The 142,114-nt window shown below is 32.4% G+C and overlaps 16 protein-coding genes, 3 long non-coding RNA genes and 1 pseudogene across 35 annotated transcripts in view; 7 read left to right on the top strand and 13 right to left on the bottom strand.

Moving 5' to 3' along the window:
• The window catches only part of LOC107941468 (mitotic-spindle organizing protein 1B), a 5,017-nt gene extending 3,214 nt beyond the window's left edge, over nt 1-1,803 (bottom strand). For 3 of the 13 annotated variants that reach the window (XM_041107769.1, XM_041107770.1, XM_041107767.1), the window contains exons 1-2: nt 1,619-1,790; nt 911-1,177 (exon numbers count right to left, since the gene is read on the bottom strand). In XM_041107769.1, coding sequence (XP_040963703.1) covers nt 923-1,144 — 222 coding nt within the window. In that variant the 5' untranslated portion in view covers nt 1,145-1,177; nt 1,619-1,790 and the 3' untranslated portion in view covers nt 911-922. Of the gene's footprint in view, nt 1,178-1,618 lie in introns of all 13 variants that reach the window. The other 10 variants (XM_041107764.1, XM_041107766.1, XM_016875036.2 and 7 more) reach the window with 10 other exon arrangements.
• A 763-nt stretch (nt 1,804-2,566) lies between these two features.
• On the top strand, nt 2,567-4,146 carry LOC107941457 (pentatricopeptide repeat-containing protein At4g02750). The gene is made up of 2 exons (XM_041108060.1): nt 2,567-3,244; nt 3,612-4,146. The coding sequence occupies exons 1-2, from the start codon at nt 2,567-2,569 to the stop codon at nt 4,035-4,037; spliced, it is 1,104 nt and encodes a 367-aa protein (XP_040963994.1). The 3' UTR covers nt 4,038-4,146.
• A 1,296-nt stretch (nt 4,147-5,442) lies between these two features.
• LOC107941459 (protein SDA1 homolog) lies at nt 5,443-10,762 on the top strand. Of its 2 annotated transcripts, none has more exons than XM_016875024.2 (15): nt 5,443-6,023; nt 6,118-6,294; nt 6,388-6,512; nt 6,598-6,736; nt 7,038-7,187; nt 7,274-7,327; nt 7,579-7,674; nt 7,759-7,818; nt 7,932-8,006; nt 8,087-8,140; nt 8,341-8,442; nt 8,535-9,167; nt 9,319-9,417; nt 9,514-9,621; nt 10,242-10,762. In XM_016875024.2, exons 1-15 carry the CDS (start codon nt 5,619-5,621, stop codon nt 10,392-10,394), a joined length of 2,430 nt encoding a protein of 809 aa, XP_016730513.2. In that variant the 5' UTR covers nt 5,443-5,618; the 3' UTR covers nt 10,395-10,762. The 2 variants fall into 2 exon arrangements, with proteins under 2 accessions (XP_016730513.2, XP_040963707.1); XM_041107773.1 differs by having other exon boundaries at nt 6,163-6,294.
• Nucleotides 10,763-12,015: 1,253 nt separating this feature from the next.
• LOC107941461 (E3 ubiquitin-protein ligase ORTHRUS 2) lies at nt 12,016-16,611 on the bottom strand. The gene is made up of 9 exons (XM_041107774.1): nt 15,963-16,611; nt 14,805-15,337; nt 14,411-14,536; nt 14,050-14,149; nt 13,902-13,963; nt 13,711-13,813; nt 13,315-13,459; nt 12,638-12,852; nt 12,016-12,502 (listed from the first exon to the last, which is right to left on the bottom strand). Exons 1-9 carry the CDS (start codon nt 16,407-16,409, stop codon nt 12,236-12,238), a joined length of 1,998 nt encoding a protein of 665 aa, XP_040963708.1. The 5' UTR covers nt 16,410-16,611; the 3' UTR covers nt 12,016-12,235.
• Nucleotides 16,612-19,991: 3,380 nt separating this feature from the next.
• On the top strand, nt 19,992-22,380 carry LOC107941463 (guanine nucleotide-binding protein subunit beta-like protein). The gene is made up of 2 exons (XM_016875028.2): nt 19,992-21,096; nt 22,091-22,380. Exons 1-2 carry the CDS (start codon nt 20,218-20,220, stop codon nt 22,190-22,192), a joined length of 981 nt encoding a protein of 326 aa, XP_016730517.1. The 5' UTR covers nt 19,992-20,217; the 3' UTR covers nt 22,193-22,380.
• A 557-nt stretch (nt 22,381-22,937) lies between these two features.
• Nucleotides 22,938-32,186, bottom strand: LOC107941458 (uncharacterized). 3 transcript variants are annotated; one of them, XM_041107771.1, is made up of 11 exons: nt 31,581-32,166; nt 30,260-30,744; nt 28,240-28,436; nt 27,519-27,689; nt 26,867-26,875; nt 26,357-26,671; nt 25,553-25,711; nt 25,326-25,475; nt 24,668-24,859; nt 24,541-24,585; nt 22,938-24,357 (listed from the first exon to the last, which is right to left on the bottom strand). In XM_041107771.1, exons 1-11 carry the CDS (start codon nt 31,993-31,995, stop codon nt 23,244-23,246), a joined length of 3,252 nt encoding a protein of 1,083 aa, XP_040963705.1. In that variant the 5' UTR covers nt 31,996-32,166; the 3' UTR covers nt 22,938-23,243. The 3 variants fall into 3 exon arrangements, with proteins under 3 accessions (XP_040963705.1, XP_040963706.1, XP_016730511.1); XM_041107772.1 differs by lacking the exon at nt 31,581-32,166 and having other exon boundaries at nt 30,260-30,361; nt 30,442-30,738; XM_016875022.2 differs by lacking the exon at nt 26,867-26,875 and having other exon boundaries at nt 31,581-32,186.
• A 686-nt stretch (nt 32,187-32,872) lies between these two features.
• Nucleotides 32,873-36,720, top strand: LOC107941460 (pentatricopeptide repeat-containing protein At4g02750). Its single transcript, XM_016875025.2, has 3 exons — nt 32,873-34,503; nt 34,872-36,222; nt 36,307-36,720. The coding sequence occupies exons 1-2, from the start codon at nt 33,001-33,003 to the stop codon at nt 35,676-35,678; spliced, it is 2,310 nt and encodes a 769-aa protein (XP_016730514.1). The 5' UTR covers nt 32,873-33,000; the 3' UTR covers nt 35,679-36,222; nt 36,307-36,720.
• Nucleotides 36,721-37,691: 971 nt separating this feature from the next.
• Nucleotides 37,692-42,977, bottom strand: LOC107941462 (mitogen-activated protein kinase 9-like). Its single transcript, NM_001327451.1, is given in 11 exon segments — nt 37,692-37,810; nt 37,917-38,124; nt 38,285-38,386; nt 39,024-39,097; nt 39,180-39,317; nt 39,619-39,774; nt 39,907-40,056; nt 40,828-40,887; nt 41,032-41,159; nt 41,237-41,645; nt 42,626-42,977. Coding segments are annotated over 11 exon segments (1,779 nt in total). The 5' UTR covers nt 42,905-42,977; the 3' UTR covers nt 37,692-37,735.
• Nucleotides 42,978-47,443: 4,466 nt separating this feature from the next.
• On the bottom strand, nt 47,444-48,394 carry LOC121224443 (uncharacterized). The gene is made up of 2 exons (XR_005922015.1): nt 47,944-48,394; nt 47,444-47,662 (listed from the first exon to the last, which is right to left on the bottom strand). It is a non-coding gene; the product is annotated as an uncharacterized lncRNA (long non-coding RNA).
• Nucleotides 48,395-52,023: 3,629 nt separating this feature from the next.
• LOC107941467 (probable serine/threonine-protein kinase SIS8) lies at nt 52,024-61,569 on the top strand. Its single transcript, XM_016875030.2, has 13 exons — nt 52,024-52,977; nt 53,825-54,262; nt 55,134-55,237; nt 55,506-56,671; nt 56,763-56,803; nt 57,234-57,302; nt 57,994-58,094; nt 58,627-58,705; nt 59,664-59,762; nt 59,848-59,916; nt 60,588-60,637; nt 60,750-60,926; nt 61,070-61,569. Exons 1-13 carry the CDS (start codon nt 52,483-52,485, stop codon nt 61,200-61,202), a joined length of 3,021 nt encoding a protein of 1,006 aa, XP_016730519.1. The 5' UTR covers nt 52,024-52,482; the 3' UTR covers nt 61,203-61,569.
• A 597-nt stretch (nt 61,570-62,166) lies between these two features.
• LOC107941465 (golgin candidate 2) lies at nt 62,167-68,188 on the bottom strand. Its single transcript, XM_016875029.2, has 10 exons — nt 67,913-68,188; nt 66,531-67,685; nt 65,139-65,249; nt 64,960-65,019; nt 64,496-64,553; nt 63,931-63,983; nt 63,547-63,639; nt 63,216-63,341; nt 62,791-62,838; nt 62,167-62,702 (listed from the first exon to the last, which is right to left on the bottom strand). Exons 1-10 carry the CDS (start codon nt 67,964-67,966, stop codon nt 62,343-62,345), a joined length of 2,118 nt encoding a protein of 705 aa, XP_016730518.1. The 5' UTR covers nt 67,967-68,188; the 3' UTR covers nt 62,167-62,342.
• A 764-nt stretch (nt 68,189-68,952) lies between these two features.
• LOC107941456 (ras-related protein RABA6b) lies at nt 68,953-72,796 on the bottom strand. Its single transcript, XM_016875021.2, has 2 exons — nt 72,429-72,796; nt 68,953-69,412 (listed from the first exon to the last, which is right to left on the bottom strand). Exons 1-2 carry the CDS (start codon nt 72,644-72,646, stop codon nt 68,980-68,982), a joined length of 651 nt encoding a protein of 216 aa, XP_016730510.1. The 5' UTR covers nt 72,647-72,796; the 3' UTR covers nt 68,953-68,979.
• Nucleotides 72,797-79,338: 6,542 nt separating this feature from the next.
• LOC107941454 (probable calcium-binding protein CML27) lies at nt 79,339-80,051 on the bottom strand. Its single transcript, XM_016875020.2, has one exon. It carries the CDS (start codon nt 79,957-79,959, stop codon nt 79,495-79,497), a length of 465 nt encoding a protein of 154 aa, XP_016730509.1. The 5' UTR covers nt 79,960-80,051; the 3' UTR covers nt 79,339-79,494.
• A 5,289-nt stretch (nt 80,052-85,340) lies between these two features.
• Nucleotides 85,341-85,963, top strand: LOC121224445 (uncharacterized). The gene is made up of 2 exons (XR_005922016.1): nt 85,341-85,491; nt 85,752-85,963. It is a non-coding gene; the product is annotated as an uncharacterized lncRNA (long non-coding RNA).
• A 13,385-nt stretch (nt 85,964-99,348) lies between these two features.
• Nucleotides 99,349-100,315, top strand: LOC107931056 (uncharacterized). Its single transcript, XR_001693103.2, has 2 exons — nt 99,349-99,704; nt 99,985-100,315. It is a non-coding gene; the product is annotated as an uncharacterized lncRNA (long non-coding RNA).
• Nucleotides 100,316-100,452: 137 nt separating this feature from the next.
• LOC121224444 (thaumatin-like protein) lies at nt 100,453-101,658 on the bottom strand. Its single transcript, XM_041107775.1, has 2 exons — nt 101,339-101,658; nt 100,453-101,247 (listed from the first exon to the last, which is right to left on the bottom strand). The coding sequence occupies exons 1-2, from the start codon at nt 101,394-101,396 to the stop codon at nt 100,583-100,585; spliced, it is 723 nt and encodes a 240-aa protein (XP_040963709.1). The 5' UTR covers nt 101,397-101,658; the 3' UTR covers nt 100,453-100,582.
• Nucleotides 101,659-110,265: 8,607 nt separating this feature from the next.
• LOC107930962 (WUSCHEL-related homeobox 1) lies at nt 110,266-113,574 on the bottom strand. The gene is made up of 4 exons (XM_041107776.1): nt 112,909-113,574; nt 112,533-112,835; nt 112,266-112,342; nt 110,266-111,012 (listed from the first exon to the last, which is right to left on the bottom strand). The coding sequence occupies exons 1-4, from the start codon at nt 113,054-113,056 to the stop codon at nt 110,446-110,448; spliced, it is 1,095 nt and encodes a 364-aa protein (XP_040963710.1). The 5' UTR covers nt 113,057-113,574; the 3' UTR covers nt 110,266-110,445.
• A 4,745-nt stretch (nt 113,575-118,319) lies between these two features.
• LOC107944617 (phosphoethanolamine N-methyltransferase 1) lies at nt 118,320-123,279 on the bottom strand. The gene is made up of 12 exons (XM_041107777.1): nt 123,022-123,279; nt 122,736-122,848; nt 121,634-121,771; nt 121,400-121,537; nt 121,184-121,327; nt 120,984-121,094; nt 120,739-120,880; nt 120,369-120,649; nt 119,721-119,882; nt 119,545-119,598; nt 118,679-118,753; nt 118,320-118,579 (listed from the first exon to the last, which is right to left on the bottom strand). Exons 1-12 carry the CDS (start codon nt 123,032-123,034, stop codon nt 118,481-118,483), a joined length of 1,470 nt encoding a protein of 489 aa, XP_040963711.1. The 5' UTR covers nt 123,035-123,279; the 3' UTR covers nt 118,320-118,480.
• A 2,593-nt stretch (nt 123,280-125,872) lies between these two features.
• LOC121224829 (uncharacterized) lies at nt 125,873-125,961 on the bottom strand (annotated as a pseudogene).
• Nucleotides 125,962-141,705: 15,744 nt separating this feature from the next.
• LOC107931052 (probable auxin efflux carrier component 1c) overlaps nt 141,706-142,114 on the bottom strand; it is a 3,811-nt gene continuing 3,402 nt past the window's right edge. Inside the window, exons 5-6 of one of the 2 annotated variants that reach the window (XM_016862837.2) lie at nt 142,097-142,114; nt 141,706-142,018 (exon numbers count right to left, since the gene is read on the bottom strand). The exon at nt 142,097-142,114 is cut by the window's right edge and continues 59 nt beyond it. In XM_016862837.2, coding sequence (XP_016718326.2) covers nt 141,952-142,018; nt 142,097-142,114 — 85 coding nt within the window. In that variant the 3' untranslated portion in view covers nt 141,706-141,951. 2 annotated transcript variants of the gene reach the window in all.

Raw genomic sequence — 142,114 nt, forward strand, 5'->3', positions numbered from 1 at the left:
TTTTAATTATTGCTACCCTGCATGCACGATAAGGACTTTGCAAACTTCATTGGGCAATACTAGCCTCTTGAACATCATCAACAAGCAATAAAAATTGAAAGGAAAAGGTAGATAAAATTAAGTACACAAGTAACAGAGAATAAAAGACTTTAACTCAAATAGCAGATAAAAACAAAAGCTATTTTGCATAACTTGTGATTAGAGTACCAATCTTCCCTTAGTGTAATGATTTAAGACTTATTGCTAAAGAGTTATAGATTTTCAATGAGATTAATCACCACTGCTTTTATATAATAAGTGGAATATTATTGTAAAGAATAGGCACTAAACAACTTTCCCTGGAAGAAGAGAATAATTAAAGACACTCAATTATAGACTATGATAGTAAAGATACTTTTAGTGACACCAATGATGAAAACTGGAGAAAATTATCTCAAAAATGCAAAAGTGAAAGCTAAAAATAACCAAATATCTTAAAAAGTTTTTGGAGAGCTATATAGTTCGGTGATTATTTTCTTTCTACATAGGTCCTCTCCTTCCTCCTTGATCAATAGCATGTCAGCAGTTAGAAAATTCTAAAAATTAAATAAACCCAGCTATGCTCAGTAAACAGAGAGTATGGGACGAGAGTTTAAACATTCTTTTAATGAAAATACACTATAGCATCCCATTCAAAGAAATCCCACACCAAATACAACATCCGGCAACAAATTCATAAACTCCAAGATAAAGAAGAAAAGACGATTCACCAGAGTGAATATAATTGATCACACATAGCATGTAAGATTGAATTAGATGCAGAGACTAAGCACAATCGTGCTCGAGAGGAGAAAACCTAAGAAAATTTTCCATCAAAACAAATTAAAACTCAAACTTCTAGGGCATTACTCGTAAGTTTACTAGAAAATACCAAAATCCGAAGTTAAGGTACTTGTGATGAAGAAGATGACAACGGGGTTGATGGTGGAGGTTCCCTCTGAAGTTCCTTGACAACAGCAGCCAAAGCCTCAGGGTTTAAACCCAAATCACAGAGAGCAATGAGGACCGAGAGAGTATGCCGATCGAGACCCGTATCAAGAATATTTGACATGTGAAATGCCAGATCTAGGGATTCTCGGGCAGTTCGTGCAGTTTCTGGATCCATAACACAACAGGTACAAAAAAGGGGAAAAGAAACCTTCAGAAAATTATGCTTGATTCAGCAAATTTACAAATACATATTTAACAACAAACTAACAGATACATTAATAAATGCAGCTCATGAAATTATTCGAGAACTAAAACAGATTTTAAAATGGCTTTAATTGAATACAAATTAATAGACAAAACCACATGAAATCATCAAATAATCCCCGAAGTATATATAAAATCGAAATTCCCACTATCCAACCATGAACCAAACACCTATGTTTAGCAAAGATAATAAGCAATCATCAGAAATTCATCCATAAATAATCTAAAAGAGCCCTCAAATCAGTTACACGCGTCGAAGAACAGAAAGAAAAAGGCAAAACAATTTTCAGCCAAAATCATTCCTTACATTGAAAATATTATAAATATTGTTTCCATTCATAAATTTATTCAAAATAATCAAACAAATAAAGAAAAAAATCCTAACCTCGAGAGATCTTGAAACAAGAGTTAAGAGAGATGTGAGAGCGTTTTCGAGTAGTTGTTTTTTCTTTTTTTTTTTTGAATTTCTCACGAATTATATAATCTTGAAAAGCATTTTGGATTTCGTTCAAGCCCACTAAGCAAAGTTCCTTAACGTTGGATTAGTTGGGATTTAAATTTTTGGATCTATTAGATAAATGGTAAGATTGAAATAAATGATCTTTGTTTGTGAATACCATGGAACAATATTAATTAACAGATGCAAAAGAAACTGCAAAATAAATATATGAATAAACTATTAAAATAGTCATTTTTATTTGCCTCATGTTACATTAGTCGTTTACGTTATCGTTTTATTACGAAATGATTACTTTGTTGTTAAGATTGTTACCTTCCAAACAACACTCAGACGTAGCAATTAAAATGAGTTTTAAATGCCAACGTGCATGTTTTAGCCAAGTAAATTAATTAATTTTTAATTAAATAAATTTAATTAATTAAATTTTATAAATTAATTAATATAAAATATTGATTTGATTTCTCGAAATAATCAAAACTAATGCATCATATTAATTCTTGAATTGGAAAAAAAAAACCTGTTGGTCTTTTTATTTTTTGCAAAAAGATAATTTCTTTTCATGTTTTTTTATGACATACAAAAATAACTTGTTTATATTTGTTTATTTGTTTATTGTGGGCAGCCACAATAACAAGCAGATATAGAGGTTGGCGTGTTAATTTTTTTCTTCTTCTTTGTCAAAAAAAAATCAATTGTTACTTCTTTTTAAATCGGAGAAAATTAGTTCTTAGGATAAAATTTTGTATTCTATTTTCATTAAAAAAAATTTCTCTCCCAACTAAACATTCACGTTATGCACAAAATGATGAAATTGAAGAAACTAGGAGATTGTTTAATGAGTCTCCGGTTCGAGATGTATTTACATGGACAGCGATGGTGTCTGGTTATGTGCAGAATGGACTGGTTGATGAAGCTAGGGAAACTTTTGAGCAAATGCCACAAAAGAATATTGTTTCATGGAATGCAATGATTGCAGGGTATGTACAATGTAAGAGAATGGACATGGCTAGGAAATTGTTTGACAAAATGCCATTTCGAGATGTCACTACTTGGAATACAATGATCACGGGGTATGCTCGGAGTGGTGAGATAGCTCATGCTAGGGACTTTTTTGATCGAATGCCTCGACGTAATCCTGTTTCTTGGGCAGCAATGATTGCTGGGTATGCTCAAAGTGGTTATAGTGAAGAGGCTTTACGCCTTTTCGTGGACATGAAAAGAGACGGAGAAAGGTTGAATAGGTCATCATTTGCATCTGCCTTGAGCACGTGTGCGCATATTGCTGCTTTAGAATTGGGGATGCAGTTGCATGGGCAGCTGGAGGCAGGATATGAAAGTGGGTCCTTTGTTGGAAATGCCCTGCTTTTAATGTACTGCAAGTGTGGAGGCATAGAAGAAGCTTGTAGTGCATTTGAAGAGATAATGGAGAAGGACATTTTCTCGTGGAATACGATGATTTCTGGTTATGCAATACATGGATTTGATAAAGAGGCCTTAAAGATTTTAGAGTCAATGAAGGCAGCTGGTTTCAAACCAGATGATACAACTATGGTAATTATTAATTAATTTTAAAATTTAACCTGCTATTAGAAATACTCTGGCCATATTTTATTAATTCATTTCCTTAAACATATTCCATACTCAAGATATGGTGTCAACCATGCCCCAAAAATAGCATTTTAAAAAAGAATCACATGTCCTACCCTAGTGGTTAACTTGAGGTTTAGCTGAGATGAGTGTTAATACGGCTTATCTTCTCAGAAATGGAAGGCATGTTTTAATCTGATGCAATACTGTTTCGATTTTCTATGGCAACCTTCGTCTAGGAGAGGCAATCGAGAAAACTCTTTAAATGTGGAATATTTTCTTCTACGTCATATAGTTCGTAGTTTTTTACTCGTGTAGTTTATTGTTTCAGGTCGGAGTACTGTCAGCTTGTAGTCATGCTGGCTTAGTGGATAGGGGCGTGGAATATTTCTACTCGATGAACCAAGATTATGGTATAACAGCAAATTTACAACACTATAATTGCATGGTTGATCTTCTTGGCCGAGCTGGTCGATTGGATGAGACCCAGAAGTTGATCAGAAACATGCCCTTTGAACCAGATGCAGCAACATGGGGTGCTTTACTTGGTGCAAGCAGAATTCATGGCAATACCAAATTAGCTGAAATGGCTGCCGAGATGATTTTCGAAATGGAAACTGAGAATGCAGGAAGGTATGTTCTTCTCTCAAATTTATATGCAGTTTCTGGTAGATGGGCTGATGTTAGTAAGGTGAGATTGAAAATCAGGGATACCGGCGTGGAGATAGCACCAGGGTGTAGTTGGCTTGAGGTCTAGAACAAGATCCATACATTTTCAGTTTGAGTCAAGGAAATTTCAAATTCAATAAATATTGTAACTAAAAATACCAAATAAGTTCTAATTTAAATAAAATAATAAACTACACCTTTAGTCATCTAATTTTCATAAATTTTCATCCTAAGCACCAAAAAATTAAATGTTTATTTGAAAAAAAAGTAAACAACACCGATAAATTTCTGCTTTGTGTCTAAAATAGATGCTAATTTAAAAAGTCTTAAATTAGGTGAAAATTAAAAGTTATTTATTAATTATAGATATCCTATGTGGAAAATAGAAAAAAAATGAGTTGAAACCCCATTTTGGATTTTTGTTAATTTTTATTAAATTTAGGTGATCTTCTATAGGGTTTACTCATATCCAAATAAAAGAAATGAAAGAATCTAAAAAAGCAAAACCTTAAAACAAACACCAATCCCATAAGTACTCGTTTTTTTTCTTTTTTAATTTCTTATTCTCACTCGAAATATTAAGTGGCGCTTTTATCTCGTTATTCACGCTTAGCCTTCATCTTTTCACTGGGTAGGGATGACAATGGAACGAAATAAGGTGGGGGCGGATGTTGCTAAATTTATCATCGCTCTACAGTTGTCATACTTCACAATTTACAACACCAATTGTTTCGCTCCACTATGAATGTAGAATCTCGAAAACCACTACCACCTCCATGGATGTCGATGCATCCAACCCTAACCCACTTCAATTGAATTTTTGCTATTTATTTTTAACATTTTCAATTTTTTAAATGGAAGTAAATATTTAAACATAAAGATATGAATATTTTATAACATATTATGACATTTTTACCTTTTTAATAATTACATATGTACAATGATATAGCAATTTCGTATAGTGGAGTGGGGTGGGATAGATCAAGCAATTACCATAACCACTCTATACCCACTCTCCCCTAAAAAAATCGTCTCACCCCACATCCACTTTTCAAAGGAAAAAATCCATTCTATTCAGAACGGATTAGCTCAAGTTTTGCTGTCATTTTGATCCAATGTGCAACGTCATACATGAACTTTGATTTTGGGAGATTTTATACAAAAATTTTTGATTTGATTTAATTTTCACAAAACCACTAACAATATTATCAAATTAACACTATTTTCCATTTATATATTGCATACACAAACAATTATATTAATTAGATTTCAAAACAAATTTGTGTTAATTTCTTTAAATATGTACAATTGACTCAAATTCAAATTTCTATGTATCTATATAAACCACAATTCAAGTTTCATATGAATAATTACACCAAATCAAAGTTCATCTATAAAATTGAGATTTATCCCTTTTTAAATCTTGGCCCATGTCAATTAGCCGTTACTAGTTTTACAATTTAGACCCAATCTTAGTCCAAGAAATTTGGGTTCTTAGGGTTAGGGCACATCACATCATCATTCTTTTAAAACTTTGACACATTTGTTTCTTTGCTGCTCCTGCAATTGCCGGTTGCCGCCTAAACTAAGTAATCCTGTTATATTTTAGGGTTTTAGCGTTCAGTTCCCACAACCCTAGAAACAGAATTGGGAAAATCAACTTCAATCAATGGTTTCAATGGTCAGTGGCTCAGCGGAGCCTCTCTCTGCATCGGGTCGGAGCTCAGAGAAGCTGAGCCTCCTATCCCTCCAATCCAAAATGAAAACTGACCCGCAAGGCTATGAAACGGAGCTCCATCTCATCCGCAACCAATTCTATTCCGCTCTTGAGCTCTTTCAACAGCAAGCGGCTCTGAATTTCTCCTCCATCAGTGGCGTCGGTGCTGACCCAACTGTGGCTAAGGACCTCAGTGACCGTGCCATGTTCTTGGCCCATGTCACGCCGTTCTATCCCAAGCAGCTCGCTGAGTTCCCTTCCGATCTCGCCGCGTTTCTGAAATCATCTGCAAGGACTCTTCCGTCAGGGCTTAGATTCCATGCCACTCAAGCCGTCATTCTCCTCGTTAACCGGAAGGTGAAGAAAATTAGTTCGTTGTGAAAGCTCAATTGGGCATTATTCTTGGATGTTTTGAATTTAACTACAAGTTTTGAATTTTGGTATTTGGCAGATTATTGATATAAAGGACACTCTATCGTTGTTCATGGAATTGCAGACACTAGATGATAGGAATTTGAGGAAATTAGCATTTTCTCATGTTGTTCATAGCATTAGAAGAATGAACAAGAATCATAAGAATGAGGCCAAGAATCGCTCCCTTCAGAATATCTTGTTTGGCTTATTGCAGGTCTTTGCAGTTAACAATGCCATTGGAATAGTAGTTTACCTGATTTAGAATGTTGGGTTTATTTTTTAAAAATATTTCTTATTTTTATTATAGCAAGATGATGAAGCAAAAGCGAAAAGGTCTCTAATTACTTTATGTGAACATCATCGAAGAAAGGTTTGGTTTGATGAAAGGACAGCAAATGCAATTTGTATGGCATGTTTTCATTCATCTTCTAGGTATGTATGATTTTTGTATGGTTAATAGTTGTTGTTTATGCTATTGAGTGTTTAGTGAGTAAATTGTTTGTATTTGGTTTTGCAGAATAATGATTGCTGTGCTCTCTTTTCTCCTTGATTATGAGAAGATTGAAAATGATGATGAGGATTCAGATGATTTAAGTAGTGAAGATGAAATGATACAAAATCCCCGCGTTGTTATCAGCAAAGAGACAGTTTACAAGGTTATTTCATCCTCTGATTTATTTTCAATTTCGTTTTTCTTTGATCCATTCTCATTTTTTGTTATTAGTGCCAGCTAGGTAAAGTTTCCTTGTTCCTTGCTTGAAATACTCTTAGCTTTGGTAGCTATAGGATAATACAAATAAGTTTTTGGTAATTGAAAAATACATGTATATATACACAGCTGATGTATGGAATTCCCATGCTTAGCTGTTTGACTGGTTTTTTCCTTTTAAGAATTCTAGTTGCTTGCTGTTTTTCTTTAGATCACAATATATATGGTTGGTTTTAATGAATTTTCAGGCACACCATAAGGGTACAGCTGCTAGCAAGAAGAAAAAGAAAGCGAAACTACAGCGTGCTATTCGTAGCATGAAAAGGCAGCAACGCCTGTCATCAGAAAGTAGCAATTGTAGTTATTATTCACCCCTTTATCATCTGAAAGATGCACAGGTTAAACCCTCTTCTAACACCTTATTTATCACATTTGCTGTAATATTGTCTTTTGTAGAAATCATAAAATTCTGTTTTGCACCCAGGGATTTGTAGAAAAGCTTTTTTCTCGCCTTCAAACCTGCAATGAACGATTTGAGGTGAATGCTTTTCCTGATGTTTCTAATTTGGAAGATTTTACACTGCCCCGTGTGGCAGATTCAACCTTCTGTAGCAATGATACTGTTTAGTGTTTTTTTCTATTATTTTACATATTTCCTTGTGAATTGAACGCCTGACTTCAGGTTATAAAAGTTTTAGTTAGGCTTATGTGTAGTTTGCTTTGACCTGTTAATTACCTCTTACATTAAATGCCTCATTAATTTCGGTTTCCTCCTTTCTTTAACTTCAGGTTAAAATGATGATGTTGAAAGTAATTGCTAGAACAGTTGGCCTTCACCGTCTGATATTATTAAATTTCTACCCTTTTCTTCAAAGATATGTTCAGGTATGTTATCTACATTCAAGTTTTCTATTATAAACATAAGACTTGCTCTTGTTAATATGTGCCAAATATATTCTTCTTCTGCAGCCTCATCAGAAAGATATCACTAATTTACTGGCAGCAGCAGTTCAGGCCTGCCATGATATGGTATGGTTTTCGATTTGATAGTTTGAATGCATCATTCTAAATACTGTTTTTTATTCTCTTCGTACATTAGCCTTCTCTGGTTTCCTGCCACCAATTGAATCTTGTTTAAGCAGGTTCCTCCTGATGCAGTTGAGCCATTGTTCAAACAAATAGTAAACCAATTTGTACATGATCGTTCACGCCCAGAGGTATTGATTATTGCTTAAAAGCTGCTTTATATACCATTTTTCCTTTTACTGATTGATCAAATATTTGCTTCATGTTTTAGGCCATTGCTGTTGGACTGAATGTGATAAGGGAAATATGCCTGCGCATGCCTTTGGTAACTATCTATGTCATTTGGTTTCTGAATTCACCCCCCACCCCAACCGCATGCACTTACAAAATCTGAAATTGACCTTATAAATCCTTTTAAAATGAATTAATCGCTATAAGTTACTGTTTTATTTCATTAGTGCACTCACTTATGCAGACTATATTGCTTAAAATCTTTTAAGACAATCATTTATTTCTTGGTACTAGTTGATGACTGAAGATTTGCTACAAGATCTTGTATTGTATAAAAAGTCACATGAGAAGGCAGTGTCAGCTGCAGCTCGCTCACTCATTACTTTGTTTAGAGAGGTATGTATTTGTCTTTAGGTCTTCCTATACTTTTTCTTTGTTTCTTCTTGTACCTTGACTACTGCATGCTTCTCCTCTTGTTTTATTCTCAGGTTTGCCCATCACTGCTGGTTAAGAAGGACCGAGGCCGTCCAATGGACCCTAAGGCAAAACCAAAGGCATATGGAGAAGTCAATGTCCTTAGCAATGTCCCTGACATTGAATTATTGGAACAAGACGATGACATTGGTGGCAGTGAGGATGATGAAAGTGGAGATGAGGCTGTATATATTAGTTCTGATGATGGCAATGAAGACAATGATGATGAAGAAAGCCAGTATACTGCAAATGATGGGAGTGAGGATGAAGATGTATTGGATGAAGAAGGTGATGAGAATGACAGTGTTGATGAATACGAGAGTGACATTGATGATGCCAATGAGGATGACAGTGATGATGAGGATAAGGGCGATACAGAGGAGTTGGAAACTGAAGAGGATGATTATAATGAAGAAGTTAGTGGTTCTTCTAAAGCAGGTGACAATGCTGGAGATGGTGGAAATGAAGATCAAAAGGCCAAGGCAAGTAAGAGAAAATTGTCTGATTTTGAGGGTCAACTTATTGCTGCTGATACAAGTCTTCGAGCTTTAAAAAGGTTGGCAGAGGCAAAGACGAGCCATGCTTCGTCAGACTCAGTGGATGGTATTCTCTCTGATGAGCATTTCCAAAGGATCAAGAAACTAAAGGTATGTTAAGTACGTTCTAACGAACCTAAAGATCAAGTTTACGCCTTGTGCAGATCGATTTATTACACTTTCTATTGTAAGAAATATACTTCATTACAAAGTTTCAGACATGGTAAACTCATCTTTTGGGGTCTTTCATTTATCTTATCAGGCTAAGAAGGAAGCAAAAACTGCTTTGGCTCAACAAGGGTTTAAGATTCCAAGTTCTGATCAACTAAGTTTCAAACGAGTAGATCCCTCAAAGCTTGAAGTATGTATTCTCTGTCTTAACCGAAAAATCTACTTTTCCGAGTAAATGACTGTTCCTATAAACGTGTATTCACAAAGTTCCATGCATTCTTCTTAGGCCCATGTCCGACTCAGGCTTAGCAAGGAGGAAAGGCTAGCATTGGTAAAAGCAGGAAGGGAAGACAGAGGGCAGTACCAGGCTCGAACTGCCATCAAACAGAAAAAGGTATTTTGGTTGCTTTTACAACTTATGCTTTTTATGCTTTTGGGGTTTGAACGTTTTGTCCATTTATTCTGTTATTAGTCTCTGTACTTTATGAAAGTTATGCATTTAGTCACTATACTTTAATTTGGTCATTTTTAATTCCTGTACTTTTCGAATTATAAAATTTCAGTCCTTACCAATCAATAACCGTTAAATCTAATTAATGGATTAATGACTATAATTTTCGTCAAAACTGAAATTTTAAAATTCGATAAAGTATAGGGATTTAGAATGATCCACTCAGAGAATATATAACTACAACTATATGCATGGTACTAGACTAGTAAAATTTAATCAAAAAGATTTGACTGTTGCTCTTTGAGTCAAGATTAAAATTTTAAAATTCGAAAAAGTATAAAGACTAAAATTGGTGAAATCGAAGTACGGTGACTAATTGTAGAAATTAACCTTTCCTTGACATGATATGCACTATCCATTTAGATGTTGGTATTAGTTTTAGAAATATTAGTTCTCCTGTAAGAGGATAAGTCTGGTAAAAAGAGAAAAAGCTTTGGATTTACTAATGGTGCTAGTCTGTTAACTATTTGTTTTGTTTCCTTTTCGTGGTCCTGTGTATGCAGACTGGTGGTTTAAGCAACCGTCAGAAAGAGCACAAGAAGTATATGCCGCTTGCTGCGAAGAAAGCCAAAGCTCAAAGATCTCGACAAGAGAAAAATAAGAAGAAGTCACGTTCTGGCAAACAGTTCCGTGGGAAGAAAGCTTGGAAGCAATGACAACATTATTTTTAACATTCATACTATTTCCATCCAACACAGGAATGCAATGATGTTTGAGCTGGATTGGTTGGTCAGATTAGGAATCGGCTGGGGTATCGGTTTGGAGAATGGTACTGAATTGGTTGAACCGTGAATCGATACAAACCGGTTGAATTGGTGAAAAAATAAATTGAATTGGCAGTTGGTTTTTTTTAAAGATTTTTAAGTAGCTTGACCAGTTCGATCTTTGATTCGGTTTTAAAACTACAAATGTTAGAAAAGTTTTATTTATATCTTTCCTTTTTGATAACAAGTTGCGGTAGAGTTTTTTTCTTGTAACATATAACTTGACAAATGGATATTAAAACAAAAATTTTGCTCTGTTACTGCAGTGATCATGCTATGTGTATTTTTTTTTTTGTGGTAATTGCTTATGCACTTTATATTTTCTTTTGGTTAATATGTTTATGTTGTTGGATTATTAAAATTCTTTTAATTGATTTAATATTTAATATTTTTTTAAATTATTTGACATATCTGGATTTTATAATATATAAGATAGTTAAATTGATTAAATATTATTTTGGTAAATAAATATCATCCCATATCATTACAGTAAAAAATTATTAAAAGTATATTATTTTGATATCTTTTCCACAATTTTACTTATACGAGCATTATAAATAAATAATATAAAAGAACAGAGAACGAACTTGGAAAAGATGAGAATTCAGCATTGAGAGAAAATTAGGCATTTGAGGGTGGTTTGAATGGGCTAGCGATCCCATGTATTCATTGATTGAAAGGGAAGAGGGGCCAGCATTAGAGTGGTGCACGCGCAACACAGAAAATCATTTTACCTGATTGGATAAAAGATTGGTTGATTTGACTAGACATGGAGTTGGATCGAATAATGCCCAAGTGCATTTAAATTTGTCAGAAAGATGAACTCGGCATTTGTAAAAACAAATTGCATAATTAATATTTTAATAATTTATTATCATAATTATAGTTATTATACATATAAATTTTAATGAATTCAATGCCTTTTATCACATCGGTTAATATTTATTAAAATCTCAACGTCACTTCTAAAATTAAAAATTTTCACTATTTATAAAATAATTATTTTTATTTTATTACACTCAAAAGTACAAATGACATTATCCTGAACTCACTTGTTGAATTTTTTATTCCACTAAGATACACAAGATACAAATACAGTTAAGACAATTGTCAAACTTCGAATGGCTTTTTTTTTTTTTCACATTCTACAAGTGAATTCTTATCTGTCGACCAGTAACGAAGAAAACAACTCCACAAACAATATTGAATAATGTCATCATTCTTAACCTGCATGTACCATTCTTTCTGTTCAACTGGCAATTTTAGGATAATAAGACAGTTGACATGTACCGATGTTCAAACTGACAAACTATCGATTTGTCAGTAAAGCTGGTTTAACCAATTTGTTTAAATAAATTAATATTAAAAATTCAATTCAACCAGTACGTATTGATTCTCAAATCGATCGATTCAATACTCTTCTCCGAACTGATATTGCGGCTGATTCCAAATTCAATCAACCTGACCGGCTATTCCAGCCCAATTCAAACAAACTTGATTACCACATCAAAAATACCAAAAGAAGGGAATTTTTTTCATGATCCATAGAAAGCTTCAATGATCTAAATTGAATTGTTCTGCACCAATAAAAGAACTGTGGAATTGATCCACAAGCATAAAACTGAAAACTGATACAATTTTCAGCACAAAATGAAAAGTAAACCCAGAAAAACAAAACAGGTCATTCAAGTTCAACGTCAGACGATTGCACCTGGAAGGTATGTGACAGAGTGTCATTCACAGTCAGCTACTACTTGAGTCGTATCCACTTTCATCCTCTTGCTAGTTCTTTTCTGATCAGAATCGGGAGGAGGATTCTGCAAGTCATCTTTCGGATCAGGGTTCTTGGTTTTCTGGGCAGTTTCACTGTCGCCAGAACCTATGTCTGCATTTTCCTCTGACTCGTCCACCTGTTCCTCACTCAACTCTTCAACAGCGTCCTGATTCTCCTCACTCTTTTGCTTCAGTGACTCTATCACACCCATTAGTTCTCGGTTGACCTAACACATTAGTTCGGTAAACTTAGCTACAACCAACTGAAGATAGTAGAATTGTCCAGCAAGTAACCTTATAATCTATTTTTCAAGCAACTTTTTTTCTGAAAGCAAAACATTTCTGCAAATAACATGGCACACCTGAAGGTTTTGAAGAAAATCAGAGATATCGGTTGGGCAAGAAGGACAATGGAGCACATTTTTTTGTGATCTAAGTGTCCGGCCACCTTTGCTTCTCTCTCTAATAGCAGTCTTACCAGAAAATGCAGCTTCAAAACAAGATTTGCAGAAGTTGTGGGCACAAGGAGTTGTAACTGGAAGATTCATAACTTGCCGACAGATTAGACAACTAAACTCTGCACATAAAGCATACCACAAATCAGTAAGAAAGCTTTCGGGAGAGATGAATAAATACGTATCAAGCATATATTTTATTTACAGTTAAAGTACCAGGGAGGTCGCTGTATCATAGGGACTAGATTAAATTATTCCCTCTATTATTCTATAGAACAATTTAGTCCCTATACTATTAAAAAAATCAAATAAGTTTAAATTGTAACATGGTTAACATTTACTGTATAAAAAATAACTTTAAAATTATTTTTTTCAATTGTAGTTAAATTACAAACAAAAAAAAATCTACTACAGAAGAATCAAAACTTTAAAAATATTAACTCTGTTAAATGGTAAAATGTTAACTTTTTTCCAATTAAGCCTTGTTGGATTCTTTTTAATAGTAGAGGGACTAATTTGATCAGGTATAGAGCAGGGACAGAGTAACCCAACACAAATAGTTATGGAAGGAAAAAGAGAACAACCTTTGAGTAGTCTTTCTCTTACAGTTGTAGTATGTGCTTGCCTTATAGCTTTCCTTGCCCTTTTCCTTTCTTCGAGATCAGCCGCATTCACTGGCTTTTTGCTAGGAGGCGGTGGTTTTTTCCATCTCCAGCGATTGTCCTCTTCCTAATTGAATTAAGAATCACACAAGCACGTGGGAAGAGGAATCAGACTGTAGGTGTGATATCAAAGACCAACCTCTAAAAGGGAGGTGTTTCACTATTTAACTCCACTAGTTATAAATGATAAAATGAATTCTCCAACACAAAATACTCACAACAATGTTTGTCATCAAATTGAATTCTATTTAGCAGATGAAACCTTATTAGAAAAGAAAAAGAAAATAAAGAAATCTCAGTAGAAACTGCATCTCTTACATCAAAGTCCCATGATGGACTTTCCTTTCTCTCAAATACGTCAGTTGCCTTCTTCAACTCGGGAATGGCTGGTAAGGGCCTAGGTAGATCTCCATGATCATCACTACATTATTAATGTTCAAGAAAGCTTAGTGGAGCTAAAGAAGAGAGGAGAGCAGGAGCCCACAAATATATATATGAAAGGCAGAAACCTTGTCCAAGGGGCTGGCTCATTGTCGCATCTCACAAACAAATATCGGCAAACTTTAAATCCCTGATGAAAGAATATCCTATCAATAAACTAATCTATAAAGATCTGAGTAGAAAGCAACTTTGATGTGTCTGATAGATATATGATACCTGTATTCCAACTTTTCTCCAACATTTTTCAATTCTGTAAATTCCATCATATCTCACACCTTTCTCTGGGGCATATGAAGAACGTTTTTCTTTGTGAGACCTACACATCAAGATAAAACAAAAGTTTTTAGTAAGTAAAAATAGCTTCATTGGAGTAGGTCTCTATGATAAGACTGTTGACTCAAGAAGCAAATATCTAACATGGATTGACTTGGCACAACCAAGACAAAAAAACCCATAGCCGTTGGAACCTTAAAACTATAATGTTAACCTATTATTGAAGCTTCAATTGCCCTTTGCACACATATTGACAACCAATTATAGAAACAAAGAGAGTTAAGCTCCATGTAATGAGAATTGCCTTACAACTCGGACAGGATAGCCCATTTTGCAGCTTACTCGCAAAGCCTCATTCATCTTCTCAAATTTTTGATCAAATGACTGTTCCTTGTTTGTCCGCTTATTTCCACTAAGATCTCTACCTCCACTGCCATCAACACCCAGAGATATAAACAATTGTCAAATGGCCACATGAATAAACGTCAATAGATAAACTTCTTCAGCTAACCAGGAAAAAGATAATAATATTGACACTCTGTAACTGACTGTTCTTGAATAAATAAAGTATTAAAAAGTAACAAATCATTAACATCCGCTGGACTAAACAGTCATCAATGCACTTTCATTTTACAAACATGTACAATGAAAAAGATGGGATAGCATGCTACTAATATGTATAACCCTTTGAAACAAACCTTCCTGTGTAGAGAAACCACTCCCCATGATCCTCGTCATCCTCATAACCTCCTGAGAGAGCTACAGATTGAGCACCATAGTTCGACTGACCAGCAATGCCTGCAACATGTGGAAGGTGAGCACCCCATTGCCGGCATTCCAATCTGTCTTCCCAACATTCACCAACAAGCACACCCTGATTTCTAGCTGGATCATTTTCAGCTGTGATTGGTCCAAAATGATCAGGTGGTACAGTCACAAATATCTTCCCACTAGCAGCATTAGCTTTTCCAGGTTTTTGTGCTCTCTCTGTAGTGAAAGCCTTGTCAGGCCGGTCTTGATTTTGTACAAAATGGTAAACTTTCATAGGCCCTGCAGCTACATTTGATTTCGATAGCTTTGCCATTCTTATAACAGATACAAGTGTAGAATTAATACGAGGCTGACTTGCCATTTTGGGGGGAATTATTGAGCGACATTTTGCACAAGTACGCTTCCCTTGCCCTATCCATTTCTGGAAGCATTTAAGGCAGAAATTGTGGCCGCAAGGTGTCTGTAGCAACATGAATTACACATATATCAACATTTTATATGCATAAACATGTAATGTAACTATTCATCCTTAAGGGAATTAAGGGCCAAGAAATCAGAAGTAAATTAAAACTCTTTACAACGTTGAAGATGAAAACAAATATCTGACTCCAATGACATAACAACCGCTTTTGATTATAAACATTAACAAACTAGTTGAAACTAAATAGCCAAAACATAATACGAAATGTAACTCAAAAGAATAGCATCACTTATAATTGCAAACTAGATGGCCTTTTAAAGCTGCATACTATAATTAAGTTCACAAGTAATTCGGTTTCATGAAGTGAATCATTTTGAACAGAAAAGAAAAATACTCTGAAGCTACAATATAAGATTCATGCTATATAATTTTTTTTCATTTATTTGTTCCTTTCTTCAAATATATTTACGTTAAATATCATTCGTATTTGTATCTAACTTTTTACCAATTGATTTTTATAAATGCATTTGATCAAAATAACACAGCTTAAATTTAAAGCACCATCTAGGGGGGAAAGGGCTAGGACGTTAAATGATGATGAACTCAACAGAGCTTAACATTTCTGAGAATAACATTGGGGGGAAAACAAAAGAAAAAAACGAACCGTAACAGGTCTGTCAGGTAACAGCATGCAAAACGAACAGTTTAAGCTTCCATCAAGAACGTCCAAAAATGAACTCTCTTTCTCTTTCCCTTTCTTTTCTTTATCCCCATCTTCTTCAACTCTCCCGCTCACCAGCTCCTGCCTCTTCCTCGCCTTCTCCTTCTCCGTCAACGATTCATCCGACTCTATTGCCCTTATCGCCGCGAATAACTCGCTAGAGGTCCCATCTAAGGCGCCCGCAGCAGAAGGAAGAGGATCTCCGGAACAGTCGGGGCACTGCCATTGCAGTGTAGAAGCTAGGGTTTCGGGAGGAGAAGCCAAGCAAGCCACGTGCCAAGGAGTCGCGCACGTGCTACAAGTCAGGGTTTCCTCCGCCAGAGGGGTGACCTTGCAGCGCATGCAGGCGCCATCTCCGTCGCATGGAAGCTGGACGCTATCGTGCGCCATTGGTAACAAGCAATGAAATGTTGATGCGCACGTTAAGAGACGTTGGATTTGGTGATGGGACTTTCGAGAGAAACCAAAAATAAAAAGAGAGATGGAGATTGGGAAGAAAAGGATGAAAGAAATATTTTACATATATTGAAAAATAATTTGAATTTCAAAAAAAGGAGGGGAACAGAAAATTTGTAATTGACGATATTGACCTTGCTTGATTCATTTTTTTAAGTTTCTGCCATTTTAATTTTGAAAATTACTATTTAGATTCTGATAAAACAAAGCTTTATAATTTCAATAATCTACATACAAAAATACAAATAAACCATTTTAATATTTTAATAATTCATTTAATTTTGATTTGGAAAAAAATATCAATAACCATCCAACTGCTTATTGTATGGGACCAGAGGGAGGGACTGCTTTGGAATTGATGATAAATATATAATTATGAAGGTTCTACCCTTTTGACTTTGCCTTTATTGAAGAAAAAAATAATTAGATAAATGTGATATAAGAAAAAGTAAAATTTATATAAAATAATTTAATAAATAACACTTTCAATTTTAATTTCTTATTGATATATTTACTCAAACACTCACCATTTTTTTATTTTTAATGTATTTATCAGAACGAGCTCAATAATTAATTCTTCACGTTTTATAGGTCCAATAATAAGATAAATGCTAGTTACAAATTTGAAAGTTATTCTATACCTAGAGCGAGAATCGAACGCTCAATCACTGATTAAGATAGAATAAACCCTTAACATCTGATCTGACTTCTATGATGAAATACTCACCGTTCTAATTTGTGTTTCTTGAGATATAATAATAATAAAGGGCGTTACTTTAGTGACACGAAAACAACCACCCACCATTTTAAATTCGGCCATTCTATGGGGGTAGCTTATATAGTTGTTGGTAAAGTAATAGATCACAATAAATTAAAAAATAAATAATAATAATAATGTAATTTATAACTGTTTAAGGACATAGCTATAGAGCTATTAATGGTTCGGGTTCAGCCAGTCCTTGATCTTATTTAAAAAATATATATTTAAATGTAGAATTTTTTTGGTCCGACCCATTAGTTTGTTTTATTGTTTAAATATAAAAATATGTATTTATGTTAATGTTAACTTTTACCTATTTTGTAATTAAATTTTTTATTTAAATTGAATTAAGACTAATTCAATGTCCTAGTTTAAATTTGGGTCAATTGAATCTATCGACTCATGTATAAGTCTAATAAATCGGTGATCTTAAGTCAATTTTGAAGGTTTGAATAAAAATATTATATTTAAAAATTTAAAATAAAAGTCAAGTTTCGGATTTAATAAAAGAGAATTAAACCTCATTTTATCTTTTTTTAATTTTATAATGTTATTTCTCAATCTTATATTACATGAAAAATAAATATAGGGTTTATATTTAAATTTTTAATAAAAACTAAATATTAGCTAAAAATAATATATGTTATAGGAATTAGAATATGCAACGTGTTTAAACATGATTGAATTGGCTATTTATAAATACGAATGAGTTAGTATAAATTTAAAATTCATAAATTGAGTTTGACTAAACTTGAACAACTATATATAATGTCAATATCATACAAGAATTGAACTCAAACCCAATTCAGTTCAATTTGGTTTGTTTAGTTTTCAAAATTGTTCAATAATGCTTTATGACTTGTAGGTATTATTTGATAAAATTTCTAGATATTTTTTCATAAACATTTCTAAAAAATAAAATTTAAAGTAAATAAACAATAACAATTTATACATATATTTTAAATGTGTGATATTTCTAAGCATTTTTCAATAATTCTAATATAACCACTTTTTTAAACTATTCACATAAAATACTAAGGAATTTAATGTGTTTTAAAAAAAGTTTCAAAATCGAATTTTGTAGAAAGATAAAACAATGTTGGGAGAGCTTATCCTTATTCAAAATTTTATTTCAACTTTAAATTTAATTGAAATTTAAGGTAACTATTAAGTACCAATAAATATAGAAAAAAATCATTCTTTAATATAAATTTCACACAAAAACAATAATTAGAATTTTTAAAAGTCGAGATATGTTTTCTAGTTAGGAGGTTATTCCAAATTTGAGGGAAATTGAACAAAAACATTAAGATTATAAAATGAGTTTAGACAAATAAATTAGGCCTTTTAAAATATGTGTAAAATTTAGATTCTAAAATTCAAAGCCTCGATCCAATTTGATTAAACCCATCTTCAAGTTTATAATATTTTTTTCCTTTATATTATATCATTTATATTATATGAAATAAATATACAGTATTGTAAATATTTAGAAATTTAATAAAATAAAATATATGTAGTAAAAGATATATATAATTACTGAATGATAAATAAAATAATAATGTTTTTAAATATATGTATTTATTTGAATAGGTTAATAATTTACAAATATTAATAGATTTGGATAAAAATTGAATCTCATCCTTCAAAATTGGACCATGCCTAAGCAACTATCCTGGTACTAATACCAAATGGACCTTACTCAAACCCAATTTGGCAATCGAACCCAACCACAAATGAAAAATAGTAGGTCATTTTATTATAAAAACTGATTCAAAATAGTCCATATATAATTAAATGAATAAATTTAGTCTACAATTTAATATAGTTAACATTTACAAATAAAAAATATTTATTTTTTTAACAAAGTTGATATTTATAGAGTTTTTTTTTATGATTTTTGTAAAATGCTTTTTTATTGAACCACGAATGAAAAAAAAGCATACATATATATATGTATATATATCAAACGACAAAATTCTATAGGTTTATTTTGTTTTTTTACCAATGCCGTGATTAAATTTATTCATTTAATAATAAGATGATTGATTTGAACGATCCTTAAAGTAGAGATAATTTGACAAACGTTCATAAAAAAAAAACCCTACTCCTTATTGATAGAAAATAAGGCGAGAACAACATGTTTACTAGGTTAACCCTTCCAATGAGGGAGAAATTTAAAATAAACTACACATGAATTTTGATATAGTGTGTAATGTTATACATAAATTTTGATTTTGTACAATTTTTTGTGTACATATGTCACATATTGTTTTAGAATATTTTTAATGTAACGTGCGATATTGTACATGAACATTTACTCTAATATAAAAATAAATATAAATTGATGTATTTTTTTAATGTGTACAATTGATTCACAGTCAAAGTTTTATATATATTTGAATTATAATCTGAGTTTTATGTGTATAAATGCATGCAATCAAAATTCATACATCAAATTACACCTTCAACATTTATTTATATATATTTTTCATTTATCCCTTTCAACAATCAAATTATATAAATCAAAATTAACAAATTGACTTAGGGGACCAAATTAAACGTGGATGAAACTTTGAAGACCCAAAAGCAATTAATAAAAGAAGCTAAATTTAACAAATCTACCTCTAAACTAATTTAAGACTTTAGATTGAGTTTAAGTTGCAAGCTAAGGTTAAATTTATTAAAAATTTAAAAATGAGGATTAAATTAATAAAAATATAAACATCAAACACTAATACTTGAGTGATTGAGTGGGTAGTTTACTTAGAAAAAATAAAATTTACAGGGAATAACTAAAGAATTTCACAACTTTCTAACTAAGTTCCAACTTGCAAAACCCTAATTCCCTATAGACCGGTACTATATATACTTCTTATACTCTCTCTTAATCGGTTCTCAGGCACTTCTTAGCCCTTCATTTTCTTCCCTCTGAAACCCTAAACCGCCGCCGCCGCCGCCGCCCGTCAAACGCCGACGAAAATGGCTTTCGAGGGATTAGTTCTCCGCGGCACCATGCGAGCCCACACTGACATGGTCACAGCCATCGCCACTCCCATCGACAACTCCGATATGATCGTCACTTCCTCTCGCGACAAGTCCATCATCCTTTGGCACTTGACCAAAGACGAAAAGACCTACGGTGTCGCTCGCCGCCGTCTCACCGGCCATTCGCACTTTGTTCAAGACGTTGTTCTCTCTTCTGACTCCCAGTTCGCTCTCTCCGGTTCCTGGGACGGTGAGCTTCGTCTTTGGGATTTGAACGCCGGAACATCCGCTCGTCGTTTCGTCGGCCACACCAAAGACGTGCTCTCCGTTGCTTTTTCAATTGATAACCGTCAGATCGTTTCGGCTTCTCGTGATCGAAGCATTAAGCTCTGGAACACCCTTGGAGAGTGCAAATACACGATCCAAGATGGTGATGCTCATACCGATTGGGTCAGCTGTGTTCGTTTCAGCCCAAATACTCTCCAGCCTACCATTGTTTCAGCTTCTTGGGATAAGACCGTGAAGGTTTGGAACTTGACTAACTGTAAGATTCGCAACACACTGGCCGGTCACTCCGGTTATGTGAACACTGTTGCGGTTTCACCTGATGGTTCATTGTGTGCTAGTGGCGGAAAAGATGGTGTTATTTTGTTGTGGGATTTGGCTGAAGGAAAGAAGCTTTACAGTCTTGATGCTGGTTCTGTTATTCATTCGCTTTGCTTTAGCCCCAACAGGTACTGGCTTTGTGCTGCCACTGAGCAGAGCATCAAGATCTGGGATCTGGAAAGTAAGAGTATTGTGGAAGACTTGAAGGTTGATCTCAAAGCTGAGGCTGAGAAATCTGATGTCACCGACAATGCAAACAAGAAGAAGGTATAATATCCTTTATTATTATTACTACTACTTCTTCGAAGTCCTTTAATTTGCTTATATTTGTTTGCTAGCTAATCTGTTTTTGTTTATTTCAATGTAAATAGTTTGTGTAATACTTTAGTGGCAATGTAGCTTTACTATGATTATTTATTATTTCAATTGCATCCTAATGATCCGATTAGCTTTTGTATTTTGACCTATAAAGATTTAGATTATAGAATTTAGCTGCTTGGTAATTACCATTTATCATAAAACTTTAGTAGCAATGTAGCTTTACTATGAATATTTATCCTAAAACTTGCTGTACAATATATTATTAGCTGCTTGGTGAAATACCATTTACCTTGAATGAATTAAGACTGGCATTTTAATTGTAGTTACCCTTTTTTGTTGATTGATTTTTACTTCCAAAAATCATCTATATTTTCCAGAATCTTATTCTGTTTCCAGAAATTGTATTGTTTGTGGAATGGAAGTTATTTGGTAATTAGGCATGTCCATGTTTCATATGAAAGCTGCATTTGTTAGCACAATCTTGCTAAGTAAAGTTTATTGTTTCCACACATGCTATTGCTGTAAGCCTCAAAGCTTTGAACTTATCATTTTTTGGTACAACTCACACACCACTGATAGGTGCAAATTGCTGCCATGCACACACTACTATCTGACAATTACTGTGACATGAGCCCTCGGCTTGGGTATGGGGTGAACACCCTTAGCTAATGGGCCAAATGCTGGGGTTCTTAACTTGTCTTTATGATACCCCAGAGTAGGTTGTGCTCTGAAATCTGCGTCATTTTAATCCCTGTTAGTTGTCTTAATCAAGTTTATATTGGTTTATTTGTTGTACTGATTACTGTTTTGAGTGGCTCTCTCAATTCAGCGATTAGCTTTGTCATTTGTCAGGAGAGTGATGGAATTATATTTATTATAATGCAAACAAATGTTAATCATACAATTAAAAGAATGCCATTATTGTGTGTGGAATTTGCAGGTGATATACTGCACAAGCTTGAACTGGAGTGCAGATGGAAGCACCTTATTTAGTGGTTATACAGATGGTGTAATCAGAGTTTGGGGAATTGGTCGATACTAAGACCAACATTCATGCATGCATGTTGTGCCTTCCAATGAGTAATCATATAGTATGAAGGAACATGTAGTGATACTTTTAGTTGCTTCTCTTAGCATTTTCAAACCCTTTTAAAGATTTTGTTTAAAATGTTGTAAGGATTGTTTTCATTTTGTTTGGAGGTTTTCATTGAGCCCTATGCTCTTATGTTATTTTGGTTTGGTTGTTACATTAGAAGATATTTTACTTATTTACGTGAGTTGTTCCCCTCTATAAAATGTGTGCCGCAGTTTTTGAGACCGAATTAAATCTCACTAGAGTATTCAGAAAATCATCGCAATTTTTGTTACCTTGCTCCCATATATGTCGATAAGTAAAAACTAAGTAATACATGGTAAAAGTAGCATAAAGGTGGTTTGTGTTAGGAGTCCATGGGGTTTTGAGAATGCTTGGTTTACCTTGCTCGTCTTCGGACAACTTTAATTTTGCTTCCTGAAGGGATAAGTCAGTTGATTATTCTAAAGAACCGGAAGCAAAGCGCTATTCCGGGGTAGGGGGGAGCAAAAGAAACGGCTCTGAAGAAAGAAATTGGGGTTCCCAATGCCTCTCCATGCCCAATGAGATGCACCAACCTCGGGTTGCTTCACTCTTAACCCCACAAGGTTCCAAGGTGGAGCTTAACCTGAGTCGGTTAAGAATGGTGACGGTCTACGTTTCACATGGCGCACGATTCCATGGATAGTTTTATTCGACATCGTGATGGAGGACATAGCTTACGATTGAGCAGTGCACCCCTTAAAAGGAATAAAAATAATCTTTTTACAACTACAGAAAAGGAGACCAAAACTATAATCCTATAATGCAGTATATTCCGATATAAAATTTCCTCTCTACCCAATGAAACATTTTTTTTTACCTAAAACATAATTTATAAACAAAATTTTCGAAGCCAGGCCCAGGTTGAATAAATCATTGTGCCTAAAACTTCCATCTTCTAAAAAAATCATAATAATAAAATGAAAGGTAATAGGGATTTTGATTCCCTTATGACTTATTTCCAACCTCTTCACTGCTTTTATTCGGACATGTCTCCATGGTTGCTGCTTTGTGCAATGGTTACACACCTCTTCTTCTTTAATCGCTTGCGCAAACACGCGAGGGTGATGTCTTCCTTATTGATCTTGGTCAGTTCTCTCACAATGTCACGGGGAGTGACGGTCTTCTTTACTACATCAACTATCTCAATGTTTGTGCCATTCTCGCCATCACAATGTTGCAAACTGAAATGGGTTTGATCTATCTTGCTACGTTCATCCATTCCTTCCGATAAACAAGCATTATCAACAATTTCACATCCTCCCTTCTTCAATTTATTACGAAGAAAGCAAGCAAGAGTCTGATGATCCCCTTCTGTTTGACCATTTTCATCTCCAGATGGCTTGTTGCTCTTTCTGCTCTTGCTTTGCTGCTGCTTAGTTCTGTTCTTTTTCGTATTTTTAGCTGCTGAAAGGTTCTTGAAGTGTTCAGCTACGATGGTCCTCGAACCTTGAGAGGTCAATGAGTTCATGCAAGTTTTCCTCTTCGATCGAGGTTTAGCTTTCCTAGAAGTATCATCCGCACCGAGAATTTCAGATTCTACACCGCTGTTTTGCATCACTTCAGCACCATCATCACCTCCTGAAAACACGGAAATCTCGGAACAGATAGAATACTGTTCTTCATGTGATTCTGTGCACATACTCCTCTTGGAAAACTGTTTAGGTGATGCTTTGTGATTCTTTCTCCTCTTTACAGTAAGACTGCTACCAAATGATTCAGCCTCATGATTACCAGTCATACATAATGCCGAAAGTAGGTGAGATGAGCAATTATCCTGCACTGATTTGACGAATTTACTACTCCCTGACTGTTGTTTTATTTTATACGTCTGAACTGCACCATCCTGCTTTCTGTCACTGCAATTAACATGTCCAGAAGGTGGTTGTTTTCTTTTCTTTTGAATGGAAACATGTTGTGCTGGTTTGGTATGATTATTATTTCCTGAAGGTGGTTCTCTCTTTCTTTTCTTTTGAAAGGTAACATCTTCTGCTGGTTCAGTACAATTGTTATTCTCCAAAGGTGGGTTTCGTCCAGTAGTAGTCTGAGCTCCTTTTCTACAACTCTTGTGGCTCCTCTTTTCTGGGGAAAGCCTGTAGCACGAGGGCAAAGGAATAAGAGATCTCTAGCAATTAGCAAGGGGAAAATCATAGGTCGCATGAATATACAAGAACTGAAATAGCAATGATAGGCTAAATGAAAATATAGGGACTTCATCATTCTGTTGAATAAGGAGCTACGAAATTGGCTACGAAATTGGATGTAAAAAATCTCACCTTAAAGCTGCAGCATTTTCCTTCTCGGATTCTGGCCTTCTTCGTCTGCATACAACAAAAAATACAAGTTAAAAGGAAAAAGAAGAGAGAGAAACAAAATGAGAATGAGATAGCTTGGTTGTTTTACCTTCGTTTCCCTTTTTCTTTACTTGGTTCAGAAGTTGCAGTTATCATTGGTAATTGAATATTAAAATCATTGGGGCCAAGGGCAGGACGCTCAGATTCCCGATCTACAAAATTCGATATAAGAGCGGCTTTACGTATTTTCCTAGCTTCTTGAAGCAAAGGCACTTCTTCAGGATGCAACGTTTTCCACCTCCTATTAAAAAGACAAAGGTGCAATTAAAAGGTTGTTTAGAAAGACAAAACAAACACGGTATTGGCATATAACCAACATAAGGAAAAATAATGCACGATTAGATGCTTTAGCTTAACTAGGAATATAAATGAGTCAAATCTGCTCACATTCTATAGGAGTTTATTTTTATGTATTCTTTTCCTTTTAACGTGCAAATATAAAGATAACCTCATGATCAAACTTGCGCTCATGCTCAAACTCAATGTTCAGCAATATTTTAGCTTTATGGCAATCAAACCTAATCGATTTAAACTCAAGTAGCTAGATATTAATTATTCTAAGTCAAAGACTGAGTTAAGTTCAAACAAACTTAATGTAAACTGAAAGCTTGAGTTTCATAATCAACTCGAGCTTCAGCTCTTCTCCAATGTCACTTTATCTAAAGCTCATTACACCCTAAACCCAATAGCTAAAACCTTTATCATACCTCCAACACTGGTTATCAGTTCGTGAAGCCACGCATGTGGCAACCTTTGACCAGCAATATCCATGTTCTTCAATGGCGGCTTCCAGTCTTGAGTCTTCTTCTTCAGTCCAAATGCCTACATTCAAAGCTGGATCTAAGGAATTGACCCACCTGGCAATAGAGTGAAAGATTAACAATTCCATTTAATTAATGCCATGTTAGTTGACTTCAAGATTTCGATTACATACCTTTCTCTACATTGCACTTGAGTTCGACCAGGAACAACCTCAGCTATTTTTCTCCAATTTTTAGGGCCAAAAAGCAACACAGCCACTTTCAAGCGTTTATCTTCATCACGCGTCCATCTCCCAACTCTCTGCCTGGTCGGATGAAGTGATTTTTTCCATCTGCATATTAAAAGACTCTCACTAGTATAAGAAAAGGATGATAAGCAAGATCTGCCATGTAACTCCTATATGATGACTGTATAGCATGCATTCCTAACATGCAGTAGATAGGGCAACAAAGGGCCCTCCATGGAATTAGGTGGAGCATGGAGTTACTTTAGCAGAAATTTCAGTTCAAGATACCAATGGCAACATGAAAGCATATAGTCAATGTCATCGACAATGAAATATATAGAATACTCGGAAGGCAAGAAAAAATTCAATGCAAAATGCCCTTGTAACAAAAGGATTATGCAAAAAGGGAGACATACAAAATGATAATTGGCGTTGATTATATTAAGACTCTTAAAATGTCGATGTATCAAAATTTATATCTATATAATCAAGATTTGCAATTCTTTGGATCATATATAATGATTTTGATTACATTTTAAAAGGAATGATTAAATAAACTTATAGAAGGTGACTTATGTTAGAATACATCATGTTTATAATAGACGAATAAATAAATTTTAAAGCACGGAGCAAATAATTTGACTTACACATTTCTTACTCAATTCATTCACTAGAACAACTTTTATGTCATTAGCTGGAAATGTATGACATGATTATATACAATAAAAAAAATCGAAGCGGTTAACTGACCTATTAGAGCATTGAGTGCCAGTCCGTCCTTTCAATGTAGAAGCCACAGATTGCCAATCACTTTCACCAAAAACCTCAACAGCAATGCGAAGTTGATCATCCTCCTCTTCAGTCCATTCCCTTTTCAGTATGCATGGATTCAAACTCCTCTGATACCGTGCCAGGCATTGAAATGGAGTCCTGTTTGACCCCAATGATACCGCAATATCAAACCAGTTATCAATCCCCATTTCTTGAACAATAAGCAAAAGATTCTTATCTTCTTCAGCAGTCCACGGATTGCGATTGATGAGGGGATCTTCATGATTCAGCCAGCTGCAGGAGTGAAAGAAGAATATAAAGATAAAATCATAAAAAAAAAGAAGAAAAAGATAATGCCTACATAATGGTTCTGGTCTGAAGGGCATGAGAAATGAGAGCATCACAGATAACTGTGATGACAATCATCACAGATGCATTAAACAGTAAATACCACTGTTGAGTAAAGCACATCTCATGTAGGAGTCCCACCTGTATGACCTGCACAAATCTTGCACTTTTATTCAAATCCAACAATGGTAAACACATCTGTGATTGTCATCGTCATGGACATCTGATAAGCTTGCCTCATTGAAGGACACATGCTTCAGAGAAAATTGGTGAATATGAAAAACTAGTTAAGCACTACACAGATTGACAAACAAATAACACAAATCTAGGAAGTACAACACGTGTTAGTATAAATTTTTTTTTTTGAAATAAAAAAAACAATAACTGTAACCGCATCTGTGATGGTCAGCATCATGGACATCTATGAAGCTAGGTTCATTAGAACAAGCCTTAGAGAATCAAGATCTATTTCTAACTAAAAGTCCAAGGATAGCATGGGGGCAGGATGTAAGAAATTCATTCAATGGTGGAAACAGATAGGCTTTGTGTCCCACAATCAATTCAAGTATGTTTTATGTATATCCTAACCCCATAATAAAACAGATGGGAGAGCGAAAGTTGGTAAACAAAAATTTGGTAACAAGAAGCATAAAAAATAAGTTAAGACAAAGGAGGAAAAAACACAAAAAATGAATGGTAAAGTGCAATTTTCAATGCAAGGAATGCCTTATATTCTTTTAAATATATATGTGCCTGTGTGTATAGAAAAGATAACCATGCAGGAGATGCTTACCGAGTTTCACATTCTGCCCCACAACGACCCTTAACATAAAAGGATGCTAACTGGTTCCAATCCACTTTAGGAAGAAATTCCCTAATCCTCTCTGGGGTGATTTCAAGATCTTTTACTGTTGCAATGATGCCATCCAAATTATTTCCATCTTGAGGTGACCCATCTGAAGTACTGGCAAGATAAAGTGCATGAGTATAATGCACAAATATTCCAAATGAACAACAAAGTCAAAAGAGAGAGAAACATATCTTTCTAAATCTAGTGATATCCCAGAAGTATGTGAAGAGGATAAGAAAAGCAGCTCTTGCTTACTTCCATTTTCAAATTGTTTTCTATATTTCAGCACTTAAATGAATATTTAGAAGTTCAAAAATAAGAAAACAATATTATAAAGATGAGCTGAACAGCCCCCAAAACTTTGTTATCTGACATGCTACACCAGATACTCTTGAATAGGTTTGAGCAGTGCATAAAATTTAATATATCCAGTATGCAGCCCAAACTACAGTGACATATCAAAAGAAATTTGCAGGGAACATGCAGTGGGAAATTAGATGTCTTCCATCCATATTATATCAGTTAACCAATCATAACTTTATCTTCATTTGATTCACAACTTGTGAGTTGCAAGCCATATCAATTTAAGACCTGACTTCAAACACAAAACAAATGATTTAGATATTGAGCAAAAACAAATAATATAACTATTAGGAAAACATACCTCAACCAACCCACAGAAACTTGAAGTGCCCTCTCTTGAAATTGTTGCCTTATTCCCTTTTCAAGATTTTCTCTTTCTTCTCTGGACCAATTTTTCCGCTCAAGCTTAAGTGGAAAATCTATTAAAGCCATTCTGTAACTGGCTACACTAGAGTTCTCTAGAGGACCATAATCAGCAGTTACTCGCTTATCATTAATCTGCAGCAGCAAAATATGTCATACTCATCAGCAAATGGCACCCTAAAAATCAATCTACAATAAATTTGACACGTTTGCAGTCATACATAGAAGTAAAAACAATTATTAGGCCTTCACTTGTAATGATTAAGGCTACAAGACACAGATGCACCTGATAAAACAAACATAAATATAAAGAATATGTATCTATAACTATACCGCACAAACTACTGTCCTCCATAAACATTTTCTCTATCTGTCCTATAACGTCAGTTATTAGATTACCTTTGAGAGAATGAAGTCGAAAGAATAATATAACTTTCATAAAGGATATTTAATACTGTGCCAAAGAGAAACAATTAAATCGATAACTGACATTAGGCTCATAAAACCCAAACAGAAAGATGGATTAACATTATGGCTGGTTAGTGAGAATGAGGAAAAATGATACTGTTTCAGGTCTTTGAATATCTATTAAACGGTACAAGAATATAGTGCCAACATTTTAGCTTTACCATATCAAAACGTAAGAAACTCAAAGACATCACTGAAGAAAATCACTGGCATATATTTTGATATGTGCAGTGTTGTCAAGGGTAAGAAACACATTTAAGTGCTAGAATCCTTATATTGCTTGATGTGCAAGGCACTATAAAAGTGCTCAGCTTAGGATGTACGGCACAATATGTATACATGTGTATTTTGTAATTGAGTTTATATATGCAAGTAAATAAGCTTAAAAACTCTAAAAAGGGGTCTGATTTATCCAACAAACATGCAAATTTTTATCCTTTTCCTGTTGGCCAATATACATTATTTCCTTACAGTGTCATGTTTATTGTTGAATGCTCAAATATTGAGAACTAGAGAATTTGATATTATTCATTTCTTACTAGCGTGCCTAGATGCACGCCTAGATAAGTGCAAATAAATTATTGGGAAAGCTAACTCAACAAGATCTAGTTAGTGAACACATTGGAAGTTGAAACTTAAAATAATGTTATCCGCAGAAAATGTTTTGAAGTGCAGAATGTACCGTACTAAAATTTCGAAAGTATAACAGGTTCACAAGCCACTAATTAGAAGAATTTATCAGATAAATATATGCTAGCATGAGAAAGATATAAAAGGCAAAAATAAGAGCACAAGACTAGATATGTTTTAAGACACCAAATATGAGCAATGATATCTCAAATATGCATAAGATGATCAAGGCAGAGATGAACATTGAGATGAGTTCATAAGAGAAAGCTGGACATCAAAAAATTCACGGCAAAAAATACAAGAAACATGCTTTAAGAGAGTTTAGACAAGTAAAGAGTATGGTACAGGTGCTCCTAAAAGAGATTTAACTAGGATATAGGAAATCCATATCAAGGGGATGATTGATGACCAAAGGAGAGAGATGATGGTAATTAGAGAGAAAAAACCCTTTCTTCTCCAGCTCATTGAAGATATGAATTAAACTGACAAAATGTAGAAATATCATCTATGTAGCCAACCCAACTTAATAGAGAAAGTTCTATGTTACTGTTGTAGCAGTAAAAAGCATTAAATGACACAATAATTTGCTAAGCAAAATCTACTCCCACATCACTATGTAACTGACACCATAACCATGTGTCAAGTTAAGTTTGTTCATCTATTTCGTACCACACTTTGACAATGTTTCTTATCACAATCTTGCAAACCTTCTTCAAGGAATAGGCACTTTCGATATCCAAACCATAAACATGAAGAGCATTTAATAACCTTTACAGTTCATTCCAAAAATTAAATACACACATATATAAGTTATATGAGAATAATTAGAATCATCAAAAGTCAAAGAAAAAAATGGTTACCTCGGGATCCTCGAAAGTCCTCAACTTCCTGGCTGAAATTAATTGTATACGAGGATCCTTCTTTGCTGATAATGCTCGGCCTGTTAATTTTTTGCAAGAAACCTGAAAGTCTCTAAGAATTTTAACACGTTCCTTCAATTTCTTGTTCTCCTCAATTTTAACTTCAATGTGAGCCAACTTACTTCGAAGAAACATCTGATAAGACCTGTTCTTTTTAATTGCATCAAAGAGAAGTTGTGCAGACTTTGGAAATCTTGAGGACTTGTATGTTGATAACACGTTGACATCAGACTGGTCACACTGAACTAAACTTAGAGGCTGCATCTCTGCATTGTCACTTGAAACATGGGAAATATTGCCATTCTGCACATAATCTTGAAATTTTTCACATATATCATTGCCTGTTGCATCTTTTAAGGGTGTTCTAGTCATATAAATGGGATCTGTTTTCTCCATGTTATCCTCTCTGCTGTTTTTCCAGGTGCCTGATCAATATATTTAAGAGAAACATAAACCAGGGGCATAAATGAGTAGCAACTATAGGTAATTGTTCATGTTTTAACATAAATGTATGGACTACAGACAGAAACTGAGAAGAAGCAGAGGAGATTGATATCAACATAAACAATATCTTAGGAACAGCTAACAAAAGCTTAAGTCCTGAATTAGAGTTAAATAATAAAAACTTAAGGTCTATATTAGATTTAAATAGTATTGACAAACAAATATTATCAAAAAAGATACTCATCACCGGTAATATGATGAATTCAACCATTGCCTTTAACACATACGGATGGCATTCAACAAAAAGAGTGAAAACAAACTTCCATGAGATCTCCAAGAATTTTAAAATTTTGAACCTAAAAGAGAAAAATGGAAAGAAAATTTTTGGTATAGTTTTCACTTATACACTTCTACCAAGTTACATATGCAACCAAAATTTGAACTTCTTTATCCGTATTTTATTAATAATACTTCTAAATTCATCCTTCAAACATCTTCTTTATCAAACATGCGATGTTTTATATATTAAAAAAAAAAGCATTCCATCAATAACCATAGCAACGATTAGAACACAATAAATAACACTAAGCAGAGACCAAACATAACAGTATTTTGAACCGAAAAACAGTAGCAAGGCCGAAATTCAGAACTTGAGATGATAACATCATGGTTTCAGATTTAAAATTCGAACTAAAAATGAAATAATGAAAATTTATATAACAAAACACAAAAATCCATTATCGAATTAAACAGAATTCATTAGAACTTCAACTCACTACACTGTAGAACCGTAGTTTCAAGGAGGATAGAGACTTACAATCGGTAGAATAAGCCAAAAACCGCTTCTGAATAATACGAAGAGTCTCGAAATCATCTTCAGCATCCTCATCCGAAGAAATTGGAGGAAGAGTGCAGAGAGGCTTCAAAGAAAGAGGCTCATAAACATCCTCGGAAAGCGCCAATCGATTCCGTATACTCCGGAAAATCTCCAGATCATCTTCGCTCCCCGAATCCGCGGACGCGGGCGAGGCGGCGGTCAAAGTGGAAGGCCGTTCGTTGTCGACGGATACGATATCGAGGCCGTTAAGGTCAGTTCCGGTGCGCAAACAGGCTTTCTTTAGAGCCTCCATGTCCTCGTCAAAACCGACGCCGTTTTCATTGCCGGAGAGTTCAACGTCATCTACCTCTTCTTCTTCATCGTTCACGGTGTCGTATTCGTCTTTTAGTGACATTGCTCTGGCTTGTTTGTTGAGCGAGAATGCTAAAAAAATCTACAAAAGGTTTAGGTGGAATTACAGTGAAGCTTGCAGGGGAATGCTAAAGAAGTTTAAAGAGAGAGCAGCAACATGGAAATAAACAAACAAGCGGTGGTTTCTGCTTCCGATTCGAACAAAAGAATACATACAACGGTTCATGGGTCTCTGCTAGGGCGAAAATGAGAGATCCATTAATATTTTTGGGTTAGAGAAAAATATGGGCCCATGGGTTGGGCTTTATTTTTATATCCAATGAGGAAGAAAACATAAATTATTGGGTTAATTCTACTAGACGTCCCATGTTATGATTCAAATTTAAATTTGACCCTAAACTATAAAACATTTTAATTGAATTCTCAAAGTATAGTCTTTTATGTCAGCCCATCTATTTTTTAGATCATATATGTGCTTGATTCTTATTAAAATTATCAATTTTTTTTAATATTAATTTTTTAATTTTTTATGTTTTATTTTTGTAATCAATTATTAGTCTATTGTAACTTTTAAAAAGAAATGATATTGTTCTTTATACTTCCTAATTAATTTTTTTTACTAAATTAACCCTTTGGTCATAAACAGAAGAAGTTGAAGAATAAAGAAAGACATCTTTTCATTGGCCACTTGCCTATTGAAATTATTCATTAAAAAATTAAGTATTAAAGTTCTAACTTTTATAATTGACTTGGTGGTTTAGGGATGTCCTATCTATAAAATTCATTCGAGTTTGAACCGATTATTTTGTAACTATTAATAATTAGATAATCGAAAAAGAAATTTACTAATACTTAAGTAATCATTTATGTAATTTTTTATTATTAAATGATAAAAAAACATAATTGATGATTATTAATGTAATTTTCCCTTATTTTGTTTTGATTATTATCATTGGAACATATATTATTTGTTACTGTACTCAACCTCCTTTAAATTTCCATATATTGCCCGCCCCCCGAAAACACTGCTCCAAACTTTTGCATTTTGATGCTGAAACTGAAAGCCATGCGCGGGAGATACCGTTGGAGGCAGTTACATTCCATCAAAGAACTACGAACGAACCCAAATTCATATCCATCGAAGAAGACATTAACTCAGAGAAGACATAATGACAAACCCCGACCAGTTGGTGACTCCGACATAAAGCAATGGAACATGGTCATATCTTACTACATGCGCAATTCCCAGCTGGACTCAGCTCTTCATTTCTTTAACTTGATGCCACGCCGGAGCTCCGTTTCTTACAATGCAATGATATCTGGGTACTTGATGAACGGTCGGTTTGATCTCGCGAGGAACTTGTTCGATGAAATGCCTGAAAGAGACTTGGTTTCTTGGAATGTTATGATTAGTGGGTGTGTAAGGAACAATAACGTTGCTGCTGCGAGGGAATTATTTGAGGAAATGCCTGAAAGGGATGTTGTTTCGTGGAATGCGATGTTGTCTGGGTATGCACAGAATGGTTGCATTGATGAGGCAAGGAAAATTTTTGATAGAATGCCTTGTAAGAATTCGATATCGTGGAATGCTCTGCTTGCAACTTATGTACAGAATGGGAGGATGGAAGAAGCTTGTAGGTTGTTTGAATCGAAATTGGGTTGGGATTTGGTTTCTTGGAATTGTTTGATGGGTGGTTTTGTGAAAAAGAAGATGTTGGTTGATGCTAGAAGGGTTTTTGATAGAATTCCTTTCAGAGATAAAATCTCTTGGAATACTATCATTACTGGTTATGCACAAAATGGTGAGATTGAAGAAGCTAGGAGATTGTTTAATGAGTCTCCGGTTCGAGATGTATTTACATGGACAGCGATGGTGTCTGGTTTTGTGCAGAATGGACTGGTTGATGAAGCTAGGGAAACTTTTGAACAAATGCCACAAAAGAATGCTGTTTCATGGAATGCAATGATTGCAGGGTATGTACAATGTAAGAGAATGGACATGGCTAGGAAATTGTTTGACAAAATGCCATTTCGAGATATCACTACTTGGAATACAATGATCACGGGGTATGCTCAGAGTGGTGAGATAGCTCATGCTAGGGACTTTTTTGATCGAATGCCTCGACATGATCCTGTTTCTTGGGCAGCAATGATTGCTGGGTATGCTCAAAGTGGTTATAGTGAAGAGGCTTTACGCCTTTTCGTCGACATGAAACGAGATGGAGAAAGGTTGAATAGGTCATCATTTGCATGTGCCTTGAGCACATGTGCGCATATTGCTGCTTTAGAATTGGGGATGCAGTTGCACGGGCGGCTGGTTAAGGCAGGATATGAAAGTGGGTCCTTTGTTGGAAATGCCCTGCTTTTAATGTACTGCAAGTGTGGAGGCATAGAAGAAGCTTGTAGTGCATTTGAAGAGATAATGGAGAAGGACATTGTCTCGTGGAATACAATGATTGCTGGTTATGCAAGACATGGATTTGGTAAAGAGGCCCTAAAGATTTTCGAGTCAATGAAGGCAGCTGGTGTCAAACCAAATGATACCACTATGGTAATTATTAATTAACTTTAAAATTTAACCTGCTATTAGAAATACTCTGGCCACATGTTATTAATTCATTTCCTTAAACATATTCCACACTCAAGATATGGTGTCAACCATGCCCCAAAAATAGCATTTAAAAAAAAAAATCACATATCCTACCCTAGTGATTAACTTGAGGTTTAGCTGAGATGAGAGTTAATACGGCTTATCTTCTCAGAAATGGAAGGAATGTTTTCATCTGATGCAATACTGTTTTGATTTTCAATGGCAACCTTCGTCTAGGAGAGGCAATCGAGAAAACTCTTTAAATGTGGAACATTTTCTTCTATGTCACGTAGTTCATAGTTTTTTACTTGTGTAGTTTATTGTTTCAGGTCGGAGTCCTGTCAGCTTGTAGTCATGCTGGCTTAGTGGATAGGGGCATGGAATATTTCTACTCGATGAACCAAGATTATGGTATAACAGCAAATTCACGACACTATACTTGCATGGTTGATCTTCTTGGCCGAGCTGGTCGATTGGACGAGGCCCAGAAGTTGATCAGAAACATGCCCTTTGAACCAGATGCAGCAACATGGGGTGCTTTACTTGGTGCAAGCAGAATTCATGGCAATACCAAATTAGCTGAAATGGCTGCCGAGTTGATTTTCGAAATGGAACCTGAGAATGCAGGAATGTATGTTCTTCTCTCAAATTTATATGCAGCTTCTGGTAGATGGGCTGATGTTAGTAAGATGAGATTGAAAATGAGGGATACTGGCGTGAAGAAAGTACCGGGGTGTAGTTGGCTTGAGGTCCAGAACAAGATCCATACATTTTCAGTTGGAGACTCATGCCACCCAGATAGGGATAAAATCTATGCTTATTTAGAAGAATTAGATCTTAAAATGAAGCGTGAGGGCTATGTGTCCTCTATAAAATTGATATTACATGATGTAGATGAGGAAGAGAAGGAACACATGCTCAAGTATCACAGTGAAAAATTGGCTGTGGCTTATGGTATTCTATCTATTCCTGCTGGTAGACCAATTCGTGTGATGAAAAACTTGCGTGTTTGCGAAGACTGTCACAATGCCATCAAATACATATCAAAAATTGTTGGCCGGTTGATTATCTTAAGGGATTCTAACCGCTTTCACCATTTCAGGGAAGGTTCATGTTCTTGTGGGGATTACTGGTAAGAATGTATCAGAAGCTGTTTAAAGTGGAATGGCAAAGGATTGATAGATTTGCATGCCTTTAATCCTTAATTTTTTTAGATATACATTTTCGGAATCTTATTAGATGCTTCCGAGTTAGCAAAAGGCTAAGGTAAACAGTGTGCTGCATGTGGAAAGAGCCTACTTCCTTGAAGCCTTCATCCTACAAGTGTAGTAACTTTAAGATAATTATTACATTTTGTTGAATTTTATGGTTGATTCTTTGGACTAAAGCTGGTCCATGATCAATAATGCGAAATAAATTGAACTTCTAGAATATGGGGAGGTGGGGGTGAGGCTTTCCTTTGCCATGGTACTATGAAGTAATGCATTTGATCTGTGTATACATTGGGGAAATGCCTCTCTAATGTACTTGGTATATGGGACAACGAGGAGCAGACATCAACTTCTAACTTGCTTTAAATCTAAATTAACTTGGGAACCAATTTACAACGGAATGGAGAGAAAATGGTTGCATTGAATGGTTATCCTTTGCTTTTTTGCTGCACAAAGAAACTTTTCACAGGTATTTTGATTTTTTATTTTGTGATACAAGCCATGGCTTGATTGTCAGCGTCTCTAAACCTTGAACCGTAATTTCTTGTAACAGGCAGGCCTTCACCATGCAGGTTGCAATCAGACATTATCTGTCTATGTTTCTCGATCTTATATGTTGGAGTTGTGTGAAGAAGCAATGGCAAGTCTAGCAAGGGGAAGATATAATAATAAACAAATGCAAACTGATCGGGTCAGTCAACAAGCATGGATTAGAGTAAGCAAAAGATTATTCATGATAGATTAAACAGGTTCTGTGGTAAATGCTTGTCTATTTCCTTTAATATAATTTAAAGGCTCGTGATGAGCAACACAATTAGATAGGGAAGAATGTCACACTGAGAGCTCTAAAGAAGTGCATTAATCTTGCATCAAAAAAGAAAATGTCTCTGAATATGTAAATAAACGCACTACATATCTTTTACCATACATATACTTTGGGAAGAGTAATCAACAAACCTTTCGATCATTTTGGCATTCTTAACACTTTGTTTTGTCTTCCTCCTATTTTATCTTCTGAATAAAGTGAAATTTATTGGAGGCTGATTAAGCCATTACTTTATAATGCCTCCAAATCAATTATTTTATTTTAATACAATACACTTTTGCCTTAATAATAGGTTTGTAGTTTGGACCAAAAATTAAAGAGATTTGATAACACAGATTCAAACTCTATCTTTCCCTCTTAATATTGATAACAAAAAGAAAAAAGAATAATTTATGGATCTCTTGTCAACCACCACAGCATACTTTTCCAAAAACAGCCCATAAGATTCCAACAAGGTAAAAAGATCAGACCCACGCAGAAGCATAAAACTAGAGATGTCCATAGACAGTACAAAAAAGCTTGTTTTGCTATTTAAAAATATTAAAAGTTATATATTTCTATAATATTTATATTTTTATAATAAATCTAAACTAAAAAAAATGATTGAATAATAACTCAAACCCAAGGTGATTTCAATTACGAAACTCCAATTCGTGCTCGACCTGTGAACAATTCTAGTCAAAACCTCCTGCTTCGGAAAATAAAGAGATAATCCATTGTATTAATGCAGAAACAACTAGACATAAGAAATCGACTCTATTTCTTCACAAAAATCACATCCCTGACTGCCGAGTCTTATATGAGAGTCTAAAAATCTCGGCCTAGAATAGAAACCATGACATAGTAGTATATATAATGTTACTGTTTTTCTTTTATAGTGTTCTTACTCCCTACCAATGCATGCCATTCTAAAGTTCATTATATAGGATAAATACAACTCTTGTTTTTCTCAAATGTATGAAAGCTGGAGCTTTCTCGATCATACCCGCTATTATAGTCCTACCGTAAGCTTCTGTTCATGTAAACTGGGGAAAAAAGGAAAAAACTTTGGCACAAATCACTATGAATCCCCCTCTTCCCAACAATCAAGGGGGGGGGATGGCTAACGTACCGACCGAGGCAACTAAATACTTGAAAAGCAAATTCCAAGTTTCAATCACGCATTGATAGCTGCAACCTTCTGAGACAAGACATCGACTATCTCATCGTCAGCTTCAGCAATAGTTTGCTCCTGCAGCAGCAGAAATGAATACGTCATAAACAAGATGTACACGTAATATTCACTTCGTTCCATAAAAGAAAAGTTTTCACAATGAAGTCTTAGTAAAATCGTCTACCATTGATTCATTTTTCTCTTTCACAACAACACACTTAGAGGCGCTAATGCTAGCACTCTTCAATAGGCTACGAGCACTAGAGTTGGGTTTGCTAAGGCCATTTTCCCCTTCTGCATCTGTGTTTTCTGAACCATCTGAGAACCGAGACTTTGAAACCGTATCATTATTTTCAGCAACTTTCTCTTCCTTGGGAGCAGGAACTCGTTCACTGAGAAAAAGATAACACGGTTGATCAAGCTAATTGAAATATGACAAATGAACTAGACAAAACAGAGGTATTTTCCACCCAACCTATAGTACAATAGTATCCCCTGGGTTTTATGGTGAAAAAAAAACTAATATGATTCTTGAAATTTTATGAAGCATACCGAGGCAAAGAAGCATGCTGTCTTTGAAGTGGAGTACTTCTTTCGCCTTTACCATAATGTTCCTCCAGATGTGCAAATTGTCGCTTGAACCGATCAACACCACTATCGAATTGAAAAAGAAAAAGATGTCAATTGTGATGCTAGCAGCAAATGTTTTCAACTAGACTTTCTAGATCTTTTACATTACCCTTCCATTTCACTTCATTAGAGCAAAACTTCAATAGGAATTTGATAGCCATCCAAAAGATATTACTTTCTAAGATTCTTTTTTTTTAAAATTGTAAAACAACAATCCTAGACATCATATTGAGCAACAAAAGAAAGAGTTCGAACGAGTCGTAAGGTATATAAGGTTGAAAATGGGGACACCTCATGAGACCGAGGAGAGTGCTCATGGGTCACGTATTTTGTGTTTGGTTAGCATTTAGACAAGAGTGTCAAAGCAACCTGATCAGCAACAAAAGCTGAAGCATTGAACCAGATTAAATTAAACTGGTTTTTATCATTTTTCAATATTTTCATTATTTTCTATTAATTATTAATTTTACATTTTAAAAAAGAAGACTATTTTAACTACTGGCTGGCTGTACGCTAACTAGGTTTTCAAACTATTGGCAAATACTAACTTTTCCCTTAGATTTCCTGTGACACTACAAACTTCCTTCATAAATATATTGTCGTTTATGCTTGTATAACTATAAAAATTCCTTCACAGATCAAGTAGCAAGTGTTTTCTGACCTTGGATACAAGAAGCTGGTTTGCTCCCCACCCCGAAGATACTCTTGCAGCATCGTCGGATGATACTCTAATATCTGTTCACTCCAAGCAAGAAGTTGATTAAGCTACATGATAAATAAAAGCCACATAAATACCAAAGCAACAAATGAGGATTACCTCTCGATAAATCAGCTCTCTGACATCATCTTTTGCTAGTTTCCTTCTCTCAAACTCAAATTCTAGTTTTGAAATAGGTTGGGTGGTTGGTTCACGATCCACATTTGCCAAACCATAAAAATACGGATCAGCTAATGCCTGAAAGCATAGTGCATAAGCATTAAGGATATCAGAAGCTTGTAATTCAATATCTAACTTGCTCATTCATCATTTATACTTGATATGGTGTCAGCAGTGAGAGGAAATATCATATCTTTGCTTATTCAAATCAAAGAAGTTCCATTCAAGATCATCCCTTCATAGATTTAAATTTTATATGATTTATACTTTTAATGCCTTCTGAATATATATATCTCAATTTCAGGGTTATCTCTTGTGAGCGTACTTCCTTTCCCTTTTTCATGCTTTTGGGAAAAACACTCTCAGATAGCAATCTTACTTCTTCAGCTGTGGGGCGATCTTTTGGATCAAATGCAAGAAGGCGCTCAAGTAAGCGAAGCGCAAGAGGATCCACATTAGGGAACTTATGTGAGAAAGGAACTGGTTGCTTTCTACGCATGCTACTAAGGTACCTCCTTGCCTTTTCATTCCGAATCTGCCAGGTCATGATAAATTAAGTATTGACGAGTTAGTATTTAATCTCCGGAATCTCAAAGACTATTACAAAGCTAGAAATGAGTGTCAAATGCAAAATACAACTTAATATACAAAAAATAAAATAACCAACCTTTGATATGGATTCAGCAGAAGGTGTGCCAAGCATATCGGTCATGAGATCCAATTGGTGCACCACATTTTTTCCAGGAAATAGTGGTTTTCCTATAAGCATCTCAGCAAATATGCATCCTATGCTCCATATATCAATTGCAGGAGTGTACTACAAAAGGACAAAGACTCAGAAATTCCAGTTATAGCCCCAATAAAACATGGTTAATTCTGAATACTATACATCAAAAGGCAAAATGAAATTCCAGAACTCATGTTCAAAAGATAATATAAGTAGTGATTAGCCCCTTCCTCACCAAGACTCTCTCACACACAAAAATAAAAAAGGGAACAACTGATGAAGACAATTGATACGTGCACTAAGAACAACAGAAGTACGTAAATATTCATGATTACAGACATTGAATAAAACAGGATCCATGAATACTGGTGAAACTGGAAGTAAAGGACACAAACGTTCTGTATCTTTCGCTCCTAGGCTAGGTGCTAATATACTCAATTGCATTGCTTATTTGAGTGCAATAAAAGCATAGGGGCTTATCTAGGTGAAGTGATAAAGTTCAGGAGGTTTTAATTTTAGCCTAAAACTAATTTCTAAAAACTTTACTCAAGAGCTAATATCAATTTACACAGTGACTAGGTATGCATATGCACAAAGGATGTTAAAGGAAATGCCTTATCCATCAGAAAGTAGAAGGAAACACCCTAATGTGGTTTTCACTTTCTTTAATTCGAAGTTCAAACAAAAAGGAGATTAGAAAGGGGGAGAACAGAGGGGTAAAAACATTTCAAGAAAAAGAAAATCCACATTTAATGACTAGGTAATCAAAACAGAAACATCTTTGTCTACAATTGGAGCCGGCAACCTGAAACACAAAATAGAAACAAAATACCTAGTCTATTGAAGATCATCAGAACTTACTTTGGAGAAAAAAGATCCACAGAGTTCAGGAGCTCGATACCAACGAGTTGCTACATAGTCCTTAACGGATTAAACAAGTTCAATTTAGCAATGCATTTTAGAGGCTTACCCTCTGTAAAATTTAAAGCAAAATTTAAACCATTTGATAAATACTAAGGAATCATAAATGCAGAAGCTTCAAGATTTCATGACAGAACAACATACAGTCCAAAAAATTGCTGATGGGGCATCATTAAACGATACTCGTGCAAGCCCAAAATCACATATCTTCAACTTACAATCAGCATTAGCAAGGATGTTCTTGGGTTTTAAATCTCGATGGAATACATTTGCTGCCAAAAATAATAAAATAATAAATCAATAATAAATCCATGGGGTGGAGGTAGGAAGCATGCTGAGAAGAGTATACCTGCGTGTATATACTTCAGACCACGAAGAAGCTGATATAAAAAAAATTGATGGTGCTCAGGAGTTAAGTCATCATTGGCTCTAATTACTTGGTGAAGATCAGATTCCATCAACTCAAAAACTACATAAATATCTCTAAATTCTCGTCGCGATGGAGGGAGCATAATATGTTTTATTTGTACAACATCTGGATGACGAAGCAACCGTAGCAGCTTGATTTCTCTCAAAATTCGTGTCGCATCAGAGACATGCTCAAAGACCTCATTAATCTTTTTTATTGCAACCTTTTTACCAGTGTGGGTGTCAATTGCAGAAGCAACAACCCCATAACTTCCCTTTCCAATGACCTCCTGAACTTGATATCGACTTGCCTCTCCATACTCTGTAAAAAATTCCTTTTCAAGTGCACCCTGTATGGAACCATTGTTTAGAAACATCAAAACTCACATTCGGTGACGAGGAAAAAAGCCAAAAGGTGACAGGAGATGCATGTATTGAAAATATATATCTTTTTACTAATATTTTTTTATCATTGGAACTACTGTAAAAACAAAAAGGAGTGATGCTTAAGTTTCAGGCTAGCTAAGATGAAAAACAAATCTACCACCTAAACATGGTCAGTAGAAACTTCAGGATTACAGACGAAGCCTCGAATAACAATTTCTATTAGGCTTCCAAAATGACAGCAACTGTATTTATAAGCATATATACAGTATTAAAAGGGACATTGCCCCTTTTCCACTTGAAACAAAATTCAGCTTTGACTACGATGTTGACAACCTAGACACCACAGCTGGCTATGCTGACCAGCCGAAAATTATTAAGGGAATTATAGCAGCTTTGAAATAATAAATAGAGTGCGAAACAATAAACTGCGTACGGAGAACGCTGTTTAGCTTCAAATTCCAACATATGCGAGTGATTGAATATATTTCTACAGTGATACTATAGCAAAAAATAAATAGAGAATAAATGAATAACGGATCATTGTACGAGAGGAAATTTGATTTTTTTTTTTTAAAGAACAAAATCCATCAATTAGTAATAATTTTTAAATAAATAAGCAACGACGTTTGCAATCTTTCAGTACTAAATTAGCAAGCAGGATAATCATCTAAAATTTTCACTCATCTTATACAAGAAAATCACAGCATTCATTTTACATCATCTTTTTTGAATTTTTTAAATAAGGTTCTAAGCAGACAAATTCGGTCCGCTTAGCATTATAAACCACGCAAATCCACGATTTAGCTCCTTAAATGAAAAATGTCTTCCTAATTTTTCAGTTTTACATTAAAAAAACAACGATCGCAGTTCGAAATTTTGAATCGTTTAAAAATAACGGTTGCAAAGAAAGCAGTTGAGATCTGAAAAAAATAAGTAAAAGTACCTTTTTGTGAGAATCCATGGAAGAAACAGGAAAGTAATGACGCTTAGGAACTTTAACAAGCCTCAAGGAAGAAAAATCAAAATCCTGAACGACAATATCAGCTGTTGATTCTTGTGATTGTTTTTGAGTGAGGGTTAGAGTAGTAGAGGATGAAGAAGAAGTATCATGATGATCGATGATAATGTTATTATTTTGTTGATTCGAAGAAGAAGGAATCAAATGGCGACGTTGAAACCAGCGACGAACACCGTCCACGAGACGTCCACTTCCACCCCCCATATACTCTTTTTTACTTGGATTCACAGCCAACCAATATCAACATTTCCCGTTTCCTATTTTTTCTCCTTTCGGCTTTCTCTTCCCCCTTCTATTTATCCCCCATCTCTCCACCCCCCCCCCCCAAAATTAAATTAAATTATTCCATTTCTTTTATATTAATTTATACTTTTAACTTTGAAAATTATATTAATGTTGACAATTTGTATTTAATATATTATTTTATTAATTTAAACATTAGTAAATTTACATATTAACTGTTCAACTTTAAAAAGTTACAAAATAGTTTTTAAATTATTTCAAAATTTTCATTTAAATCATTTGGTTGTTAAAACGTGACATTCTCTATTCGCACCACTTGCAGTAGACCTGTCCATGGGCCGGGCCGGGCCAGGTTTGGCCCGGAAAAATTTTGACCCGCCTCTTAGGCCCGGGCCCGGCCCGAAATATGGGCCTAAAATTTTGTCCAGACCCGGCCCGAGAAAAAAATAAGCCCAAGCCCGGCCCGGCCTGATTTTTAATAAACACAAAAAAATATTTTAAAAATAAAAATATTTTAAAAGTATTTTAAAATTAAAATTAAAAAAATAAAAAATATATATTTATTATATTCGGGCCGGGCTAGGCTCGGGCAAAAAAAATTGAGCCCGAGCCCGACCCATTTTTTAAACGGGCCTCGTTTTTTTGCCCAAGCCCATATTTCGGGCCTATATTTTTACCCAAACCCTCCCATATTTCGGGCGGGCCGCCCGGCCCAAAGTTATTATTGTGTCGACATTTATATTCGCTTAAATTTAACAATAAATACCCGAGACTCATATATTTCACCTATTATATGGCAAAACAACAATAATGCAAAGAAGACGTATCATTAATTATGAAGCTTCTAATGGAGTGTCGTCCAGTAATGAAAATTTTCGAGTACAATATAAGGGAGATCATTTATTGAGCATTTGGAACAAATATTGACCTTAAATTTGATTTATAAGAGATTTAAATTAAATTAAAATGGTTGATGACTCACTTCGAGCATCTCCCACGGTATCCAATATCCAAATATATTCAACATTATTCAATTCATTGAAAATATTTCGATGTCAGAAAAGTTCGACAACTTAATTCATTATATATATATTCATTATTATAAAATTTTAAAATTAGTAGTAAATTTAGTTAAGGATCCTTTGTTTTATTACGCATTTCTCCATGTAAAATAGATTTTTTTAGGGACGAAGTTAAAAAATTGTTTTAAAGAGCTAAAGATGAATCATAATTTTTTTGAAAGTTAAAGTGTAACTTTATCATTATATCAATATGTAATTTTATAAAAGTTTAAGAAATTAAATGACAAATTTAACATTTTAAGGCTCAAATTAATTATCGCGCTTCAACACGCTCAAATTCACATTTTTTATACTAATAGGAGTGTCGATGCAACCCAACTAAGGCTCAATGAAAATAATTTTATTTTTTATTTTTTAAATTTGGTGTCATTTTAATGATTTTGTTAGTAGATTATAAAATAATAAATTAACTTCTCTAGAATGAAGCATAGTTGCTTGGTTCGAAATAGTTGGCCTAACATAGGCGACACGTAGGCTTCTGATTATCTGATATATATCGGTGGCCTACACGGTCACAGCTAATTGCCAGTTTCACATTCATCTCCATAATAAATTAATCATGTGTTTATTTGTATGATTGGCCTTTTATTTTCACATCAACATCTACTCACCAATTTTTGTTATTATCTATGGATGAGCTGGAATGTAATTTTTGTATATTAGTTTAAATATTTTTAATTTATTTATTTTAAAAAAAAATTAAATTATATTTGTAAAGTTATTAACCTGATTCATATAATACTCATAGAAAGTCACGTTTTATTTTAGTTAATAAATTTAATTTAATCATTTAAATAGCAATTGTAATTTTAAATTTTTAAAAAAAGTATAAAAAATAAAAACGATCAAATTAGAGTATAAAAATTAAATATAAACTTAACATAGTATATGGTTAATAGTAAAATTTGACCTAATGAATTTAATTATTTCCGTTTGGATCAATATAAAATTTGAAAAATACAAAAATTAAAAAGGACTAAATTAGAATATATATAAAAAAAATTATTATTTATCTATCATATAAAGCTAAGATGTTTGAACTAGATTGGTTTGGACAAAGAACCGAACGGTATATCAGTCAAGACAAAAAGATTAAATTAGTCTCTGAACGAACCACTCAAAATTGATAAAAATTGAAATCCAAGTCAAAATACAATGGTTGAACCGAGTTATAATTTTTTTAATATTTATTAACTTTTAATAATTTAATAATTTATTATTAGATCGATTATCAAATCAACTAAATTAAAAATTAATAATTTAACTAGTTAACCGACTAGGGTGACACGAAGGGCGCTAGCAAAGGTCAAGGTCCCCAAAATAAATAAAAATCAAATTGACTCATTTATATTTTATAAAATTATAAATAAATAATCAAATTACACTTTACTTCTATAAAATAATAAAATTTTAATTTAATTATTTAAAATTATAAATATATAAAAATAAATTTTAGCTTCGCTTCTATCCACCGATTCGATTTTTACGACATCCATATAAAAGATAGAATAGTGCCAAATCTAAAATCTATCTTTTTTTTTAATAGTAACAAAAACAAATGAGCTAAGCCGAAAATGTAAAGTAAAAGTAAGCGAAAACGAGTTGCAAGTGTCAGCAAATATGTGGTTGCAATTTGTGGCCATCGGGTAGGGCTTGAGTGCACGTTTCCATCATAATGTCCGAAAGTGAAATCCCATCCACACTCACACACTTAAATAATAATCATCATCTATCATTGTTATGATTAGTAATAAAGATAAATTTAATTATTTTAAATTCCACATAAAATATAATTAAAATAATATGTAATGATGTATTCAATTTTGAAATAAAATTTAATATAGAATAAATAAATTATGATATGATATAAATATACGAGTGACAAAATTTAATCAGAGGGGATGGATAATTGAGGAATTTCCTTTTATGGTATTGTATGAAAAAAACATTTGGTGCGGTATTACATCAATCGTTTTTGCATGCAAAATCACATGGACGTTGGTTTGGAATTTAAAAAAAAAATAAAGTAATCATTTTAATTTGCATGGAAATTTTGTTTTTGTTTTTCTTACAAATTAAATTTCCAATAAAATTTGAAATGAATGCGCGTGCATAGAGCAAGTTAAAAAAATAAATTCATATAAAATATAATTTTACAATTTTAATAATTTATATTTTATAATTTTTAAATGATTAAATCAAAATTTATTTTTTTTAAGGTGAAAGTATAATTTTATTTTTATAAAATTAAATTTTTTACAATTTAAAATTTTAAATGTGAAATTTTATATTTTAGGAAGTTAAGCCTCTACGCTGCCCTTGTGCATGGACATTACCTAACTAGATAGTATATTTTATTTCTTTTAAATGAAAATATAAATATTATTATGAGTGTATTTTTATTTATTATGTTTGTATCGCGAATCAAATGGAGATTAAATTAGTTCGTAAATGACTGAAAACATACTATTTTTGCACAGAAACAAAATAGGTTAAAATATGCTTAAAATATTTGCATTTTTCCTTATGAGCGAAGCCATTTTTTTGATGGGAGGACAATATTAAATTATATTGTTTTATGAGAGCTAAGCAATTTCACTATTGTATTAAATGTTAATATATATCTTCATGATTTTTAGAATTATTAAATCAAAATTTTATTATTTGTGAAAGGTTAGATTATAATTTTATTATTTATTAACTTAAAAATTTACATATTTTCATGGGTCAAAAGCATGATTTCCCATTATAGGAGGGTTTGGGCTCTGTTTGGCCTTTGCCCTTACCATTCTCTTCTAATGTTTAGAATTTAGTTAACCTATAATTTAATTCTCTATTTTTTTTTTCTAGATTTTAATTTTTAAATTCAATTTTTACCTGTTAAGTTTCATTTGTAAAATTACCACATTATATTTAGAAACTTAAAACTTTTTATGACAATAGAAAACAATTGAATTACCAACTTATTTCTATTTATTTAGACTAAACTATATTCAAAGTCATTAAACTATTGGTACGTTTTCTTTTTACTCATTTAACTTTAAAAAGTTATAAATAGCCACTAAAATTATTAAAAAATATAATTTAATTCATCAAATTATTCGAAAATTTTTATTTTAAGTCATTTAAAGTTCGACTAGTGAGCTTCAAACGACGATTATACGATTAGTACGGTGGATCGGTACCCATTAATGAGTAGAAGAAAATAACTTAGATCCAAATTGATATGATAATCAGTGTCAAAGATTAGAGAATAAAACTGTTTGAATTTTAGTTTGTAAATTCTTAACATTCAAAGTCATTTCATGAAAGAAATTAAACTATAGAAGAGAAAGAGGAGGAGGAAGGGGCAGATCCAAGGGGGCTGGTAAGAGCCCTGTCTCCCCTAAAATAAAAAAATTTTCATTTAGACCCTTTATAATTTATAAAATTTAAATTAGTAATGATAAGTGTACAAGCCCAAATATGCCTGGGCCCAAACCCAATAAAACTTGGGCCAAGCTAAACCCAATTACAGGGCCCAATTGGCCTAAAACAGCAGAAACTCTAGCAACAATTAGCAGCGCCACATGCCCCACGTTCGGCAGCCTCCACACCGTCCCACGTTCAACACTCCGCGCACGCCACACGCTTGTACCTGCAACAACCACGAACTGTAAAGGGTGGAAAAGAAGTTTTCGGGGGGTTTTTCTTTTCGTTATTTTGGCTATTTAAAGTCAAATCGAATCTGTAATAGGGGTTAGCAAATTTTTGTATTGGAAAAACTGGAAAAAAAAAATACAAGACAGAACAAATTTTTTAAGGTGACAGATTTTAGTTCTTTTTTTTCTTTTGTTTTTTTTACTGTTTCTATTGGATTTTGTTTCTCTTTTTATTTCTTAAAACAAAAACAAAAGGGAGAGGAAAAGGAGGGCTTACCGTTGCGAGATTCGTCGGAGAGCGTCCTCATTTCGTCGTCATCTGGTCGGACATGGGAGGGGACTGGAACGGCGGAGGAGAACTGCTGCGGCGCGATTTTGAATGGCAGAGGAGTTTTCTTTTAGGGGTTTGAAATGGGTTTTATTGGCTGCAAATGAAATGAGATTCTATTTATGGGTTATTTATGTTTTTAATCCTTCCATTTTATCCTATCATTTCAAAACCATTTTTTTTTTGTTTTCAAAATTTTCCATGAAATATCGAATCTGTTTTATTTTAGCTCAGTGCTGTGCAGTATTTTTGGGTAATTTTCTCCTTCGGCCCTTCCCCTGTTACGCGTATTTCAAATTACTCCCTTTCTTGTTTTGATTTTCAAATTCAGCTCTCAAATTCTGTTTGTTTTCTTAACTTAATCTTTAATTTGTTTTTTTAGTTATTTATTTATTTATTATATTGTTTATGTTGTTTATTAGTATAATTATTACTATATTATTATTGTACGTATATATGTGCGCATATATATATGTTAATATATATGTATATTCTAAATGTTTTAAATGCATATATGTAGTACGCGTATATTTTATTATCATATCATTTTATTTTTATAGTTTATATATATTTTATATACATTCATATTTTTATGATATTTATATTTTCATGTTTTATAATTCATATGTTTATACATTTTTATAACGTGTACATATATATTTGCATTCCTTTCAAGGCTATTATAAATATTTTCCATGTTTTTATATTTACTAATACATTATACTTATACATTTTTTTAAAATATATTAATATAGTTTATACGTTTTTTTTTCTCTCATATCCATATACATATTTGCTAAAATTGTTTATATATCATACTTATGTATACACATGATTTAAATTAAAATATTTGTTTCATATCGCATTTACATTTTTAACATATTTTTCAAATACATTTTGATTTTGTCAAAACATTAAAATCATTTTTTATTAATTCCAAATAATCGAGAATATTCATTATTTAAAATGTATAAGTATAATCATTTTCTGGAACTTAATTTGTGATGTACGTATTGGGCATGGCATATTGCCTTCTTGAAATGAATATTTTCTTTAAAAAAGCAAAAGTGATATTCAAAATTCGGGGATTTTGAGAAATTCTACCCTAACGTATTGGGTCTCAATTTCTTCGTATGACTTGAATAATTGGCTATCATTTTCAGATTTCAATATTCGAGTTTGACAAAATCTTTTAAATTTTCGACACCAAGACATTAAATAATCAATTTGGTACCGATTTTTGGGCGTTACGATGGTGCTAACCCTTCCTCGTGCGTAACTGACTCCCGAACCTGTTTTCTCAAATTTCGCAGACCAAAGTCATTTTTAGGTGAGCCGATCACACCTCAATCAAGGATCGGTGGAAACTCCAATTTTCGTTTTTAAAGTTGACAACTAAATTTTTATTTTAAAAAAAAATGGTTTCGACAATAAGATTGCACTTTGGCCCCAAAGTGATAAGAATTTGATTTAATCCTCCAAAAATTATAAAAATATAGACTATTAAAATAGAAAAATTGTATTTTTACTATCATAAAAATATATAATTTAATTTCGACCCTCAAAGAATTTTTTTGACTTCTCCCCTAGAAGGAGAGCTTTTAATTGGTGCACATAGTGCGAACAAAAAAAGCCATACAATAATGACTTTAACAATCTATTAACTTAAATGAAAATCTTTGAATAGTTCAATGATCATTTTTGTAAAATTTTAAAGCTAAGTGTAGAATGTAAACTTACTAATAATTTAGCAGAATTGGATGTAGTTTATTTTTTTTATATTGAAAATCTTCATTGTCAACATTTAACTAGGCCAAAATAGCGTTATTTGAGATTTCGGTAGATAAGCCCACCACGCTGGGTCCAAACACCTTGGGCTTTAAATGTGGATTCTCAATTATTCATTTACACTGACACATTGATTTTTTAATTATTCATTTATTTATTTTTATTACATTAGTATTTTAATTTCACGATACATATAATTCCACGACAAGGAAAAAAGAAAAAGACAAAATAAAAGAAAGTTCCAGAAGGAAAAAAAGAAAGAAAGAAAGCAAGGCCAAAAGAAAGTGGGTTCAACTGGTTAGGGCACAGAGCATGATGCATAATAGGACAAAAGAATTAAAGGTAAAGCAAAATGTTATGGACTTATCCTCGTCTACGACTTTTTTTTCTTCTCATCCAATTATGGATGAAAAAGGTGCTACAACTAATTTATTTTTTGTCTACAACCGTCAAATTTTAATAATTTGTTTGTATTTATTTTTACTATATTTATTTTTGGGGTTTATTTTTATGTTTTCAATTTAGTTAATAATTTTTTGTAGTTTTTTTATGAAAAGATTATAAAGAAAAATAAATTTATAAAAAATAAATTTATTTAATGTATAAATGTTAAGAGTTAAATTGTTTTTAGAATGAAAAATAAATTGACATAATTTACAATTATTGAGAGTTGATGTTAGTATTATGTCAAATTTTAAAGTTATTACCACTAGTCAGTTGATGATCAAAAAAGATAAAATTGAATAGTTAGATATTATTTTGTAACTTTTCATGAATGGATAACCAAAATGAAATTTACTAATAATTAGTGACCATTTTGTATTTTTTTATAATTTTGTGACTAAAAAAATAATTAGATAATACTAATATAATTTACCCTTATTCATTTTTAGTATTTTTGGGTTTACCTATATAATATGTTCGTGACTAATTTAAAAGTTATTTGTAATCAATAAATTATATAAATATGTCAACTTTGATATTTTAAATATGTGAATTTTGTAATTGATATTATTATTTGTAATTGTAACTTTTTTAAAAAATAATAAAATAATAAATTTTTTAATTATATTATAAATAACCCAAGACATAAATAATAATATTAATCATACTACGCTAACTCTTGTTTTGAGTAATGAATAAAACTTTCGTTCTTCTGCAAATATAATAATAATAATAAACAAATTTATTTAAGAACATAAATTAACTTAACATGCAATATTAAACTTAATTTTATTTAATAAATAAAACTTCATTTTTTTTCTAAATGTATGAAAAATACATATAGTTATTTTTACTTTTATTTATTTAAATTAAAATATTCCCTTGAAATAATATTCTCTATCTTTACAACGAACTTATAATTTTTTTTCACTAATTTGAGGATATTCAAGTCAGATTTTCTTCGCCTTTAGAACATTTCAATTGAAAAAGATAAAATATCAAATAAATAACATAATATAATATAATAAAGTTTTTTTTCTATAGATAAAAATATAATCCTGTATTTTAAAATTTATATAAAATACGGGAATAAAGTTTGTATGTATCAATTAAATTTCATCACATTATCAAATTTTAAAGACATTAAATTATTAATATACACCTATCAATATTTAACTTACTCTCAAACTTTAATTTTTTTAAAATAAAAAATATAAATAATTAAAATAAAAAAATCAAATAACATAAAAACTTTAAAATTTACACCATTCTTATTATTGAAAATTTAATGCAACATAATTTTTACTTTTAAAAAATATATAACCAATTTTAAATTAAAAAAGAAAAAAATCCACGAAACATAATGATGTGACAAAAATCCACGAAACCAATTTAAATTGGTTGCACAAAAATTTAAAAAATATCAATTTCTAAAAAAATTAAAATTTGCAAAAGAAGAAAAGATGTTTGTTTATAATTTAAAAATTAATTATTTTAAGTAATTTAATTAAAGTTGAATTAAGTTAAAAAAATAGTAGATATAAACAAATATATAATAATACTTTATTATCTTAAAAATTTAATGATATGGCATTATTAATGCCTAAAAACTATATTTTTTTAATTATATATAAATTATTCCCATAAATATATATTTTTAAAAATCTTTCCTAAGAAACTATTCACTTTTTTATCCATATATAAAGAAAACATATTATAATTTATCAATTCACACGTTTAGAGTAAATTCTTTTGTCCATTATAAGTAGCATTTTTTAATATTTATTTAAATAATAAATTATTTATTATTCCTTATTCCTAGCATATGTATATTTGGAAGCTACTCCACTATGCTTTCTTCACTAATATGATCCAATTTTTCCCCTTAATCTGGGTGCTGAACTCTTCTTATTCTTGGTTGTTGAAGGTGAAAGAAACTCAGGGTCTATTGGTTACGGTGTTAAACCTTTTTTTTTGTGGATTTATTTGTATGAGGGAAAAAGGTTGTTTTCTTTCAACTGGATCATCTGGGCCCTTTTGATATTTGACAAACTTCACTGGGTATTGCTTCAAAATTATAGTTTTTTCGCCTTTTGGATTTGACGGGTTCATTTTTTTGGGTAATAAAAAAGGGGTTGTTTACTTTAATCATTTTTTTAAGATTATTTTGAACTGAGATTTTCATGCTTGGTCCAAGACAATGGAGATGTTTATGGTCAGAATTTTATTTCGTTAGCATTGGAAGCTATAGCCAATATGAAGAACATTCTCAAGAAGCTGCATGTATCTAATCAATCTGAAGATATTGAAGGGTCGTCTTCATCAAGAAGCAACAAGAAGTCCAGTGATGATGTATCATCGTCTCATCATAGCCCTGAGAATAATAATAATAATAGTAATAATAACAAATCATTATCTGCTCTTTCTAGTTGGTTGAACTCAGTAGCTAATAGGAAAAGTCCAAGTCCACCATCTTCTTCAAATTTGAAGAAAAGGGAAACTATGGAACCTGGTGATTCAGTTAGTACTAGTGGTTCAAAGGCTGCTTTGGATACAGGAAAGGGCAATTCAGGGTCTAGCAACACTAGGGATCCTGATGTAGAGGAGGAGTATTATCAGATACAATTGGCTATGGAGTTGAGTGCTAGGGAGGATCCTGAAGCTGCTCAGATTGAGGCTGTTAAGCAAATTAGTCTAAGCTCTTGTGGTCCTGAGAATACTCCAGCTGAAGTTGTTGCATATAGATATTGGGTATGTTTCCATTTAGCTTTTTGTTTCTTCTTTGGAAGCTTTTAGTTTAATGGTCTTGGTTGAGTTTTAGCAATTTATCTTCACTATGTACCATAGGTAGAGCTTTAGTCAGCTGCTTTGCAGGAAAAACACATACACAAACATTGCATGAATGGGGTCAATTTGTTTTGTTTTGTACATATAGAAGGGGAAAGGCTTTCAAAACCAAATCCAGTAAAGCTCTGATAAGGGGTCTGTCTTGCCCTTGTGGTTGTTGTGATCCTTTCCAATTGTCATTCTATCTTTATTTTATAAAAGCATCTAAACATGAACGTTAGTATCATTCTCAGTTTTTTTTCTTATGATGCATAAATACAGAAATTCAAGTCATTATAACTACACGCTAACTTTTTTTATATTATTTTAGTAATAATTAAGGATTCTACAAATTTATATGAAATGCAAATAGTAAAGGTAAAAGGTTCTACAAAGTTTGTGTTGTATTTGTTAAATAATAGTATTATACTAAATATAAGATAGAGTCATCTCAGATTGTGTTGTTTCGAGTTTGAGTCATGGGTTTGGTTGGTTTTGGGGGATCAAGTCAGGTTTTTAGGCTCTAGGTTCAAGCATATATGCAAAATGAAATGCTAAAACTTATCAGATTCTCATACATTTAGGCATGCCTCACTCGCCCCAGCTAAAAAGAAAATCTTATGCCTAACATTGCTAATATGTCTATATGGTCCTTTAAACATCTGTTTCTCACGGTTTCCTTCCCTTTGCTTAGTTACTTTCTGGCATTTATTTGCCATATGTTTATCCCTTGCTAACCAGCTCATATCGTAGATTTGTCCATGCTTTGCAGAGTTATAATTCTCTTAATTATGATGACAAGATCCTGGATGGCTTTTATGACCTGTATGGAATTCTAACTGGATCTGCTTCGGAAGGAATGCCTTCACTCCTTGATTTGCAAGGGACATTGGTGGCAGACAATGTCTCTTGGGAAGCAGTTTTGGTCAATAGAGATTCTGATGCAAATTTGTTGAAACTTGAACGAAAAGCACTAGAGATGACTGCAAAGTTAAAGTCAGAATCTTTGGCTTTTGTAAGCAGCAATCTAGTGCAAAAGCTTGCAGTTTTAGTTTCTGAATATATGGGTGGACCAGTTGTGGATCCTGACTGTATGTCACGAGCCTGGCGAAGTCTTAGTTACAGTCTAAAATCTACCCTTGACTGCATGGTTTTGCCACTTGGTTCTTTAACAATCGGTTTGGCTCGTCATCGTGCATTGTTATTCAAGGTACTTGCTCAGTCTTTTCTTTTTTATTTTTTAAATTTAGTTATTTATGGATTGATGACTGGATTTCTCAAGATTTGTAGGAATGGTTTAAAGGGAAAGGTTCCATACAGCCAATCGGATGTTGTTGGAATAAAGAATTAGTTCATTAAAGTTTATAGTTTACTTGATGTTTCAAGTACAACTAAATTTGGTTTTCTGTTATTAGGAGTTTGGGACTGCTTGTAGTCGTGTTAGATTTAGCTCATTTGAGCAATTTGTGTATTTCTCTTGTAATGATTCACAAAGATTCTGTCTTATGTTAATGTTAATATGCTAAGATATCTCAGCCACATCACCAAAATATTACAAGTTTTACTTGTTCAATATCTTGTGCCATTGAGTAGGTGTTAGGAGTGAAGAAAAGTTGCAAGAAAGTCCAGGAGGAAAAAAAATGTTACTTTGAAGAAGGTCGTATTCTTACTTATTTCTTAATTCTTAATAAATGCAAGCAATATTGAGAAACAACAACTGCAAAAGGAAAAAAAATAAAAAAGGGAATGAAGCCTTTCCAACAATGTGAGGTTGGCTATTTTGAGTTTTCACTACTGCACTATACCAAAGACCGACAGCAATTAATGAACCCTCTATTATTCTTTCTAATTTCTATGTACTTGAAATATTTGTGGTTTCTACGACGATTTTTGTCTCTCATTATTTTTTAAATTTATTTTAGGTCATTTACAATGATGTTTATCTTTCACTTGTACCCTGGGGCATTTTTCTTGACTCTTGCCTTTAGTTATAGGGAGAACATTTTTTAGCAGTTAGATTTTTATGGTTTGAATGCGATGATCTTCAATAATGGTTGTTTATCTTTTTGTGGCTTGCAAAGGTTTTGGCTGATAGTGTTGGCATTCCTTGCCGGTTGGTGAAAGGGCAACAATATACAGGTTCTGATGATGTGGCAATGAACTTTGTAAAGATTGATGATGGAAGGTGATTTCTATTATGCTTTATATGTTTACCTATTCCCTAAAATTTGAGACTAGTCACCTGAATTAGTGAAGTTATGTTTTCTTGGAGGTAGAATATATTTGTCATTTTTTAAGTAGGGTAACAGTTGACTATTTTGTTTGATTTAATGTGTTACTTTTGCTGAATTTTATAGCTACCTTCTATAGAAACCTCAGCAATTTTCAACTAACAGTTGACATAGGTTGCAAAAGCTTAATTATTCATCAAAAGTGGTTGGTGTGATTTTCAGGGAATACATTGTTGACCTAATGGCAGATCCTGGCACACTTATTCCTTCTGATACAGATGGATCTCATGTGGAATACGATGATTCTTTCTTTTCCTCTGGCCCTTTGTCTCGAGACATTGATTCAACCCATATGGCCTCTTCTACCAGTGGGGTTGGCAGTTCACTTGAAGATGGAAAAGGAGATTTTAGTGCTTGTTTAAACTTGTCTGGAGCAACTAGTAGTGGGGAGCAATTGAAGGAATCTACGGGTGATTTTAAAACCCCTTCTAGCATGGAGAAGGAACCTGTGCGAGAGCTTCCAAACAGACCTAATTATCCTTATGTGCGTGCAAGATCTCCTTCCTGGACAGAAGGTATTAGCTCCCCTTCTGTACGTAGGATGCAGGTGAAAGATGTCTCACAGTATGTGATTGATGTTGCCAAGGAGAATCCGCAGTTAGCTCAAAAACTTCATGATGTGTTACTTGAGAGTGGTGTTGTTGTTCCTCCTAACTTATTTACTGGGGTTTATTCTGAACAGTTAGATACATCAAATATTGAAGTGAGGTTGCCAGTTGAAATTAAGGATGAAAATGGAAAGGGCACTGGACCTTGCAATAGTAAGAACCAAAATGATTTTAGACCTTCCCATTGCTTGCCTCCTCTACCCCATCAGAAAGTACATGCCAAAGCAAGCTCTCCTTATGACCAACCTGAACATCTTAAATCTGTGGAAGGCCTAAGGGTCACTTGTCCAGTTGATACAAGGGAAGTCATTAGACCACCTGTGTTGTCACAATCTGAAGCGGCTTCTATTCAGTATGCCACAAGTGTCCCAGTTGCTGCAGCTGCAGCTGCTGCTGCTGTTGCATCTTCAATGGTAGTTACTGCAAAAAGATTGGACACAGATTCAAATGTTGAACTTCCTGTAGCAGCTGCTGCAATGGCAGCTACTAGCACAGCTGTGATGAAGCAGACTGATTGTAATGATAGAGATGCTAACTTGGCTGGCTGTGAGCATATTAGTAAAAGGGGGCAAGATGCCTGGAGGGTAAATTCTGAAGGCGAGAGAATGTCAGATAAATCAGCTGGTAATGATAGTTCAAAGTCTGATAATGCTCTTGATGATGTTGCGGAATGTGAGATACCTTGGGAGGAAATCACCTTGGGTGAACGAATTGGACTTGGTATCAACCTATTCTTTAGCTACAAATTCCATGCTTTGTCTTGTGTAGATGTGATTAATTTCATTATTTTGGTGAATCCTTTCTGTCGCAGGATCATATGGTGAGGTTTATCGTGGAGAATGGCATGGGACTGTGAGTTTTTTTGTTCTTAGTCTTTTATGTCCAATGTCCTCTTTGCTAGTTACCATATTGATTTTAGACTTGATGTTTTAAAACACTACTAGAAATCACTAATTTTCAAATAAACTTCATCTCCTGTTTCTTTTTCATTTATATAGACAGACTAGTCTTACTAAGTCTTGCAGAATGTTCCTTTTTATTCTTGGGGACTGGATAATTATGCCATATTTATTAACTATAAATTCTTTCATGCACACAGAATAACTTTACTACAATGTCAATTTGGTTGTCAATCAATGTCGTAACATGATTTTTCACTTTCCCACTTTTTGAGTAGAAATGATTTGTTGTCTAGGTCTTTGATGGGGTAAACTTTGCCATATTATGTTGCTTCTCTTTGAAGGAGAACATTTGACCATCTTCTCATACTTCGATTTCATAGGAAGTTGCTGTAAAGAAGTTCCTGGATCAAGATATCTCTGGGGAACCACTTGAAGAATACAAAAGTGAGGTACAAGCTTTTCCTTTCTCACCTACTGCTATTTTATATATGCACTACCTTATGCCAAAGCCTAAATAGATGTGTTGTTCATGTCAATGGAGATGTTTTAACCTTGAGTTACAGATTACCATATAATTAACTATGAAGCATCTTACAGACCTAAAACTGAGTCATTTTTATCCCACTTTATGTCCATCTATACTTTTCTAGTGGTTGTTATTGTTATGGATAGAGCTTTCCAAGGGCCAGGCACTGCATGCTTCTCATCTATACTTTAAGTCTGCATGGTAAATAATCTGCAGCTTGGACCCAATAAGTAGTTATAAAATTGTACTCTGCATAACAGAATAAATGTATTATATATATATTTATCAATTTCCTTTAGGAGAACGAGCAAAAACTAGGCTTCATGAATGGTCCTGGTTTTAAAAGATTAATTTCAACACCAGAATGGTTGAACCCTTAGAATTCTATTGAGAAAGTAAAGCATTTCTTTTTCCATTTATACGAGTCCATGTCAGTGGTCTGTTTGGACTTCATTAATAGTCTTTCCTTTGGGAGTGGTTTCATTTGGCACAATCACAGTTCTTTGCAGGAAGTGTTTTCCCTAAATCACATTGCAGTTTCTCCATTACCCCCTCCATTTATTGTCCAAATTACTTTCCTTCTAAAGTAGAATTTTTAAATACTAATTTTGTAGGTCCTCCTCATGAAAAAACTCAGACATCCCAATGTTGTTCTCTTCATGGGAGCTGTAACTCGTCCTCCAAACCTTTCAATTGTAACAGAATTTCTTCATAGGTAAGTTGTCCCTCCGAATTTTCATAATTTTCTTGAAACTTTATCTGTTGATAGAATGACCCTTAGTTTCAATGTCTAGAGATCAAACTCTGGAATCTCAAATGAAATACTTTTGATGGATTCTTCTGATGACTTCCTAATACATCAGTACAATTAGTTTTTGTCTGAGCAGCATAGTTCATAAATCCACATAATTTTGTCATATTTCGGTATTTTATTTTATTCAGCAAATGAATTGGGCGTAAAAGAATAAAGAGGGCTGAAAGCTAAATATACTATGACCAAGGGTGTGGCATATATACAAAGACACTTTGGAAGAGTTACTGAACTTGTGCACTAATGGATAAATTGCTGCTCAAGTCATAGTTCTGGATTCTGAATTTGTCCATCTTGGCATTCTGGCTCTTTTATTCTGATTCCCTTGGTTTTGGACTCTTTTATGTATTCTTTCTGATTCCTTGTTGCTAATGTGCTTAACAATTCATTTTGTTGTATCTTCCCTCTAAAGTATTTTGCATCTTGCATTTTGCAGAGGTAGTTTGTATAGGTTAATTCACCGACCAAACAATCAATTGGATGAGCGGAGGCGTTTGAGGATGGCTCTTGATACTGTATGGTCCTATCATTTTATTATTAATAGTACTAGCATTCATCACACTCATTTTGTGATTGAAAGAAATGTTTCCAAATGCAAAAATTTAATATTTTAAAAGAAATATATCGTTAAAAAATTTTAAAAATTGAAAGATATTAAAAAGGGAGAGTAGTTCTTTTAATGAGTAGATGTTTAAAAAAAAACTAATTAGTGTTTTCAATGTGTAGTGTTTTGTAAAATTAAAAGAATTAAAACCCCTACATTTTTATTGTTTTAATTTTATTTTTGCTTTTCTGTAATTTATTTAATAGAGTTTATGTTAGTTGACTCATGATATCAAACTTAGTATGCCCTTTTATAATTACCATAGTATGGCACATGAATATACTCTTAAATAATAATTATATGCTAAATCCACATAGAGTTTATTGCTTTTGACAGTAATGAAAAATTAAAACCTCCATTTTCATCAATCATAAGTTTTACCAACATTTGTGCCTTTATATGTTGTAGAATATTATTGTTTGACATTGGAGATGGGGGATTTTTGCTTTTCTGTAATTTATTTAATAGAGTTTATGTTAGTTGACTCATGATATCAAACTTAGTATGCCCTTTTATAATTACCATAGTATGGCACATGAATATACTCTTAAATAATAATTATATGCTAAATCCACATAGAGTTTATTGCTTTTGACAGTAATGAAAAATTAAAACCTCCATTTTCATCAATCATAAGTTTTACCAACATTTGTGCCTTTATATGTTGTAGAATATTATTGTTTGACATTGGAGATGGGGGATTTGAACCCAGCTCTTTGAGCAGGGGGAAACATGCACCAATCTTTAAAACCAAATGCTCGGGCGCCGAACAATTATGTTATTCTTGCGATATATTTAATTTGGTATGCTTAAAGTTCACTCGATGCTTTGTTACTCATTTTTTTCCTTTAAATTCTTGGAACTTTCAGGCTCGGGGAATGAATTACTTGCACAATTGCACTCCAATGATAGTACACCGGGATTTGAAGTCCCCGAATCTTTTAGTAGACAGAAATTGGGTTGTAAAGGTTGCCATTTTATCTTCTTTATTATTGCTGATCCTATTAGGAATTTCTTTTATAAACAACTCATCCTAGCATGATTTTTGTTTAGGTCTGTGATTTTGGTTTATCACGGATGAAGCACAGCACATATCTATCATCAATGTCAACTGCAGGAACGGTAATGCCAAACAGCTTATATTTTGTTCATATACATAGATTATGTTGAAGGTCACCTTACCAGTGCCAACATGACTTGATGCTGGTACTGGTACCATATATGGCTATAGATCTAAGTCATGAAAATTTCTACTCTTGCACCCTCATTTCTGTTTCCTTTTTCCTTTTATACGCTTGAAATTTTGCTGTAGACCGGATAATATGTAAAAAGATTTATGGGGTAGGGGGAACCTCTTCTTAAGAGTCCACATTTTGGGATTCTCAGGTAGCTACATTTCCAACTTGCATGTAGTGTTCTACAAACCTTGCTATATAGCTTGATAAACATAATTGGATGTAAAAATGAATAAATAGCATAAATTTATGATGTTAAAAGTTAAAACCACATATCTAGATGAATTACATGCCTTTAGAAATCCTGTGGAATGATCAGTGTTTGAGGTTGATCTCTTCTGCTATGGCATAAACTTTTTCTCTAGGGATATAAGGGTACATATACAACAGACTCATACATGTAGCCAAAAAGGAATAATTTCCGTTTATGGATAATCCTAAAGGATATCCCAGTGGAAGTTGCAACTGCATAGTATGGCTTGCCAATGCTCTTTTAATTGTACCATATGAGATGTGCCTTTGAATTTAAATCAAGTCCATGTATTGCTTTTTCTCCAGGCTGAGTGGATGGCTCCGGAAGTACTACGAAATGAACCTTCCGATGAGAAGTAGGCTTTTCCCCTTCCCCCTCGGTTATTTCGGGTTACTTCTTTTTATTTTAATTATCATCCTAGAATCATTTTAATGATCATAATTCATAAAAATATGGTCAATATGCAGGTGTGATGTTTATAGCTTTGGAGTTATCTTATGGGAGCTCTCTACCCTGCAACAACCATGGAAAGGAATGAACCCGATGCAAGTTGTTGGTGCTGTAGGATTTCAGCATCGTCGTCTCGATATTCCAGATGACATTGATCCTGCCATTGCAGAAATTATTAGAAAGTGCTGGCACACGTGAGTATATTTTTCGGTGGTCCTAGTACATAATGCGTGTAGCATAATCTAGTTTCCTGTCATTTAAATCTATAGGACGTAGTTGCAGATGCATTTTTTATTGGTTGATAGGCAGAACTGATCCCCGTTGTTTAAAATTGTAGAGACCCAAAATCGAGGCCGACATTTGCAGAAATTATGGCTGCTTTGAAGCCATTGCTAAAGCCTATAACAAATGCACAAGTACCTAGATCAACTATATCTTTGAGTAAGAGCCATGAGAGAAGTGAGCCATGACAGTGTTGTTGAAGTCGGTGTATGTATTCTGGTTTTTTCGATTTGCTGATAGTTCGGATGAGATATGATTGAAGATTGCACAACGTAATACTCCCATTTGGGAATGATGTGATTCTTTTTGCCCATTTTCCTTCATGCTTTTTTTGTGTTTACCCTTTTTTTGGGGGGTCAGTGATGCATTGTGCATCTGTTTGTAAAAAGAATGTTGTAATTAATGTTTTGCCAAATGATATGTGAACTGAAGAAATCATGTATACTTAATCATTTTTAGGCTGTGGACAGTGATGGTAAGCAAGGGTGTAAATGTATATATGCACACATACATCTATATCAAAATGAGTGACTTAAATTCTACTTTTACTGAAAAGTTAGTGTGGATTTAATTCTTGTACTTTAATTTGGTTGATTTTAATTATTGTATTTTTCGAATTTATCAATTTTAATTTATGTACATTTCAATCATGATTTGAATGTCAGTTTTTAAAATCCATTTGTTTAAATTTTCTTATTAATCTTTAGTTATGTGTAAAGTTATAAATGTAGTTCATGTTTTTCAATTTGATCATTTTTAATATGAAGATTTCGAATTTTGAAATTTTAGTTTTGATAGGAAAATAACAACTTGACACGTATGTGATACTATGTTTGTTGCTTAAGATTTTAGAAATTGCATAATTTAATTTAATCAGTTTACTATCAATCTAAAAGTGGTCAAACTAAATTATATGAACTAAATTTACAATTCATGCACAGTAAAAAAAATTAGTAGAAGAATTTGACCCATGTTAGAAGTTGACTCCTATGAGAGATTTTCTTTCAGAACTGACACACCTCTTAACAGGTCTGCTGACGAGAATCCTACAAGGGCTATCTTGACTTCCAAAACTTAACCTAAAATATTTTAAGTGTGAATTGTATGAACAAATTTCACTTTTTAAAGGGGAAAAAAAACAGAACCAAAGAATGTAAAAGCATGTATATTTCTCACTAATAGTTTCGAATAATAGTGCTTCTAACTCGCAACAAATCTGTTTGTGATTTTCGTAGGGGGAACAAAAACACTGCACAAGTATATAAATTACGACCTCTCAAAATGTTTTTAAGGCCAAGAAATGGCAATCAATACATTAAACGGCAAATTTACCCGCTTGCAGTGTTGTTAATGTTTTCCAAGGACATGACAGCACCAGATCGGCCTTCGTCCGACGGTTGGGAATGTGTCATCAGAATATACAAGACCCAAAAGTGAAGGCATACCAAGTAGACCAGAGACCAGAGTTTTGCTGCAGCATTTCTTCTTAGGAATATTGCACCGGCCACGAATATAGCATCTAACTGCTTCACTATAGATCCGAGTTGTTTTTTGCCTGAACGGATTTTGTCCTTGAATAGAGGCTTCAACTTCGAATCGGAAAGATCCCATGTTCCAGATTCCAAATCGCTTGATGCTGCATCGCTTGTATTCACGGAACTGTTCTCGTCCAGCATCCTCAAAACTGCCTGGAGAAGCAACGAGTGTAAAGTACAAAAGATTAGTTGTTTGGTTCTGAAAATTTGTACTGCTAATTGTTCGTAAAATAATATCAACCTCAATTCTGAACGTTAATGTTGCCTTCTCGGAAGAGAGAGATTCAACCTGCGGGAAAAGAAAAAACAACGGAGTGAATGAATGAGACTTTATTGCTATTTGATCCGACAAGGAGCAGGAGAAATGATGTTTAATATTTGATATTGATGTTCTTCAATTAACTTATTGCAGACTGTGTTTGATTTTCCACTGATGTTGGCGTCTGCTACTGTTTTGACATGATCATCATTCACGCCATGTTAAAAGATGAAACAGTTTAAACTCTCTGTGCAATGAGCCCGGTAAAGTGGAGACCCAAGTCCGACCAAACATAAAGAGCAGTTCAGTTAAAGCTTGCTAAGATCACTCTTATCCTTCCGCTCAAGTACCTTATGACATGCTAGACAGGAAAAATATCAATATGATTATTTTTTATTCAGACAGACCTGGGCTTGTTTCTGAATTAAGCGATCAGTTAGCTGTCCGAGCCTTCGGTTAAGCTCAACTTCTACTTCTGTTGGGTCCTCCATTTCTTTCCTTGTCAATTCAATGCTTGCTTCCAGTTGTTTTGCCTGTTTGTAATAAGCAGATTGAATTGACATACAGAAAACCTCAAACACTTCTATACGAATAAATAGATCTAAAATATCAAGAAAAACATGTAGATACATATAGTTGAGTTCAATGGAGAAATTGAATTTCATGCAAGTTCTCAATTCATGCAAATTTATATAATTGAATGTGATTTTTGTAGATAGAACGAAAGAGGAAGCTAACCTTGCCTTGCAGCCGTCCAATTTTATCAATGACAAGAGAGTACTCGGCCTCAAGTATTTCACATTCGAATTCAATTCCCTTCGAAGCTGCTAACTACAATAATTTGAAATAAAAAGATTATAGAAAAGATGACCCAAAAATGGCCAAAAGTATTTTTGCTGAAAATATCAGGAAATATGATGCTATGTTACACCAGAGTATCTATGTCCGATACCCATATCCAACACACATTTGGACATGAGTATAGGGGATAGGACATTCCAAAAATCCTCCAAATACATGGAAACACTTGGAACAAAAAAATTCACATATCCATGTTAGACACAGACCCGTATTCAACACATACCCAAGTTTGAGTAACATAGATATGAAGAATTTACTCACTTGGTTTGGATAAGTTCCGCTCTGATAACTACTAGAGATCCTCCTCTTCAGTTCTACAAGGTGAGAAAGAATCAATACTTACTAAACCGGATAGGATTATTTCATGGTAGTATTAATCAAGAAACTGCAGATGACCTTTCCTATGCCCTGCAAAACAGGAATCTTGTGCACTGCACGATAACTTTAATACTTATAAAACATTATGTTATCCTCAACAATTATATGATATATCTAAATTCTAACCAATGCTGCAAGCAGCAGCATTACAGTCAATATGATCTCTAAAATGCACTTGTAATATTTTAATCAATTTAACTGGTTGAAATACTTACATTCCCATTCATTAACTATAAGAGGAAAAGTAGCAAAAATCCTAGCACAATTTACTTCCTATAATAAATATTTATTCTTGTTCTATTTTTATGCATAAACTCATTTAAGGCCAGTGGTTTTATATTTTTTTTCTTCTCTTTCCTGTTTATTGGGGTTGAGATAGGACATAAGTGCAGGTTCATCCAAATTCTTTCAAGAAACTATAATCCGATAAAAATAACAGATTAGATACCTTCATGGGCTGTTTCTTTCAACTCTATCTGTTGTCGGAGATCTGCTATCTGATTAATCTGATCCAAAAAGCTAAAACGTAATGAGCAAAATATGTGAGGTTATGGCAGGATGAGGCAAGAAATTCTTTCATCATGATGTTAGTTACATTTAGAATAGATCTATGCATTCCTAAGTGATCAACTAGTAAATTAAGAACTAATCAACAAGCCAATAAAAGACACTACCAAGTAAAGTCCATTATACATTTTATATAGGAAAACACCAGTGTTGGTTTTCCTTATTTCTTTGTTATGTGTGTTTATCCTACCATCTTTTCTGTGATAAGCTTGAAAATTAGCACAGTCTGGAATAAGAAAAATGAAAGAAAAACCAGATTTTAGAACCTAGAAGCTAATGACATAAAACTGCAATAAAGGAGGATGATAGATCCAACAGACAATTGATATTAGAAGTTTATCATACCTCTACTTCAAGTTTCTTCTGTGCAGTAGCAAGTGATCTTGCAAGATCAGCATTTCTGGTCTGCAATTACTAGTGATATTTAGAAACAAGAACTTCAGGACATAAATAACCAACAAAAATATGGAGAGAAGAGTCCAATGAAATATGAAATAGGAATTTTAAATCCATTGTTGCAGGACCTCTAGCTTTGCTAATCGCTGGAGGGCATCCATTCTAGTATTATTATGTTTCTGCTTTTCTAGCTCAACAGCTTCCATCATTTCCATCATAGTTGTCTGTAGCTCTGAAGCCTAATTCAAGTAAGAAGATAACAAGCCATTAGTGGTAGAGTTGAAGATAACTTCTGCTGTAGGTCAAGGGAAGGGGAAAGAAGAGAAACAGAGGATGGAGGGATAATAAGGGAGAAAGTTGGTGAAACAGATGGATCTTTCAGTAGTAGAATAAAATGGGGATGAAAATCAGAGTAATAAGACAAAAATTAAATCTAGGGATAAAATCAAATATTCTGATCTCAATGTTCTTCACCGTTAGAAACAAAATGAAATAATACTTCTAGACTACTGTACACACAAATACCAAGTATAACCTTATAGCTCTAACTCTAATAATTCCTTAAATAGTAAAATCATGGAATGTGAATGATCATGATCTTGTCCCACATCAACTTCATTGACATTCAGAACAACTGTAAGCATACATTCAGAAGAGGAAAACTGTAGGCATAAACCATTTAGATGTAGTTTGGGATTAGCTGCTAATCATTAATGAAAAAAACAGGAAAAAAAATACTGCAAACATGTCTATGGTCTCTTTCCAATTCAAAGTGAATAATGATTCATGTGTGCAAACATTGTCCAGCCTTTTCCATCCTTGGCTGTGTTAATAGTCTTTATTTCTGTCAAGTTGTCACTCTAGCTTAACAAATATATTAGAAGAGGTAGACCTTGGAGGCATAGCACTTAAATTTTTAGTGTTCTAAGTTATAACTGGGTTTTACAGAGAAGGAAAAATGAGGGTTGAAGAGACTGGGGAGGGTAGTTGCTAAGAAGTCATACATTCTATCTTAACAATATACAGAACTTGCAGGATGGATAATCCTAACATCTTGTTCCGGGCCCAACTCTTCATTTTTCTTTAAGTAATTATATTCACACCCATGTCCAACGCATATTTGGACATGAGTTTTGGGATATGACCATCTAAATACATAGAAAATTTTAGAAGTTAAATATACTTGTGCCGGGCACAAACTTGCATCAAATACTCACACCTAAGTCCAAGTAACATAGTAATCCTATATCCTAGTTTTAATGGTTCCCACTACCACCACCACCCTCAGCCACTAAACACCCAACTCTCCAAAAAGAACATATTATGCATTACATTTTTCCTGTGAAAGTAACAAATTTCTTGGTTAAGCATTTTAGATTTAAAGTGTATAATCTTGGAAATTTGGAGAAAAGAAATGCCCGTTGTTATAACAAAATATTTTCGTATCAACTCCATAAAAGGAAGGAAGAAATGTGTGCATGCATTCATGTAACATTGTAAAAGGGATCATGTAATGTTACCTCTTTTGCTTGTTGTTTGGCTCTTTCCTCAAGTATTTTCTCTAAGCTCTGCTTCTCTCCCTCTAATTTCGCAACCATATTCTCTCGTTCTTTGATAGCTTCAATAGCTTTGGCTGCTGCTCGCTCAGCCAAAATCCTCTGCTTCCTCCTCCTCCTTTCCTCCCTCTCAAGTTCACTTTCAGAGCCAGACGAAGAATCAGAATCAGAATCTGAATCAGAGCTTCCATTACTTGTTGGCTGAGAGGTCCTTTTCACATCATTGGAGACTAAACTTCTGGATGAACCGGTGGACTTGGATTTCTCACTTACAGTAGTTACCAACTGATCGTGAGCATCAGGCATTCCTATTTTCACATCAGGTACCCCGTCAGTATTTCCCAATTCTGGCATGTTTGGAGGCAAATGGTTCTTGCTTACAGATCGTGACAACCCTTCAGCATCAGACAGAAGGTCTCCAGAATCCAATTGCCAACCATTTTCTTCATCCATGTCATCTTTCAGTTTCACCATAGAGATTGAATCAGTGACCTCGTGATTCAATTTCAACCCTTCCGAAGTCTTACCATCATTCTGTATATCAATGCTATTATTAGAAGCACGCCCTGAAGAGCTCGATTCTTCACCTTCATTTGGCTTCCCATTCAACTTATTTCCAGAAACAATATCTGATCTCCTCACAGACTTGCTAGCACTAACATCGCTTTTCTCATTCTTCTTCCTTTCCAACGACAACGAATTAGACCCTAATTTTCCTTTCCTCCGTGCATCCTTCCCCAATCCCCGAATCCCAGACACCACATTACCACGAGTGTTCCCCAAAGAACCGGTCCCATGACTTGGTGTACTAAGAAGTTCAGTCCAATCACTATCTGTAAGCGAAGTCTTAGGTTTCACGGAAGCTTTCGAACTCGAAACCTCTTTGTCCAGATTTGGAACATTAACTGCCTTATTACTATTACTATCATCATTACTAGATACTTTAGCATTTTGATCACTGAATAATTTCCCTTGATAATCATAATTCTCTTGTGGTTTCTTTTTCAATTGATCCTTTAAAGACACAACCCCACCTGTTTTCGTCGGAGTATCAATTTTAATCTCATCAGAAAGTGGCTTCTCATTCTTCTTAAGCGACTCCGCCGCTTGCTGATCGATCTGAGCCGTCAATCACATAATTAGTTACAATTTAAAACCACTCTAAATCAAATTCAAAATTTCCTATTCATATAAAGAAAAAAAAGCACAGTGAACAATGAAATGAAATCAGATCCATAAAATTCAAAATGGTCATTACCTCTCCCTTGAGAAAAAGAATGAAACTAGAATAATTAAAAATATGTTCGAACAAAAAATAAAACAAAATAAAAAATTTTAAAACTTACCTGTTGAAGGAGAGTTTCAGCAACTTTGAGCTTGGAGGAGATCCAATTTTCCATGTGAACCTCGTTCTTTTTTTATATTTATTTCTTCTCTTTTTTTTCTTTTCTAATTAGCACATTTTAACCTAAAGCCTTTTTTAATTAATTTTTGTGGTTATGGGGAAAAAAATGTTGGAGTTGCAGAGAAGACGAAGAACGGAAGGAAGAAATTCGAAGGGGGGGAGTAAGTGCCAAAACGACAGGTTGGTGAGAACATTGGGTCCCGTCAGCCTTTGGATTTGGGCGATCAAAGGCTCATAAGCTACAGAATTTGTGCATCTCATTTTGGATCGTTGAGATCATGCGATATGGGCTTTGATCTAATAAAGGCGACCTAATGAGATGCCCCAAGTTAGTTAAGTTTTGGGTGAGCTACAGTAAAATTCACTAAATTTCAAAAAATTATAAATTAGTCGTTAAATTATTTGAAAATTTTCATTTCAGTTACTAAATTAGACAGCAAACTCCAAGCAATAATTCGACAAGCGATATGTTAAATCAATACCCATTGAAGAGTAAAAGAAAATATTTTAAATCCAATTCGATTTGATGAGATTAGAAAAAAAAAGTTGTTTAAATTTTTATTCGTACACTTGTGACAATCAAAATTATTTCATATAAAAAAATTAAATTGTAGAAAAAAATAGAAAGAAGAACATTTGATTGGTGTAGGTTTAACAGCTCAATAACTTAAATGAAAAATTTAAATGATTCAATAATCATTTTATAATTTTTTAAATTAAATGACCAAAGATAAATTTATTAATAGTTTACTTACTGGTAATGATAAAAATGCATTATAATTATTCAATTTAAGGTCTTCTTAAAACTAAATTACAATAATTTTTTAAATTTTAAAATTCATCATTTCAATCAAAATTTCACTTAATTTTTACTTAAATTTTCAATAAATATATTTTTACATTTTTTTTCATTCATATCATCAATACCATAATCAGAAATTAAGACAAAACACTAATGAGAATTTAAAAAACACACAAAAATAAATTGCAAATAAAAATATCTAAAAACTAGTAGCAACAATTATTTGACTGTTTCGTTGCAGTAACTTCATCAAGGCTGATTATTTCTTTTCCACCTTTAAGACTACCAATATTATCATTTAATTTAGAATCTAAATATTTTTTACTCGTGATTTCATGAATTTTTGTGATCATTCGTAAAAATGCTTCTTCCACGTTCAAATTTTGCAGAGCTGATGTTTCCATGAAAAACAAACCATGGGACTCTGCTAGATTCCTTCCTTCTTCTTCGCTGACTTGCCGGAATTGGGTGAGATCAGATTTGTTTCCAACAAGAACGACTACGATATCCGAATTACCGAACTCTCTTAGCTCGTGCATCCATTTCTTCACGTTCTCGAAGGTTGTTCTTCGGGTTATGTCGTACACTAGCACTGCACCTAATGCTCCTCGATAGTATGAACTTGTAATTGCTCTGAATCTGCACGAAAATCAATGTTTTTATAATGAGATTGATAGTTAAACCATCATGTTATTAAATTGTTTGTCCGACTGGTTCAATTAAAAAAAATTAAAATTTTTAAAAGATAAAACTTTTTGGTTCGATTATCGGTTCAATAAGCTCGTATTGATTCTCAATCTAACAAGTTCAAAATCATTATTTGGACTATACCTCGGCCAGTCCAATCCAATTCAAATATTCTTGACTAAAATTGACATTATTTATGTAAATTAAACTATTGTGGATGACTTCAAATAAGTCTCCAAATTCTAAAACATTTTAATTGAATCCTCAAAATAAGGGTGTAATCGAGCTAAGCCAAATTCAAATAGTGGTAAGCTTTAGCTTGATCAAATATCAATTTCAAAGTTTGAGCTCAACTTGAAACATAATTGAGTTACTTAAGCTCGAGCTTGATTAAGCTTGTTTATCAATTCTCGTACTTAAGCTTTAATTCGAACTCAATTGAACTTGTTCAAATTCAAGCTTGATTAAGCTCATTCATATTTCAATAATATAAAAATATATTAAAATAAATGGCTCAACTAGACTCATAAACCATTTAAATTGAGTCTTACAGTGCTCGAAGTTAGAACAAGCTCAAACTTGTGAGCATCAATGTCTCATTTACACTCATAACTAAAAGTATCAATAATGTATCAATCACATCTTTTCATCAACTTAATGTCAATTTGGACATTAAATACCAGTCCAAATATGACATGGAGAATGTTGACCAAATTTTAAACATAATGTATGCCTACTACATGAACAACTTGAATGTGGCGATGAAATAGAGTCAAAATTATTTCTTTAAAAAAAACACACATCAAATATAAATTACTTATACAATACAAACAAAGGTGTTTAAATATAAATTACTTATACAATAGAAACAAAGGTGTTTAAAATTTAATTAATATATTTTTAATATATTTCAGTTGATATCCAAACTAATATTTAATATATAAGTTAATAATGAGTCAGAAGGAAAAACGTACAAGCTAATTCAAAATCTGGAGCGTTATTTGAGGCATGTGATGTAACTAACGAGGTAGAAACTTAAGAACAAAGAAACTGATTCCAAACGTATCAAGGGTATATCAATTCCCCACAAATGAAACTTTGTAAATCTCTCTCTATTTTCATCTGTTAACTTTTATTAGGATAAATCTAAAAAAAATATACACTTCATAAGTAATGGCATTTGACTTTAGTAGTTTTCACCAAATACCAACTAAACCTAACCTCCTACCAACAATGAAATTTGTCAATTTCTAGATCATAAAAGTCCAAACAAAAGTAGGGTTTTAGTGAGGGGTTAACTCTCGCTTACAATGTGAATGGGTTATAAATGGTGTGATAATTAATTACTAAATGACGATATTGATATGTTTTTGTGTAATATTTTATAGCTTAGTTTTTAGCTTGTTAATAAATTAAATATTATTTCAGTAAAAAATAAATTATCTATTATATACATATAAATATAAATATATTTCAGATCTATATAAATATATTTATATGTAAATATAAGTTTTAAAATTATTGATTATGTTTGATAATTTAATAATTATTAAATTTAACTATAATCATAGAAAAACTAAAACCGTTAAGATAAAAAGATTTAAAATTTGATTTAAAATATCAAATTTTTGTATCAACTAATACACATCGGTATAAGTCAGTATTGACTGCAACAGGCCGAAACACAATAAAATGATTAAAACGCATTGAAATTTTGACCAAACCTGAACATAAACTACTTGATACCAATTTAGGACTGAAATGATATGACTAGTACCAGCAAAGTACCAACTATCATGGTGATAACGATTCAATTCTAATCTATTTTATAAAAAAGTTATGGTTATTATGTTGTACTTTTTTTTAAACGAACTTAAACTTAATCAAATTCTATCAGATTAGGTTTATTGATTTTTTATTTTTAATATATATTATAATATTTTAAGTTACTTTCGTACACATTTGTAATAAAAAACTAAAGAATTAATGGTAAATTAAATATAAATGTATATCCTATAATTATGATTTTTTAAAATTTATGAGTCGAAAATCAAATTAAAAAAACGATGCTTGGACCTAATTAAGAAAGCTTGTAGAAAAAGGGTGAAACAAAAATATGGCTTCAACCAAAAGGAAATGGACCATTTTGCCACTTCAAGTAAAACAAATAACATTCACAAGCATGGTAGAAGAATTCATGATAAACAATTTTCAAAAGCTGACAACTTATTTGTATTTGTTTTAAGTAGAAATGAATCATAATTTCATTTAAGAGGGATTAAAGTGTTATTTCAAAAAAAAAATTAAAAGGTTAAACCATAAATCTATTATTGGGACCGAGATGACAGTCTACTCTTTGCCATCTGAATTCAAACTATTACGACTGGTTGAATTTTAATTCAATCTGTACTATTATTATTGTAATAATATAAAAGTGGTTCCATCACGATGAAGGCTATAATATTTTCTAATTTAGAGATTTAAAGGATTTTAGGATGGTTTCCTTGGATTACTTAGGGGATAAGATTTAAATTATATCGAATTTATCTAAAAATAAATTATTATTTTTTAAATTCAATTTAGGTCCCACCAAGAAGAGGAAAAAAAAAGGACATGCTTATTATTTTTTATTATTTTTCCATTTATCCGATATCCATTTGAATCAGCAACTCAAGTAGCTGGAAAGATGAATTTATATGATTTGGCTTGACCGAGTTAACTCACTAGTTATCATACATATGCATGAAATCAGTTCCTACGGAGAGACACTGTTAACTGAGTCAGTTTCAGGTAGTTCATGCTCCAGCTGAATTCTAGTGAGTTAAATCAGTCAAATCAAATATTCATCTCCTTGAACTAATAAAACACATGATTAACACAATAATCAACTCATCATCTCAAAAAAAAAAAACATTTAAACGGCATAATCAAAAGCAAAAAGAAAATAGTGATGGAAAACAGAGTTTACCTTTCTTGGCCGGCGGTATCCCATATTTGAGCCTTGATAACCTTATCGCCGATCTTAACATTCCGGTAAGCAAATTCAACTCCGATCGTCGGCTTCGAATCCAACCGGAACTCATCAGTAGCGAACCGCGAGAGAAGGTTCGATTTCCCGACCGCGGAATCACCGATCAACACCGCTTTGAACAGGTAATCACACTCTTCATCATATGAATCAGCCATACATGAATTAAAAAGCAGAGCAAAGCTAAAAAGAAATTAAAAGAGAGCCAAAAAACACAAAGAGAAATTGAGTTCTTTTTTTCTATTTGTTTTTGTGAGTGTGTTTATATTTACATGTGAAAACATAGGTAAAAAGACATATTATTTGGCTGTTTGCTTTTGATGTTGATTATCACTAATATTATGAAGCTTAACCTTCCCCTCTTTTTTAGGTTAAAATGCGTCATATGTCCCTGTAGTCCTCCTATATTTCAAATTTAATCCATGTTCTTTTATTTTTAGAAATTTAATCCCTATACTTTCTAAATTTCTAAATTCAGCTTCAATTATCAATACTGTTAATTTTTCTGTTCAAATTGTTGATGTGACATTTTGAAATAAAAAAAATACTCATTTGGTAGCAATATATCTAAAAAATTAATGTTGCAATAAACTTAAATTTAACAAAATAATCTTAACAGTGTTAACAATTGAATCTGAATTTTGAAATTTGAAAAGTAAATAGTTTAAATTCCTAAAAATAAAAATATAGGGATCTATGACATTTTAACATTTTTATAACTTTCTTAGGGTTAAAATACTCCATTGGTCCATATACTATTCACATATTTAGAATTTAGTCATTTTATTTTTATTTTCAGAAATTTAATCTCTCTACTTTTTAGATTTTAAAATACAAGTCTAATTGTTAACATTTTTTTTGTTAAATTTGTTGGTGTGATGTTTTGAAATTAAAAAAATGGTATTTATGTAGCTAAAAAATGATGTTATAATGAACTTAAATTTAACAAAATAATCTTAGTAGTTTGACCTAAATTTTAAAATTTGAAGAGTAGAGGACTAAATTTCTAGAAATAGAAGTATATGGATTAAATTCCAAATTTAGTAAAAGTACATGTACCTATGACATGTTTTAACCTCTCTTTTTTATAATCTTCTTAGTGCTAATCAATTTCCCAAATAAATAGGCTGTGGGGAGGAAAGGGCAGGACAGAGTAGCTCAATTATCTTCTTCCATGTGTTGTCATGCTTTTTCTTTGTTATGATTACGTGTCTTTTTATTATTGGGCCTTTATGTGGCATCGTGGTTTTTGTATTATGGGCTTAATTCTATATTCAAAATTTTAGGTACTGAAATGATGTTTAATCATTCTATATAGGATTAATCTGATTTTTGGTCCTTGAATTTGTCGATTAAGTTCATTTTAGTACTTAAACTATCCTTTTTTATATTAGTCTCGAAATTTAGTAATTTTTCTCAATTTGGTCTATTAACTTAAATCCAGTTAAAATGTGATGATGTGGTATTATAAAATTATGCCACATCATCACCAAGAAATTAAAAAAGCTAATATTTTATATATTTTTTAAAAATTTTTCGATAAAATGACGCGATATTAAATTTTAACAAAATTCAAATTTATGGATTAAATTGAATTTTTTTTCCAAATTAAAAATTTTTTTACATCAAGCCTTCCATATGCTAAACCTCCTAAAACGTACAACATTTTTATGTGCAACAAATATGGTAGAATAAAAAAATTATTTTTTAGGAATTATATAAAAATTATAAAATTAAAATTTAAGGGAAAAAAAAAAGGACAACATTTATGTGAGCTGTTTATAGCATATTGAATTATTAGTTTAGATGTCTAGGAAAGTATAGAAAATGAATGTCACGTTTTCTATAAAATAAAGCAAAATAAATAATAAAATTCTAGCATTAAAAAAAACATTTAATTTTCAACTTGACAATTTATTTCAATTTGATCTTAAACATTTTTTGGTTCACATTAATTTTGAAACTTGAAACCTTTTTCAATTTTGGTATATGCCACGATCATCACTTAAAAATTTATAATTTTTTATAAAAAAAAAGTTGTTAATATTGTGACACAATCTCAAATTACCATGTCATCAAATTGACCATAATTAGAAAAAAAATGTAAATTTCAAAGCTAAAGTGAACCAAAAAAATTAGGAGCAAATTGAAAAGAATATCAATTTCAAGGATTAAATGTTGATTATACCTTAAAAAACAATTTTCAATTCCTTTTGTGGGTAGAAAACCTTCCCTTTTCCTTAAGGAATCTTTTTAAACTCTTCTTTTAAAAAAAAAATAGCATGTTAATGTCTAGAATGACCTAACATTTAAAACAAAAAAAAAGCATTTTTCATTTATTATTATATACATATAATTAAAACATATTTAAATACGAATTATAATTTTTTCTACCAAAAAATATATTTATACTTTTATTATTATTCTCCTGTCTTGTTATTTGTTGTCGTCTTCATAATGGACCAAACGTAAAGCCAAGCCGCATGCCTGGTCCCTTTAATCTTTTATATTATTTATATTAAATATTAGCTTGGGTAAAAGTATTATAAAAATTATTATATTAAGAGTTGGATTACATTTTGTTATTTTTATTTAAAATATGAACAAATTAGTTTCTATACATTAAGTCAAATAGTAAATTGGTCATTTTTGTTAAAAACTAGTCTTTATATATTAGCATGATGTATGCATGACATGCCACGTATCACTATATAATTATTTTATCAGCCACATTAATTTTCTTTATAGTGCAGATAGATGAAATTTTTAACAGAAATAATTAATATGCTATTTGAACTAATGTTCAGATGAATTAACTTTTCAGACTTCATATTTTTAGGTGCTCAACTCAATCCAATCAAATTGAATGAGTTGAAATAAAACAATTAAAAGCAACTCAACTGAGTTGAATTAAGGTGGCAACTCGGGTGAGGGTGATGAAATCTTAAACAAATTAAATGCAATAGGAATGATGGGTAAAAAGGTGTCCAAAAAGAATAGATTAATTGAGGATAAATGCATAGCATATTATTAGGCAGACAGATGATTACGTGAACGTGAACCTCCATGATCACGGATCACCTTAGCTACCTTTTGTTTTTTTTTTTTGAATTTGTTTTTTTAAAGCCTGATGAATATTTTCTAGTAATCATGTAAATATCAATTTGAGTAGTAGGTTTATTAGCTAAAATAAATTCATTCATGTTCGAGATTAAGATCTGATTAGTACATTTATTTATGTGATAGCATAGTGTGTATAGGGTGTGTGTAAGTTTGAATTTTCATAGAATAAGACAGTGATCAAAATAGTCAAGATATTAGTTTTCGATTCAATTAGTCTAAAAATTGTAGAAAGGTAAATTTTAACATAATTTCATAATTATATATATATTAATTCACTTTTAATATGTAAAAAATTATATTTTAATTGAATTTTAATTAAATTGATATTATTATTGTAATAATTAAAAAGACGTAAATTTCTTCTATTTAAGGGTCATGGTAAAAATAAACAAATACCCAATTTGTGATGGCCAATTGAACTAAACCGATTAATTTGGATTTGGTTATTTCGTTTTTTTATTAATTAATGTTTTCAAGTTGGATCCGAATGCATTCAACACAGGCTTTTAATTCTAGGCCTAATAAGATTGAAAGATACTAACATTTTGGGGTCCAAATTACTCAATTGTGCATAAGTTTAAACCCACATCTTCAACTTCATAAAATGTAAGACTGCTGACCTAGGCCCATATCATTATAGTTTCCGTTAGGGGCGTGTAAAATTTAGGTAAAACCGAAAAAATTCGGTTAACTGACTGATTCATCGGTCAGTTAACCGAATTTTTTCGGTCGGGAGTCGGTTAATTATTTTTTGATTTTTTGGTTAACGGTTAATTCGGTTCGAAATCGGTCGGTTAATCGAATTTTTTCGGTTTAACCGAAAAAATTAATAAATAAATTTATAATATATAAATAGGCCCACTATTCACCTAAACCCAATCAAAACCCAAGTATTCAACCCAACCCAATTACCCAACCCAACCCAATCATAAAAATTACAAATAATTTAATAAATAAAAATAAAATTCTAAAACTAAAACTAAAGTCTAAAAGTCTAAAAATAATTTAATTATGTAGTGATTCAATTCGGTTAATTCGGTTAATTTGATTAATTTTTAACTAAAAATAAAAAATATATAATTTTCGGTTAATTCGGTTAACCAACCGAATTAACCGAAAAAAATTCGGTTTGGTTACTTTTTTTTGAAAAAATTTCGGTTCGGTTAACGATTAAAAATTTTGAAAGGTCGGTTAATGTTATTTCGGGTCGGTTAACCGAATAAACATCCCTAGTTTCCGCCTTGAAAGCATATTTTATTAGCAAATTATATTTATTTATAATAATATTCGTAAAAAATTGGTACCACACATTAATCAAATTTATATTTTTTATATAAATTTTAAAAAGATCAGAATAAATTTAGAAAACTACCTACACATAAGATATCATAGTTTTATTTATTTTTTATATAATTTTTTAACGGACGTTATTATGATTTATGTCTTTTGAGAGATCATATAATAAATGGGGGGAGATGCCAAGAATTTTATTTTGAGTTTAAATTATAAACCTAAAGTTGGAACCAAATCTTTTATAAATCATTTAAATTTTTTTCGAAAATGTTTAAATAATAAGTTAAATTATGTTTTTTTAAGTAATTATATGTGAATTCAATTCGGTTCAATTATCAAACTTAAAAAATTTAAATATTAAATTAAATTTTAAAACGAAATTTAAGTACTTAAGTAAAAAAAAAGTTTTAATATTAAATTAAACCTCCAAATACAATGATATGTGTGCTTTAGGGCACTAACATTTAGGTGCATGTATGCTCAATTAATCTCAACCTTACCTACACAATACCAAGTTTGAGGACCCCGCCACTAAAATTCATATACTATAGGGAAACCATAACACAACATTGAATTAATTGGCCACTTTTAAACCCTAGGGGCGACATAATTGACAAGCACTCCATGACCGAATAATTTGGCCTATACGGTGGCTTTTGACTTTTACTCATAAACCTTGAGATTCCTTCAACAATAATTCAAATCCAAGAATAAATTTCTAATGGTATGACCAGAGCAAACCGAAGAATATTCAAGGCATGTTTCAAAATATTTCTAGAATCCCTTATCTTCAAACAGTATTAACATTAATCCACGTTTATAAAAGCGTAAGAAATATATTTCGATTATTTGTTTATTTGTGCACTATATTGATTTAATTTGATTTTATTGTTATTCGCACATGTATTATATTTACGATTGTATTATATTTGTACTTATAATAGAGAGTGTAATTGAATTATAATTTTTTTGAGGTCAAAATATAATTTTATATTATATTTACTTATAACTTTATCATTTTTGAAATAATTGAATAGAAATCTTTTCACCTTTTAGGATCTAAAGTGAAATTTTACGACATACTAATTTTTATTTTTGTAGTTTATAAATAAGATGAGAAAAGGCAAGACCTCTGCCTTTAGATTATTGCTCTCCTTTTACTTTCACTTTTGTTTTTTGGTTCAACAAAGCTTCTAATCCACTTCAAATTGCAGACGGCACGAGATAGTAGATTCTGAAGACCAATTTTTATTTATTATAGTTGAATGGACTTTACTTCAAAATTGAGAACCTTCTATGCTTCAAATCGCTAAATCTGGGTGAATTATATATATGTATATCCACTCTCTTATTTTTATATTAAGTTATTTCAATTTTTTTTTCTTCTTACTTTTCTATTGTAAGTATCTTGTTTTTATTTTTTCTCTTTAGTTTAGACATATTATTTACAACAATTAAAAAGTATACATAAAAATGGTTCGAGAACCCAAATATATAAACAAAGCAACGTCTTAATCAACGTGCTATAGATCCGAGTTTTCGCAAATGATATACCTCTTGTATGTACTACTACTTCTATACGTGTGCTTGATTGGGTAATTCAACACGTCGATATTTACATAATAATATGAGATTTAAAATAAATTAAAAAATTATACTAAATATAGCATTAATGGTAAGATTGAAGTCTTAAAAAACCTAAATCTTAAGTTTGAATCTCGATTTGGGTAAATCATTAGTTCTCAATTAAGGATGGATTTGGATGGGCGCTTGGGTGCGGTGCATTTAGCTTACTTTTTGTCTCATACTACAGTATCGTTACAATATCTAATTTCACTGTCACCGCTGTTTTTATATTAACTGTAGGTAAACGCACCGCCATCCAAACTCACATGTTAAGATAAAAAAAAATAAATATAGAAATGTTCAAAAAATAATATTATTTAAGTCATTAATAAATTTTAAGACATCATTCAACGAATTCCATTATTTTTGGGCGTATTTCCCTTATAAATAATTTAAGCAAGTCTATACGTTACTCGTTTCTTGTGGTGGTCAATTGTTGTAGCTATGCATTTACTCATTACTCGTTTCTTGTGATGTGATGGTTAACTGTTATAACGAATGAGCGTAAGGTGGATAGATTCGTCCATCGTAATTTATTCATTAATGGGGGGATATACGAGGCTCTTTGATTTCTGCAGCCAACCGTTTGACCTAGTCAAACCTTTACAATAAATAACAAAGGTAACAGTTAATCTATACCTTTTTAAATATTTTAATCTACTCAAGTATTTATTTTTAAAACCGGTTCAACATTAATATAATGTTATAAGAAAAAAGAGAAAATTAATTAACTGAGATACTCTTTTCTGTTTGGGAAGGGAGAAAATTTCATTAAAAAATGAAGGAAAAAAAATAAAATCCTCAGTAATGGAACCAAAGCATTTTTCATTTAATTCGATAAAGCTGAGAGAACTGAACAAGTAGAACATATTATGAACGGTTATATATGAAAAACAAGCTAAGAAAAATCTCTAAAACGCTACCTTTGATCCAAGTTTTTTGAATCAATTAATCACCGTATATCCTACGGCTTAGATCCGTCGCCATTGCTGGGAATCGAAGAAGCAGTCATCATCTTCCGAAACTCCTCGAAATTAACGTGCCCGTCGCCGTCCGAATCGACCGACTTGATCATCCCGACGCAATCATCGGCCGAACACGTCATCCCCAGCCGATTCAAGACCTGGTGCAACTCGGTTGCCGAGATCAAGCCGTTCTTGTTCTGATCGTACAAATCGAAGGCCTCGCGCAACTCCGAAGCGGCGTTAACGGCGTCGGAAGAAGCGGACCAGAAAGTGGAGAATTCGGAGAAGTTGATGTAACCGTCTTGATCGCTATCGATGTCTTCCATGACACGCTTGAGCTCTTCCTCTGAGTAGTTGGATCCCATTGCCTTCAATACGTCGCGGAGCTCCGTAACAGAGATTTGTCCGTCTTTGTTGGCGTCGAATTGATCGAACACCCTCTTGAGTTCGTCCGTGCTTTCCATGACGGTGGCCAGATAGGCTGTTTGGGCGGAGTTTGGGCTGCCGTGGATGAAGCTTTTTAAGGGAATGTAGGTCACTTTGTTTAGAACCAGACTTGGAGGGCTTTTATAGCCGTGGGAGGGAAATTAGGAAGAAAATAATAAAGGGCCCACTTTGACCGGTAATTAAATTGGTTTCCATTAAAATTGAAATTAACTCTGTGGATATTATTTATTGCATAATTATGAGAATGTTAAAATTTTAAAATATAAAAAAATTAAATTAAATAATAACGTAAAGAATATTAAACTTTTGTTTATATCAAATTAAAAAATAAAAAACAAATTAGAAACAAAAATTGTGGAAGCAACTTGTAATGGTTTTATAATGTTATACCTAGGGTGAGTTTGGATCGGCGATTGGGTGCGGTGCGGTGCGTTTAACTTACTTTTTGTCTCACGCTACAGTATCGCTACAGTATCTAATCTCACCGCCACCGCTGATTTTACACTAACCGCAGGTAAATGCACCGCCCATCCAAACTCACCCCTAGTCTGCTTGTGATTTTGCAGGTGATCGTTTTTATTGAAGGAGGATCACCTTGCAAATTAATGGAGCTATGGATAGGACATTTATATACCTTAGGTAATTTATAATAACAAAATAATAATTCAATTAATTTGTACGAGCAACACATGATACTTCAAGAGTTATTAAAAAGAATTTAATAAAAGTTGTCAAGTATCGAGAAAATCCAGTTCACCTAATTAGGCTATCAACTCTCACCTTTAGAAATTAAGTTATATATTTTTATAAGAGTTAACATATAATTTCAAAATTTTATTTGCTTATAATTTTATTCATTTTAAACAACTTTATTCCTCGTACCCAATTATAAAAAAATAACTTTGATATATTTATAAAAGGAAAATAAAATTAAATCATGGGAATGAGTAATTTGCCCCTTCACCTTGTTCTAACATATTAAATTGACATTTGAATTTGTATCTCACAAAAATATTTATTATTTGTTATTAAATTATATATTATTTATTTTTAAAATTTATATTTATCAAATGGTATATTGAGAAATATTAATATAAAATTATTAATTTAAGTGACGAAATATAAATTTAAGTATCAATTAAGTTAAAAAAATAATTTACATACTACCTAAATATTTATAAATAAATTTAAGGGAAAAAGTATGTCTACAGGAGTTACTATAAATGTCGAATTGAGATGGAAATAAGTGAACCCCAAACGCGTACGATCCTAAAAGAAGGCGTGTTCTTTTACAAGTAGATTGGATTAAATTTATTAGCTTTTCAATTTCATTGGTTAGTGGAGGTGCAGACGCCGCTTCCACGCGCCTTCTTTACGCTGCTTCCGTATATGCTCATATGCATCCATCGAAAATTACTTATTTGATTTGATTGAGTTTGGTCGGGTATGATTTTTTAGATTTTTAAATTGTTTATAATAATTTGTTTTATTTTTAGTTAAATATATACGAAAGTATTCTAATTTAATAAATTTTATTTATTTGAAATTTAATTTTTTTTATTTATTTGATATGTAAATTTGATTTTTTTAGGTACTAACACTTGTTAAAATATGTTAAAGTGACAGTGATAATGACCATTAATAGTATGGTGACACATGACAAATAAATAAATAAATTATAAAATAATTATTTTTGCCTCATGTCAAATGTGAGATTATCATATGTCACCATATTATTGGTTGTTAGTATCACGTCAACATATTTTAACAGTGCTAGTCCGATATCTAAAAAAGGTATTAAGTTAACTTACGGTTTTTAAATTTAGATACTAATTAGGTCCAAAAAATAGTTTACATACTAAATAGGTATAAGTTTCCAAGTTTAGGTACCTCCGTATATATTAACATTTTATTTTTAATTTTTTTGTATTAAATTTCAAGTTGTTTAACTTATTTTAAAAAAATAAGACTATGTTTTTTTTCTTTACTTTTTTTTAAAATATTATTTGCTAAAATTTTAAAGTTTTTATCCGTTGTTTTAAATATAAAACATTTATTTTTAAATCATAAAAATTAAAATTAATTATAAATTTAATAAAAACCTTTGACTTGATTCCACTCAATATAATTCTTTTATCTTGTGTCTCAAAGATCATTCAAGTAGTTTGATTCGTATTGATTTTTGATTTCTCAATTATTTTATGAACTTTTTCAATCATATTATTCGCAGTCTCACTAATTAAAATCACTCATTTTGCATTTTTATTTTTTCATCATAGATAAGAAAGAATCATGATAATGGAATGTTTTGAGGTTCTCCTTCTTTGTGGTTGATCTTCTTTTTATAGAGCATTTCTTTTGTGTGGTTGTCATGCCTTTTGCATAAATGTTAAACGAACCATGAAAAAAGTTGGTGATTTTCAATACTTTATTGCGACTGTAATGGACGAATCATTTCACTATCAACGAAATACTAGTTACTATCACAAGATTAGAACTTTAATTTCACAAACTATGTGATTTTAGGTAATTCTTTAAAACTTAATTTCATAAACTATGTGATTTTAGGTAATTTTTTTGTTTTAAATTTATCTAAGTCAGCCTAATTTTTGCAAAAGTGAAAATTCTCGTATAAAATCTTTAAGACTCTGAAATATGGTAAAAGCAACTCGAAACGAAAAAACAACAAATAACAAAAAAAAGTCAAAAGGAAAATAACACACACCAATGAATAATGCTCCCAAACAATTATGAACGAAATTATTAAAAAGGAGAGGGAATACCTCTATTTATAGTCGAGCTCTCCCAAAACTAACTGTACAAATTGAATCATATCGACATTTAAGATTAGAGCTTATCCACAATTGAAAGTCTTGAGAAATTTAAACTTCATACAATCTTATCCCTTTAAGACTTGCACGATTCACTTTGGTAATTCTAATTTTACTAAAGTGTTTCACTGGGCCACAAAGGCTTTAAGTTGACAGACTTCTCCATATGTTATCAGAATCGGGTCAATTCAAGTGGGTCAAATGAGTCTGATTTAATAGATTGACCTCCATAGGACGCTCTTTGTGTAATGGCCATGGGCATTGAACGGCAACCCATGACACTAATCGACTTTTAGTGACTGAGATTGATTACAATTATTGCTTTAAGAATAACCTATTTTTCGAGTCCAAGATACTTATGCATTGAACCCGACCAACCAATAAAACTTTTATTCATGTTAAAATTAAATGTGTTCATTGTTTGAGTTAAGTTTGAATCAGGCCCATGTGTGATATCGGTACACCTTATACTTTTTCCAAGCTCAATTTTGTCCAAAATATGAACCCTAAAGTTTACCTAAACTCATTTATATTTGTAAATGACTAATCCAAGTTTGGTTTCGACCCCCATATTATTATTTTGAGCTCTTTTTAAAAATTATATCATTTTTAATATAATATGTTTTTCCTTTATTAAATTTATATTTTAATATTTATATTATTGTATTATATACTTAAACTTATTTGTTATAAATGACATAATATATAAAAATTAAATAAAGAATATATATTATAAAAAAATCAGACTTAAATGTTGGAGGCCGAACTCATCTCATATTATTCAGCCTCATCTTTTCGGTACATTACAAATGGGTTTTTTTGGCTCGTTTAAATCCTTGCTCCAAATTGATCCATGTACATTGTCGAAACTCTTTTTTTGAAAACAAAAGTTTTAGTTGTCGACTTAAAAAACAAAAACTGGAGTCGCCATCGATCCTTTATTAAGGTGTGATCGGCCCACCTTAAAAACAATTTCGGTCTGCGAAATTTGAGAAAACAGGTCCGAGAGTCAGTTACGCACGAGGAAGGATTAGCACCCTCGTAACGCCCAAAATTGGTACCAAATTATTTTTTTAATGCCTTGGTGTCGAAAATTTGAAAAGATTTTAAAAGGAAACTTTTATTTCATGAATGGATTAAAATAAAAAGACATTCGCATTTCAAAGAAATAAAACACCACACCCAGTGAGTTAGGGCACAATGTTTTTAAATATTCAAAATACCCGAATATTGCCTTTTTCTTTTGACAATTCTTATTTCGAGAAGAAAATGTCATGACCAGTAAGTTAGGACCCAACATTTTGAATTCCCGAGAATAAGTTTTTATTTAAAATTTGAATTTATTGCAAAACAAATATTTGACTTTCTAAACTCATCGAAAAATAATCGCGATCCAGTAAGTTAGGACACGATCCTTCACGAGAATCATGAATGCCAAACATTTTGGAGATTTGTAAAAATATGATGATTTTAATGCTTCGATAAAACCAAAATATATTTCCCGAAAGGTATGTTAAAAGTTAATGAATAATATGAAACCCAACTTTAATTTCAAACATATATGAATAAATATTTACAAATATATACAAGTTTAATATACAAGGAATTCACAAATACGTGCATGCATATATTTGACACACATGTACAAGGATACATATAAAAAGATAGAATAGAATACATCAATCAAAATAAAACTAAAAAATGCGTGTATATGTATTTGAAAATCGTGGAAAAAGGATAAAATACAAAAATATGTATATATGTATATATTTACAAAAGTGAAAAGAATTTGAAACTAAAATATAAAATACACATTTAAAAAAAATGTTTAGTATGTACAAAATTTATGTGTGGATTTATAAAAAAAATTTAAATGTGTAGGTATATATTAGAGAATGCATGTATGATTTAAATTATAAAATATATGGAATAAATATGTTACAACAATGTATATCTATATAAAATATAAATGCACGTAAAAGTATATGAAAGGTATGCACATAGAATGATAATAAAATATATATGTAAGGTGCATGTGTTTACAAAAATCGTTAAAAAAAAGTGTATGCATATATTATTGCAGAGAATATGCGAATGTGAATATATATATAGTAAGGGTAATAGTAATAATAGTAATAATAATAATAATAATAGTAGTAGTAAATACATAATTAATAACATATAAAAAATAATAAATTAAGGATTAAATTAAGAATAAACAAAGTTTTGAAACCCAATTTAAAGATGGAAACTAAAGAAAAGGTCCAAATTAAGATGCGCACAACAGTAGGAGGACCCAGGTGGAAATTAATCCATCCTCTCAAAACACTGCGCAACTAGGGACTGAATCGAAACGCGGATCAAATATGCGGCCTAATTTAAAAAAAAACAAAAAGGTTTAATTTGGGGCGCATTGCAAAAGGGAGGGATCATTTGCGCAAATCTCCCTTCTGAAGTCAGAACGCGCGAATCCTCCCCTTCGGGTCGGGTCACCGCGCGGGTCAAGCCTGGCTAAAACGGCGCCGTTTTGATCCGTTATTTAAAACAGATTTTTACCTTAAAAATCATTTGAAATCAAATAAAAGAAAAAAAACTAAAAAAACCCCTCTACTAGGGTTTTAAACCTAGGCCGCCGCAACACAATTTCGCCTCAAGCCTTGGCCCTCCGCCGGACCTCCGATTCGAGCGCGGCTGGGCTTCATCGGCGAAGCTTCGAAGGTAAACCCCTCACCCTTCTTTTGTATTATTTCTTTTTTTAAATGAAATAAAAAGAATAAAAGCCTATATTAAAAAATGGTTCACCTTAAAAACGTAGGTGTTTCTTTCAATTTCCTTGTGTATTTTCGTTAATGCAATCTTCGTCCCCTATTTTACAAATTTAATGGCCTTTTATAGGCCGAAAAGGAAAAAAATAAAATAAATAAATCATATATTTTGCTTGTTTTTCTCATCCGGACTCTTTGAGTCCGTATTTGCAGGTGAAAGTGGAGCAAATGGCGCGCGTGGGGTGGTCGACTCCGTGACGTGCGGCGCCTGGGAACTGCTGGCGGCGTCGGGGCAGACATGCGGCTAGGGTTCTTTTTGTTTTTTGTTTTGCTTTGGGCCAGGGCTATTTTGGGCTACTTATTTGTTGGGTTAATACTATTTTCTTTTTTTGTTTTTAAACCCAGGCCGATTGGGCCTTATTACAGCTGCCCCTCTTTGCTCATTGTCGTGTAACGAGAACAGAGCAAAGACTATAAGGCCCAATTGCGCCTGGCCATATTGAGCCTTAACTTCTTCAGTGCTTCTCTTCTAATAGCCTTGTTTCTTCCTACTGCATCTTTAGAGGTATAGGAACTGGTGCTCCAATCTATCCCACTGGAATGTCGGGGAGATAGGATTCATATGTTGTAGCTCCTCAAAAGAACAAAATCTGCTATCTTTAATCTGCTCCACTGCAACTTCAGGGAGATAAGACTTATAGCTTCAACTTGTTCTGTTACAACTTAAGGGTAAATCTGATGTGATCTGCTCTACTGCAACTTTAGAGATATGAGATCTGTGGTTTTAGTCCACTCCATTGCAACTCCTGGGAGATAGGACCGATTATTTCTATCTGCTCCACTGCAACTTCAGGGAGTAAGACTTGTATCTTCGATCTACTTCACCACCAGTATGGGAAGACAATATCTGCTTTCTTCGATCTACTTCACGCCAATACATGAAGACAAGATCTGCTTTCTTCGATCGATTCTACTGCTGACCGGGGAGATAGAATTACTGGCTTCAATATACTCCACTGCAACCTCAGGGAGGTAAAATCTGCCATCTTTGATCTGCTCCACTACTGCTTAGGGAGATAAGATCTGTAATCTTCAATCTACTTCACCACCAGTATGGGAAGATAAAATCTGTATATTCGATCCACTTCGCTACCGATATAGGAAGACAAGACCTACTATCTTTGATCTGTTTCACGCCGGTACATGAAAACAAGATCTGCTTTCTTTGATTTGCTTCGCCACCAGTATGGGTAGGCAAGATCTGGTATCTCTGATCTACTTCACGCCAATACATGAAGACAAGATCTGCTTTCTTTGATCTGCTCCGCCACCAGTATGGGAAGGCAAGATCTGCTTTCTTCGATCTACTCCACCACCTGTACGGGGAGACAAGATCTGGTATCTATGATCTACTTTACGCCAGTACATGAAGACAGGATCTGTTATCTTTCAACCTGCTCCACTGTTGCTCAGGGAGATAAGGCTCTATGATTTCACCAATCTGCTCTCTGTGAAACATGACCTGTATGATTCACTTTATGAGCCTAATTATGCCTAATGATTAGGATGTTATGATCAGAATGAATCAAATGCTCCTAACTAGGCGTGTAAGAATGACATTTGAATGTTATGTCATGAAAAATGAATATTGAATGTTTAAAGTCATTATTGCTCATTAAGGCCTCCTTCGTGGCAACAACGCTTCGTCAAAACTTAAAAATTTTAAAATCTCGACTCTTGGCTCCTAGATATCTCTGACCTTTTAACCCGGTGAAGGTCTAAACAACAGTCTTGTTTCAGGTTCCTGAGTTATTTAAAGATTTCTAGAGTAATATGAAAAACTTCCCTTGTGAAAGTTTTATTAGTCCATTAATCGTTACTCTAATGGAACATGTTTGCGAAAAGATTACAACGATGAATAAAACAAAATTAATTTGGGAGCATAGCTCGCAATGGATTGAATTATCTGGGGACATTTATATTGAAGAAGAATGAAATATTCTAAAACAACGAATTCAATACAAATACTGTGATCAGGTGCCCTAGATATCTTTTCTTGAATTTCTCTATACAACTTTTCGAAGACCCTTCTGAATTCAACAAGTGTTTAGGGGATTCACAGTATTTTGTTGATGCCCCAAGATGTCGTCTATTCCTTTCTGCCGATTTAGGTACAACAAGACTACCACGCGACAATCAAAATTTGAGCCGCCCTTTTCGGGTTTTCAACTCAAATCCCCTTTGGTCTTAAGGTGCCCTTTGCGAGTTTTCAACCTAGCCTCTCCATTTTTTTTTTGGAATCAAAGCGCCCTTTGCGGGTTTTCACCTTGGTTCCTTCCCTTCTTCAAGTAAAGTACCTCTTCACCGAATCTGAATTTACCGAATTAGGCAAGTTTTTTCCATCCATTTCAGCCAGGATCAAGGCTCCTCCAGAAAAGGCCTTTTTTACAACATAAGGACCCTCCCAATTCGGCATCCATTTCCCCCTAAAATCTTTTTGTAGAGGAAGAATTTTTCTCAACACTAGGTCCCCCTCGTGAAATTCTTTGGGTCAGAATTTCTTGTTGTAGGCTCGCATCATTCTTTTCTAGTACATCTGACCATGCTGAATAGCCTTTAGCCTCTTTCCCTCTATCAAGTTCAACTGATCCTATTGAGATTGAACCCATTCTGCTTCATCCAATTGTACTTCAGACAAAACCCAGAGAGAAGGGACTTCAACTTCGATGGGCAAGACTGCCTCCATGCCATAAACTAAGGAGAAAGGCGTTGTCCCGGTGGAGGTCCTGGTTGACGTTCGATAAGCAAGGAGGGCAAAAGGTAATTTCTCGTGCCAGTCCCTGTAAGTCTCAGTCATATTTCCTACAATCTTCTTTATATTTTTATTGGCCGTTTCTACCGCACTATTCATTTTCGGGCGATACAGCGATGAATTGTGATGTCTGATCTTGAATTAACTGCAGACCTCTGCTATTGAGCTGTTGTTCAAATTCAGCGCATTGTCGGATATGATTCATTCAGGCATTCCATACCGACATATGATCTCTCTCTTCAAGAACTTACTGACTGATGACTTTGTAACATTAGCATACGAAGCAGCTTCTACCCATTTGGTGAAGTAGTCAATAACCACGAATATGAAACGATGCCCATTTGAAGCCTTCGGCGATATTGGCCCGATAACATCCATACCCCACATGGAGAAGGGCATGGAGAAATCATGGCATGAAGAGGTGAATGAGGTGCATGCATTTTATCACCATAGATTTGACATTTATGGCACTTCTTGGAATAATTGATGCAATCCCCTTCCATGGTAGACCAGTAGTACCTGAATCTCATAATCTGTCTGGCCATTGTGAAACCACTAGCATGCATTCCACAGATGCCCTCATGGACTTCCTCCAAGATTTTCTTTGCTTCCACAGCTTCCACACATCTTAGCAGAACTTGATCCTTTCCCCTCTTGTATAAGATCTCCCCATCTAAGACGTAATCAATGGCTAGTCTTCTCAGAGTTCTCTTTTCATTCTCTGTTGCCTGGCCAGGATACTCACGATTTTTTACATATCGTAGCATATCTTGATACCAGGGACTATCATCAATTTCTCCTTCTTCAATATTGTAACAATGAGCCGGGTCTTCATAGATACTCATTTGGATAGGCTTCATATCCTCATGTCTGTTCACCTTGATCATGGAGGCTAAAGTAGCTAGTGCATCAGCCATCTGGTTCTCATCTCGTGGGAGATAGCAAAAAGTGATATCCTCAAACTCCCTAATCAATTCGAGGACCAACTTTCGATAACTGATTAACTTGGGATCTCTCGTTTCCCATTCACCCCTGAGCTGATATATCACCAATGCTGAATCTTCATAGACCTCTAGCACTTTGATTTTCCGTTCTATAGCTACACGAATACCCATGATGCATGCTTCGTATTCTGCCATGTTGTTTGTACAATCAAAATCTAATTTGCAAGTGAAAGGATAATGATCACCATTCGACGACACTAGGACTGCCCCAATTCCATTGCCCACAGCTTTCGGGGCTCCATCAAAGTTTAACCTCCAACCGTGACCTTTTTGGGGATTTTCCTCAGTAGCTGCTATACACATCAGGTCTTCATTTGGGAAATCAAAACTCAACGGCTCGTAGTCCTCCAGAGCTTTACTAGCTAGAAAGTCAGCAATTGCACTCCTTTTCACAGCCTTATGCCTCACAAAAACAATATCAAATTCAGACAGTAAGATCTGCTATCGGGTCATTCTCCCATTCAAAGCAGTTGACTCCATCATATACTTTAACGGGTCTAACTTTGAGATTAGCCAAGTCGTATGGTATAACATGTACTGCCTTAATCTTCGGGTTGTCCAAATCAAGGCAGAACATAACTTCTCAATAGGCGAATATCTCATTTCACAGTCAGTGAATTTCTTGCTTAGATAGTATATCGCCCTTTCTTTTCTCCCCGTTTCATCATGTTGGCCTAGCACGCATCCCATACAATTATCAAATACTGTCAGATACAATATCAGCGGCCTATCCGGGCTAGGTGGTGACAGCACTGGAGTGTTAGACAAATACTGCTTCACATTGTTAAAAGCTTCTTCGCATTCTTCATCCCAAGTACCAGGATTATATTTCTTCAGAAGACGAAATATAGGGTCACATTTCTCAGCCAGTTGTGAAATAAACCTAGCGATGTAATTCAGTCTTCCGAGGAAACCTCGAACTTTTTTCTGCGTGCGAGGTGGAGGTAAATCTCGTATTGCCTTGACTTTGTCTGGGTCAATCTCGATTCCCTTCTCACTGACTAGGAAGCCTAGTAACTTTCCTGACCTGGCCCCGAAAGTGCACTTCACTGGATTAAGCTTGAGCTGGAACTTCCTTAATCTTAAGAATAATTTTCTCAAGACCCGCACATGTTCGCCCTCCGTTCTAGATTTCGCGATCATATCATCAACGTAAACCTCGATTTCCCTGTGCATCATGTCATGGAACAAGGCTACCATGGCTCTTTGGTATGTCGCTCCGACATTCTTCAATCCAAACGGCATCACTTTATAACAAAACGTCCCCCATAACGTAATGAACGTAGTCTTTCTCATGTCCTTGGGATGCATCTTTATCTGATTATACCCAGAAAAACCATCCATGAAGGAAAACAATGAAAAATCCGCAGTGTTGTCTACCAATACGTCGATGTGGGGCAATGGGAAGTTATCCTTTGGACTAGCCTTGTCAAATCCCGATAATCCACACACATTCGTACTTTTCTATCTTTCTTTGGAACTAGTACGATGTTAGCCACCCACTCAGAATACTTGACTTCTTGCAGAAATCTGGCATCAAACTGATTTTGGACCTCTTCCTTTATCTTCAACACGATATCAGGCCTCATCCTTCTGAGCTTTTGCTGCACTGGCTTGCAATCTTCTCTTATAAGGAGACGATGGACTACAATGTCGGTACTCAATCCCGGTATATCCCGGTATGACCATACAAACACGTCCTTGAACTCTCGGAGTAATTCGATAAGGTCTTGTCTTGTCTTTGCAGAGATATCTGATTCGATCTTCACCTCTTTACCTTCCTCCAAACTCACAATTTCTATTAATTCCCTGTGAGGTAGGATTTGCTTCTCAGTCCTTTCTACCATTTTCAACAAGTCAAGAGACAAACCAAAGTCTTCGTTGTCTTCAAAATCGTGCGATCCCTCTAAACACATGTTTCGTTCAAAAGGAGACTCTAAATTTGTAAGAGTGACATTCGCATCATTGATATCGTGGGACCTGTTATAGGTATGAAAAACAATATGGATTTAGGAATTTGTTTGGTGCAATATGGTCATGAATGAAATGCAAGTGTAGTTTAAAAGAAACTTAAAATAACTGCTCTTATGGAAAGAAATATTTGCTCCAAAAATGACTGCAAACATGAACTTTATTAAAATGACGATTTTCTGGACATGAGCCTATTTCACAAAGGAATCCTTATCACTTCTAGGCTAAAAAGAAATAAAGGTGTTCTGGACATTACTCTGACGAAATCCTAAAAACTACAGGTATTTCTTCTGCAATCACGTTGTTTAGCTCCATTTCCGACTCGTAAGGACGAATATCTGGCAAAGTTCTTCCTCGTGTCGCTTCTTCATACACGGCATGAATACTCCCTAACTCCGTGTTAATACTTCTGACCCCTAGCATTCCTTGATAGACAAATCCTCCCGATACAAAAGTCTTAGATAGGTGAGGAAAGGTCATGGGTTCCCATTCAACTTCATCCCCTGTCAAACGAGCCCTTCTCCTCACTCACTTCTTTTCCTGCTCTATCCTCTTCTGCCTAGCATCTGGCTTGTATCCTAAGCCAAAGCGGTCTTACTTGTCTTTCAACACTGGAGCCTCAACTCGGCCCTGGAGATATCTCCCCAATCCTCTTCTCGGCAAAGCTCCCTTTCCAACAGTCAATTGCAGACCCATCTCTGTGGTCCTGGATATTCTCGGTATCGGGATATTATTTCCCTCACGGATGAATGTTGCATTTACGAACTCTAAGGAACGGAAAGAGCATTCGATTGCATCATTACTCGTTTCTAGATAAGGCGCATCGTTGGTCACAGATGCAATGATATCTTCTTCAGCATCTATCGTTACAACCCTGCCTTCTAACACCAGCTTCAGTTTTTGATGTAACGATGACGGTACCGCACCTGCTGAATGAATCCATGGCCTTCCTAATAGGCAACTGTAAGAAGGCTTGATGTCCATAACTAAGAAGTCCACCTCATAAATAATTGGGCCAATTAACAAGGGAATGTCAACTTTTCCCATGACCCTCCTCTCAGTACCACCGAATGCTCGAACCACGTTCTGAAACGACTTCATATGCGAACTATCCACAGGTAGCCTTTTGAGCGTGGATAGGGGCAATACATTTAATGCCGATCCATTGTCTACCAGAACCCCCGGTAATATGCACCCTTTACACCTTGCAGTGATGTGTAAAGCTATAGTAGATCCCATACCCCCAGGTGGTATTTCGTCATCGCTGAAAGAGATGAAGTTATCAGCGTTTATATTGCCGACCAGTCGATCCAACTTGTTAACAGAGATATCGTCGGCCACATAAGTTTCATTTAGCACCTTCAGTAGTGCATTTCGATGTCCCTTCGAGTTTAGGAGTAAAGCTAGCACAGATATTCGAGCTGGTTGTTTGTGTAGCTGCTCCACAACGCTGTACTCGCTATGCTTTATGAACTTCAAGAACTCTCTAGCTTCCTCCTCCTTGATTGGTTCATTGACCAACAATTCAGGTTTGATTGCCTTCTCCTTCTTTCCAATCGAAGTTTCTTCTCTTATTGGCTCTACTCGAGCCTTCACTTGTTCGTCATACCCTCCTTCATCCTGGTCCTCTTTATTAATTGCATCCTCCTTCTCTGGGATTGTCACATTACAATTGTAATTTCAAGGAACCCTCCTGTTATCATTGTAAGTAAACACGGTCGGTTTTTGAATGATAACCTTTGGTGCTACTCGCGCTCCAACCTCACTATTCTTAGGTCGTGAGATGATGACCACAGGATGGTTAGCCTTCGGAACTCCCAATGCCAACTCTGACGTACATACATGATTTTCCTTCTAAATTCCTTCACAAAATTCCATCTCCTAATTATCCATCATACCCTGTACCACGGCTCTGAACTCCATACACTCTTGGATTTCATGCCCTATTTCACAGTGGAACTCACAGTAGTTCCTCCTCTTCTTATAGCTTTCTTCTGAAGCAATTAGCCCTCTTTTCACCATCTCTTTCCAGACCCATCTCAAAGGAGTCTTCACGTCCGCAATGTCTGCCTTAATTTTTCTGTCCTCGCCCATCATATTTATTCCACTGTCAGTATGGTTTGGTAATGGATTTTCTGTTTTGGTGGCTTCATCAAATTTAACGACACCCATATCAATGAGTCTTTTAACCAACTTCTTGAAGGCAGTACAGTTTTCTATGGAATGCCTCGTGATTCCCGCATGATAGTCGCACTGTGCATTTGCGTCGTACCATTTGGGGTACGGGGGCTGTAACGGCTTCAGATAGAAAGGGAAAACTACATGTGCGTCGAATAAGTTTCGGTATAATTCCCTGTACGACATAAGAATTGGCGTGAATTGGGGCATCTCCGTATTTCGCCTTGTACCGACCTCTTGTCTTGACGAGCTTTGCTGATTGGCAGCCACCTTTCCTGGCTGACTCACTGTTACTGACTTCGAGTAACCCTTGTTGTACATACTCGCGTTGTTCACCTCGTTTTCCTTCCTCTTCGAAGCTGATCTTCTGTTACTCTCTCCACCATCGATCTTCCCACTCCTAATGGCGTTCTCAATCATCTCGCCAATCATGACTATGTCAGGAAAGCTTTTTGTGGCACTTCCTAACATATGTGTTATGAACGGTGCCTTCAGGGTGTTAATGAACAACATGGTCATTTCCTTTTCCAGGAGCGGTGGCTGAACTTGGACTGCGACATCCCTCCATCTCTGCGCGTACTGCCTAAAGCTTTCGCTCGGCTTCTTCTCCATGTTCTGAAGGGTGATTCTATCAGGAGCCATGTCTGTCACATGACTATATTGTTTCATGAATGCTTGCGCCAAGTCCCTCCATGAACCAATCGTAGCACGACTCAACTGATTGTACCACTTGGATGCTGCCCCTATAAGGCTGTCTTGGAAGCAATGTATTAATAGTTGGTCATTATTAACGTATCCAGCCATTCACCTGCAGAACATGGTGATATGAGCCTCTGGGCAAGTCGTCCCATTATACTTCTCGAATTTAGGCATCTTAAAATTATGAGGGAGAACTAGATCTGGCACTAAACTCAGCTCTTTTACGTCAATGCCTCGATAACCTTCAGTGACTTTCATTGCCTTGAACTTCTCCTCGAGCCACTTGCATCTTTCCTCTAACTGTGTCGGTAACTCCTCCTTCCCTCTTTCCTTCTCAACCACTTCATCAAAGTCAGGAATAGCAGAGTTAATAAGATTATTTTCGGGATTAAAACCCGGCCTAGTTTGAAGGTTCGAAACACCAGCTCGAAATTGCTGAGGCATGATGGTGACAGTAGATTTACGCGGGTATTCTGTTTGAGCTCGCTCATATGGAGGGGTGAAACCTGGATGATAGAAAAGTTCATCATCATTTCCCTCATCGACATCTGCCATGGGGCCATTTCCTTTGTCACCTCCCTTAGTTATCAGTTGGGTTAACTTTGCCACTATATCCTCTTGAGATTCCCGCATCTTCTCAGACATTTCTTGCTTCATCTTGTCTAACCGCTCCTGCATTTGCAACTGAAGCCGGTCTTGCATTTCCTTCTGGTACTGTTCGAGCTTTTCTAGTATCTGATCCATATCTTTGGTCTTTGCTCGAGTGCCGTATCGGTGTTGGATTGGTTGGTTGGTTTCCAGGTTAACTGAGTAATAATTTTAATTAATTAGGATCAATTAAAGATTTTGAATGCATATAATGCAATGCATGAGATGAATGCAAGAAATGCGTTAATTATGATTCAATTCCACTTGGAAAACTTTATTAGAAAACAAATCCCTTTACATAGAATAGACTACAAATACGACTTCGCCCTAATACTTAAGACCTTGATTTTTTGAAGCAACGAGGCTAACTCCCGTCCCCAGTCTGACTCTAATTCATACTTTACGCTCAACGTGTCAGCTTGTACTGCCAAAGTTTGTAAGTGATCAGCTACTTCTCGAATCTGAACCAAGGCTTGTCCCATAACACGATCCCTGCTTCTGACCTGATTCTGGAGATAGTGAAGCTGTTCATTTTGATGGTCTTTGTTTACCTCCAAATACTCAATCTTGGCTTCACTTCTCTGCAATGTTATCTCTAATTCTTCTATAGTCTTCTTCATTTGCTCAATCTTGCCTAAACTTGCTTGCAATTCTACCACTGAATTACAATTTCGGTATTGATGAACAATCTTCTCAAGTTCGGTCACTTTAGCCCTTAGTTTATCCCTTTCATCTTGATTTTCTAACAAACTCTTCTCAAGCGATCTATTTTGCATCTGGGCTTCTTGGAATCTTCCTTCCCATCTACCAGCCTTGGTTTTTTCTTCTTGAATCTCTTGACGCCACTGCTCTGAGGTTTTTCCCAACCCAGCAGTTCTTACTGATAGACGTAGTCTCTTATAATCCGTCTTCAAGCTGTTCAGATCTTCCTCGACTTTGCGCTTCCCTTTTCTCAAGCCTTCGATTTCCTGCTTTTGAACATCTATGTCTAACTTTAAATTTACCTTTTCTTCCTCCATTTGCTCTATTTTCTTCTCAAATTCTGCATTCCTTCTTTCGAGGTATTGCTTTATGATTTCCAGCTCAGAAGGGACGACGCGCAAATGCTCCTCTATCGATTGACTATTTTCTGAACTTGGCCCAGGAATGTTGTCATTAATCCTCCTAACATGCCATTCGTTATATTCAAAAGTTGTCATTGGACCCACGGCTAATCTCTTCATTCGACGAGTCTGATTCCACGCATTGGCCATCTCACGAGCCTTCCTTTTGTAGCCATCATCCTTATATGAGAATTCACACTCAGCTAGGCCTTGAGTGGCAGGCACAAACTGTCTTGACCTGTACTGTCTTAACACTAGCAATGGGGCATAACCAACAGCTCCCCAAATCCCGAGCAACGGAACCCAGTCGAAATCCCCGCACTTATATAGGATCTCATCTGGAAGCAACCACGGAGCTCTCTACTCGATCTCTTCTTCTTGCAAATTCTGACAGATTGTTATCCATTTCTCCTCTGTAATATCATCTCTCCTTGACGCAGCCACTATCTCTTTCAACGGTGAATAACTTTCAGAGAAGACCTGATATGAAACCTTATCAACCTTCCAAAAGTGGCTATGGAACCACCCAAGTAATAGCTGCGCACATCCAATAAATCTACCCTCCCGTTCTTCGGTATGCACTTAATGACCTAAAGGTTTCTGCCAAAATCACCGGAACTGGCGTAACTCCCTTATCAAGTCGATCAAATAAATCAGTGACCGCCTCGTCAACATGTCCCAAAATCTTAGAAAACAAGATTAGACCATATATACTTAGAGCAAAGACGTCTACTTTTTTCCTCGCATCTGGGTGTGCTAAAATGAGGTCCTTAAAGCTTTTCCAATGAATACACCTACTATCCCCTTTTTGCTTAATCCGAGCTGTAACCCACTGCTCACTCATCCCTGTTATATTTATCAACTTCTTCAAGAAGGTCGGTACATTTACTGCTTTCGAATAAATTCTATCTACCTGAACCTTCGAACACCGAAGTAAAGTTGTGTACTCTTCTATCGTGGGCACCAAATCAACCTTCCCGAATGTGAAGCAACTGTAGGCCGGATTCCAAAACTGGGCAAGAGCTCGAAACAGACGCTTGTCTACCTTCATGTCAAGTAAATAAGGCAAATCCCCATAATTTAAATAGAATAACTGCCTAACCTCATTATCCCATTGATCCCAAATCTCCTTCAATTCCTGCAAGTTGTTCTGAGCTACGCTAACACGAGTGAAGTCCCATAACTCTGATACGTATCCCACGGCCAAACTATCACCTTTTTCGTGCTGTATCTTCTCAGACCAAGTCCGGACAGCCGCATTGTCTTCCACTCTATCAAGAAACCCATTTCCTATGATAAACTTTCTATATGACAACCGAATATGAACAACGCCTTTATAATGAAATGTCATGCAATTATGATGTCATGCAATCAAAACAAAAGAAACCCAAGTCAGTATCACATATAAAAATATAATCCAATATAAAATAATAAGAACACTTATTTAGGAATCTACTAGGGTTCGGTATAATTCTACCTAGGGCAAGCTCCTAAAGCTCACTATATGAGGTTTAGTTTCTAGAGTAAGGGTACCCGAACCAGTAGATTCCTCGATCCTCACTCATTATAGGCTCATATGGATCGAGTTCAGTTCAGGGGGACACATTTCCCTATGGCTGCACGGAGATGAAAATCTCACGAAGACATAGGTACGGATGTATCCCGGAAGCGGTCCACTATCCTGCACGGAGGTGAAAACCTCACGAAGGACTAGTTTCTCGCTCCCACTTAAGGGTAAAATGCAAAATGCAAATGCAAAGTTGCCAAAGTTCCATGATAAAACATCAATGAGTGCAAAGGGAAAATTTTTAAAAACTTTTTAATTTTCAACACAAAAACAAATATAACCAGTTTATGGCTCGACTCTCTAAAATCCCCAGTGGAGTCGCCAAGCTGTCGAAACCCTTTTTTTGAAAACAAAAGTTTTAGTTGTTGACTTAAAAAACAAAAACTGGAGTCGACACCGATATTTTATTAAGGTGTGATCGGCCCACCTTAAAAATAATTTCGGTCTGCGAAATTTGAGAAAACAGGTCCGGGAGTCAGTTACGCACGAGGAAGGATTAGCACCCTCGTAACGCCCAAAATTGGTACCAAATTGATTTTTTTAATGCCTTGGTGTCGAAAATTTGAAAAGATTTTAAAAGGAAACTTTTATTTCATGAATGGATTAAAATAAAAAGACATTCACATTTCAAAGAAATAAAACACCACACCCAGTGAGTTAGGGCATAATGTTTTTAAATCTTCAAAATACCCGAATATTGCCTTTTGCTTTTGAAAATTCTTATTTCGAGAAGAAAATATCATGACCAGTAAGTTAGGACCCAACATTTTGAATTTCCGAGAATAAGTTTTTATTTAAAATTTGAATTTATTGCAAAACAAATATTTGGCTTTCTAAACTCATCGAAAAATAATCGCGATCCAGTAAGTTAGGACACGATCCTTCACGAGAATCATGAATGCCAAACATTTTGGAGATTTGTAAAAATATGATGATTTTAATGCTTGGATAAAACCAAAATATATTTCCCGAAAGGTATGTTAAAAGTTAATGAATAATATGAAACCCAACTTTAATTTCAAACATATATGATTAAATATTTACAAATATATACAAGTTTAATATACAAGGAATTCACAAATACGTGCATGCATATATTTGACACACATGTACAAGGATACATATAAAAAGATAGAATAGAATACATCAATCAAAATAAAACTAAAAAATGCGTGTATATGTATTTGAAAATCGTGGAAAAAGGATAAAATACAAAAATATGTATATATGTATATATTTACAAAAGTGAAAAGAATTTGAAACTAAAATATAAAATACACATTTTAAAAAAAATGTTTAGTATGTAAAAAATTTATGTGTGGATTTATAAAAAAAATTTAAATGTGTAGGTATATATTAGAGAATGCATGTATGATTTAAATTATAAAATATATGGAATAAATATGTTACAACAATGTATATCTATATAAAATATAAATGCACGTAAAAGTATATGAAAGGTATGCACATAGAATGATAATAAAATATATATGTAAGGTGCATGTGTTTACAAAAATCGTTAAAAAAAGTGTATGCATATATTATTGTAGAGAATATGCGAATGTGAATATATATATAGTACGGGTAATAGTAATTCCTATAATAATAATAATAATAATAATAGTAAATACATAATTAATAACATATAAAAAAACAACAAATTAAGCATTAAATTAAGAATAAACAAAGTTTTGAAACCCAATTTAAAGATGGAAACTAAAGAAAAGGTCCAAATTAAGATGCGCACAACAGTAGGAGGACCAAGGTGGAAATTAATCCATCCTCTCAAAACACTGCGCAACTAGGGACTGAATCGAAACGCGGATCAAATATGCAGCCTAATTTAAAAAAAAACAAAAAGGTTTAATTTGGGGCGCATTGCAAAAGGGAGGGATCATTTTCGAAAATCTCCCTTCTGACGTCAGAACGCGCGGATCCTCCCCTTCGGGTCGGGTCACCGCGCGGGTCAAGCCTGGCTAAAACGGCGCCGTTTTGATCCGTTATTTAAAACAGATTTTTACCTTAAAAATCATTTGAAATCAAATAAAAGAAAAAAAAACTAAAAAAACCCCTGTGCTAGTGTTTTAAACCCAGGCCGCCCCAACACAATTTCGCCTCAAGCCTTGGCCCTCCGCCGGACCTCCGATTCGAGTGCGGCTGGGCTTCATCGGCGAAGCTTCGAAGGTAAACCCCTCACCCTTCTTTTGTATTATTTCTTTTTTTTTTTTTAAATGAAATAAAAAGAATAAAAGCCTATATTAAAAAAAATGGTTCACCTTAAAAACGTAGGTGTTTCTTTCAATTTCCTTGTGTATTTCTCTGTGTATTTTCGTTAATGCAATCTCCGTCCCTTATTTTACAGATTTAATGGCCTTTTATAGGCCGGAAAGGAAAAAAATAAAATAAATAAATCATATATTTTGCTTGTTTTTCTCCTCCGGACTCTTTGAGTCCGTATTTGCAGGTGAAAGTGGATCAAATGGCGCGCGTGGGGTGGTCGACTCCGTGACGTGCGGCGCCTGGGAACTGCTGGCGGCGTCGGGGCAGACATGCGGCTAGGGTTCTTTTTGTTTTTTGTTTTGCTTTGGGCCAGGGCTATTTTGGGCCACTTATTTGTTGGGTTAATACTATTTTCTTTTTTGTTTTTAAACCCAGGCCGGTTGGGCCTTATTACATACATTACGTAACTCACCACTGTTTTTATCACATAGCACTTACTGCCAATGTAATCCCAACTTGGACGTTCCTAACCGAACGCTTCCACTTTCAGTTTACCTAAAAGTTTCTAAAGCTTAGTCGACTGTTGATTGATTCATCCAATTTAAAACCAGAGTAGGTCCTTTAAAGTCCCCACCCCCCAACGGCCAAAACAACCCACATTCTCAATTCAAAACTCTAATTAACCCTGCAGTTTTTTTTTTTGGCCATATGATATAATAACATTGTTTCTATTAATAAAAACTCCATTACAGAACAGGCAATATAGTGTACGAAGAGATAAGAGAAAGCAAAAAAGTAGACAATAACACCCAAATACGATGCTAATTTAGCCTTAAAAAATTCTAGCGGCGGTGTGGGCAAAAAGTGACCAAATAGTTGCCGCGAGAGCAAGTAGCAATACTGGTCGGATCATCGTAAGCATAAGAATAAGCTTTAGGACAAGCAGTCTTGAAAATCTTCGAATACGCCGTCGGTTTACACGACTGAGGACTGCCGAAGCTGCCGGTACAACAATATCTCGGTGAATTAAAAGCGAAACAAGCGCTTTTACAAGCCACCACTTGTTTATTATTCCTCACTTGTAACGCGACGGGGCACATTAAATTCAAGTCACTAACACACCCGGCGTAGCTACATTTACCGGCGCCTTTGAAAGGTGTAATGGACATAGCGATGTTATAGCCATCCACCAAACTGACGTCGTAGAAATCTTGTTGTTGGCCGAGGGTGATTTCCGCTAACGTAGCGGGTGGGGTTCCGCCGAGCCCGTTGCAGAATAAGGAACCGCCGCAGTCACCTGTCGCGCAACGGCCGTGACCCGAGGCGTCAAAGGAACAACCGTGTCGACCCCAGAACCGACCGGACCATAACGGAGGTAGATTCATGGAGTAGGCTTTGTTTGGTGGGAGTTTGAATCCACCGCGGGCTAAAATTGGCTTGCCGGCGCTGGGTTGAATCCCTGGCCAAACTGGATGTGAGCATTTGTTGTAGAGTGTTATCGTCGTCGCTGTTTAAACAACAAAATCAATTATTCTTAAATGTTGTGCAAAAATGTATGTTTATTTCAGTATATTGGAGAGTAAGAAATTAATTAGTACCTGAAATAGGGAAGAAAAGAAAGGCGAAGAGAGTGAAAATTATGATTGATCTCCACATTGTTGTTGCTTCTATGGCTGTAAACTATGGAAAGAGCTTGAAGTGAGTGAAAATGAAAGCTAACAGAGATGAGTGATGATGAACATTTACTCAAGGATAAACTATGGTTATGCTATTCTTTTTATAGATATAAAAAAGGAACTAAACTAGGGTTGTTTTGGCAACGAAAGTAGGGTTTGGTTACCAGTTCTTTGATTTCTCTTTTGTTGTGAAATGTGCATCGACCTGCTCCTCCTTACTACTGTCCGGGTCGGGTTTGAATGGGATTGTCAAAATTTTAGATCCATTTATTAAGTTTGGATTTGGTGTAAAAAGTTTAAAATTTGAGTTGATCAAATCTTTTTGAATTAATTTTTTAAAATATAATATATTAAAAGTACTAAAAAATACATATTTTTTTATAAATTAAAAATAAATTAAAAAATATTTATACTTAAATAATATTAAGGTGTAATTTAACAAGTAAATACCTTTAAAATAGTAATAAAATTAACAATAAAATAAGAATTATAAAATATACAAATAATAAAAATAAAATAGTAGTAACATAATAATAAAATGATAGCAAAATAGTTATAAAACAACAAGAAAACTACAAGAAAATAACAAAAAAAACCTTTCTCGAGGCCTTGACTATTTTTTAAGCTGACTTTATTCTTTTGTCCAAGTTCATTTTTGAGTCTATATTTTTGCTTGAATCCTATTTCTTTTCTGACAAGCCTTTGAGTCAAGCTACATGGACAAGTCTAATTACTATAGTAAAGAGTTTTTTTAATTACTTAATTATAAAAAAAATTTATCATACTAGTGTCTTTTTCCCCTTTAATTCCATTAATTTGATAACTTTTATAATAAGAAAATAGTATTCACATAATAATAAATTTAGTTGGTATATGTTATGGTAATTAAATTTTGATTCTAAATTAGGGTTGAGTGGCTCGCTCAACTCAATTGGCTCGGATTGACTTAATTAGATTTAAACAAAAAATATATATATCTTTGCTTGATTTATTATTTTTATTTTTATTTTTTAAATTTTTTTATAAAAAAATTCCCAGCACGTGAAACCTATGATGAAGGCAACGCATTATAAAATTATATTTTAACATTTTAATTTGATAATTTAATTTTAATCTCTTTTTTAAAAAATATTAGATTCACCTTTAGTGATGTGTCTGAAAAGAGTACATCGTTTGATCATCAAATATAATTTAAATATAAGCCAGATTTCAGATGTACGGCAGAGATTGTTTGTCTGATCAAAAGTGGGGTGCATGTGTAACGCTCGTGGATGATGCAGACCACACACGTTAACAAAAATAGATCTACTCCTCTTAATTTTACTTATTTTAAAATACTGAATTACAAATAAAATTTTTATTATTAAAAATAAAAATGTGATAAATTTATTAAAAAGAATAAAATAATTTAAAGTTTACTCTTCATCGGACAAAGATACTCCATCTGAATTGTTGTCTTGTATTGAAAAGAACATAGATCTCAGGTTGCCTTTAAACTTAAGTTAATGTTGTTAATTAAGATTAGAAGTAGTAATTAATAGTACATGGACCTTAAGCTAACAGACAGAAACGGAAAAGGGTGTGGGAAATCTGTCACATAATTGAAATATTTTATATTTATTTTTATCGGATTTTGGACTTAATTTAATTTCTCTCTGAGATTTTCGAGAACGCGTTAATTAATGATCCCTGTTTTTTTTATGACCATTGTTTAATGATTATAAAAATGACATGGTTTCTGAAATTACGGTTTTTTTGTTGATTAAGACAAGACTTGTTGTCAACTTTCAGGATGTTAACAATCGTGATTTTTTTTTTTGCTGATCTTAATCCATTGAATATCATTGATATGATACTCTAAAAGAAAGTTTATTTTAGTTATTAAAAATACAAGTAATTTAATAATTGTATAATTTTTTTTATCAAGTTTTGATGGAAAATGATATTTTTTTTATGTTTAGGTGTTTAAACAAAATTAGTTAAAATGTTTTACTAAATATATTGATATTAAGTAGACAAAAAAATCATATTAAAATCACTTATTATTTTACAATATTAGAAACAACAAAGATGATTGGTAGTTATTGTATTTGGACAATATTTATACAATCCATACATTTTACACAATCATATTAAAATAATCGAAAATCAAAAGAGTTTCAGAAGAGTCTTTTAGTTGATTTGGACATGAATGGATAAATGAGTAGTGAAACCCTCTAACTGTAGTGATTAGTGAATGGAGGTTTGCAATAACTTGTTAAGCTAACACCTCTAAAACAAAGAACGTATTGATGATCAACTTTTTTTACAACTGATTGGGAATGAGATATGTAGAATAACATATCTGACCGTGCTTACAAAATTACTCTCTTTGCCAATATTTATGTACTCTTAAATATTTATTTTCAATTTACTTGTGTAAAATGATTTCTTATACAACGTTATATTAATTGAAATATGCTACTTGACAAAATTATTCAGAGTGTGCCATAATTATCACCAGTTTACATATTGAAAATATATAGCATAAGTATCACTAAGAATATAGTTTACAATTGTATTGATGCACTATTAGTATTTATTAATTTCCACAATGTTAATATTTACAAATAATGAACTTAAGAAATTTATTTATTTAAATTTTCAAAAATATTCACTAATTAATTTCCACAATGGATTTTTTAATTTATTGGTAATAGTGCTTTATTTTAATAATTTCACTCAATAAAGAATAAAGTATTATAAACAAATAAATACTTAACAATAAAATGTGTCATGCTCTTATTTATCATTTTACATATATCAACATTTAACTATCAGTTAAAATTTACTAAACACTTTGAAATAAACAATTAATAGAATCAGTTGGTCAAACCAGCCACTGCAATCAGTTATCAACTATCAGTCAATTACCAAACAATGCCAAAATAAATTTCGAGATAATCTATACATTTTATGTAAAGTGAGAGTCCAACTTAAAAAGATTATTGTATTGAGACTAGACTTTATTATGGGCCGGGCTGGGTCAGGTGATCTGCCCGAAAAGTGGAAGGGTTTGGGAAAAAATATAGGCTTGGGCTAGGCCTCAGGTAAGCTTTTTTGACCCAAGTTCGGCCCGCCTCGAACTATATTTGCAACAACAAAAAATGTTGTTGTTTCCACTATTTTGCAGTCATTCATTATTATATCGTTGCTATTTTGTTATTGTTTGGATGTTATATAACTCTTGTTTTATTGTTAATTTTGCTACTATTTTAAAGGCATTTGCTTGTTAAGTTGCACCTATATTAGAGTTATTTAAGCATAAATATTAAAAACTTTTTTAATTTGTTGAGAAACATTTATTTTAATGTAATTGACGTATTATATTTTTAAATTTATTTTTATACAAAAATAATAATATAAAAAAATTTATACGGGTGGATTTGGTTTAGATTTTTATAATTTTACCTGGGCTGAATTTGTACAAAATTTTAAGTTCATTTTTTGGGTTAGGCTGAGTTTGAATCTAGAAAATGAATCTAAAATTTCAACCCGACCTATTATCACCTCTAATTGATACGCCAAAATTAGCTCATAAAATAAATGGTCCAGTCCAACCCAACGAAAACAATGGGTTCAATTATGAATTATGTAATTAAATTGGACTAAGAAGTAAAAAAACCAAGTGTGGTCCAGCACTTGAAATATTGTTGTTGGTCCAAATTCCAAAGTGAGTAAATAAGAAGGATCGGGTTTGGAGTCGGGATCATCAAGCCCAAACAAGAAAAAGTAATTTAAAATATTTTATGAAAATTAAAAATATTTATATACCGAAACAAATAAAATTAAAGCTAAAATTAAAATTTCTCTCTTGTTGGGTAATTTGTTTAATAATATAGATAAAAATGGAAGTGTACATTAATAGTTTTTTTTTCCAAAGAAAATGACATTTATTCTAATTTAATACAAAGAAGGTTTGACTCCTTTTATAAATTTTTGGGTATTTTTTTTCGATAATTTTACTGTTGATTTGATGCCAAGTTATCTCAAATGTTTCGAATAAAAAATTTAATTCAAATATTTAACACTGTAAATTTTTATAATTAAAAAATTAATGTGATAATTTTAAAAATAACCCTTTCCAATATAAAAAAAATTAAATTACCGTGATGAATTAAAAAAAAAAGTTACAATTCATTTTGTTACTTTTTCATTCATTAATATCTAATAAGATGATTATGACTATTTATTAAATATAGAAATCATCTTATGGAAGGTGATTAAGTATGCATTGAATATTAATAAATAAAAAATAATAGAGTGAAATCAAACCCGATTTAAAAGAGACATTAAAAACATCTACATTAACATATTGGATTAATTAACAATAAAGTTAGAGTAATTCGAAGTCAATTTGTTTAGAAATGGTTAGGAGCAGACCACTTGACACAAAATTCAACTTTTAGACATGGGTAATTCTGCGCCCGATGTAATCGAAGTAAAAGGTTTTTCAAAATTAGTGTGATGATTGAATCAGTTAAGTCATCGATTCATTGGTTTAACTTATTCGATAGGTTCAGTTAAATAAATTATTCATATTCATAAAAATAAGAATATTAAAAAAATATATATGGTTCAACTACTTGATTTCAATTGATTTTTGCTCGTTTCAATCGATCTGTACCAATTCTTAAATTAATAGATCCAATGCCTTTCTTGAGACCAATACCCCTATTGATCTAATATGATTCAAACAAGCATGACACAAGCTATAAGAACAACAAAATAGTGGTTGCATAAACCTACAAAGTCGAGATAAAATGAGTAACCAATCACCATGCATAACCATGACACGAATAGTTCTCTCTCGCTTCCTAAACCTTGACATGTGCTACCATTTATGTTGAGCTTAAATTTGTCTTCACTACATATAAACCCCTTTTATTGATCTAAAAGTGTTTTTGAATAAACGGTGGTCGTGGTGCGATGAAATCTTTTACTTTATAACTATAGTAACTAACCTCGTCGTCAACGCTGTTTTAATTAATACGCTTAAGTCAGGTTACTCTAGCAAGAGATTTCAGCCCACAAAGCCGGTCTTACGCCAAACCAACAACACTCATCAGCAAAATACATAATAAAACAGACGTAAATTTTGAGTGAAGTAAGTACCAATCGATTTACCATCATGCAAAGTGATGTATGTACACAAACTGAAATGTCTAGAAAGTACCTTCAACCAAAAGCCAAGTTATCATCATCATAATATTAAAGATTTATTCAGAGCATGCATGCATGGGCAGTAGTTGTTTGAACTGATGCAGCCTTACTTTCTCTTTGTATCTCTCAAACATGTCCTTACATTTTGCCCCAGCATCAATAGCTTGTAATGCATGCAACATAGCACATTTAAGCTTCAAACTTTGTTGTCAGAGGGTGAAACAGATGGATAGAGAAAAAATATATTTCTTTTTGAAATGATGAGTACCTCATGATAAAGAGTGGGAGGAATTGGGCGATCACATGAGGCTTTAACTAAAGCATGGAGAAATAGGGTTTCAGCTGGTCCACCTGCTCCTGCCTGTTTTAACTTATAAATGTAAAAAAAATTGGGGGTTAGTAGCAGCAACCTCAAGTGTTGTCAATTTTCTGAACCTGCAAATCATCTTCATATTTCACTTCTCTTTCTATTTTAACATTAGACAAGTGAAGTCATTTAATTGGGTTAGATTACTATTTGAGGCTTGAACTTGGTAATTTTTTTAATATTAAGGTTTGAATTTTTTTTTTAAGTTAAGTTCTGAACTTGGTAATTTTTCTATGTTGGAGCCTGAACGTTTTTTTTTATTTAAGTTAGGCCCTGAACTTGGTAGTTGTTCTAACATTGTGGTTTGAACTTTAGGGTTTTTAAGGATCAACTTGGACAAAAAAAAAATTCAAGTCCCAATGTGGGATCATTTACCAAGTTAAGGGCTTAACTTGGATAAAGAAAAAGTTCAAACCACAATGTTAGAACAACTACCAAGTTCAAGGCCTAATTTAAAAAAAAAACGTTCAGGCTCCAACATAAAAAAATTACCAAGTTCAAACCCCAAAATATGAGTTAACCCCTTTAATTACCTGCTACAAAAATTCCCCCTTTTCTTTTACCTTCAACTTACTCCTTGTTTTTTTGTCTATATTAATTGAACTTGACAATTCTTCCTATTTTAATTCTTAAATTTTTATTTCGTTAAGGTATGATGACGTGACACTTTGAAATCATGTCACATTATCACATAAAATCTAAAAATACTAAAGAAATTATAAATATATATTTTAAAAATTCACGTGATGATAAGGTCCAATCTTAGAATGTCATATTATTGTATCTTAACATATTCTAACTAACTAGATAAAAAAAAAAACTTAGAGACCAAGGTGAGAAGAGTTATCAAGTTCAAGGACTAAGTATTACTTTATCCCTAAAAAAATCCAATTATAATTTTAGTCCTGCTATCATATAAGAAATTTGGATTTAATCTTATCTCTACTATAATTTTACTTGATTTGGTAATTCTTAATGTTATTAGGACTTTGAAATCGATAGTATTTTTAAAAATTTTTTTTTTCTATTAATGTTATCCAATTGTATCGTCAGAGTTACGTGAAGATCTAATCAATCATGTTCAACCAATAATAAATTTACATGTCAATTGGTCGTTTAATAATTTTTTTAAAATTTCACGTCTAAAATTTAATGGAAATAATTAACAGTGTTATCAAATTGGATATATTAAATAATGTTAATAAAGTAGAGGATGAAATTATTTAATTCATGGTTAGGAGCTAAAATACTTTAGCTTGAGTCCCCACATATGGTTAAGTTGAAGTGATGAGATTCATTATGGACTTACCCAAATCTCGTTTGGGCTAGTGTTTGCTAAGTGCTATATGTACATAGACCTTGCAGGCTCAGTTAGTGTTTTGCACATAAAATTCATTCCTCTGCACTTTAATATGCTGCATTAGAAAAATAAAATGCTTCTTTTGAAAAAGTGGTCAAATTTTGGTATTGGTCCTCATACTATGTTCAAATTAGAAACTTTATAGTAATACAAGATAATTTGGTCCCTCTACTTTTATACCCATACTATGATCAAATTAGAGATTTTATGTCTTTATAGTTTATCAAACTAGTTCACATCGGTAACTATTCAAGTTAAAATGCTTATACAGGTTTTTCTAAAAAATATTTTTTTTAACGAAAAATGTTATGTCAACATGATAAGTTGGGAAGACGTGTATGAATAGGAATTATTAATGGTGTTGCCTATTTCAATTAACTAAGTACATTGTAAAAATAAAAGGATCAAATCATGTGAATTTAATATAGAGGCACTAAATCCCATATTTGAACATACTAGAGGGACTTAAAAACCATAAGTTGACCTAAAAAAGGTTAATTACCTTCATTCAACAAATATTTGGTATCCTTGTATGTAATTTGAGCAAGAAAAGAAATAAAATCTTTCATTAATTAAAACAATAATATAAAAATAAATTGCATTGCATTGCTTCTATTTAATTATCATTCTCATAGTCAAAGGTGATGTTAAGAAATCGGTATTGGAGGAGGAAATAAAATTTTAAAAGTTTGGGAATAAAGATAAAATGTGTATTCAAAAAGAACTTAAGTTACATACTTGGCAATTGTGATGGACTAAAACTGATATTGGTCCACTTAACCAAAGGTGGGACCAAGTCACCTAGCAACTGGATAGCTACCTATTGCTCATACCAATGCACGGAGTGGTAAGGAGTTTGACACTCTTTTTTAAGTAAAATACTGAGTTGAAGACCTGTGTAGAAAATAATTTTGAGATAACTTTGGCTCCTAATTTACTAGTTCAACCCGACTTAACTCTAAATTTATTGAATTAATAATCTTTTGGCTAAAGTCTTTGAGAAGGTCCTTATATTGATAGTTAACATTAATTGTCTAAAAAATGTCTTGAAATTTACTTTTTTTCAATTGCAATTCAATTCTGAACAAAATATTTCATTTACAAAACTATAAAAATTTTAAAAGTATTAACCCTATTAAATAGTAAATGTCATTTTTTATACAACAAATGTTAACTCTATCTCAATTTGGCCTTATTTTATTGTTTTTAATAGTATATAGACTAAATTGATCCATTTAAAAGTAAAAGAACTAATTTGATCAGGTCCCTATAATAAAAGGACCTCAAGGATACATTCACCTTTTATCTCAGTGGAAAAGTTTTATGGTAGGTAAAACATGTAAGAAAAGGAACAAAAATTCTCTAGAACCCAAATTCCAAGTCAGTTCAACATCAAAGTTTTTGAAATCAAATTCCCCATTTTTTCATGTCCCTTATGCTTCAACGTCATCACAGTCTAAAACCTATCTATTTCAGAACCATTTCATTGGGGGAACCAAAACAACCCTTTATTCTGTTAACATTAATCACTTTGTTTCTAATGTTGTCTTAACCTTAAATGTTTTGTTTTTTCATTTTTACATAAAAGAAAGTTGATTGATCCAATAACATGGTCCAATTGCATTTTAAGGCAATTCCCTTCTTTCATATCCCCACAAATTTTCCCCTCATTGCATCCCCATTCCATGTGATGTAACATCACACAACAATAACAGTTCCCATTTTCCAAAAAAAAAATTAAAGTATTTTACAATTCCTTTCTAAATTTAAAATTTATTCATTTCACTTTAAATTTAAAAATTTTATTAAATTCAGACTCATTACGAGTTAATTTTTTAGTTTATATTAATAACAAGTAAATTATTTTTTTAATTTTAAAGTTTCATGCTTATTTTAAACGAGGTTAATAATTAGACTTGATTAAATTTTTGAAAATAAAATACATTAAATAAGTTTCAAATTTGGGAATAGTACTGATGGCACATTTTAACAAAAAAAAAAAACCTACATAATCTAAACATGACCCAACATTTCTAACATTTACCTACATGGCAAAATAAGTAAATTTTTTTAAAAAATATCCCTCCATTGTTTTCCGTTTTAGCTCTTCAAAGGAAGGAACTCAAAGAACTGATAATCAGGACCACCAAGGTTAGCATTCCCCGGGGCGGTGGCGATCGATATCTCGTTTTCTTTCTCGTTGGAATCATCGGAACCGTCATCGTTACCGCTACGAAGAGGGAAGAGTTGTAGGGTTTGTGAGTCACATTCTCCAAGTGTAGCCTCTTGGTTTCTAACAAAGTTGAAATCAAAGACATTGGCATTGTTGTTGTTATATCTGCATGGTGATTTAAAGATATTATTAAGACCATGATGAGTCTTAAAGAGCTGTTGGTGTTGGTATTGGTGCTTTGGGTCCATTGGTCTTATTGGTGGCGGTGGGGCGACGGTGGTGACAGTGCTAATCGCTGCCGTCGTAGAGGTAGGATTAGGGCTAAGAACAGGTGATAGGCATGAGTAAGAGAATTGCATTTTGTGCTGCCACGTGTCATTCCTTTCGACAAAGTTCTTTCTTTCCTGTAATTCTCTTTCCTCGAATTGGATCCATCCATCTGCTCTACATTCTGACACTGCTGCTTTTGCTGCCATTTGTATTGAAACAGATTCCTAATAATAATAAAACAAATTACATATGAATATATTAAATACATTTTAACAAAGAAAGTACATAAACTATTTTCCTTATATAAATAATAAGGTAAAATTACACCTGGAATTACTAAACTATTCATAAATTTATACTTTTTTTCATTCAACTTTTAAAATTTATAAAATATTCACTAAATTATTGAAAAGTTGTGAATTTCTGTAGTGAGGTAAAAGTGTAGTTTACCTAAATAATACAAATTGTATGTAAAGCGACGTGTACACAGCTTCTGGTTTATATTAGAGAAAGCCAAGTTTACATTCCATTCAAATCAAAAGGACAAATGGTCCAAGAGTGATAGGCTGGATTTTGATGACAAATTGTACTATCGAGTGAGCCCAGTCTTTTCACTGTCAGTTATCCCATTTTACGTAGAAATATATATAAATTATATAAAAAATATTTGAATTAAAAAAAGGGGTTGGGGGGGGGTGCTCAAATCAATACCTAGCCTGAAAGCCATGAATGCAAATGAAGCACATCACCCAAAAAAAACCAGCTAGTTTCATAACAGCAGCCCCGACAGAAAGGAAGGAATGCAGCTTTTAAGCTCTTTTCATTTCCCAACAATACTACTACCCCTTTTCTTCTTTCTTTAGACATTACATGAACTATTTTTTATATATTATATATTATGTATGTGTGTATGTGTTGTATATATATAATATGAACAAATAAAGCCTTGACTTTAAAGTTTAAAACTTTTCACTTGTGTTAACCTAATGATGGTTTTGTTTATTCAGTTTTGCATGGTAATTTGATAGATTGTATTATTTTTAGTTATAATTATAATTTTGATATTAGGAGTCGAATTGTATTTTATCTTATATTATAAATAAATAAATTAGTCATAAGTGATAGAAGATAGAGTAAACTAATTTTTTTATTAAAAATTTCATCCATTTGGAATAATCATATAGTGACACATGGCATACCATTATACCCCATGTTAAAATACAATGGCCAACTTAGAAATAAATGAAAATTTTAACAAAAGAATCAGTTTACTTTTTTATCTAAAATAAATGAATGAATTAATTTATTTTTTAATAAAGAGAACTTCTTTTAGTAAAGGACTTCTATGGTAATTTTACCAATTTTTTAACAAAATCTTTTACATGGGATAATAATGAATTGTCTATATTGACCATGAAAGACAGAGAGTGAAAAAAGAAAGAAAGAAAAAGAATGGAGAGGATATTAGATAATAGACCTCTGCTAGTGTACTGCAGTTTATAGGGAGTGCCCAGTTTTTGGTCTGTTCAACTTCATAACCTGTCCTATTCGTCTCTGTAATAAAAAAACAAAACAAAACAAAAAAAAAGAATGTAACTTTACTCTCTCTAACAAACAAATACAATGGTGAAAACCAGAAAACAAATATATATTATTCTAATTAGCAAATAGAATAGTAAAGCAATTGTAAAAAAGATGAACAATATTTTATGTTTTTTTGTTGTCTTTTTTTTTGTTCATGTACCTGAATCTTTTCTTTCAAAGTTGTCGGGATGATCATCTTGAGTTGATTCCATTTGCCGGCGGCGTTTTTGACGTTCCCTTGCTTTATGGTTTTGAAACCAATAAAAAACATTCTTCCCTTCTATCTTACCGTACCTACGAAGCTGTGCTGTTATGTGTTGGATTTGGTCGGCCGATGGTGTCCGAGTACCTCGTCTATAAAGCTCTTCCAGTGTACGTAACTGCTCGGGCGTTGGGTTCCATCTCGAGCTCACTACAACAGCTGGTTGTGTATTGAACTCCCTCTTGTTTTGGTCTCCCATACCTATAATATAAGACCATCGTGTTTATGTATAGTCATGAAAATGAAGGAGACTTAAAAGGAGACGAAGACGTACTTAGTGCAAAGAAATCGGAGCCATTGATACGGCTTAAACAAGGAGAGTTGTTGTTTGGCCTAGGGATTAAAGGCCTAAGTTTCCTACCATTAAAGGAATCAGGCATGTTGAACTCAGCACCACCATCATTATAACCCATCATCCACATCTTTTGATTTACCTAACAAATATCCAAATTCTATATACTTTTTAGGGTTTGTTTGGAAAGAAAAAAAAAAAGGGTTTAATGAGCTTTTACACTCTTACACACTCACTCACTTTTAAATGAAGCATGCGAAGGGAATAGTGGTGGTAGAGACTTGGTTTTAAACGAGTAAAACTTATATATATATAACAAGAATTGAGGGTTTTAAAGAGAGAGAAAAGGATAGATGAGGAGAATACAAAGGGAGGGTGTTAGTGTTGGTTTAAGAAGGAACAAAGAGGAAGAAACATGAGGTTGACTAATGAATAAATGCTGTGGTGGGATTGAAGAAAAAAAAAAGGCCAAAAAAGCAAAAGAGAAGGAAGGAGGGAAGGGGAAGGGGAAGGGGAGGGGGCAAAGGGGAAGCGTGGAATTCTGGGTGTTTTTTGGGAGTAGGGAATGAAAAAGGACGTGACAAGGGATGAAAGGGTTTATCATAAGGCTCTCATAAGAAAAAAAAGAAAAAGGCTTTTCATTTATTGTTTTCGTCTCATGTCTCGTGCTTTTCATACATATTCTCAATCCGAACTGCCCCTCTCTTCCTTCTGCTTCTTTACCCTTTTCTTTGTCTATTTTTAACCTCTTCTCTCTCTCTCATGCATTCACATGCAAATCCATGCATGTACATCACTATGAGTACACCCTACATACATACATACATGCATGCGTATTGTTTTCAAATCATGTGTATCCCAAACTCCCAAGTATAAATCATCATCTGTGTCTTTTCTTTAAATCATGTGAGTTATTTTCAAATTGTTCTAGTGTGGCCTTGATTATAGTAAGATTAGTACTCTGATTGTACTCTTATCATAATTATTCATTGTTTGTGACTCTACCTGTAAGCTAGTGTTATAAGTTTAGATTTCTTGTACTCTTTAAATTCATTCATATAGATGTGTATGAATAACTATATGTAACGCTTGGTGCGGTGCAGTCTGACTAGCACGTATTGTTTCAATAATAAAACGATGCAATCAACTCCCTTTTTTTACACCGGTTGTATTGACCTATTCCACTCAATTTCAATCACATCAGCTAGTGTATGGATAATATTAAAAAATATAAAATTCTCATATTGTTATGGTAATAAATGATAAAACTTTTATTGGAATATTGTGCATGAATTTTTTATATTTGAAATTTATTTAATATCATTAATTTGATATTGGTAAATATTTTTTTTTAAAAATAGATAAATCTAGAACAATGCACCAAAATATACCGATATCAATACACACCGGTTCCAGTAGATAAATGATGCGTCCACAGGTGCGGTACTGACTACCTTGACTTGATGTACCAAACTCCTACCTTCTGTAAATAATGTGTGGGTTGTTTGTAAATTTTTTCTGGTTTGACTTTTACTAGTTTGAATTGTGCTGCTTGATTATTGTCATCGATCAGATGCTTCGATTCATTCATACATGTGTATAAATACTTATATGTATGTAATGCTTGATGTTTTAAGTTAAACTCCCATGTTTGATAAATTATATGTAGGTTTTCATCAGGCTTATTTTGACTTGAATCCCACCATGCGTGGGTTTGACTTGAATCAGATAAGTATTATTTACAAGGGCGTTAACCATTAATTGTTCCTAGTTTATTAAATCTTAATTTGTTATTAAATCATGTAATAATATATACAAAATTAAAAGAATAAATTTACATGACGTGCCATCGATAGTCTATAAAATTATTTATTATTAAAAAAATAATAATTAAGCTGTGTACTGACATGCAGACAAGCAAACAACACATAAACACAAAATTGAAGTTGAAATGTTTACATAAATACAAAATAACTATATATCTTTTTGTTTGTTATGTAAAAACTATCCAAGGATTATGATGTATCATCATGGTTAAATATGGATATGTGGCGTTCCCTTTGCATGGCCGAAATGTTAATAATGTACTTATAATATATATCAGAAAATTTTTTACAGTGCCAAAATTTTGGAATCTTCCTTCTTCTTCTTTTTTTCAACTTTTTTGCCAAATTCCATCATTCAAAAAAGTTGAAAGAAAAAAAAAAGAAATATTTATTCTCTATTTTTGGATTGAAGAAATAATGGTATAGCCCATTGGTCATTATGAAGAAATGATTTGAATTCACCAGTTATTGGGGGGATACCCTACTGGACCTCCTTTTATATATAAATCCAGGGATATATTTCATTATTGATTAATTATTACTAGTTTCTCTATGATAGTGACTTAGCAAATTCCTTTTTTTGTAATTAGGCTATAAGCCTTTTGCATATGATTGAAGAATGAAGACCATCAATTTTGGTGTACCATTTAAGGTATATGATTTCCCATCATGATTAAATTGATTAAGAAAAAAATATAGGTAAAAATATTACAGAGCCACATGAAGTTAAAATATATTTTACTCTCTCTATTAAAAAAAGTAAATAAATTAGTCACTGTTGATGTACAATGTCTAGTTTTTAACAGTAGAAGTTGATGATTTTTTTAATAGAATGACCAATTTACTCTTTGATCTAACATACGAGACTAATTGACCCATTTTTTGAGTAAAGACAGTGAAATGAAATCTATCTGTTAGTACTTAGGCCACCATGGTACTTCTACAAAAAAAATGAAAACCCAAACTTTAAATATATATATTAATATTTGTATATATACACAAAATATTAAAAAAATGCATTATCATTGTTAGAGATATTTATAAGTCTGAGTTATACCTATGTATAATATTACTATCAGTACTATATATAATTGTCTAAACCTAACCCAATTTAAAATATATGCTCAAAATTTTACCAAGTTGGCCAATAATTGGATATATCAATACACTATCCGCTAAAAATGTACTTACTAATTCATAAGAATTATAGATTGAGTTTTTTGCTCTTTAATAATTTAAGATTCAACAAAAATAATTATTTGATATATCGATTATAGAGTTATAAACTAAATTAAAATTTTTAATAAAATCAATAAATAAGTGATACTTATAACAAAATTTCAACTCGAATTATATATATATAAAAAAAACTCATGATAATCCTATCAACAATTACATTTTTAACAATATTTAAAAAAAGTATTTTTAATTAATTTGGAAAGGGATCATAATTCTCTACCAATCACCTTCCCAAAGAAAAAGTTAAGAAAATAAGCATAATTTAAGGCCTCTAGCCTTTAAGCCATGAAGCGTCATTGTCAATTTCTACTTTATTGACTCTTTCTCCGTATGAAAACACAGTTTCGACACAAAATTTGCCGACAAATTGATAACATTTGAATAAATGCATTATTATTTATTGAATTATAGTCCAGGTGATAAAAATTATGTAAAAATTGTATTTTATTTTGTTCCTATCACGTTTTGATTTTTAATTATCAATTTTTTTTAATTTTGAAATTTAATTTTTAAAGCTTATTATAAAATTTAATTAATTTAGATATTTAAAATAATTTATGTTAAAGTTTAAGAATTTTGGTTTAAAAAATTGTCATTTGAGATATTTTTATCGGAAAAAAATGAGTCTTTATTGAAAATCGGTTCATAACGTGGTACTTGAAATTATACCACATCATCACTTAAATTTGAAAAGAAAAACTAAAATTTAAAATTAATATGCAAAAAAGGAAGAAAGAAATTAAATTGAAAAATATAAAATTTAGAGATTAAATTTTATTTTATTCCTAACATAATTATTAAATGCTGACGAGACAATTGAAAAATGGTACAACCATTGTGTGGAAGAAAATAAAGAACCTTAGAATGATAACATATGAGAATAAAATAAAAATGCTTATTGGGGCTAAATATCTGGGTGATTAGCCATCCAACTCAACAGTTTAGCAATTTAAATTCAAGTTTTGACACTAATTTCTTAATTTTGGACTAAATTATGATAGATTAAAGTAAATGGATTAATTTTTAATTAAAAAATAAAAAAAGTTAAAATTCAAAATTAAACCATATTAAAAAAATAATTGGTTTTTATTTTTAATTTAAAAACAATTATATTTATATATTCAACTAATTTTTACTAATTAATTTGACGTTCTATTAACTCGTCACATCAAAACTAGATTTAAATTAATATGATTAAAAAAAGAATTATGTTATCTACTTCCGTTTTCATCTCAATGCTATGTCTTCGTCGACATTCTCCATTCTAATATCGTTTGGGCCTAAAGTTCACCAAAATAAACCTCTTAGTCAAGTTTAAACTCGAGTTTCATCAAATCTATCGAGAAAGGTTGACTCCATTCAAAAAAGTCTATGAAGTGCTAGTTTTAAGGAGTCAACAGATCTTTTAATAAGTTGATATTATCCCCGAGCAAGGTTTTGACTCTCTATTCCATGGAAAGCTTGAATGCTACACTACACTACACTACACTGTGCGTAAAATTATAAAAATAATCAATGTTCTCCAATATGATCATTTTAAATCTTTATATTTTTTAATTTTTTTATTTGACATAAACAATATCTGTTAAATTCATTAATTAGCTTTTCTTTTGTAAGTAATATGTTAAAATAATAAGCGTATGTAATAATAATATATTTGATGCATATAAAATTTTGAAAATAGTAAACTTTAATTTAATGAATTTAATGACTATTATTTAATCATGATTGAAATTTTAATATTTAAAAATATAAAAAATTAAAAACAATCAAGTTAAAATATAATAACTATATCTACGATTTACATAAGGAACTAATTGCAAAATATAAGAAAATAAGTCCGAAAACTCCAATGGATAAGAGAGCATCTGGAATGATGACGTCAAATTCATTCAATGAATCTAAAGTAGGAGAGAGAAATTTTCAGTTTTGATCGAAAAAAAAAAAAACCTGTTCATTTGATTTTTTTATTTTGGTTTAGTTGAGTGGGGCAGGTTGATCCGTTTTGACCTCAGTTTAATTGATTAATTTAATTGATTATTGATTTTTGAATTTTAGAACTGAATCGACAGAAGAAATTGACCTTTTTATATTAATTTAAAATTATTTAAAATACATTTATATTTTATAATATATAACATATACATAACTATATAAACCCAACCAAATAACGCAGATTAATGGAAAAAACTGACTGAATCAAAGTCTGTTTGATTTGATCGATTTTTCATGCTAAAATCAATTAGGTTGGTTTGGAAAAAAATTTGAACGAATGAACAGATTATAATCTAAAGTCTAAAGTAAGTGCCAGAAAATTATCTAAGCAACTGACGAAAAAGGGATAATTTATTCAAGGCAAAAGGATGTTTAAGTTCATAACATCAGAAGCAACAAGCATCAAGTAGAAACAACTAATGCTAACTACACTCTTATTACCATGAATCATTTATTAGAGAAATGAGAAAGTAACATTAGAGAAGAAGCAGGAATTAGTTTTTGTTGGCAATGAAAAGGCCCCATCTCTGCTCCCCAGATCTGGTCCTAATCAGCTTTGCCTTCCATCCCCCAACGATATCGTCATAGTCTTCCTGAATATTGGAACAAAATAAAGGATTGAAGTACCCATTAGTGAAGGGAAAAAAAGAGAGAAACATATAGGGTTATCAAAATGATGACAAAATGCTCACCTGAGAAAAGTCGGTGATGAAGGTATCCTTGTCCTTCTCAACTTTGTCTAATTCACGCTGCAGAACTTGTATGAACTGAAAGCATAAGCAAACCGTTCGTTTATTAGCTAGGGTGGAAAGCTCAACCGGAGACTCTTTTATCGGAAATTGCTATTTTCTCGATGATTTTCAAATTGGTACACAATCTCTATTGAGGAGAAGCCAACTCTGTCGGGCGACGTCTGCAAATTATCATAAGCTAGGAGCTAGTGGACCCCTTGACGAGTAGGTATTATCCTCGGAAGTGGTCTCTCTCTCGACTCCATCAAAGAAGCCACAGATTCACAGAATAAAAATGCCTCGGCAGATGCTTGAAAAAGTGAAATATACGCAATGCGCATGGTCATTCAGCAAGAAAATCTCATATTTGTACTTAGTGAGATTTTAACCTATTCCCTATAACATATGAGGCATTGTTGGGTAAATAAGCCATCAACATTGTCACCTGTAAGTGCCTTATATGATATAGGGCACGGATTTGAATCCAACCATGTGCGTTGCGTGTATGGTTCACATTATCAAGCATTCCAAAGAGGCAATCCCTTTCTGTGAACCACCACCAATACCTTTGCAGGGACTCAAGCTTTCGACAAAATCGAGATACAAACTTTCACCAAGGGGCAATACTAGACATGTTGAGTGCTTGACCCAAAGTTCAATCCTCAACAATCCCAATTAGAAAAAGCTAGCAATTCAATTAAGTGTGACTAACCATTCATTAGCAGATAGCATATTATAGCTATCGAAATAATTCTTGCCAACATTGACCAATCAGTTCATAATATTACAATCACACGAAAGAAATAAAAGGGTCGGTTTATCTGAACCTGATCGGTTCGATCCTCTGCAATGACCTGATCAAAACCAGCATCCTTAAGCATCTGTATAACATTATGGCAAAAACAAGACAGAAACGGTAAGTCGTAATGTTAGAATTTTGTTAATAAAAAACAAGAATGTGACATGAAATCAAGAAATGGTTATTAAATTGAACAATCCAGACCTGGCCATAAGCTTTTACAACATGGAGATCATAGTCTCTCTGCTTGATGTACTCTGCAAATTCAGCCGATGAAGCTCCTGCGCTTTTGCAGTAATCACTTATAAGAACTTTGCCCCCTGGCTTCAACCATTTGTAGAAATATCTAAATAGTGCAGGCTTGTCCTGAAATTCAATTTACCATTAAGCTTTACTGTAGAAATTTCTGATGTTGATGCTAATGCTAAATCTCTAATCCATTGAATCTTAATTAAACCATCTTTTAATTAATATTGAAGGTTAATTGCACCAGAAATTCACAAATTCTATTTTTAAATTGATCTCTAAACTTTAAAATGTTATAAATGTTCAAATTGACTCTTAAGTATTATCTCTGGGTTTAACATAGAGCATATTTAAAATATGTGGATCAAATTTTAAACACCTTCATGCAACTTGACAGTAAGAGGGCTATTTCCTCTTCTTTTTAACACATCAGACCCAAGCTGTTATAGGTACATATATGTTTAATATCTGACCACTTAAGCTGACATTTAACACCCAAACTGACATTTTGGGTGACAGAAAACTTGACTGATAGATACTTATATTTTGAGGACTCAATTAAAATGTTAAATTTGAAGCCTAACTTGGAATCTGAATCATACTTACTTGAATGTGTAGAATCGTGTCACGGCTGTAGATAACATCAAAGCTGTTATCTGGATAAGTCTTTGTAGTGCAATCAGCAACTTCAAATTCCACAGAGCAATTGAGTCCATTGGCTCTTTCAAGAGCAAAAGATATCATATTTATGGACAGATCGATGCCCACAACATAGACTCCAAATTCTTTTGCCATATAAAAGTCACCTCCACCTATGCCACAGCCAACATCTAGAACCTTTTGGCCAGGCTTTAGATCCAACTTCGCCACAAATTCTTTCGTTGTTTCTGCTCGAAAACATGTTTCATTTTAGGAAGAAGACCGTGTAAATTAAAACAAATATGCAAATATAGAGATTTGGTTGAAGAGGTAATACCTATTCCTCCAGTGCTCACAAATCCTTCACCAAAGGTACGCTCATAACGAAGTATGCTATTAGCTTTGTACTGAACAGTATCCAAGAACCGCTGGAATCCACCATCATTATCTGAACTGACCTTTTCCCAGATCCAGCAAATCTGCATTTGCAAACAATTCGGTAGAATCTTGTCCATATTGTATCCAATTCAGAAAAATAATGATAACAAAATGAAAATCGATGAGTTCATGTTTTGTTTTTGCCTGATTCTGATTCTTTTTGTGCTTAACATAAGCACTGATGCACTTGTAGCCAACTAAAGAAAGTTTAAACGAGTTTCCTGAATCATCAGTTGCATGACATTCTTTGAAGACCTGCATTAGAATACATAGCCAAACATCTGTTTAGTAAAACAATACCTCATGCTGTTTCATATACATATTTCAACCCTCAGAGCACAAACCTGTGTGTAAAATCTTGGCTCACGGTAGAGAGAAGGGTCATGCTTTTGCTTGCAGTCGCCAGATTGATCAAAACAAGCCTCCCTGAAGAAAATATGTCCTCCGACTTTCAACCATTTCATCATCCCTTGGGCCAAATTCTCTACCTGCATTTAGTGATGGTTAACACTTAACAATAGTTAACTTGTGAAACTGAACCAAGTTTTTCTCATAATTACCTCTTCATCTGAGAGATACATCAGCAGCAAATTTGAGAATATCAAGTCCATTGATCCTTCTGAAATATCCAAATCTGGGGCAGTCGCATCGGCACAAAGGAATTTGATGTTCTTATAATGTCCATTGATGCTTTCATTCTGCAAATAAGGATATATCCAAAGTGAAAAATCTAGTCAAGTCCCTTATGAAATAGCAATCTAAATAATTTCTGTCAGCTGTTGAGCTTCAATTACCTTCTTGATAACATCCTCAATGAAGTCTAAAGCTATAACACTATCAGCCTTCTGAGCTAATTCACCGGTAAATCGACCAATGCCAGCTCCTAACTCCAAAATAGATTTCCCTTCATATGGCGGGAGCAGGGAGAGCACCTGCGTATATCAACAATGAACAATTAGGAATCTAAAAATAATTATTGAAGGATAAACGTAAAATACAAAAGAACAGCAACACTTAAAAGGTAATAATTAGCATGGATGTATATTTGAGTCTATCCTACTATAATTACAACTGAAATTATTCATAAATAGAAAAAATTAAATATAAAAAAAATAGTCGAAAAGTTGACACTAAGAATACGTATATATAAATAAAAAGCAACAATTCCTTTAATTGCTTTGAAAAAAGCAGAATCACAAGGCACAACTTTTTTTCAGCTTTTACATCAAGCATTACCTAAAGTTAGTGCTTAAAAATCATATCTTTTTTTTTTAATCCAAGACCAAATCATTTCCTCTATCTGTGGTTGTTAGATAAACCAATTATTATGCCACTACAAATGAAGAAAAACGACATCATTAGCATAATTACAGAGTAATCATCGTGCCACACAAAACTTAAAGACTATTAGCAGCCAGCATGTTATCGAATTTTTGTGTTATGTGTCATATATATTTTTTCGTGGCATAATTATCTTAATTTATATATTTAAATATATGCTCTCTTTTTTTTCTTTTCTTCATATCATTCCTGTTCTTGATCTAGTTTTAGTTATTTTTCCCGCTTTAATTTATGTCACTTCTTTCGTAATTGGCGCTGCATTAAATGAGATTTTTCTTTGATAATATTTGTAGTATCGAATAACTAATTACTCATTTAAAAGTTGGATAAACTCAAACAATATAGATAATTAAGGAAAAAAGGAATTATAAGCTGCGATGACAACAATTCAACAAAATAGAAAACTGAGCATCAACATAAAACAACTAAAATCAAAATAAAGCTCAAAATGAGATTAATAAAAAGATCAACGAATATAAACACATACTGGTAGTGAAAAAAGATTAAAGAAAAGGAATTAAAATAAATTCAAAATATCAATGAATAAAAAATTACTTCGAGTCGGTCTTCTTTGTCGAGATCTGCGTCCTTGGAATCAAGTATCGTACCATCCTCTGTTAAATCAATGGAGTGCTCCATCCAGTAGTTCTTTTGAACCTCACGTTCACCTGTTATCATTTTCCAATTAATCAGTTCTTTCTTTTTTCTTTTACTAAAAAGTCGATCAGATATCAATGCTCTTACAAGTGTTTGTTAAAATTTGTCAATCGATTTCGATTTTCATTCTTCCAATTCCGATAAAAATGCAATTAAATTTTCAGATGGAGCTTAGAGGTCTCACCGTTAGTCGCCATGGTTACCGGAGAAAGATCGCTAGTAAGCTTTTAAGAGTTCGATTTTTTTTTCTTTTAAAGAAAAAAGAGAGCGAAAAAGATTTAAAATCCCTCAACGGCAAGACGAGATCTTGAAAACGACCTTGATCTGCTGTTTTGGATCCTTCCTCGCTGCTGCATCACACACTAAAATGCAAAATAATTTGAGCTACGATTACTATTGGAACTGCAAATTGAATTGTGTTGTGTTGTGTTGTGTTGTGGAAGTTTAAGGCCATCATTTTTTTATAGAGCCAAGAAGGACAATTTCGTCATTTCATATGAGTACTATGCATCTCAATCTAAAAAGCGAATTAATACCATTGGACACTAAGTACATAATTTAATTGTTGTAGATTAAATCAAATATTGAATTAATTATTCTGTTAATAATTTTATTTATTTTAATAATAAAAATTGATTTATATATATTAACATGAGATATATGTAGCATTTTATATATCATTGTTTAGTTATTTTATTAGTTATATCAGTTTTTAGTAATAAAAATAGATAAAATTTTTAACAAAAATTATCAATTTACTTTTTAATTTAACGTACAGAGATTAATTAATGTATTTATTTTTTTAATAAATGAGATAAAATATAATTTAACTCTAAACCTAACTTGTAGGTAAAATTAAATAAAAGAGAATCTATTGGGGGTCAACCATCCATCTTTCTTTTTTATGAAAAAATAAACTTATTATTTCCTATTGGATTTTATTCTTCCAAATTTGGAACCTCTCTACGTTTATAAGCACCGAACAAAAGTAGTAAAGTACAATTAGGGAACAATCTATCTTTTTCTTTTTCCTTTTCTCTCTCTAGATTAGTATCTTTTTAGTAATTTTTTTCTTTTTTTTTGAATAATTTCATTACAGTTTTTTATTACATTTGCTCTTTTTTGACATAATATCTAGAATTATTCATAACTCCTCTCCAACCCATAAATATAAGGATAATATGTCTCAACGCACTCGAACTCACATCTTCGTACATTGACAATAATGCTTATGTCAATCGAGTTAAAACTCAATCGGTTTTAGTAATCTCTTTCTTAATCTCCTGTATCTTTGGTCAACTTCTCAAGTACCAAGTGATACTTATTTATCTCTTGCTTCATGAACTCTAAATTTCTCATTTCTTTTAGGGATTTGGCTAATCAAGATTAGGGTTGGGTTCTATTTTTTCTCTCTTTTTAAAGTGTTTGTTTGTTTGTTTGTTTTTTTCTCTTGTTAGGGCTTGCTTGAATTGTCTAGAATAGTTTTTTTGTTATCCTTTTGCTTATTGTCAATCTTCTCCTTATCTAAAATCCTCTTCGACTCGGTCCTTTTAGGAGCCAAGTAAAGAGTCCCTCTACCTAGTTGAGAGCACAAATTAAAAGGTTATTGAGCTTAGGCCTCCTTTGAAGGTGACTATTGAGTCTATGAAGCATCCTTTTATGTCCAATTATTAGGCATTTTCGTGTATTTCTCGTTTTGCATGAAGGGTTGGAAAATCCTTCCTTAAGGATGTGCATTCTAAGCACTGTCATACAACATGCGTCCCTCCACCGTTTTGTCATCTTTTCACACTTGGTTTCGTTTCGAATAAAGCCATACTTAGGTCATCATAATGCTATAAATAGTCATATTTAGGTCTCAATTAGGTGCGCTGAAAGAGAAAAACATTAGCTTTCATATTTTTTAAGTTTTCTTAAAGGTTTTCTTTCATAGTAGTTGTAGTCATCGCACTAACGTTCGTCAAAGCAGCATTTGGATTGAGATTTGGAGCTGCAATTATTTAAATAATATTTTTTTCTCTTAATCTCTTTTCAATTATTATTAGTATGTTTGCTTGATCGTTCTTGTTTGTTGATTTGATGTTCGTTACCATATTTTTTACATTGCAAGCTCAATGATTTAATTCATTATTTACTTATTTGTTTTAATTATCTCTATTTAGTTAATTATTTTATTTTTACTCTTTTAATAATTGCTTTATTTACTTTTAGTTAATTCTTAAAATCATATTAATTTAATTAAATTGTTATGTTGGGATTTTTATTTTTTTTCAAAAATTACAAATCTCTCTATGGGATCAATCTTCAATAGAATTATTTGATTGTAATTTATTAGTTGACAATAATCTCATATATTTATGAGTAATGGTGAAAAGTAGTAACAAATCTTAAACTTTAATTATATATATTAATTGTTATCATTAATTATATTCAGATAAGTATTTTGCCTGAATTTACAGAATAATAGAATAAGCTAGGTTTAGTTTAATTTACTTCTTTTCTTTTTAGTTTTTAATAGTGCATGCCTAAGAGTGATAAATTTGACGTACCCTTCAACCCTGAGATAGAGAAAACACTTTGAGACTTTAAGAAACAGAGAAGAGTAATCGAAATTCTAAAAACTTTGAATTCTGAAACCAAGGCGTTACCACCCAATAATATTCATCTGATTAATCCTCCCATTAACAACAATAGACCAAATGCACAAAATCCAATTCGTAGAAGCAGTAGAGACTATTCAATGCCTGAAGGAGAAAGAATTCTGGGTAGTATTAGGTTACTTGAAAATATTGAAAATTTTGAAATAAAACCTATTACCTTGAGTATGCTTTAGAAAAATGCTCAATTTTAATGAGGATCGAATTTACATCTAAGAAGTTTCTTAGATGTTTGTAATATTGGATGATTTCATCAGACTAACTTTATTTCCGTCATAAGTCAATGGTTACACTCACTATCACCAAGATCCATCACTACCTAGAACCAACTAGCAGCCTGGTTCTTGCTTAAGTACTTCCAAGCCGACGAAAACTGTGAAGCTCAGGAACGACATTACCTATTTTACGCAGTATGAGGCATGGGAACATTTCAAAGATATCATTAGACGTTTCCCTCATCATGGTATGGCGGAATGGATGGAAGTGCAAGCATTCTACAACGGGTTAACGCCCATTTGTAGATCCACTCGCGATTGACTTCTAATTGCTCCTGCCCAAACAAGAGGTAACTAAAAACAACACTAAACTTAACATGTTAGAAGCTTCTTTTGAGCAGAAAGTGAAGAGTCATCCAAGTGAAACAATCACCACACAAATAATTTATTTTTATGAAAATATAATCAAATTAATATTTTTTTTTTGTATTGTCAATCTTTAGGCTGTCTTGTGAAGTCAAGATATCTTTTAAAATAATGAACTCCAGTACTTTGATTTGTGATGGAGAATTTTTGAGTTTAAAAATAAATAAAATAAAATCCTATCATGCATAATTTGTTGCTAGCTTTTAACAGGAGAGATAAGTAAACTTATACCTAGTGATAACTATAAAAAAATAATATAAAGCATAATTGATTAAAATATATTTCCAATTTTTAATTAAATAAACTTAATACATGATTTTTCTTACAACATAACTATTAATCGAGTGTTTATTTATTTTAGACTTAAATTATCATTGTATCAAAAAATTAATATTTTTAAAATTGAATAGGTGGTTGAATTGATTAGACCCTCAATTCGTCCATCCTATCCGATTAAATAAATTATTAAAAAACTTATAAAAATTTAAAAATTTCCCAATCTAATACCCTTTTCTATAGTGATACTCTAATCGATTTTTTATTCAACTTATCTGATTTATGGATCCAATCTAATTCAATATATATATACACGCGTGTGTGTGACTAATTGGCTTTTGGATTTGGTGAGGGGATTTCGAGGAAAGAAATATAAAATTGACGAGTGAGCACTTACGACAATGTGCGGGGGACGTCATCGTCATTTTCCTTTTCCACCCCAAGATTTTTGTCATTTTGTAGTAATTTCATTGAATGCAACAATTTCTTTTATATAGAATGTATTCGGGTCGAGACAAATCATCAATAATGCAGCATAGTGAAATATTATTCAAATATGTTCCTTTTTTTAATTTTTATTAAATAAGTGGAATCTGATTTTTCTATTATCAAAATACAAGTGTCCAAATTTTATTTTAGGTATAAAAACAAAATTAAATAAATAAATTATTTGATATAGTGGAGTTTTATATTTCAGGGTTGTAATTTAGCTTATATTTATATTTTATGTTGAAGGGATAACTAGGTAACGCAAAAATGGTGATGTGAGGATGTACGATTCACTTTGTTCTATATAAGATGAAGAGTTATCATTTAAGATGATCAGAACGGGTGATAAGGAGGTGAGAAACACGAGAGAGGGATGGGATAAGAGAAAGAGCTTGCCTCTGACTCTAGACCTCGGGTCTTATATACCTTTAAGACCTAGTGCTAAGGTGTCGCATGTTAAATTCTTATAAGAATGTCAGACAATTGGTTAAGTGGTCTTTCATATATGTGATATGAAATAGAGGACCAAAATCATATTCAAATTGTTTAATTCGAAAAAGAACGATTTAAATTTGACTTGTAAAGAAAAAATAAAAAAATTTAGAAATAAAAAAATAAAAGCATTGAAAGAAGAAATTTGATAACAATGAATAAATAATAAAGAAACAAACAAACAAAAAACGAAAGAAATTAGAAGATGGAACGAGTAAACTAATGGATATGAACAAACAAACAAATTGAATGATGAAGAATAAATTCTCACGACTCCTTAAAGAAAATTAAGAAGAAAACTACTTCTAAAAATCAAAAAAAAAATCTTACACAAAAAAACTAACTCCATAGTTAAAAACGTTATTAATGAAAATAATTGTCTATTTAGTGAACAATGATGAGGCTTTTATATGGGCTAGCTAACTACATCCAAATAACTTAAAATGTTAAAAAAAATCAAAATTCGGAATAAATAAATAATAAAATAATTATACCTAATAAATACAATATTGTGTTCACATGTAATAAAAATTAAGCCTAAAAATCGAACCTAATATGATTTGAACTCTAATTAAAAACTCGTAATAATCTCGTCCAAAAATTCTGCTCGCATAGTCTACATTAAAATGATCATAACTTGAGTTCTTGAACTTGAAATTGAGTGGTTCAAAATGAGTTTTGAAGTCAATAGATAGATCTTCAAACGCTATGAAGATATCTCAACCCATAAATACCTAGATATCATCTAAAAAGTCAACGCAAGTTAGCTAATTTTTCAAACTTGAAAATTGACAGTTTCAGTTAATTGAATTGAATTGAATAATCTTCACCCCATCCGTGCATGTATCAATAAGCCTAGGTAAGGTGTAGAGGTGCTCATGGGCCGGGCGGCCCGGCCCGCCCCGACGACCCGCCCGAAATATGGGCTTAGGCAAAAAAATGAGGCCCGTTTAGAAAACGGGCCGGGCCTCGGGCACCACTTTTTCGGCCCGGGCCCGGCCCGATATAATAAATATATTTATTTTTTTTAATGTTAAAATATATTTTACATACTTTTTAATTTTTTTTAAATTTTAAAATATATTTAAAATACTTTTTTTAATTTTTTTAAATTTTAAAATATTTTTAAAATACTTTTTTTAATTTTTAAAATTTTTTAAAATAAAAATGGGCCGGGCCGGGCCGAGCCCGGGCTTATGATTTTTCCCCGGGCCGGGCCTGGGCAAAATCTTAGGCCCATATTTCGGGCCGGGCCGGGCCCAAGCCTAGGACCTGGGCCAAAAATTTTTTATGGGCCCGGCCCGAACCCGACCCATGAGCACCTCTAGTAAGGTGGCTATAAAACATGTTTTTAATCACATCAAATGTGATATGGTGGTTGGAGTCTGACACGTGGATTAATAAGTGGGAGTCCTCTTTAGTGTCAAGCTAAAGAGTATTTTCAAGAGGCGCTCTTAAGAGGTTCATTTAGACCACAAGCGAGTTCACTGCTCAGTCCCAATTATTAGAGTATAAAAATTTCATTACCTAAAAAAATTCTACTGACAGTATATCGAATAGTAATACAAAGTAATATACATAAAGCTCGCGAGATGTGCTCAATTCCATATTTGACACTTGTCTAACATGTATAATTTATACACTTTCAATAAACTATAACAACATACATGTTAAAAAGTATACATAACAATTATATTAATAATCATTAAATCCAATTCAAATTAACTTACTAATTAGAATAAATTCATAGAAAAATCTTACATTTACATAGAGCGACTTTAAACATAAAATTTCAAAATTCTCAAAAATTTCTCTATGTAAATTAACATTCGTATTAGCGGACCCAACCTATATTTGAACCTAATGGAGACCTTAGGCCCAATATCAATATGGGGACCCAATCCATACTTGAATCTAATGGAGACAAATGGCAAAATTCCATTATTTACTTTCGAAATATGGGGGACTCAACCCATATTTTGAACCTAACAATAGGCCCAATACCATTATTGACTATTGAAACATAGGGGACCCAACTCATATCTATATTTGGGCCTAATACCATTATTTACTATTGAAAAATAGGACCCAACTGATGGCCGAAAATATATAGGGACCAAACCCAAAATTGAACCTAATGGAGACAATAGGCCCAATAATACCATTTCTGCAAGGGGATCGGACCCATATTTGAGCCTATGCACTCCTTCATTATCATTTTTGTCATGTTTAATCCTTAATTGTAAGTTGAGTTCCAATGGATCATACCCTATTTGAGTGGTAATCATCAATGTAATGAAACAAATGTTTAATAATAGCAATCAGAATATGTAATGTAATTCTAATAACAAGTTCATAAAACAATGTAGCTGACTAAAATATGCAGAAACGTAAATTTGTTCTTTAATTAGTAAGATAAGAAACCGATAAATTGATAAACCAATTATTGCAAAACATTCAAATATATGCATATTGATGCCTAACCCAGAGAAACAATCATTTCTAATGGATATCATACAACGAATGTATGAAATATCATGATGTCCATGATCTTAAAATTTCATGATTCCTCTACTTCAAAACAAACCTCACAGTATCATGCTATTCAGTATTGGATTTATATAGCTAATTTGATATCAGCTCGATTGACATCGGTATTGTTATCAGTATAAAATGATGTGGGTTCGAGTGAACTGAAGCACATTATCCTCGTATTCAAAAAGTTGGAGAGGGATTATAAATAGTTCTAAATGATATTAATGTTAAAAAAAATATTAAAACTTTAAATTTATATTATTTAAACAAAGGCCTAACAAATAAAACTTTAACCAAGAAACAAATGTCGGCAATTTTAATTTAATTAGAAAACTTGCAACTCGTACATCCATGTTTGAGTGCATGCTTATAAATTGTGGTCGTGGGCCTTTCCCACTAGGTTTTGCCTTTTTGTGGGAATTATATATATATATTAATATCGGACTAAAAAATTTTATTTATTATTACATAGATTATTTTAAGTTATCATTTTTATTATTTTCAATATTATAAGAAATCAATTGATTTATTTAATAGTAGAAGGATTCATTTGATCCGGTCCTGTAATAGAAAGAATTGATAAGTTTTTCATGTAACAAGTATAATTATATTAACAAATTTAATAACTGAATTGCTAAAATATTAAACATATAAAAAATATTTAAAAAATATAAAATGTTTTAACTTTAGGCTAATATAAATAAATTTCTGGAGTTATATAAATATAATATTAAGAGCATGTCCTTAAAGAAACGACAACCTATATGCTTTGAAGTGTAAACTTTCAAAAACGTGATGACAAAAAGTTTTGTGACTCACAAGATGATATGGGAAGACATGCATTAAAAAATGACTTCTTTTGATTTTATTTATTTATTTTTAACTTTACGAGGGAGCAATTTGGGTAAAATCCAAGATTTATTATGATTCCAACCATTGCTATTATATATATTGACAAAGAAAATAAAATATGGGATCAATATATTTGCCCATATTATTCACAAACCATCTGCCTTATCCTCTCAAAGTTGCCCCCTTTTCTTTTAAGAATATATCATATTTTATACATGAGATTACAACACGCTCGCATTGCGATTTACGAACAAAATTATAATAAAATTTGATTAAAATGATAAAATTTTAAAAAGAATGGTTTTTTTAGTCATTTTTTAATTGAGTTTATACTCAGTTAACTCGTGATATAAACTCTGCCAGACATTTTAAGCGCAACCAAATATAAATATTTGATTCATATATTAAGAGAAAGCAATGGAATCACTTTGATATATATTGGAACTTGTTTAAACTGAAGTTGTACAAACACAGATAGTCAATCTAATTACCCTACAAATCGCATACCCTATTTCCAAGATTCAAATTGAAATAAATAAATAACCTTAAAACAAGACATTCCTTTTTTATGGAACATCTGTTAAGTTGGTTTTGCATAAATTATAATTTTTTATAATCGATTTTTCAAGTTCTCGTATCGTTGGAGTTTCGAATTATTTGAGATCGGATTCGAGTTTAGAAAGATATTTGGGATTTAAATAAAATGTTTTAATTAGAAGTAAGTAATATAAAAACAGTAGATATTGTGCATACTGTTACCGAGATTCATTTTGCCCAGCACCAATTTTATAAACATTCGTTTAAGACCACTTTCACTTTTCACGTGCAGTGGACGGACACTCTTGACTCTTCCAATAATATATTTTTGATTGGAGTATAATAATATTATAATAAAATAAAGGGTAGCGGTTATTCAATTATGGATGAAAAGTTATCAATCCGTCACTTAATTTTGTCCTTTTTATCCTCATTTAATTAAAGTAAAAATAGGAACACCCAAAATTCAATATAATTAAATGACCAAAAAATGAAATTAAATAATTGAATAATGATTGTTTTATAATTATTTTATAATTAAATCACCAAAACATATATAATTTAGTGGCTACCTTATATATATAAGATTGCTGCATGCGTTGCGTAATAAACTAAGCTACAATAAAACATTAAAATAATAATTTTATTATTATTATTATTATTTCCTTCTATCCCTTTCAGTAGTTTTTAGAATTTTAACCACGAATAAAAACAAACTCACGTGCATGCACACAAAGTTCTATGCAGTTGCTCTTATTCTTTTCTTTTTTTTTTCTCAAAAGTAATTATTAGTTCCACTCTATTTTTCAAATAAATAATTTTCTCAAATTTTTAAATTTATTTATAGCATTTCTACTTTTGTTTCATTAATTTGCTCGACATTAATATGTAGAGGTTCTATGTTAGGAGCTAGACCGCATTGTCTTCTCTGTTATAAAAATGTATAAATTAGGTTATATATATATTAGAATAAAAAGTAAATTGATTATATTTATTAAAAATTAGTCTCGTTGACAGATTAGCAATCAAGTAGTGACACTTGACGTGCCACATGTACCTTAAGTTGATGTATAGAAATTAAATTTTAAGAGTAGAAATAGTAACAAAAGGACCAGTTTGCTCTTTAATCTAATGTATAAGTACTAATTTGTCTATTTGTTGAGTAGAGGGAACAAAATGTAATTTAGTTTCTAGTATAGGGGCCTCCATGGTACTTTTAACACTTTTTACATTTTTTTTATTACAACTATTTGTTTTTGTTTTTATTAATAATTATCAATTTTTTTAAAAAATAGTAATTGGGTAAATTTAAAATTATACATGACATTTGATTTAATGTTTAATTTTATACAATAACTTTAATTTTGTATAATTTTATAAAGTATAAAATATCGATTTGATTAAATTCTTACAAACTATTAACACAATTATTGATATAACATCATTTTATGTTTATATATTAAATACACAAATAATTGTATTTATCTAATATAAAAATAAATTGACATATTTATTTTTTAAAATGCGTATAATTGAATTAAAACTAAAGTTTCGTGTATATAACCACATCAAATCAAAATCCATGTATATCAAATTGCACATTGATTCAAAATTAATGTATAATTTTGATATTTGTCCTAATAATAGTTAGTAGTTAACATCTCAATTAGTTATCAATTGATATTAGTTATAAACCTTAATTATTAATTATCCAATAATGTCCTTACACATGATTTTGTCTTTTTGCAACTACATATATTTATGTTATAATTAAGGTAAATGATTATGAAATTAGACTCTTCTAATTGTCTTCCACGCGTGATTAAATTACTTTTACAAAACATTATTTTATATTTATTTCAGAAAAGCATGGAAATTCAAACATGCAGGCTTGATTTATATGTCGGTAAAACGACTAGCGATAGAAAAATATATTGTCAATCATTAATACTTAACCCAAAATTAAAGATAGTTATGTGACCATTAAAGATAAAATTAAAAAGTTTAGTGACCATTTTGTAATTTTTTATAATTAATTGACAAAAAAAGAGATTTACTAATAGTTGGGTGGCAAAAATGAAAAAAGAAACCCATAGTTGCTGACTATTAATGTAGTTTGCCCAAAATAAGAATTGGGCATAATGATTTTTTGGCCCTCCAACTTTACAAAAGAAAATGTCATTTTAGCTATCCATTTAATTTTTTACCTCTTTTAGCCTTGAACTTACGTTGTTTGTCAAATTACCCCAAAATGGATGAAAAATTAACCTTTGTTAATTTTGTTGATGTAGTATACACGTGGATAATGTCACATCAACAGTTAATTAATTTTAAATTTTTAAAAAATATTTTCTATAATTTTTATACATTTTTAAAAATGTTAAATTTTTAAGATATTTTTTAAATTAAAAAATAATTAATTGTTGACAGGGTTTAGACTTTAGAGTGATTGACAAATAACACAAGCTTAAAAATAAAAATGGACGAAAAATTATAAATCATTATGCTTAAGAATAGCTCTAGTTCCGCAGCTATTTATTTGTAGAGTATAAAGCTTGAAAATACTACGCCGATCAACGTTGCATCAAAGTAAAATGGTAGCTTTCTAAATTTCTTAATTATATTTTTTATTTATTAATTGTTTTTTATTTTTATACTATTTATTTTTTAGAATTTATAAATGTTGGGATAAATTCGATTAAACAACGAACAAATAAAATATTAAAGAAATTGAAAAGATCAAACACAAATAATTTACGTGAAAAAATTCTTCCGAAGAGGATAAAAAACCATAGATAAAGATTATTTTACTATAATGGCAAAAACGAATGGTACAAAGATGGAAACAAAACTAAGCCCTGAAACTCGAAAAAAAAAACCCTTAAAATGTAAACACAAAATTCTCTGAAAGCTTGTGAAAGCTAATACCTAAATATGTTATGGGTTATTTTTGTAGACTAATCAGAGTTTAAGTGTGAAACTAAAAAATAAAGTTTAACTAGGAGAAGAAAAATCGAAAAATACGAGACCACATTTCAATGAGTTTTTTTAACGACAGTGAACTGAACCGATTAACATGATGAATGAACTAGTGACCCAACAAACCTTCTGAAATATTATATAAGAGTCAAACATTTGAAATTATTAAAAAAATGACCAAACATTTTCGAATGTGCTAAAATAAGAATTTTTTTTTCACATTTCATCCTAATTTATTGTACAGAGCAGGTGAAAACAACATGTTTAAAATAGAACACATCACAATTAAGTTAGATATTACTTGAAATGACATAAGATAAAAATAAAATTTGAATCTTGAGATATGACATTTGAAAAATTCTTATTTGAGCACCTTCTTAAATGTTCAACACTTATTTGACTATTTTGAAAGATTTGACCATTATGCGAGCGACTTTCCCTAATTTGAGCATTTAATACAAATTAAAATATAAAGACTTGTGAGGGGAGGTGAGACTCGGACCCTCGAATAATGGAAGTATAGTGCTCAGGATGTCCATGATTAGTTTTATTCCCAGGTCTCCTAACTCATAGGAGAGCCTAATCTGGTTAATAGAGTTTAGGAAACGCATAGCCATCAAGGGCATGGGTTGACATCTCAAATGATACAATAGAGGGACCAGAACCATAATTTAACCAAAAGACAAAACTTATAGGAAAAAAAGAAAAAAAAGAAAAAAAAAAGAAAAGAGAGGCAAAAAGGTGGGTGGAGGAGAGAGGGCATAGGGGCAAGAGGTGAGAAACCCACGAAGCATTGTCGGAGAAACGGCCGACCCAACACCTGTTAGTGGGAAACAATACATCTATCAGTCCCATTTCATTACAATATACCCACCAACAATATCACCAATCAATTTTATTTTATTAATTTTAATTTTAATTTTAATTTAATATTATATGGAGGTGATAAAGACAACACTTACGTTGCTTTTTCCTTTTCATTTTATTGTCCTAAATTTTTAGTGCTTTGTTTTCTTTCTCATATTTTGTGATACTGTTATCATAATACTTCCTAACTTCTTTTTCTGTTTTCCCACTAACTTCTCGTTTAATTCATTAATCATCGTTACAAAATCTTAGACATTTGTGTGTTATATCTTCCATTTAACGCCTCCTTTTTATTTTTTATTATTAATTACTTAATTAGCGGTAGATTTAGGGTATAATTAAAATTTTGAAAAGCATAACTGCCATTTTTAGGATTTTAAATTTCTTTTGAAAGTCTAATTAAAATTTTTAAAATACTATAATTGTATAATTAAAATTTTAAAAATTTAAGGGACCAAAAGTGCCTCTAAGGCTCAACGACTGCTTGAATCTTCAAAAATAGAAATTCAACACTCTTCTTTTTACAAACCCATGTTATTGAATGCCGACTCAGTAGACCACAACTTGTTTTTTTTCATATTTTTTATTGGAAAATTAAATAAAATAGGCTTCAATATTTATTGTTAAAAACATTTAAAAAATTGAAATAATATTTTTTTAAAATGTTTAATGAAATGAACTTTTTCAAACAAGCACTTAATTAGCTTCTATTTCATTTCCTTATGCTTATATGTTCATTTAACATATAGGAGAATATTCAATTTTTTCGGTATTTTTTAAATTAAATCAACTTAATCGGCCATTGTCTATAAAAATTGACCTGAACGAATTAGAATTCAAAAATCGACATGATCGAACTAGTTTTAGATTGATCTATTAACTGAATTAGTCGGCTTCGTTTATTGAACTTGAATAATATATATTTATTTTATAAATTACAAATATAATTTAAATATATTTTTTTCAAACGATTCGGTTTGAAAATTTAAAAACCAATAATCGATTGGAATAGCCAACCGAACCAAACTTAAAACCGAAAAATCACCCAAACTAAAATTGATTGGGTCAATTTAGTTAGTTTTCTCGATTTTAATCGAAAATTACTTTTCTCTAATTCCACATGTTAATGAGACGTTAATTTAACGGTAGAATTGAAGTTTTGATTACATAAATATATTTAGATTATTGAGTATTCAACCCAAAAAGATAAATAAGGATAAGGGAACTTTAGGTTGTTTGTCAAAATTTTGTGCGGGAATCATGAAAAAGCAGCTTAATTTATTCAAAACAACACCACCAATTTTCTCTAAAATATATTTTTTATGAGATAAATTAGATTAATTAATTGACTAAATGGAGTTCAATTTATTATATATACCACCATTTTTCATGGCTTTATTAACTTTTTATGCCAAATTTAACCTGAATTTGCGGTCACGTTTGGCATTTGATGTGCCACACAATCATGCACCTATCATCACAAATGTGTAACTCATATATAATATACATAAAAATATTACAAAATAATACAAGTTGGTATGCAATTTTCAAAGGTATAAATGAGAAAGTGATACTCGTAAGTTATTTGAGCTTGATTGAAAAAAATTAAAGAGTCGAGCTTGAGCTATTAAACAAATTGAATTTAAGCACAATAATACTTGGTTTTTCATTTTATTTTATATCATAACTACATTTTTACCCTTATTATACTGGAAGATCTTACAAATGAATATGAACGAATTTAATTGAGCTTGAGTGTGAAAATCGATAAAATAACTTAATTATGTCTAGAATTAATATTGGATCGAATTCAAATTAATCTTGAATTTCGAGTCCAACTTGAATTTAAATTTGGCAGCAATGAAATTCCACTCTACTCAATAACAACCTAGTTGAAAAGATCTATTAACGCAAACATAAACATGGGTATATATATTATAAAATAATAGCATGCAAAAGGTAAAGTAATGACCAAAGAATATTCATGATGCATACATAAGTTAACGTGAATCTTATATTTAAGATGCCAATCATATATCATGCCACCCAACAAAGAATATTCATTATATGATAAGTCAATTTGTGTTCATCAAAATACATACAATAACAGTAACAATTAATATATATAATGTACATAAAATTTCACAATCTCCTGTCCTTTCCCATTCACTTAATATTGTTAAGTTGCTAAGAGCCAAACTAGATATGACCCAAAAGTTGGTAACAATGGATGAGCTTATTCATATATATATTTCAACTCTAAAATCATTAAATAACTACTCTAAATGCAATATATATATTGTGTTGAGATAAAGTTGGCTTCCATGTAACCAAGCATTTGCTGTATATTTTCTCTTCTTTTTGTTGGAGAATTATTGTAAAGATGCCAAACACTTCATTATGAAAATGAAGAAAAGATTGTTTTTTTCTTGCTTGTCAGAATCTGATGGGTGTCTTCCAATAACCACATGCATGTTTATGTTATGGGTTTTATATAGTGATGTCATGTGAGTAAGGATTTGGTAAAAGAATTTGGTTAATGGGAAAATTTAAGGTCAAAATATTATAGCGATATTATTTTTTTGACATAATATTTAATTTATCTTCAAAAAGATGATGTATTTTTCTACACTCGAACTCTAGTCCTTTTATATTAATAATAATACTCATACCAATTAAACTAAAATTCAGTCCGTAATCTATTTACGAATTCCTAATATGTTACATAATGTGTTTTATATCTTATCAGTAAATCATAATATATAATGTATAAAGTAAAGATAAAGTTTGATGTGGTATCGTGGATCACTGGATTGCTTTATATTAGAAAACAACAAGCATATAATAAAAAGTTAGGGCTGCAATTGGGTGGATAAGAATGTCAAAATTGTTGATTAAATTCTTTTGACAAGGGAGTCTTGGATTGTAGTGCCTAGAATTTAGGGTATTAATTTCATAAGCCCCACTAGACTACCTTATTAAACCAGAAATTAATAGCGGTCAAATTTCATTATTAGTCCCCATACTGTGTAAGTTACAGATTTAGTAATTATACTCTAATTTGGTCAATTTAAGTCCTTGTACCTTTTGGATTTATCAAATTTAGTCTTTCTACTTTTCGAATTTTGAAATTCTAGTCATGAATCAAATGGTAGCAATTAAATCCATATGGTCAAGATATGTTGTTAGTCCAGTACTATATGTAACTTTGTAGATTTAGTCTATGTTCTCCAATTTTGATCATTTTTATTACTTATATTTTTTAGATTTTAAAATTTTAGTCTTGACGCAAAAGATAACTACTAAGTTCATTAATTGTATTTTGTTGTGGGTACATAATATGCGAGTAAGCTGACTTTGCATTACATATATGATAGTATGTTTGTTGGGTAAGATTTTGGAAATAGTAGAGCTTAATAATTTTAATAGCTACTGTCTGGTCAAGACTAGAATTTCAAAATTCAAAAAGTATACGGACTAGAAATGACCAAATTTAAATACATATATAGGCTAAACCCACAACTTATACATAATACATAATGTTTTTTTCATCTATTTGTCGTATGTGAATTGTATATGTGAATATCATGTCCTCTTTTAGATGTTATATATTAATAATATACATTATGTAGTCATTTTGTCTAATCAGAAATGTAGATGCATACTCGTATCAAATACATATAATTAGAGGTGGATCGTAATGAAGGTTAATTAGAGGGCTTGCCCTCCCAGAATTTTTGAAAATTTTCATTTTCTTTTTAAAATTTATTGAAAATTTTAATTTGGCCCTCCAATTTTTGAAAAATTTTATCATGCCTTTTAATGTTTTTGAAATTTTTAATTACGTTCTTCTGATTTTTTTAAAAAAAAATCATTAGAACCCCATTTTTTTGAAAAAAAATCTCGTTAAACTCTTAAAGTTTTTAAAAATTTTAATTATGCCCCAAAAACTTAATCCCAAAATTCACCACAGCTTATAATCAACTCTCATTTCGAATTTGTGTAACTTACTCACCGTCTAATCATGAAATATTAATCGTTGTTTCGAATTTTGCCTTCAAAATTCGAAACTAAGAGCTGTCGAATTTGAAAAAATCGAATCGAAATAGAATCTCAACTAGAAATTTTCAAGTTCATGGATGCTGACAAGGATGCAATCGAAGAAGAAAAAAAATAATACATATGAATTTTCATTAACTCAATGATCACATTTTAAATTATTTTCATTTTTTTACTAGTTTCTGCCACAACAATGAAGATGAAGCTTGACCTATATTCAATCAAATACTACATATTCTATAGGGCAAAAATTTTCATGCTGTCTGAAATTTTAGCAATGTCATTGGCAGAGTAATGTACTGACAAATTACGTGTCTTATTTACTTGCTGGGATATGTCCCCATTATAAAAAAATAGTCAATATTCGACAAATTCCTGCTTCTTTGTTCCTTTGCTTGGTCCGACATAATGTGAAAATTTGCCATTCTTTCGATTGCGTTTTCAAACTTTATTCAAACCTTAAATTCAATATGAAGATTTAAAACCCTAATCCTTTTCAACGTGATATAAACATTAAACGTTAAATCTAATATAATCCTTTACTTTGTCTAATGTAATACAAGAAGTTTTTGACCCGATAATGTGAGATGTTATTTATTGATGGCTGCATAAAATTTATACACGATGATGAATCAAATATTATTATTTTTATCGGTAAAAGTACTGTGGAATCAAGTAAGATTGCATTTTGTCCTATTTACTCAACAAATGGGTAAATTAATCTTTATACATTAGATCAATGGGCAAATTCATTCTTTCTATTAAAAATTTTATCTATTTCTACTATTAAAAACTGACATGGCTGACAAAATAACCAGACAGTTTTGTCACGTGTACCTTATGCTAATGTACATGGACTAGTTTTTAACAGTAAAAATGAATATAATTTTTAATAGAATGGCTAGTTTCTCTTCGATCTAATGCACAAAGATTAACTACTATTAAGAAGATAATGTGCTTCAACTTACTTAAGCACACGTCCTCCTGTATTGACAACAATACCCATATCAATCGAGCTAAGACTCAATTGACACTTATGATCTTTTTCTTGCATTACAGGTGTATAATGAGTCAATTTATGGGCCTACTAAATTTATTTTATTTTTAAATTTAGCTAGAAATCTATTAGCTTAATTTAGTAAATAACCCCATTGCATAATTACGTGATTCTAATTAAAATCAAAGTATTTGGTAATCAAAACTAAGGATTAGATTCTAGAAACAGAATTTCTTAAGCTAATTAATGTTATTGACAGGAGAGATGTAGTTGCTTACACTAGCTAAAATCAGCTCACTCACTCTTTTCAGTAAATTATATTTAATATAGTCATAACATATAATTTTATAAAATTTTATAAATGTACTGTAATGGAATTATAAATTTTTGAAAAAGTTAAAAATATAAAACTATTATGTATTAATTTATAATTTTATTATTTTTTAAGGGACTAAACATATATTTTTTATTTTTAGATATTTTATTCCAAAAAAGTTATATGGAAATAAGAATGGCACACAAAGCACCAAAGATAAAAAGGAAAAAGTGTAAAAGATTAGAAAAAGAAGAAGCAATGTATAAGAATATAAATAAATGTGTAATTATAAAGAAGAAAAAGATGAAGAAACTATGGATGCGACTGATGTCTCCCAATATTCCAAAGGACTCACATAATATTATATTATATATATACACCCTTCATCCTAGATTTATAACATCAACATAATCTTCATGGGTAAGATTTGATAATTTATAGAATATAGATACACCTATTTGAAAAGGAAAAACATAGACAATATTGTTAGAGTTTAGGGAATATTATCTTTTTAGTATATTAAGAGTTTAATTACATTTTTGCTCATTTTACTAAAAAAATAGGTAAATTAATCCATATATGTTAGATTAAAGAGCAAACTAACCTTTTCCTTAATTAAAATTTTCATCCATTTCTACGGTTAAAAACTGGTATGGCTGACAAAATAGCCAAACTATTACACATGGTGCGCTATGTGCATCTTATGCTGATGTATAGAGACCGTGTTTGCTTTTTGATGTAATATTTAGAGACTAATTTCTCCATTTTTTGAGTAGAGGGGGTAAAACGCAATCCAACTCTTAGTAAAATGGCCTCCATGGGACTTTTACCTAAATTTAAGCTATGTACAAACATAATAGATGCACGTGACATGCCACATTTAATTATCTGGTTACTCCAATAGTGTGAAAAGATTAATTTACTTAATTTTTTAAATAAAATTCAATCCAACCCAATCCAATTGGTAATACAAATAACACCACAATACATTTACCAATAATACCTTCATAATTAGCAATTCAAATGAAACATTAATATAAAATTTTCCTCATGTACCCATCATTTTCAACTTATATTTTCTCATTTATTTTGGGTGACTTTTCAAAAAAGAGCATAAATTCGAATAACAACTCTAAATAAAGATTAAGTAGAAAGAAAAAAGAAAAAAAGAGAGGAGAATTTGTTTTCTTATAAAATTGACTACAAATAAGATTTTACAAATTTAACTACCAAAAAAAAGGAAAAGAAAACATTTGCAATGATACCCTCGATTTTCTTTTCTTTTTTGTGGCTTTGAATTTTCAACGAGGGGTTTTAATTTCTTCGCATCTTTGACCCTAAAAAAAGTGCCTTTCTTTGGTTGGCTTTAATTTTGAGGTGATGCCATAAATTCTTTGATACCGGTCATGCCCCCACTTCATATACCCAATAAAATGTAGTACACTAGCGTTATGGGCAAAGCTATTAGCATCCCAAAAATAACACTGCAATTAAATTAATTTAAAGTAATTAATATTAATAATAAAAGAATAAAAAAAGAATAAAATATTTAAAACACTTACGCTGTGCTGAGAATATCA

Source organism: Gossypium hirsutum, chromosome D12 (genome assembly GCF_007990345.1).
Source record: "Gossypium hirsutum isolate 1008001.06 chromosome D12, Gossypium_hirsutum_v2.1, whole genome shotgun sequence".
NCBI lineage: Eukaryota > Viridiplantae > Streptophyta > Magnoliopsida > Malvales > Malvaceae > Gossypium > Gossypium hirsutum.

Coding starts and splice junctions, on each gene's coding strand:
- LOC107930962 (XM_041107776.1), bottom strand. CDS start 113,056: ATGTGGATGATGGGTTATAATGATGGTGGTGCTGAGTTCAACATGCCT. Junction 112,343..112,532: donor CTTTGAAAGAAAAGATTCAG/GTACATGAACAA, acceptor TTTTTATTACAG/AGACGAATAGGACAGGTTAT. Junction 111,013..112,265: donor ACTGCAGTACACTAGCAGAG/GTCTATTATCTA, acceptor TATTATTATTAG/GAATCTGTTTCAATACAAAT.
- LOC107941467 (XM_016875030.2), top strand. CDS start 52,483: ATGAAGAACATTCTCAAGAAGCTGCATGTATCTAATCAATCTGAAGAT. Junction 56,672..56,762: donor GGGTGAACGAATTGGACTTG/GTATCAACCTAT, acceptor TTTCTGTCGCAG/GATCATATGGTGAGGTTTAT. Junction 59,763..59,847: donor ACAGAAATTGGGTTGTAAAG/GTTGCCATTTTA, acceptor ATTTTTGTTTAG/GTCTGTGATTTTGGTTTATC.
- LOC107941458 (XM_041107771.1), bottom strand. CDS start 31,995: ATGTCACTAAAAGACGAATACGACACCGTGAACGATGAAGAAGAAGAG. Junction 27,690..28,239: donor GTTTCTGTGGGTTGGTTGAG/GTATGTTTTCCT, acceptor TTATCTTGCCAG/TACTTCAGATGGGTCACCTC. Junction 24,358..24,540: donor GAAAATGCTGCAGCTTTAAG/GTGAGATTTTTT, acceptor CTCGTGCTACAG/GCTTTCCCCAGAAAAGAGGA.
- LOC107944617 (XM_041107777.1), bottom strand. Junction 119,599..119,720: donor TTGTAAAAGCTTATGGCCAG/GTCTGGATTGTT, acceptor AATGTTATACAG/ATGCTTAAGGATGCTGGTTT. Junction 118,580..118,678: donor TCATCACCGACTTTTCTCAG/GTGAGCATTTTG, acceptor TCCAATATTCAG/GAAGACTATGACGATATCGT.
- LOC107941454 (XM_016875020.2), bottom strand. CDS start 79,959: ATGGAAAGCACGGACGAACTCAAGAGGGTGTTCGATCAATTCGACGCC.
- LOC107941457 (XM_041108060.1), top strand. CDS start 2,567: ATGGTGTCTGGTTATGTGCAGAATGGACTGGTTGATGAAGCTAGGGAA. Junction 3,245..3,611: donor AACCAGATGATACAACTATG/GTAATTATTAAT, acceptor TTATTGTTTCAG/GTCGGAGTACTGTCAGCTTG.
- LOC121224444 (XM_041107775.1), bottom strand. CDS start 101,396: ATGTGGAGATCAATCATAATTTTCACTCTCTTCGCCTTTCTTTTCTTC. Junction 101,248..101,338: donor TCTTTTCTTCCCTATTTCAG/GTACTAATTAAT, acceptor TTGTTTAAACAG/CGACGACGATAACACTCTAC.
- LOC107941465 (XM_016875029.2), bottom strand. CDS start 67,966: ATGGAAAATTGGATCTCCTCCAAGCTCAAAGTTGCTGAAACTCTCCTT. Junction 65,020..65,138: donor AGCGATTAGCAAAGCTAGAG/GTCCTGCAACAA, acceptor TAGTAATTGCAG/ACCAGAAATGCTGATCTTGC. Junction 62,703..62,790: donor CATTAACGTTCAGAATTGAG/GTTGATATTATT, acceptor TTGCTTCTCCAG/GCAGTTTTGAGGATGCTGGA.
- LOC107941456 (XM_016875021.2), bottom strand. CDS start 72,646: ATGGCTGATTCATATGATGAAGAGTGTGATTACCTGTTCAAAGCGGTG. Junction 69,413..72,428: donor GATACCGCCGGCCAAGAAAG/GTAAACTCTGTT, acceptor ATTTTCGTGCAG/ATTCAGAGCAATTACAAGTT.
- LOC107941461 (XM_041107774.1), bottom strand. CDS start 16,409: ATGGCGCACGATAGCGTCCAGCTTCCATGCGACGGAGATGGCGCCTGC. Junction 15,338..15,962: donor TACCTGACAGACCTGTTACG/GTTCGTTTTTTT, acceptor ATGTTGCTACAG/ACACCTTGCGGCCACAATTT. Junction 13,814..13,901: donor GAGCCAGCCCCTTGGACAAG/GTTTCTGCCTTT, acceptor TTAATAATGTAG/TGATGATCATGGAGATCTAC.
- LOC107941460 (XM_016875025.2), top strand. CDS start 33,001: ATGCTGAAACTGAAAGCCATGCGCGGGAGATACCGTTGGAGGCAGTTA. Junction 34,504..34,871: donor AACCAAATGATACCACTATG/GTAATTATTAAT, acceptor TTATTGTTTCAG/GTCGGAGTCCTGTCAGCTTG.
- LOC107941463 (XM_016875028.2), top strand. CDS start 20,218: ATGGCTTTCGAGGGATTAGTTCTCCGCGGCACCATGCGAGCCCACACT. Junction 21,097..22,090: donor ACAATGCAAACAAGAAGAAG/GTATAATATCCT, acceptor TGGAATTTGCAG/GTGATATACTGCACAAGCTT.
- LOC107941459 (XM_016875024.2), top strand. CDS start 5,619: ATGGTTTCAATGGTCAGTGGCTCAGCGGAGCCTCTCTCTGCATCGGGT. Junction 7,188..7,273: donor ATCATCTGAAAGATGCACAG/GTTAAACCCTCT, acceptor TTTTGCACCCAG/GGATTTGTAGAAAAGCTTTT. Junction 7,328..7,578: donor CCTGCAATGAACGATTTGAG/GTGAATGCTTTT, acceptor CTTTAACTTCAG/GTTAAAATGATGATGTTGAA.